Source organism: Taurulus bubalis, assembly GCF_910589615.1.
Source record: "Taurulus bubalis genome assembly, chromosome: 17".
NCBI lineage: Eukaryota > Metazoa > Chordata > Actinopteri > Perciformes > Cottidae > Taurulus > Taurulus bubalis.
In genome coordinates this window covers 5,138,605-5,281,775 of record NC_136605.1, presented here as the reverse complement: position 1 = coordinate 5,281,775, position 143,171 = coordinate 5,138,605, and the positions used below count along the sequence as shown (strand labels likewise).

The 143,171-nt window shown below is 43.8% G+C and overlaps 10 protein-coding genes across 14 annotated transcripts in view; 4 read left to right on the top strand and 6 right to left on the bottom strand.

Moving 5' to 3' along the window:
* Positions 1-7,715, bottom strand: part of LOC306749652 (choline transporter-like protein 2) — an 18,114-nt gene extending 10,399 nt beyond the window's left edge. The window contains exons 1-4 of one of the 2 annotated variants that reach the window (XM_079232966.1): positions 7,674-7,715; positions 795-843; positions 630-703; positions 444-528 (exon numbers count right to left, since the gene is read on the bottom strand). In XM_079232966.1, the coding sequence (XP_079089092.1) occupies positions 444-528; positions 630-703; positions 795-843; positions 7,674-7,701 (236 nt within the window). In that variant the 5' untranslated portion in view covers positions 7,702-7,715. Of the gene's footprint in view, positions 1-443; positions 529-629; positions 704-794; positions 844-2,451; positions 2,539-7,673 lie in introns of those variants that run through there. The other variant, XM_079232965.1, reaches the window with a different exon arrangement.
* A 2,056-nt stretch (positions 7,716-9,771) lies between these two features.
* LOC306749267 (glutaryl-CoA dehydrogenase, mitochondrial-like) lies at positions 9,772-15,501 on the top strand. The gene is made up of 12 exons (XM_079232533.1): positions 9,772-9,811; positions 10,566-10,681; positions 11,226-11,258; positions 11,389-11,529; positions 11,704-11,766; positions 12,051-12,221; positions 12,318-12,447; positions 13,566-13,782; positions 13,909-14,012; positions 14,141-14,266; positions 14,452-14,612; positions 14,703-15,501. The coding sequence occupies exons 2-12, from the start codon at positions 10,579-10,581 to the stop codon at positions 14,774-14,776; spliced, it is 1,323 nt and encodes a 440-aa protein (XP_079088659.1). The 5' UTR covers positions 9,772-9,811; positions 10,566-10,578; the 3' UTR covers positions 14,777-15,501.
* A 1,990-nt stretch (positions 15,502-17,491) lies between these two features.
* Positions 17,492-19,141, top strand: LOC306750124 (uncharacterized protein; the record flags this gene model as incomplete). The annotated part of the gene is made up of 2 exons (XM_079233519.1): positions 17,492-17,708; positions 18,516-19,141. 2 exons carry the CDS (start codon positions 17,492-17,494, stop codon positions 18,815-18,817), a joined length of 519 nt encoding a protein of 172 aa, XP_079089645.1. The 3' UTR covers positions 18,818-19,141.
* A 1,280-nt stretch (positions 19,142-20,421) lies between these two features.
* On the bottom strand, positions 20,422-28,088 carry farsa (phenylalanyl-tRNA synthetase subunit alpha; the record flags this gene model as incomplete). The annotated part of the gene is made up of 13 exons (XM_079233843.1): positions 20,422-20,834; positions 21,212-21,326; positions 22,002-22,079; positions 22,347-22,515; positions 23,245-23,344; positions 24,322-24,406; positions 24,486-24,601; positions 24,693-24,821; positions 25,768-25,860; positions 26,366-26,484; positions 26,593-26,691; positions 27,586-27,723; positions 27,942-28,088. The coding sequence occupies 13 exons, from the start codon at positions 28,086-28,088 to the stop codon at positions 20,729-20,731; spliced, it is 1,494 nt and encodes a 497-aa protein (XP_079089969.1). The 3' UTR covers positions 20,422-20,728.
* Positions 28,089-53,675: 25,587 nt separating this feature from the next.
* ilf3b (interleukin enhancer binding factor 3b) lies at positions 53,676-67,822 on the bottom strand. 3 transcript variants are annotated; one of them, XM_079233745.1, is made up of 18 exons: positions 67,789-67,822; positions 65,907-66,000; positions 64,989-65,212; positions 64,654-64,828; positions 63,220-63,367; positions 61,772-61,863; positions 60,632-60,727; positions 59,855-59,966; positions 59,639-59,736; positions 59,445-59,556; positions 59,224-59,337; positions 58,752-58,957; positions 58,473-58,649; positions 58,084-58,365; positions 57,330-57,465; positions 57,183-57,230; positions 55,300-55,716; positions 53,676-54,510 (listed from the first exon to the last, which is right to left on the bottom strand). In XM_079233745.1, exons 2-18 carry the CDS (start codon positions 65,907-65,909, stop codon positions 54,368-54,370), a joined length of 2,583 nt encoding a protein of 860 aa, XP_079089871.1. In that variant the 5' UTR covers positions 65,910-66,000; positions 67,789-67,822; the 3' UTR covers positions 53,676-54,367. The 3 variants fall into 3 exon arrangements, with proteins under 3 accessions (XP_079089871.1, XP_079089869.1, XP_079089870.1); XM_079233743.1 differs by lacking the exons at positions 61,772-61,863; positions 63,220-63,367; positions 64,654-64,828; ... (1 more) ...; positions 65,907-66,000; positions 67,789-67,822 and having other exon boundaries at positions 59,849-59,966; positions 60,632-60,951; XM_079233744.1 differs by lacking the exons at positions 61,772-61,863; positions 63,220-63,367; positions 64,654-64,828; ... (1 more) ...; positions 65,907-66,000; positions 67,789-67,822 and having other exon boundaries at positions 58,084-58,350; positions 59,849-59,966; positions 60,632-60,951.
* A 3,721-nt stretch (positions 67,823-71,543) lies between these two features.
* Positions 71,544-91,455, bottom strand: LOC306750366 (prostaglandin E2 receptor EP1 subtype-like). The gene is made up of 3 exons (XM_079233780.1): positions 91,332-91,455; positions 73,681-74,567; positions 71,544-72,559 (listed from the first exon to the last, which is right to left on the bottom strand). Coding segments are annotated over exons 1-3 (1,164 nt in total). The 5' UTR covers positions 91,333-91,455; the 3' UTR covers positions 71,544-72,283.
* An 18,492-nt stretch (positions 91,456-109,947) lies between these two features.
* Positions 109,948-126,719, bottom strand: wizb (WIZ zinc finger b; the record flags this gene model as incomplete). Its single annotated transcript, XM_079233518.1, has 16 exons — positions 126,598-126,719; positions 126,324-126,510; positions 126,061-126,136; positions 125,081-125,187; positions 123,409-124,998; positions 122,024-122,464; positions 120,758-121,162; positions 118,630-118,779; positions 117,743-118,276; positions 116,619-117,053; positions 115,768-116,271; positions 115,077-115,622; positions 114,529-114,740; positions 112,381-112,693; positions 110,913-111,069; positions 109,948-110,344 (listed from the first exon to the last, which is right to left on the bottom strand). The coding sequence occupies exons 1-16, from the start codon at positions 126,694-126,696 to the stop codon at positions 109,948-109,950; spliced, it is 6,153 nt and encodes a 2,050-aa protein (XP_079089644.1). The 5' UTR covers positions 126,697-126,719.
* A 2,291-nt stretch (positions 126,720-129,010) lies between these two features.
* pglyrp6 (peptidoglycan recognition protein 6) lies at positions 129,011-131,626 on the bottom strand (the record flags this gene model as incomplete). Its single annotated transcript, XM_079233031.1, has 5 exons — positions 129,011-129,056; positions 129,388-129,682; positions 129,765-129,975; positions 130,061-130,864; positions 131,560-131,626. 5 exons carry the CDS (start codon positions 131,624-131,626, stop codon positions 129,036-129,038), a joined length of 1,398 nt encoding a protein of 465 aa, XP_079089157.1. The 3' UTR covers positions 129,011-129,035.
* A 4,618-nt stretch (positions 131,627-136,244) lies between these two features.
* On the top strand, positions 136,245-139,043 carry trappc5 (trafficking protein particle complex subunit 5). Of its 2 annotated transcripts, none has more exons than XM_079232562.1 (3): positions 136,245-136,326; positions 136,930-137,232; positions 137,750-139,043. In XM_079232562.1, the coding sequence occupies exons 2-3, from the start codon at positions 136,963-136,965 to the stop codon at positions 138,044-138,046; spliced, it is 567 nt and encodes a 188-aa protein (XP_079088688.1). In that variant the 5' UTR covers positions 136,245-136,326; positions 136,930-136,962; the 3' UTR covers positions 138,047-139,043. The 2 variants fall into 2 exon arrangements, with proteins under 2 accessions (XP_079088688.1, XP_079088689.1); XM_079232563.1 differs by having other exon boundaries at positions 136,282-136,326; positions 136,960-137,232.
* Positions 139,044-140,310: 1,267 nt separating this feature from the next.
* LOC306750408 (mucolipin-1-like) overlaps positions 140,311-143,171 on the top strand; it is a gene marked incomplete at both ends in the record, with an annotated part of 6,528 nt that continues 3,667 nt past the window's right edge. The window contains 4 exons of the mRNA XM_079233824.1: positions 140,311-140,353; positions 142,082-142,305; positions 142,438-142,599; positions 142,831-142,987. Of these exons, the coding sequence (XP_079089950.1) occupies positions 140,311-140,353; positions 142,082-142,305; positions 142,438-142,599; positions 142,831-142,987 (586 nt within the window). The remainder of the gene's footprint in view (positions 140,354-142,081; positions 142,306-142,437; positions 142,600-142,830; positions 142,988-143,171) is intronic.

Here is a 143,171-nt window from a genome sequence, read left to right as displayed (position 1 = left end):
TGAATTATACTTATTCTCCAAAAAAAAGTTACGAGATTGATGGAGGAAGGACAACTGCAGATTGACTTGTTTGGATTTAAATTGTTAGGGTAATCTATGAATATTAAGACGTTTTAAACGTCTTTTAAACGTGGCGTTTAAAAAAAGAATAAGAAGAAAGAATACAGAGTTTGTGTCCTGTATTGAAAAACAAATATTCATCATTTTGGTGAGTTCCATTCTGAAAGGAGGATTGTAAAATAACATTTTTCGTATTTATTCATTTATATATCAACTAATTCGGATGTAAAGAGCATTTTCGACAATAATGTTTGTGCGGGTCATCTTCCATAAACGGTCGGTGAATAAAGCACGGTGGTTTTTACGGTTGACGGACATTCGCTGCACTGAAGCTCAAACCTTCCTGCCCATCAATTAGAATTATGACGTGGAAAGCAACTCACGCCAGCGGGGTGCCAGCCTGCCCGCAGAACTGGCCCCGGCTGTCCGTGGGATAGATCACCTTCCTGGGGTCGCCCTGGGTCCAGGCTGGAGCGCAGGAACAGAGAGCAAAGAGGTTACACACACACACAAAAAACAACCTCTATTTGCATTAGAAACATTTTAGATTGGGTTTTCTTTTTTCTTACCCAGTATTCCCACTGCGATATACGCCAGTATGGCAAGAACGAAGAGGATGCAGCACACGATGTCCGTGCAGCCCCTGCAAAGAGAGGACAGAGCAACGTGTGAGGGGGTCAGAGGAGAACAGAAACCTTTATTTTGGGACGACCAGAAGCCTCGTTCCCGCTCACCTGTTCTGGATCGGGCCGTTGAAGTTCGCGTCATACTTCCTCGGCTCGCCTGCACAGCAGGAAAAAGAAGCGCATGTATCACTCTCTGCTTTGTGACGACTGAAGGCGGGATCTCACAGAATGTGTTAAAAATAGAGATGCACCTTGCACTCAGGGCTTTAAAAGAAAAATAAGGGCAGTGGATCTAAGGTTAAGAAACCCCTCCTCCTCCTCCTCCTCCTCTTCCTCCCATTCTTCTGTCAGATGACTTTTCCCTCCAGGCCGACACGCCTGGCAACACAACAAATTCCTCCCTGGTGACTAAGCGAAGGCAAACCCAAGTGAAAGACGGCCACTAGAGGGGGACCAAATAATTTATCTTGCACACTTTCTGAAATGCAAAGCAACTTCATCCAATGAACAAAGCAAAGCACATGTATTGATAGACCCATGTGCATTCCTTCAAGTTCAAACATGGACGCAATGCACTTGACTATTATGTCATTCGTCGTGTCAACTGAGAACTGCTGCAGGAGCCTCGAGGGCAGTCTGCTGCAGGTTATGTGAGGGCAGCGTGTCAGGAGCGACTACGAACGCTGCAAATTCATCAAAGAGCGTTAGCTTCACTTAGCAGGTCAGCGCTCTCCAGGGGCCGAAATAAGAAATCAATGCGCCACATTAGTGATGGAGTGCAGACAGAAAATAATATATACATATATAAAAAAGGGGCAGGCCGCAACCACCGCTCCAACACAGAAAGATATTGGGTTCATAACCAGAGCAACTCAATATTTTAACTGCTTTAAACTCTCTCAAAGCACCAATGCCGAACCCAGCGGCGCCCCGTCTGCATGAAAATGTGGAACATCAGATCCAGACACCTTGAAGCCAACGCGTGGAGTACCATGTTCTCCGTGGCGTCTCTGCATATTAATTATGCATGTCGTCCGGGAGGATAATGCTGCATCAGGCGTTTACCAGGCGAGCGCTCAGAGGAGTCACAGCTTCCTGTTAAGAAACGCATGGGTGCTGCATTTCATGGTGCCGTGCCGCTGTCGTCACTCCCAGGTGCAGTTCAAACGTTTCCATATCGAATTGTAATACCCAAGCATCTTTTTTTTGTCGATTAATACGAGGTCATAGTGAGACTGGACAAGGCAAAGGTGAGCCTGGTTAACTTTGATGTGTAGCTGTAGAAACCAACCAGAGGCTTAAAGAATCATAGATTGGTGAGACGTTAAAGCCGACTCCCTGTAATGATTATATACACACACACACACACACACACACACAGAGTAATATTTGTGCAAAGAGAAAACAAACCACACTGATAAAAGAGCTTCCAGCTCGCTCTCTCTCCCACACACACACACCTACCTGTACAATCAGCACAGCTGCCAGCAAGAGCCACACACACACACACACACACACACACACACTCACTCACTCACTCACACACCCATTCCTTCCCCACAGTGTTGACATGCTGATATCGACTCTCTGCTTTCTCTCAACACAATTCAGAAACTTTTGTTTTAAATGCGTGAGCAGGGCAAGGGGCTAAAGATTAACCAATAATCCTCGGGTCAATTGACTTTGAGGATGAATACAGAATGAAAAAAACAAAGTGAAGAAGCTGAGAATTGATAGAAAACTAGAAGCAAAAAGAGCAGTTTACCGTTCTTTCCATAGAATTCTCCTTCCTCGGGCATGTTGAAGGTCCTCTCTGGGTTAAATGTACAGAGAGCCCTTTCACTTTGTCTGCTTCACGTCTTCCTCACGCTCTCCGCCGGTACGAATGAGGCAGAACGGGGGAGAAAACCCGGGTATTGTGGCGGTGGAAACCAGTCCAACCTGTCCCAGTGAATAGCTGTGAGCGCGCTCCTCTGACTTCCCCCTGTGTTTATCCTGAAACAACTGCCTCTTTCCAATCCGGGCCCCACCTGTGCATCTCCCTTTGTCTCCTCCCACTTCCAAAAGAAAGACGTTCTTGTCTTTCTGTCTGTCTTTCCACTTTTGTTTTCTGTTCCAAAAGACAACCAAACAGGCAAATGTGTTAATCCACAGGAAGAGAGAGAGAGAGAGAGAGAGAGTGAGAGAGAGAAAGAGAAAGAGAGAGAGAGAGCGCGAGAGAGTGAGAGAGAGAGGAGGCGTGGATGTGAATGTGGAGGTGGGGACTAAAGTCAAAGTACTTAGATGTTATCAGAAACATGTGTTTGGAGACAACAAGGAGAAACTCCGCCTGCACCGTTTCCCCTGTGGTGTTTTGTGTCGCTGCAGAGGAGGCGGCATTATTACGTTCAGGGTATTTAATGTATTTTATTGTTTTTTACAGATATATTAATAATAATAATAATAATAATAATAATAGGCAGGGAAAAAAATCCAATATTTTTTTATATTGAATAATTGCCATGTGGAGCAGGTGAAAGAGGATCAATTCAAATCTCTTTTGAATATCTCTCCTTAAAAAGTGGTTTCTCCCACATGGCAGTATTGTGGTTTCTCCCGTCTTGTGAGGACATGGCAGTGTTGCACTGGAGCCAAACGAGATAAAACAGCTGTTTTCATTTTTTCCTGCTTTCGTGCACTCCACACTTTGGATCCCCCTCTGTTCTCTGCAGCCAGAGGAAATCAGAACACAGAATGTGTTAGATTAATTCATAATTCTCACAAAGAGTCCACAGAGGGACTAAATGCCGCAACAGAGACTTTAACTTCATCTGGAATGACTGAAGGTTTCCATCCTCTGTTCTTGTTTCATGGCCAATGTTACTGTGCATGGGGATTCCCATCAGCCCTGGCTCCAATGTAGTTTCCATAACCCAAGAACATTTTTCCAACAAGAGAATCTGACACAGAGGCCGGTAGTTTCGGGGGAATTTGATTTCTTTGACGACGATAGCAGACACAACAACAGTCTTTTCTTCCTGCTGTCCGTTCACTGTTGCACTGTGTGGTAAGTGATGGTTTAACGGTTTAAAGTCAACCTGCAATTAATCCTGAACCTTTTGCTTGGACCGGCTGACAGCAGTGAGCGACGGATGGTGAAGTAAAACCAACGCTTCAGTTTTCTAATGAGGCTTAAATTAATTATTGGTCATCTTTTTTCCTTGGTGGCGGTGACCAATTGTTTTTATCTATTAAAAGCTCTCCAGGGGACCTAATCTAATTCCAATGAGCAACCAGACAAGCCTTGAGCATTTACTAAAACCATTAAAGAAAATGCAATTTGCTACATGAGTAAGAGCTTTGATTCAATTATGAAATGCCACACTGTTTCAAAAGGAGTCTTTTTTTAGGGATAAGCAATCTGTCTTCATATTGAGCTTTTGTTGGTTTGAGCACAGCATTCATGCATCTGGAGCGTTTTCACTGAAACAAAATCAAAAGTGAAACTGGAAAACCAAACATGTGTTTTCCTCCTCGGGTACAGAATTAGTTTTGTTCATTGTGTTGTGCGTCCTCAACGTTCAAGAGCTTCCCCGGGTTCATTTTGTTCTGACCTCTGACCTTCCTGAATCGACAAGAAATCCGAGAGGCCTTTCTTTTCTTTCACGAGAGACATTTTGACATGAGGGCCCCTTCCAATGAAGCGCCACCTCAGGCTGCTGGAGGAGGTTTGTGTGACCCGGGGAGCCGTGTTGTGGGGCGTCAGAGCTCCTGGTAGGGTCTCCCAAGGCAAAGTGGTCCCAGGGGAAGGGGCCAAACCAAGAGAGATTGACTGTCCCCTTTATGAATCGGACAGAAAAGAGTTGTAGTTGTAATCTGTAAATATCCCCGCTGCGGGATTAATAAAGGATTATTTTATTATCTTATTTCATCTTATCACCTTCGTTGGGAAAAGGGAAAGGAGGCTCTCTTCTTGAGCCAGACACTGACCGTTGTTTTATGAAGACAACGGTCCTCAAAACCCACCTCTTCCAACTCTAAAGCCGTGCACCTCTCCTCCACTCTGACCGCTTCTCCACTTTTCTTTTTTTGTTACCAAAAATGTTCTGTTTGTTTGTTTTGTCTTTACATTTTTGTTTTGTTCCGTTTGTCTCTGTCTCTTGTCCCCAATGTAAAGTGTCTTTGTGTACTTAGAGAACCGCTATAAAAGTTTGTATTATTATAATTAAGACGGCATATTGTCCACCGTGAGCTATACAGCTCATATAATATCTCGTACTGTTTTTACTTTTTAAAATCATCCCACCCGCTGCCGCTAAACGCTTAAACTTAGTTACATTTTTTAATCCACCGTCAGAGTAATATATGCTCGCTGAAAGTTGCATTTTATTGAAACAATATGAACAATACCTTTAACAGCAGACAGTGTGACTTGTCGAAGCAGGAGAAGCACAGGTGGAGCTTACAGCCTTAACGATGACTCCGTTAATGATGTTATCTGCTGCACCTGTGTTTGATCAGGTCAACGCGCTCCTAAGGGAGGTCACAAAGCGGCAAGAATGTGAAGCGTTTGGACCGGGCAGGGGCTTCTGCCAACCAACGCCTTGCCCGTGTTGTGCAACAGTACACGCATACTTTATTCCTCCTTTTGTCCGTGGCAACTAAAAGAAGCAGAAGTAATGGTCAAATAAATAGCGGAAGTAAGCAAGAAATTAATTAAATTCAGTTATTCAGTGCGATGCGATAGCCAGACAGCACATAGGCAGACTTTAATACCACCTCAAGGTTACATCTCCCACAGCCCGTTCATTACAGAGAGGGTGTGGAGTGTGTTAGAAACACACGCCCACACACACACACACACATCTTCAGTGCATACCCGCAGTAAAATGTTGCATCCTTTGGCACATCTGTCTGATTATATATTGGAGTCAAAGCAACAACAAAAAACAAGTCATGAAAGTTGGACACGCCCTCCAAACCGCTGTAATGTGTCCCCTCTGTTCCCGTTTCTACTGAACTCATAACGTAACCCCAATTTCTCTCACTCAGTCACAGCTGGCAGAAAGTGAAACCCAGATCCAGTTCAATACATTTAGGTTACATGAGCCTATTTGCTGACACAAGAGGCAAACAGGAAGCCACAGTTGAGATTCCTCAGACACGCATGATGGCCTGTTCCTGACTACAGAAGAAGACCCTTCAAGGGACATCATAGCTGCTGGAATTTACCCAAAAAATGCTTTCTTTCATGTAAACAAAGATAAATATGTCTCATCAATGAGGAGGGTCCAGCGAGATCAGCCAAGATCAACACAACAGAGCTACTGGTGGAAACTAACTAACGAGCGAGGACAGCTCACTGGGGTGGTCTCGCTTTGAAAATCCAAATGACTGCGTTTGTATCGCCTCCTCTCCACCAAACTCATGTGCCGCCCCCAGACTTTTAACAACCAGTCTCACAAGGCCCAGGACGGGGCCTTTTGTATTTCAGGCCCGAGTCCCATGATCCCGTTTGGGTATTTAGGGAATGATGAAGCGCGTTTAAGTGGAAGCGGGTCGGCTGCAATGACAGGCTGTTTGTTCGTAGAGAGGAGGAGCAGATTCAGCTCACGGGAACTGAAATTAAAAACGAATCGGGACTAAATCTGTACATGTAGCCCACGCGAGCTTCGACGAACCGCAAGGACATGAAAGAGAGACCAGAGAAGCTCAGCATCGGGTTTCACAAACCACTCTCCTAAATATGGCACATAATTACAAATCTGCAGCAGGGCACGGCTGCTAGGCTGCCTCCAATCCTGTCATTGAGGTTTCTGGTTTAATCTCGGCCTGAAAATTACTCCAGCATGTGGAGCTGGTGGATCCTGCAGAGAGCATCTGGAGGTTTAGATTATTGTCCTGGCATCCTTTTTTTAGCCGGTCGCCCCTCTACACCAATAAATATTAATGTGCGCTGCACTAAGGGGTTTTCTCCAGGCTGCTCTCTCAAGCTCGCACAGCCTGCAGCCGAGTCGCGAACCATCTTCTCCTTCAGGTCCAAATACGATCACGCTGGTTTCTCCTCCATCCTTGACAAACTCTTGAGTGTTCAAGTATGTGTTCTGCCTCCCAGGGAGGGGTTGGTAATGTGAGTCGGTTTGGCGGGCAGAGTGGAGAAGGGTGTGTGGGCAGAGAAGAAGAGGAGGGGGAAAAAACACTATGTTGAGGCCAGACGGCAGACTTCCACGATTGTTTTTGTTGATACTTTTTGGGGGTTATAACATCCTGCAAGAGCTAGAAACACATCGCTGCAGAACATGCACCAATTGCAAAATCTCTGTTTTCTGAAAATATTCAACTACAGAAAAATAGCAATGTAATTTACTCAAAACGTACGCTTTATGACCTTCCCTTGTAAGAAACACAGAGCTACATAGTACGCTGTGCAACAACAACTATGAGAGGTATTTGGGGTGAGCAGGCAAGCCAAACTAAAGGGAGACTGTTTTGAACACTGCAGACACACTTAAAACTAGATATTATGCAGTCTCGTGTGAAACTGAGCGTAATAAATCTGATATATGACGTCAACCACGCGTCTCTCACGCGCTCTATACATAGAGCCCCATACCAGTCTGAGGAATGTGGCAGCAACTGGCAGTTGTGCTGCCTGACAATGCACGAGGCACTCTGGAGCTCCAGCTCTCTGACTGTGTGGCCTAAATATTTGATTTTGAAAAACATGACGGGCACAAAAGGAAACCAAACAAGTGTATGAACGTGCTCTGTGTGGAGATAAGAAGTCACAGTTTTAAGTGACGTGCAAGTTCATATAAGTTTAAACGGGAAAAGCAGCCGCGGGTAACGATAGTCACCAGCTAACCTAACTAAAACAAAAAGCCCGTTATATTGTAAATACTTCAAGTATTTTAACAGGACGACAAATACAAGTGACAGTCGCTCGGCTTGTTTACAGTCGTGACTAAGTGGAGCAAAGCTGCCCGTGTCGGGACTTTAAATAATTACCATATTTCGGTTTCTCCTCCAGTTCCATGATAACGGGGTGCTTCTTCCGGGGCCAAAGGTGTTGTTGGTGTTGTTGTTGTTTTTGGGGTGGAGACTAACTACAGCATATTTCCAGTCTGAACGGTCTTGACACTTTGGACACTGGGAGAAAATACGCTCCAAAATCTTCCCAGCCCTGCTACCGTTTAGAGGGAGATTCCTCGGGAGCAGAGCTGCTGGCCAATGAAAACGCGGGATGCCGTGATTGGCGAGGGTCTCAGCCAATCGCTGAGCCGAGGCGGGAGTTTACGTTCCTGGGCTGGTTTAATTGCTCGTACCGTTAACTTAAACAGGCAGACCTGTCCAATGGGCTGCTATAACCATCTAACAAGCACCTCATTCAATTAAAATGTATATTTTATTAAAAACATATATGTATAACGAGTTATACATCACTTGTGCTTGTCAATCAGTACTCATTCACAGCGAAAATGTATCTACATCAGCCAAGAGTGCAGCCAAGAGTGCAGCAAATCATTTAGCGGAGCGAAACTTTTATTGGCCTGATGAAAATCAAGACAACATTAATTATATAAGCAATCTATTCATTCATTATTCAACTTACATGCCTAACTTGGCCTGGGATGACTCTGCACTCTGTGAGTCTGGGCAGCTGCTCGTCGGCTCCAGAGGAGGGAGAGAAAACCCCACAAATAGTGAAATTAGAAATACCACAAAGAAATACTACGTGACTAGTTAGAAAAAATGTTAATTTAGTAATAATACAGAGGTATTATGTGCAAAATGTTACATGCATTTTTTTTTATGCAAAATCATTAACTATGCAGAACAGACCCTTCAGAGGATTATATTGATATAATGCATGGGTTGTATTGCATTTGGGTGACATTAAAGGGGCAATCCACCAATATTTCACATCAAGTGCAGTTTACTCACAGAGAGTAGCCTTATATTAAAATTGCCAAAACAGTTGTAATGTCTTCTGTGGCTGCGGAGGGAGCTTTCCGCTGTCATCAGGTACTTGGTGACAACAGAATTGGGCTTGGAGACAACACATGTTTAAGCCGATGTCACAAACTGGGGTCGTGAAGTTTTAAAGACAAGTTTTAAAGACATTTACCAGGCCGTAAACGCAGCACTACAGGTTGCATCACTGGATGTGTGGAATCCAGTGTTTAGGTTGGACTCATATTTGAGACTAGTCAAGATATCTCAGGCTCTGCTGCTTTTACTTTAACAATAAAGCCCCAACTTTACTGAAGTGCAATACTAAGTCACTCAACTGCTGCATATTCCCTTGAATATGTAAACTCTGTTGTAGCTGGTGCAGATGGAGCTAATTTGAACAATGTAATGTATCATGCTGTATGAGCTGACCATACATTATTTTGTTTTTATTCTTTTCATCTGCAAATTAACTATTGCTGTCAAATGAATATGGTGGAGCAAAACATGTGTTTGTCAATGAAAGAAACAGAAAAATAAATTATGACGAAAAGGAATCTGAAGTTTATTTGTATTGAATGCTGCAATGCTGGTTGCATTGAACATTATTGGCTTCCTGCAACTTACAGACAACTTGTCCTTTAGTAGCTCTGTTAATGATAAGACGAAGCATGTGTCATGTGTCGTGTCATCCAGCAGAGAGGAGCACTGCTATGAGAACTGTGCTGCAGTCAGGACCGGAGGGAGGTCTGAACCTATTGGGAAATTGGCAGCAACTCTCACCTTCCTCGGCCATTTTTTTATTATTCTGGGAACTGAAACATGATTACAGCACAACCACACACTCCTCCTGCCAATGAGCCAATCACAGTCGCCATGCAGTTGTTGAAGTTTCCCCCTAAAGGGAAGCCAACTTTAACGATGATGATGCACGAGCACGTAGTTCATCCATAATGTTTATGTCACAGTCTTAATAGTTCATATGCAATACTGCTTTCACACAGATAACATGAATTTCCCATGTGAACGCAGAACACAAGTTGTTAATGGTTTATTCTCGCATGTTGACACGCCCACCTCGGCGTGCTTTACGTGATGACGTCAGCTGTGTTATGACGTTCAGTGAGTTCGCCATCAACCTCAGTGGCGAAACAGGGAAGCCAGAAAACGGGTTGTCGTCCCACTTAACGCAGGTAAGAGCTCCTTAAACAAGTGTCAGTGTTTCTTTTACTACTATTCTCAACGCCCAGAGCTCATTCAGCTCATTGTTACCGAGGTCACAGGGAATTACGTCGTTTACGTCCGAGTTACGAGCTAATTTAGCTATCGCGAGCTAGTGCTGTTAGCTCGTGGCTGCAATGACTTTACTGGACGCACAGGTTAACGTGTGTTGAGCTAAAATATAACTAAAGTCAACCCAACAGGAACGAAAGTCCTTCGTTCGTATCAATTTAATGTGTGTGTGTAAGAAGTGTGTGAGCAAAGCAGTCCGGCACTGCCTCAGAGTGACGACACCGATGTCATCTGAGGACATCAGCTATAAACTCTTGTAAGTCATTGCCATGACTTTCACTGGATGCTACTGTGTAGACCGTTTTAATAAGAATAAGAATACATTTATTTATACAGCACCTTTTTAAAAACAAAGCTTACAAAGTGCTCTACAGAGAAGCAAAGAATAAACATAACTTAAATACCAGTAAGGCAATGAATACAACAAAACCAAACAAATAACCAAAAAGATAAAATGGAGGAGAAAACAAACAAATAAATACAATTTACAAAGAAAACCAGGGGTACAAAAGAACTGCATAATGGATCGTAAAAGGACGACATCACTTAAAAGCAATTAGATAGAAATGGGTTTTAAGAAGTGATTTAAAAGAAGTTTTAGTTTTCAAGTTGTCAGTTCAATTAAATGTGGATTTTTTTTCTTTTCTTTTACAGACTCCCCTTCATCATGGCATTGAGAAGCGCTGCGTGTCGTCTCTTGGTGAACCCTCACAGATGTGCCGTCCTCTCCGCCTGCAGAGCCCAGGGGACCGCAGCGGCTACCCGGCAGGGTGAGTCAGCGCTGCGGTGCCACGTGGAGGCGCTTCAGTGTAATCGGCAGCCAATTACAGTACAGCCAATTACAGTACAGCCCAGTACAGTACAGTATAGTACATTGCGTGGCATGAGGCCACTGTCTAGACCGTAATGTGTGGGTTTCAAACGCTGAACAGCAATGTGGCTGCGGCTGATGTCTGTAAACATGAAGGGAAATTATTAACATGGTAGATTGATTGCTTTTGTAGATTTGTATTGTTTTTGTTGGGGACTTGAAATATCATTTGACACCCACAATTTGTTACCGTACGGTAGCAAATTCAAAGCTCCATTCAACACAGCGCAGTCTAATTTGAAAAAGAGTTAAAGAAGTGTCGTATAATCTTTTCAAACAGATTAAGAAAGTGTGACTAATTTCCCCGTAGACGGTAGTAAATGTGCACATAATTGCACAACATGGCTCTTGTAGTTTCCTTCACAATTTTTTTAATTTCAGGGGAAACCGTAGTGTATCGTTTCTTGCAGGATAATCATTTTTCTGGTTCCAATTCTCCACAGATGCCGAGAAAGTTGAGCCGAAGTCTAAAACGCGTAGGTGTCAACAACTCCTTGTTTTGGAAATTGTCGTCCCAAATCATGTTTTGAATTTGAGTCTTATATTTTATGTTTGTATCTGCGGTTGAAAGGTTTCTGAATTGTTCCTCTTCTAAATGTCTCACAGCGAAGGTCCAGTTCAACTGGCGCGACGGCCTGAACCTGGAGAGCCTTCTGACGGAAGAGGAGGTCATGATCAGAGACTCCATCCGGACCTACTGCCAAGAGAAGCTCATGCCTCGCATCGTTATGGCGAACAGAAATGAAGGTGCGTTTTTTTTCATTCAGCTTTAATGATCAGTTTAGGTGTCTGCCGAACAACACAGGTTCTCAATAAGATCGTGATGCGTTATGTAACGTGTGCGGCGATATTACCGCTTTGTCGACACACTTGAAGTCCAATATAACGTTGTGTGACAGCTGCTTGTGTCATTTTCTGCAGTGTTTCATAGAGAAATTGTGTCAGAGATGGGAGAGATGGGAGTCCTGGGCCCGACCATTAAAGGTGAGTCTGCGTTATTTGACAGGCTGTACTCACTGCATGCATATGTTACAGGCGATCCCAAAATACGGTGTATAACCTTAGTACTATATAAAAGTACAAAGTCTATTTGTACTTCTGTGACATTGGACTTGGGCCATGTGCACACTGGACCTGTGTGTTTTGATTGTTTATTTTATGATGAAAGGTCTTCAGCCCGTTAAACCAGACTTTATTTCCCAACGTTGATTCTTTAACTTGAATTTGATGCTTCACAAACGACTCCTCTTCCTGCATTCCACATGAAGGTTACGGCTGTGCCGGCACGAGCTACGTGGCCTACGGTTTGATCGCCAAAGAAGTGGAGAGCGTGGACAGCGGCTATCGCTCCGTCATGAGCGTGCAGTCGTCGCTCGTCATGCACCCCATTAACGCCTACGGCACAGAGGAGCAGAAACAGAAGTACCTCCCCAGGCTGGGTAAGAGGAGAAACACTGCAACCACAGATATGAATGCATTAGTGATTAAAAACCCAGTGATGAGCTCTTTGGTTTACTCCACTCGGTCTCTCCCAGCTCGCGGTGAGATTCTGGGTTGCTTTGGCTTGACGGAGCCAAACCACGGCAGCGACCCGAGCAGCATGGAAACCAGAGCCAAGTTCAATCCAACCAGTCGCACCTACTCTCTCACTGGCTCCAAGACCTGGTGAGTTTCAATGCAATCTAATTAAGTGGATAAGAAGAGATGTTCCTTGAGCGGCCTCCATATATTTGCATCTCATTGGAGGATGAACTCATTTAGAATTCAACGTCAAGACCTCAAGTCAGGATTTTGTGTAAAACCTTTCGCCATATTGTGTCATTGCAGGGTTTGGACTTTGCTGTTTTACTCGTGACATTAAGTAACACTAATATACACTATTATGTAAAACCAGCGTGATGCTTTACTCCTCCTGGTTTGTTTTCATGTTCCATCAAATCAGGCGATTCTTTCCACATCACGTTAGGAGCAGACACGCCTTGTTTCTGTTCAGCCTGGAGGATCATTCCACCGCAGCCCGAAAAACGGCTGCATCAAAAAAAATAGAGAAAACAGTGCGACGTGTCTGATGGGGAAGAGCTCATTTTAGCTTGTCGAACCGAGCACTAGCGCGTCTGTAATGACTTGACAAACGATGACATGGTTGCATTAAGTGTCTGAGGTTAATATCTGGTATATTCACACCTGAGTACTCTGAATGAATTCTCTCTAAACAGCATGGTGACCTTAGTTGTATGGGGTTTCTCTAAAATCTCTATGATAACGTGTTATGTTGTGGCACAGGGCTCTATGTGACATGAGCTGTCCACATGGTGGAGCTCTTCAGTTTTATTACTGAATGAAACTCAGAGATGGTGCCTTTTTTCTCTCTAGGGTTTACTAGGTTCACATTTGATAAATCAGCGGTTGTCATTTTTGTTTTGTTTTTATACATTTTACAACTTCATGCAAGTAAATAAGGTTATTATGCTGCGAGGCAAAATAAGAAGTATTACAGTGCAGCTGTATTTATTTATATGTATAGTATACTTTAAACAGTTAATGTATTGTTCAATTTGAAGAAAAGAATTTGCCTTGGCAATCAAAAAGGCTATCTTTAATGTTTTTGTTTTTTTAAGTATCAGTTCAGGCACCGTTTAGGCACCAGAACCACACCGGTATCGGAAAAAACCCAAACGATACCCATCCCTAGCTGTAGAGCATAGCTACAGGTCAGACCTGTGTGGTTTACTCTGTGTACCAGTGCGCCTCCCCAACGTTCCCCTTTTCCTCGGCACCCTCAGGATCACCAACTCCCCAGTGGCGGACATCGCCATCGTCTGGGCCAAATGCGACGACGGGAAGGTGCGCGGCTTCATCTTGGAGCGCGGCATGAAGGGCCTGACGACGCCGAAGATCGAGGGGAAGTTCTCCCTGAGAGCCTCGATGACCGGTATGATCGTCATGGACGAGGTGGAGGTCCCCGAGGAGAACCTGCTGCCCAACGTCTCCGGCCTCGCGGTGAGTGGAGCGAGACCTTCGTTTGTGGAACATCTAACCATCTAATCCAGGGTGCAGTGTGGCTCAGTGTTTCATAATTCAAACGACACACATGGCTCATCACACTCCTCCTCTTCCTGCTTCCAGGGTCCGTTCGGCTGCTTGAACAACGCTCGCTACGGTATCGCCTGGGGCGCTCTGGGCGCCGCCGAGTTCTGTTTCCATGCAGCTCGACAGTACACACTCGACAGGTCAGACGTCCCGGTTGTCTCTGTGATGTCATATGTTTTTTGGTCAGAATGATATTCTTTTAGTTCCCTTATGGATTGTTTCTTAATGAACATGTGGCTAACACGGCGCCTGCTGTCGTCTGCACCAGAATCCAGTTCGGCGTGCCGCTGGCAAGGAACCAGCTGATGCAGAAGAAAATGGCCGACATGCTAACCGAGATCACCATCGGCCTGCATGCCTGTCTGCAGCTGGGAAGACTAATCGATGCCAATAGGTAAAGACGTCGCTATCCTGAGGGAAGGGTATTAGATGTGACGGCGTATTGGCATTTGGTATTTTGTCGTAAAAGCACATTTTGACCAGATGATGGCGCTAGATGACGGGTTAAAGGGATCGCCAAAGTTCTTCTAACTCAAACCGCTCTGTAGTTGTTAAAATAGTTTGTTCTGCTCTCAACAGAGCGGCTCCAGACATGATCTCCATGCTGAAGAGGAACAGCTGCGGCAAAGCCCTCGACATCGCCAGGCAGGCCAGAGACATGCTGGGAGGAAACGGCATCTCCGACGAGTACCACATCATCCGCCACGTCATGAACCTGGAGTCTGTGAACACGTACGAAGGTGAGGAGGGAGAAGAGACACACACACACACACACACAATAATGTATTATTTAGTTATAGAGCAGATGATGTATCGGTCTCCTCCTCCAGGTACCCATGACATCCACGCCCTGATCCTGGGCCGAGCCATCACAGGACTGCAGTCCTTCACTGTGGGCAAATAGAGCCGACCTCTTCCCGCCCAAACAGGAAGCCGCTGGCAGAAATGTATTGAGTGCCACTCTGTATAGTGACGATGTTTGATTCCACTCTTAGAGAATATATATATATAATTAAGTGCTTTATTTTGAGAGAAAGAACAAGTCATTATTCACGTATGTCTGAACTTGCGGACTGTTGTGAAGTGTCATTCAGAAGTAGATTTATTTTTATTCAAAAAAGAAGGGCTATTTTTCTACTCCATCACCACACGATCTAAAGCAGAGGTTTCTTCTCTGCTTCCCCAAATCCCCGCGTTGTAAAGACAAATTAATTGTATGGATGGCGGTTCTGAATGAGGTCAAGTTATAGCTTTGCTGCTGGTTGACACTAATATTATAACAAGGAAAATTCATAAAGAGTTTCTATCGGTTTAGATCATTTGATCATTTTTGGGCCTCAAACTGTTCTTTAAATGAAACCTTTGAGAAGTTAATGTATTTGAGATAATGTGTTCATATTCGATTCCCTACATTTCCCAAACAACCGTCCTCGTCTGTTGATTCATTAAAATGTTTCCATTTTAAGTCGAATCTTTGGGCATATCTGATCATTTTGTCTTAAATAGTCTGAATTGGCATGTGTTCTCATAATTTTGACTTAAAGTGACAACCACTTTCTTGAAATGTCATAATTCTGTCTGGTGATTCCAACATAAAGTAATAACTGATCACGGATTGTCTGGACTTTACTTTAAGTTTCACTTGTTTTATTTAATATTGTGTGATTTGGTTGGGCCTCAAACTGTTTTTTTTTTGTTTTTTTTAATAAGAAACCATCTGGGAAGTTTGGAGTGGAACCGCTAACAACACAAAGACTTCTGAAGCCCAACTGGTTATAGTTCATTGTAATCATCATTGAGAAATGGAAGCTGTAAGTCCGCCTGCAGCAGATCTGAAGGAGCTCCAAGCTTTGGAGGCTCAGACTAGACTTTGTGAACTATACTGGCTTGGAGGGAGTGAATACTAATGCGAATGTGTATTGCATATTCTATATTTGTTAGAGCTTTACATCACTTTGTAGAGATTCGTTTTCACTTTAACATTTAAAAACTAAAACTCTAAATTGCCGATAAAACCTCTCTTGCACACTTACTGCAGTGGGCTAGAGGTTAAGCTGCTAGCGGCGGCCAATGGGCCTCAGGCTGCGTCGGACCATTATCTGGGATTTAGATGATTGTAATAAAACTGAATGACGTCGTGCCTAAAGGCCGCATTACGAGCTGATTCCTCTGAATTTAACTGGCTGACGAACTGTTTGGTCAGTGAATCCCGGGACATGCTGGGAAATGTTTGTCAAGGTAAAGCGCTGTCCAGTGGGGTGCCAGGCAGGGTCCCATGATGCATTTCTGCCAGTTTATCCCAGGAGCCGATCGCAATACTGCAACGAAAAACAATCCCTTTCGTCCCGAATATACCGCAGTTATTAAAGAGGCGTCTATAAAACTTTTGACAAGACCATCACTGCTCACCTGTAACTAATCCTGCTCTCATACAAATGTCACCCTTTAAAGTCTGTTTCTTTCATTATTTGCTTTAATTGATTCAATTGGCATTTATTGAATTCAATTTGACTTTTTTATTGTAATATATATTGCTATAGATATATACAAATTGTATCTGTATTGTACTCATTATTGCTATTAATTTATCACAAGCCAGGTCTGTCAGGGACTGTTGTATTTTGTTAAAGGAAATTGTTTTATTTGTTGTTTAAAAGTCAATGCATTTTGCAATAAAAAAAAATGTAGGCCTCAAGAATTCACACGTTTTTTGGGGTGAGAAACGTTTAATTTTTCGTTTGCAAGAAAACGCCACACAAAACAAGCTGTCCAGCTGCTGTTAATAATGTAACATGTAATGTAACATGCTGTAATGTAACATGTTGTATTGTAACATGTTGTAATGTAGCAGGTTGTAATGTAGCAGGTTGTAATGTAGCAGGTTGTAATGTAACATGTTGTAATGTAACATGTTGTATTGTAACATGTTGTAATGTAACATGTTGTAATGTAGCATGTTGTAATGTAGCATGTTGTAATGTAACATGTTGTATTGTAACATGTTGTATTGTAACATGTTGTATTGTAGCATGTTGTATTGTAACATGTTGTATTGTAGCATGTTGTATTGTAACATGTTGTATTGTAGCATGTTGTATTGTAACATGTTGTATTGTAGCATGTTGTAATGTAACATGTTGTATTGTAACATGTTGTATTGTAGCATGTTGTAATGTAACATGTTGTATTGTAACATGTTGTATTGTAGCATGTTGTAATGTAACATGTTGTATTGTAGCATGTTGTAATGTAACAGGTTGTAATGTAGCATGTTGTAATGTAACATGTTGTAATGTAGCATGTTGTAATGTAACAGGTTGTAAACAGTATAGTGTAGTGCTTGGGCCACTTCAAGGAAACTCCCTAAACAGCTTGGATCGGCACTAATAGCCTCTCCGTCGGAAAGAAAAGGGCTTGATTGGTTTTCCTACACGTGACCCCTGAGTCTGAGGACACGCGCGCAGAGTCGCAGCCGAAGAGTCGCCCAAGTGGGCGGAGCCAACAAGTTTATAACCAGTCTCGCTCGGACTCTCCCTCATGTGTGAGTCCACTTCTGAGTGAGAGCTAGAAGAGGAAACAGAACAGAGGTCTCACTGGTTGGAAGAATACGAGCCCAGCCATGAACAGCCACAATCTAACCGCCCTGACCTACTCCAAGTACGACTTCCGCCCGGCCACGGAGGAGCCCATGTACCGGCAGTACAGGCCGCCGATAAAGGACCTGATCCCGCTGCCCAAGGCCGTGGTGTACGTGCTCATGGCGGCCGCCGTGGTGGTGGGAGTCGCCTACGCCATCGTGGGTCACCTCATCAAGGACCTGGCCATCGACATCACAGGTAACGCTTTCTGGGCATTTAAAGTAAAATACATGTACAGCTCCTGTTCATTAACACCAGCAGTCACGTTCATTTGAGCTTAAACTGGATGTTATGTATCACTATTAATATATAGAAGTGGATATTATTACAATATCTTTTTTTTTCATGCAGTTGAACTGTGTGTGTTAGGTTGGTTTGGTCAAGTTTGCTAGTGTATGGACTCAATATGTTAATATATAAGTTGTTTTAATCAAATATATAATATATTGTTACATTTTCATATATATATATATATATATATATTTTTTTTTTGTTTGTTTTTCTTTTAATTATTTCAGACTCATGGGTCCATAGAGCAACACATACAAATACAACAATATATAAAATACCATACAATACGTGGACACAGTCATAATCTTTGCGGTTAAAAAGTCACTCGTGGTTAAAAACATACACATACTATATTATTATCCAATATTTCCAGAAACAAGAAGAATACCTTGTATCACTCTGTTGGCTCAGTTAAGACTTTTATGATTACATGTTACATGAGTCATTTAATCAACATTTACATTTGTATATACAATTCCTTAACACAGCATGGAAAGTGGGAACATTACGAGTCACAAACATATGACTTATAAAACAATTATCTGCATCAATTAGAGCGAACGTCCCTCCACAGTCTTCACATACTCCTGGAGGCTGCAGGTCAGATCAGGCCTTACTACTATTTTAAGGCCTGATCTTCAAAGTAAACAAGACTTCACGAGCCACTGACCTTATGCTCTTAATATTAATGCTATTAAATCTTTTCTAATTAAGAGTGTGTGCTGGGCCCGACCGGCGATGAAGAAAAGGACATGGCCAACAACGCGCAGGCCATGGCCTCCAGCCACCCGCCGCCGGTGCACCCGTTCGCCCACAACGCCTTCCACGTGTGGGACCAGGACGACGTGGTCATCACGCTGCCGCACGACGAGAGCCCCCAGCTCAGCCCCATGCTGATGGCCATCCCCTACATCCCCTCTTTCTTCCCGCACACGCACAGCCCGACGAGCCACAACTCGCTGGTCTTCAACAGCCCGGGGCCGGTCCGAGACCTCAGCATCTCCAGGGAGCTCTGACCGGGGACGAGGGCCGGGGGTCCGTGATCATGAACAGCCTGATGATGTGTGGGAGACCCCAGGGCCCATAAGACACACGCAGATATTATGTCAACGCGTAATAAGACATGGTTGTCCCCGGTCTCATGTTGACTTCCTTCTTACATTTGGACGCTTTCTCAGAATTACGCAACGGGACTTAACGAGATGCTTTCACACACCGCTGTGAGAAGGGGAGCCCAAGGACGAGCGGCATTACGGGAGACGGTCTCTGGACGTCATCTCTGCGTGGCTGAGCCTCAGTTAGATTGTGTTTAGGTCTTTTCTTATAAAGTGTGTCTTATTGACGGATCTGACTGGTGGTTTTTCTGTTACTCTTGTTATTGCTTCAAAAGTGTACCATATGCTCTGCTAAAAAAGAAGAAATATTCCCAGCAGATCAGACTGTGTGCTGGAGGTTTCTACAGCATCGTCTCCAGGCTGTAAACCGACCAATCAGCTGGCTGCGTCCCACGCGCTCAGAGTAAAATGTTTATTTCAAGACACCGAGGGATTAGCTTAAGAGGAAGACTTAACGGAGTTCCAGCAATTCAACATACGTACAAAACACGACTTAATCCTGCAGGTGTCACACGCACTCACAGGTACCTCCCTGTTGTGCTTTTATTTCAATTATAAACTTCCAATGTCAATTTTTAAAGCTCCAAATTGTCCTAAAACATATTTAAAAGGCAGAACTACAAAGTCCAAAACAATAGGATGGTCTACTTTTTACTAATTTATAAATATATTTGAGGAAAGAACAAAAGGTATACTCAGCGAGCAAATATTTTTGGGAGGTTTTGACTCTTTGCATCCGAAAAGAAGCTGCTCCATGTGGAGCTCACGTCATGTGGTCGGCTCCCGCAGTGAGAGCCTGAACTGTCTCTGAAAACCTCACGAGATGAACCGCATTCAGCAGGTGGTTATAAAATTAAGTTAGTACAGAGGACTACGCATCACATGGAGGTCAAATGCAGCTAAAATTAACTCTTTTCAACGGATTTCCATCCCAAGATGTGTTCCACGAAGCAGCTTTTACACGTTGGCACGGGGCCAGATATTGAAACTCAGGGAGACAAACATGACAGGACGTAAGGTTGTTAAAAGGTGTGAAGATCAACTGTAATCCCGCGTCCCTGGAATAACAAACATAGCCGCAGCTTCTTCCTCACGGACACGACACAGACCTGCGATGCAACTCGATTTAAGAAACGTCAGATAATCTGCATTTGTGAATTAGCACAAATCCTGACATTGAGTTAGAAATGAGCATCTGCAATCTGGGCGGTCTAGCGATAGAGGATTTAAAGGGTTTGCATTCTAAAAGATACTTCCTTCAGATTATATATTGTTTTTGCAGATACTTGTGTATCACATGTCTCAATAAATAATCAATTTTGAGGTTACAAACGTTCTTTCAGCTTCTGTCACGGAGCAGCGAGGTGAGACATTAATGTCACGTTAAAAACGTCTTAAAAGTCGGACAGAACCTCAGATCACACACACACACACACACACACACACACACACACACACACACACACACACACACACACACGCACACACACTTGTACTGGTGTGTTGAAAAAGCATTTTATTGAACCTCTTTTCCTGTACACATAGAAACTGGTGCACCGTAACGTAAAGGAGAAAAAACAAAAGCTGTTCTCGCACCGATACTTTCCAGTAATAAGTTCATAGGAAAGCTGCTCCTGTGTGATGAACGGCCTTTGGAAAAACAGCTTCCTGTGTGAAGAGTTGTTCAGGGGTAAAACAGACCCTCTTCCTGGTGCAGTCGCCTTTTCAGACCGACCGGTTTTAAAAATCAGTCCGGTCACGGCAACCAGGGCGAGGCGTGGAAACGGGTGGTCCGGCAGAGTTGGACGAACCTCAGGAATCCAGCCGACACACAGGGCTGTCGTAGACCATCTGCAGGTTCACCTTGTGTCCCACCAGCTCCCTGATGTTGTTGATGCCGTATTTAATCATGGTGGGCCTGCGGGTCAGAGGAGAGCATGTTGTGTGAAAACTCAGCGCTAACAGAGGCCAAAGAGTGTGTGTGCTACACACGGCCTTCACCGACGTACAGTTTGGATGAATAAATAGTGTATATTTGGAATCATTCCTGGAGCAGGACTAACCCCGTTCAGGGAATGAACCTAAATGTGTTAATGTGGGTCAGACAGAAGAGAGCACAGCCAGAGGACCGATGACTTTTGGAGCTGGACCTCACAGCTTTAATCCCTAAATGGAAAGAGATTAGCAACAAGGTATACATTGGCGCAGATGTGCACCGACCTGACCAAATAAAGCAGGTCAGAACGGCTGAGAAACTGGAACAATGTGTGTGCGAGTGTGTGTGTGTGTGTGTACCTCTCCAGAGAGAGCCCCCAGGCGATCACAGACACGTCCTCAGGAAGGCCCATAGGCAGCAGCATCTCCGGTCTGAAGACCCCGGAGTTCCCGAGCTCCACCCACTTCTTTAGTCCTGCATGAACGGGGACGGGTCGCACTCAAATTAATTATTGATTACAGCCACCAAAAACAGAACTGTCCTATAAAAAAAAGGTTTTCAGGCTTTTAACAGATAGAAAGGTTGTAATACTTTCATTGTATGTGTCCTTCCGTTTGTCTATTATGGTTGAAATCCATACAACACATTAATAGCAGTAGTGGCAGCTCCTGTGACCTTGTGATCTGCTAAGCTAGTTAGCATCAGCAGGGGTTTAGTTTGGGGGCTTTCCCTCACTGTAGTTATCTCCAAGCTCGCTTTCACTTGGGACGGTTGAACATGTAGTTATGGCCGTTTGCCTTTGTGGCGAAATGTTTCATTAAAAGCATTTTTACTGCCATTTCTAACATCCCCGTTTATCATCTTGAAAATGTAAAACAGGCATTTTAAAAGATATACGTTTGATGAATCACATCTTTGTTTTATGCACGCGTTATATACTTAACACAAGAACAAATAAATACATTTAGGTGGGGTTGCTCTCATTCTTTTCTCCCCAGAAACCGTTTATTTGTCAGGAATGTTTACACAAACGAGGATTTTTTTCTCGGCGGAAGGTGCATACATATTAAGATATTATATTAATTTGGCGACACGATTTGAGACTATTGTGCACCCAGAATAAAGAGTCTGGGACACGCTGCACTCTACCTTCATGGTAGCTGAACACCTCCATGCTGGGCTCTGTGTACGGGTTGTAGGCCGGCTTGAAGCGTAGTTTGGTGATGCCTAGAAAAGAAATGAAGGTTCATGTTAGTGTGGCGTGGAAACAATCAGCGTTTCATGCCTCCAGTAAAACAACGCAGCTCGCAGCAATACTAATTCGATTAGATTATAAAACTGTATCCATTCTCATTTGTCACCAAAAGTCATACAGACAACAGACAAAGTTCACAGCAGACAAGAAACTTGTTACAAAAGGAACAAACACCAGAAAATGCCGTCCTGAATCACTCACTGAATGAACTTCAGAGTAGAGGAGCGCATCCCCCTCACCTAGTTTGGTGAAGAACTCGTGCAGGATGCCCATGAGGTCCCCCAGCGTGAGCCCGTAGTCGGCCACCACGCCCTCGATCTGGTGGAACTCGGCCAGATGGGTGGCGTCCAGGGTCTCGTTCCTGAACACGCGGTCGATGGAGAAATACTTGACGGGGGTGAACTTCTCCTGGTGGAGAAGAGAAGAGCGTCACGAGTTGGGGAGAGACGCTGCTCTGTACCAGGTTCATACTCATTCTGACCAGTGGATTTCCATGACCAAACATTTAGTGAAATCTCGGTGTAACCATGAAAAAGTGAGTAAATGTAGTATTTAAACTAACAATGAGAATACAAAGCATACAGTAAACCTTAAATGACTCAAATGAATGAGACACTAGTTTGATTAAAAGAATAAACATTTATATTGATGATCTTTCTTTTAAAAGCATATTCATTATTTCAAACTCAGTGTAAATGAACGACATGAACACATGTTTTTTTTCCAAGGACTTTTCCAGGCCTGGAAATAAGCATTTTAAAATCCATGACTTTTCCAGGTTTTCCATGACCGTATGAACCCTGGCATATACTACATTGAAAAGGGGGATGAAACCTTCAAGGTTTGTTTATAGAGCAACGAAACGAAAATGATTACATGGAAATGAAAACAAAAAATATTCTTCTTTATTTTAATTTTTATAAATGGTGTTTGGAGGACGAGTTGGGGAGAGACGCTGCTCTGTAGCCCAGAGATACGTTTCCTTTGAATATCCTTTGGGCGACCAACCTTTTCTTCAGGACTTGGCTGAAGATTTCAATCCTATTAGCATCTATTTTGGGAACTTTCCAAGCCGTGTTTGTGAAGCGTTTGTTGTTTGCAAACAGCCCGGAGCATCTTTCCCGGCGTGCGACTCACCTGCTGCGCCAGTTTGTACAGCATGCGCGCGCTGACTGCCGTGGTGTGAGTGCGGAGGATGTTCTTCTGAGCCTCCTCTATCTTCCAGTCGTACTTGTACCTGAAAGACAGACGCGGATTAGAAAGCAGGCACAGGCCGGGTTAAAGGGAGAATCCGCAGCGTATTTGTCCGATCAGTGTCGACGGTAAATGTAGTCGACTGAGGACATAAAATCCTTTATGGTGTGCTGTGGGGACGCCCTGGTGTCAGAAGCCTGTGCGCAATGCATCATGGGACATGTAGGCACTACCGTAAGGGGCGCAACCGAGCATTAAAAACTCACCGTTCAGATTGTATCACTGTTTTGAGCCTCAAGTCGGATCAACACAGAGGAAAATGTTTGAACCAACTTCTAAATGTGTTAATTTACTTTGTTATATTCATCTTTAGTGGGTTTTTTTGATTTTTTTTAAACCATACAATTCAAAATGATGGATAAGGAAATAAAAGATTATATTTGTGTTGAAACATCTGTAGTTTTAAATGATGGATCAAAAGCTGCCAATGTTGGGAAATTAAACAACTCATAATTAGATCGCTGTTAAAATATGTCATTAAAACAACTGGATGTATTCAAGTTTCCCTCCAAAACCTTAATTTTACAGAATTATATGTGAACACATCATGCTAATATTACACTCATTTATTTTATGTTTACTGCATGGAGCATGAACGCATCATAACTTCCCCAGCTCTCCTGCTGATGTCAACAGAGACGTGTCGTTCACACTGGAACGTGGCCGTGGATCGATGAGCAGGAAGCCTCAACGCTGATCCTCTGACCGCACATCTCCCCGAGTATCGGCCGATAACGATCGACGGTAAAACCGCATTTCACACTTTGATGGTTAAACTGTGGAACCATCAACCACAGTCCATCACAGCGAGGAGGAGAACTCAGCTTCCTCACTCGATACACACTGAGGAATGTGTTAGACTACATTTACCATCAACGCTGACTGGACATCCACATGAAAAAGGTGGCGACTCTTCCCTTTTAAAATCATTTTTACTTCACTTGATGATTGTCGTCTCACCCTTGCGAGCCGTAGCCTCCCTCTGAGTGGACCTTCTTCACTCTCTCCAGGTAGTCCTGAGGGAACCCGTGTGCGAGCGCTGGGTCTGGAACAGAACATGTTTGGTGTAAATAATCAAAAGTGACTTGGGACGCAGCCGGAGAGATGAAAAGCGGACGCCTCACCGGACAGGAAGAAGGTGTCATGCTGGTCTCGGGCCGGGTGCTGCTGGGGCTGGAACAGGGAGTCGAAGTTCCAGAAGGAGCTCTCGATGAAGTTGTTGGTCGGCATCTCCGTGAAGCTACGGGAAGCAGGGAGTTTGTTTTGTTTTTGTTCGTATTTATCGTTTCGCGCGTGTTTTTGAAGTGTGATATTTGCAGCCGCTCGCTCACCCCATCTCCAGGAAGATCTGCCTGAACTGCGTTCGCACCTTCATCAGCGGGTGCATGTGGCCGCAGTCGGGGGCCACGCCCAGGGCCTCGAAGTTGTAGGGCTTGAACGCCTTGTCCTTCCAGCTGCCGCTGCAATACAACGCGAGCAAGACGAACGCTGTGAGGGGCGGAGTCTGGAAAAGCTGTTCCTCCTCACTTCTTCACTGTCGGTAGGTTTTATCGTTAATAAATACAATTTCTCCCAACTTGTTTGAGCTTTTTTTTTTATATCTATCTGCAGCTGAGAGCATCAGTCGGCACAGAGAAGTGAAAGCAGCGTCACGTTGAAATCTTTGTGCGTGGGAAGAAGGAACATCTGGATGCTGCTTTTAGCTAAATCCCCTCTATGATATGATTTCAACCTTTTAATTCCGCTCGCATATTAAACGTCTCATCCTCGGCATGAAAACAACACAACTGTATTATGAGCAGGTCGAATGTTTATTTATTCATACTTATTTCCTATTTCAACGCATCTTACAGACACGGTGAATATTTTAAGATTTCAGTTAAGTTTCACTCAACATGCATTGTGACATTTCTGGATGGCAATTTTTTCCATTTATTTAATTAAATTAAACTCAAAAGCAACTATAAGTTTGCATGACTATATAATGTTTAGAAGGGAGCCTTGTGGAACTGAATAACGGAGAACATTTAAGCTTTTAACACCGGAGGGGAAAACAATAATTGCTCTCCGTTGACTTTATAAATGTGAAGGAGACTCCCTGTCACTTTCTTCTCCTAGCAAACACAGAATAATGGCCGCCTGGTGGGACGCACTTACAACAGAATAAAGAGTTTTTTATAAGCTGCCAATGTTATGTCAATTCTTTGGGTCACGATCATTTTGTCCAGCCCTGCCTTTAGCACAAAGTCCATGTCTTTGGACTCGTCCCCTTTTTAAGGGCGGAGGATTTTCTGCGTCCTCGGTCCGAGTCCCTGCACATCCGTCACTGACAGACGGAGGAGGGCAGACGGGACGCATGTTCACGTTGTTTTGATATTTTGAAATTGAAAACTAAACAGTACTCACTTGGCAATCATCTCGGGAGTGAGCTCCGTCTCCTGCTTGGTGATGGTGGTGCTGAAGGAGCTGCCCTTCGTGATCCAGTACGACTTCACCGTCCTAAACGAAAAAAGAAAACGTGTTTTTTCGTCTTCTCAGTTTGCTTTTCTGAAGATAAAGCACCCTTGGTGTCAAGCCAGAGGATATTTCAGCAGCTTTTAAACAAACATCCAAAACGCAGTCACCCATGCACAGTCTACATTTTGGGTTCTTGACTTGCTGCTCTCCAGAAGTACAGAGGAGTCGTTCCAAATGTCTGATGTTTGAATCTGTTTGTTGCCAATAAATATTCAAACGGCAAGGTCATGTCTTCTTAAAAAACATAATTATGATGTAGTTTATCTGATAATTTATTTGCCTAAATGTTTTCTTGAACGAATGTATAGCTTGCCTATAAAAACTGTGAAAAATGCCCACATCACAGCCAAGATGCCGTCCTGTAGGACAGACATAATAGGATCTCAACCCAACGGCGACTTGTGGAGGGGTTGAACGGTGAGCCACCACAAACCTTCTACCGCCACCTACTGGTGGACAAAAGCATCACAACGATCTGGGGACTTACAGCTCAGAGAGCAGTTTTCTCTTCTTCAGCTCGTTCTTCTCTTTCTCTTCCAGCTGAGAGGAGTTCCCCTTTTGAACCAGAAGCAGCTTATCTCTGACCTGGTCCTCTATGTTCTCCACCTGAGAGAGGAGGGGTGTCGACACACACACACACACACTTTACTCAGCAGCCACGGCTCACAAAACGACCCGTCATAACGAAGAGTCGAAGATCAACTGGCCGCCTACCGTCCTGAAGATCCTCGGGCCGCCCTCGTGCGCCTTGTCCACTCGGATCCACTTGTTGGACATGGCCTTGCTGAAGCCGATCTTCCCGAAGGACAGTTTCTGTACGAAACAATGTCAGCGGAAATATCAAAACAGTCCACTCTGCGTTTATGGAAGAAGAGTGAATGGCTTTTGCCCTCATATTTCTTCAAATAGTTTATGTAAGAGAGCTTTTAATCACAGCCTAAGCTGACTCCCTCCTAAAGTTAAATGCAGGAAGAAATACACAAAGTAAACAGAACTTGAGACACAGAGAAAGATCGTCGTCTACAGTAAAGCTTCCTTTCATTCAGTGTCCCTCATCCGTCCGTTGCCATCTGGATGTAACTTACATGCACCAATAATATTCTCATACTGTAAAAAAAGAAAAGAAAGTACAAGCTTGTGACTAAGCATGGACTTTTAGACTGGTTTGCTCATCTTTGAAAATTCCATCACTAAAAAAAAAAAAAAAAAAAATGATGAGCTAAAAAGTCAAAATTATGAGATAATAAAGTGGAAATTATGAGGTATAAAGTTTTTGTGTGTGTGCGGAAACAGGCTTCCATAAATGTCCCCTTTCGGACCAAAAAATAATAATTCTGTTTTAATATATTTATATATCACAAATATATACATTTAAAAAAATCAGTTGTGGCCTTCTTCCGCCATTCAAATTCATTCAATAAAAAAAATACCAGAAAACTGTGGAAAATAATAATATACTGGAGGTGAAATCTTTAAATGTCCAAAGTCCCAAAATACTTAGTTTACTATGACAAACATTTTATAGCATTCCCCTCACATAACACTTAGATTCCTGCTTCCCACTGAGTGTACACCTGAAAAATAAACTGTCCACATGTGACTCTCTCTCTCTCACTCACACACACACACACACACACACACACACACACACACACACACACACACACACACACACACACACACTCACTCACTCACTCACTCACTCACCATGAGCTCGTTCTGCGCCAGACCCTCCGGCGGGATGGAGCCGAACACCCGAGCTTCGTGGCTGCCCTGCTCGGCTATCTCCGTGCCTTCCCCCGACAGCTCCCAGTGCTTCGAGGAGCGCAGCTCGGCCGATATCAACTGGCGGAGCGGGGAACAGACAAGTGTCGATATTATAACTGCCAACTGGATAAATTAATGGTGTTTTAATTCACTACATGTCACACAATGCTGAGCGCATTAAACCGGACAATTAAAGTCTCTTTAACTTCGACGTTATTGCGTCAGTCGCGCTAACTGCCTAATGTTGACGCCAACGGTTGGACTTCCGCCGCCGCTCCAGACCCGTAAAAACTCACGTCGCCGAGGGCCTGCAGGCTCTTCACGGCCCCGACGAGGACCTGGTGGTCCACCCCGAGGCTGCTGGCCGCCTCCAGGCTGTCCACGCCGTCGTCCGCCGTCTCAATCCGCCGTAGGAGCGTCTCCACCACACCGGTATCCGCCATGCTGGAGCCTTGCGAAGCCCTAAAGAGACCGTCACCGGATGTGACGTCACGTTACCCAAGGCCGAATGTATTAGAGTAACGAGACTTCAAAAAGGTGGGAATGGAGTACCGTAAAGACTGTAGTTCATTTGTTTTTCTGGTGCGCTTTTAGTAGTTTCTTTAATATGAATTGTATGCTATTATATAATTAAATAAGCGTCTCTAATGTTTTATATTTAAACTATATAACAATAGTTAATTCTTCAGAACTGCTTTTAATGTATGACTGTTCTATGTTCTTATATGTTCTATTATTTTATGTTTTATTGCATAGCTTTTAGGTTATTTTAAATGTGTAAAGTGACTGAGTATTATGAAAAGCGTTACATAAATTAAATGCATTATTAATTAATGAAATTTCACAGGTAATACCCTAAACAAAGCTCAGACACCACACTCGTTTGATTCATTTAATTTCTGAATATGAACCTTTTGAAAAGGAAGTCTTCCCTACTTTAACAGCGGCCCATCACAACTATATGGGGCCCCTAAAGTCTGTTTTAATAAAAACCTGTTCTCCGCCATTTCCGGTTGCCAGGTTGTGAAAACTCTAGCTGTTGAGCCCTGAATAGTCAAGTAATTCATACTTAATCTAGTCATTCATAATTCATTTCCAACTTGATATAAATAGATACTTTAAGTAAAAACTTTAAAGACCTCTGTTCAAAATAAAAATCATTTATTAACATAAACACTTTGTTATACATTAACAGGAACAAATCCAACCCAATGAAAAAGCTACATTGAGCAGAAATGTGAAATTAACATCAGAATGTAAGGGTTTTTTCCGGTAAACTCCAAAAAACATTAAAATAACTACATCACATTAGGTAAATTACAAAATGAGCCGAAAATACAAGCGATGCAGAAAAAGAACAAGCTATTTGGAGTAAATTGAATCATTACAAAAAAGAAATACAAGCTTTGGAGTTTTAAAAACTGCAAAGATTTTACTAGTTTTACAGGAGAAAAGAAAACGGCCTGCGCAACACAACTCTTGATAATAAAAAGGAATCCAAGTCAGAGACAGTGAGTAACTTGTGGAATTAGCTTTCCTTATTTAGTGATGAAGATGACTGGTAGCATAGATTAAAAAATAAAAATAACCTAAAAACACAAGACTAAGCACTGACCAGACCACTGAAACAGACCACTAAATTCAGCCGGAACCCATCTCCGCCCAAAAGTCCAGACAACTCCGTTTGTGCCCACATAGAAACTCAAAAGCAAAGAAGAAGCAAACACGGAAAAGGCAGAGAGCACAGGCAGTCGCTTTCTTTGGAGAAGGCTCTGAAGAAACCGCTGCGGAGTGCTTGGTGCCGATGATTCACAGGCGGAGCGGTTAGAGTTTATCTGTACTGGTAGTTCATGCTGCCGTCCTCCCGACCGTAGCCCACTGGGTTGTGGTACTGGTTGGTGCCAAAGCCCTGGTTGTTGTTGTTGACACCACCTGCTCCTTCTTGTGAGTTGTAATTGGACTGGTTGTTGAAACCTACAAAGAAAGTTTTTGGTAGTTAGTAAAACCATTTTCCAAAAGAATAGGCATAATAATAAGTTCTGGCTTGTAAAAGATGGAAAAACTGCAATGAATTATATGTTTGGCCACTTGTGGGCGGTGGAAACAGACGTTGAACACATGATATGTTGTGAACTTTTGTTCTGCTTTGAGGCACTGCTGGCCTTTCAATATCACTATTTAATAACTATTAACTACCTGAATTAATAATGAATTGCAGTAGTAAAACACGTTTATAAAGCACATGTGCATCATCTATAAGTCCTTAATAATTGGTTTTCAATATATATATTACTTCATTGGTTTGCAATATATATGACTTAATTTACAAATGGGGAATCCATCATTTATAAAGTATGAAAACCCAATCATGACACGCATAATAGTCAAGCTTATTAATCAAGAATGAAACATTTATAACTGTTTACGAATTGCATACTAATGAGTTAATAATAAGTGTTGGAACGATGCTTTATGAATAATGAATGAAGTGTTTACTCATGCTTTACTACTGCTAAATAGTGTGTAGTTATTATATGTATCTTTCCAATCCATATTCAAAAATATGTTAATATGTTTTTAATATCCTTAATTCTAAATTAATAAATTGTGCTGATGCTCCAAACTATACAAAAAGCATAGTTAAATTGACTATCATAGTGTGTTGAATTAATAGTTTAGTATTGAATGCTCGTGTTTATAATTCATATTATTTTTACATTATAGAACGCATTTTCCTACTGACAGTGAGCAATTGAAACTCCGTGACACGGCGGTTTGGGGATAGGATAGGTCCAATGGGGACCGCAAATGTCAATAAAAGGTGTGTTCATCCCTCACTTCTTTGAGTCAGTGCAGAAATATTATCATTGCACTGCTTAATTCGTGTGTCACGAAAACATCAGTGCTTCAAAAGAAAAAATATGTTAATATGTTTTTAATATCCTTAATTCTAAATACATTTTACAAAGTTGTGTTGATGCTCCAAACTACACAAAAAGCACAGTAAGTTGACCAACATAGTGTGCTGTATTAATAGTTTATTATTGAATGTTTGCGTTTATAATTCATATTATTTTTACATTTCATACTGCATGTTCCTACTGACAGTGAGCAATTGAAACTCCGTGACACGGCGGTTTGGGGATAGGATAGGTCCAATGGGGACCGCAAATGTCAGGAAAGGTGTGTTCATACTTCACTTCTTTGAGTCAGTGCAGAAATATTATCATTGCATTGCCTAATTCATGTGTCACGAAAACATCAGTGCTTCAAAAGAAAATGTATGTTAATATGTTTTTAATATCCTTAATTCTAAATTAAATGAGGGGAATCCATCATTTATAAAGTATGAAAACCCAATCATGACATGCATAATAGTCAAGCTTATCAATCAAGAATTAAACATTTATAACGGTTTACGAATTGCATACTAATGAGTTACTAATAAGTGTTGGAACGATGCTTTATGAATAATGAATTTAGTGTTTACTCATGCTTTACTACTGCTAAATAGTGTGTAGTTATTATATTTATCTTTCCAATCCATATTCAAAAATATGTTAATATGTTTTTAATATCCTTAATTCTAAATTAATAAATTGTGCTGATGCTACAAACTACACAAAAAGCATAGTAAGTTGACTATCGTAGTGTGCTGTATTAATAGTTTAGTATTGAATGCTCGCCCCGGGGTCTCCTACCCCGGGGCGAGTGAGTCTGACTTTATCACCATAACATAAAATAAAGTGGGGATGTCTGACCTCCCATTAGAGGTTTTCCAGGCACGTCCAACTGGTAGGAGACCCCGGGGAAGACCGAGGACACGCTGGAGGGATTATATCTCCCGGCTGGCCTTGGAACGCCTCGGGATCCCCCAGAATGAGCTGGAAAGTGTTGCGGGTGAGAGGGAAGCCTGGGTCGGCCTGCTGAACCTGCTGCCACCGCGACCCGACCCCGGATAAGCGGCTGATAATGGATGGATGGATGGATGAATGCTCGCATTTATAATTAATATTATTTTTACATTTCATAACGCATGTTCCTACTGACAGCTGAAACTCCGTGACCGCTTAAATGTGTGCTTACGTCACACAAAAAGTAAGACATTTGAATGAATCAAATTTGCATACACACAACAATTATGACAATTGTATGAAGTTGTAGTTATTACTACAAGTTATAGGTCATATAAGTAGTGAACATGACTACTTGAACTGGTATAGTTCCAAAGGCAGTTGAATAAATTCTGAATAGGCTAGCTTAGTACAGTTGTATTAAAACTGATTCAAAGTCGTAGCACTGTTCAAAGAAACAGAACACAATTACATACAGCAACAGATTATCAGGTTATCCTCAAATATTTGCACAAGCTGGCACTATGACTCCACTACCAGCTAACTTATAGCCATGGTCTGTGTTAATATCAGAACACCAGCTATCTTATAGCTATGGTCTGTGTTAACATCAGAAAACCAGCTAATTTACAGTCTTGGTTTGTATTAAACGTCAGAGGACTGGCTAACTTATAACTAATTATTAGTATTGCTTTGTTAGACTCCCACAAGCCTTCCGGTCACGTGGATGTGTTTGTTCGTGAAATCTGACTTTGTAAGGGGTACTTATCACGAGTTTAGTGAAACGTTATGGTCGCCGCAGCAAGTTCACGGAGTTCTTACACTTAACACATTACTTTAATTTACTTTTTTTAAGTTCATAAACGTTGTGGTTGTGGAGATAATTAAGTTTAAGTTTGATAAAAAGAGACTTTTTTTTTCGAAACAGGCTTAAAAGGTTAAGAATAAAACTGTTTTGAAAGGAAGTTCATTAAATTAAATGGGTTCAGTCATGGATTTTATGAAAACTTAATTGATAGCATAAAAGTCTGATTACATTAAAGTGTTCAAACTGTAATAATATCTCTGAAATATGAAGTTTATTGGATATACACACTTTGTCAGGAAACGGTCCCCACCGTGCAACGACACACATCGCAATACCCCCTATGACCACTAGGTCACACACAAAATAGTGAAAATCAACCCTGTGGGGACCTTTTTTTTTTTCACACACACACATACACACTCAAAGTTAGACAATCGTGCATTCAGTGTAGCTATGACTTAACAGTGTTGCCGATATGACACCGAAACGGCAGATTCTACATAAAACATAAAAACAGCAAAGACAGCTCATTCGTGTTTGGAAGTGACAGAATATTAAAAATGAAATAAAAACAAGTCACGTTAAGATTCCTTTCAGTATTCTCATCGAAGTAAACTATTTGGAGAAAGAGCGAGTGAGTGAGTGAGAGAGAGAGGACAGGCGGTTGCAGTCTTGACAATAATCCAAAAGGCAGTATGTTGTCCAGCTCCAACAGGCTTTCACTTAATCGTGATCCAAACAAATGGAAACAAATCCCCGTGGCCGGTCCGACACATGGAGGCAATCCACAATAAATCAGCTCTGGTTCTATATGTCCAGGCGGTTGGGTTCATCCTGTAGCGTGAACGGTGGTCGCGCAAGGGAAAGAGGAGGGTAGGGGGGAGAGTAGGAAAGGCAAGACCTCGCACCTAACTCGGTGGCACTCCGTCGGCTAATTATCCTAGTGATCCCGGAGGAAATAACAATCCTCATCCGATATTGGCATAACGCCTTCGGTCTTTTATCTCACCCCGTGCTAAAGCGTTAGGTTTTTGTGTTATTTTCAAATTAAGTTATAGGTTTTGTCGAGGGTGTTTTACAGCTTGCGATCTAGGTCCCCTGCGGTAGGCTGTAACTTCTCTCAACCCTTATCAAGCGAGTAAGTATATCGTCTATACCTTCTCTCTACCTATTTTGACACCATCTCATCATTATGACAAACACTGCAAAAGTCTTCACCCAAAGACACTTACCTTAAGTCTCTTTGGTAGATTCAGTCGTCACCTCTGTATCTCACGATGGATGGACAGGGAAAGAGGGTTTAAATTGTTTTAAAGAACCAGAACCTTTGGTTTGGTGTCAGTCCCTTACGAATGGTAAGGCCGAGTTTTTATTCAAAGTTTATCTTACATACAAAAAATTCAATTCAATTAAACAGTTTAAAAGTCACAAGTAACTAAGAGAAAGGGTTAAGTTTTTAGAGCTGGTGAATGAACACCTCTTCTCTCTTGTCTACTTCTGCACAGAATTGCCAGGCACCCCCCTCCTGATAGCAGAAGTTTCTTCCAGACTCTAAAGCTGGAGACCTGTCCCAACCCCTAAGGGCTGGGACAGGTCCAATCTGATTTTTCTCCTTTTCTAGTAAAGATGCATATTAAGATGCGTGCTGACGGGGAGACGGACATTTTATTTAAATATATTTTCCCTCTCTGTGATGACTGTAATTTAACCCTGTAAAGCCTAGCTCGTTAAATAATTATATATTCTAGTGCAGAGGTTCTCAAATGGGGGTACATGAAATTAAAATATATATTTAAAATTAGCATCCATTCAAAAATCCTCTAAAAAAAACAAATGAATTGAGTTAGTTGATCAAAAAAGTTCAACAGAATTGGATATTTTCCATATTAAATCAGACACTGTTGGCACAGCGCTCTTTTTTTCGACCAAAAATGCTTTGCACTGGTGACGGGGTACTTGGGGTACATCACAAGAAAAAGGTTGAGAACCACTGTCCTAGTGAACCATTTGACAAAAAAAAACCTCTTTGGTTGACTGATTTATTTATTTTTAGCATTTATGGCAATCTCTATACCTCACTTCTTTTTTTACTTTCAGAAACATGGATATTATGAAAAAAAATTTTTAATCAATATTACATTTATTGTGCGGTATATATACACACACTATATCTAATTACTAAAATAATAATAGACTTCATTATTGATATCACATCTATGTTTTTTTTTTTACCATTTTCTTTTTATTCAACAATAAGTACACCAATACAAATCATCAACAACATCGACAACCAGAATGAAAAACAAAAAATGAAAAACCTGCTTCATATCAAGTCTGTGTCAACTGCCGTAGAGTCCACTTTCTCCATTTACTGTCCATCCGTGATCCTGTCAGCCGTAGCCTGTGTGTCAGTCTTTCCATAATGTTTAATGAGGAAAAACTTGATGCAAACGTGGTGCGCTGCTCGGCGGCTGCACTGCGACCCAGTCAGCCGTGTATGCCTTAATGTTTCGTGTTTTGTTTCGTGTTTTGTCTCGGTTTAATTTTAATGTTCATGTCAAGTCCTTACATGCACGGGAATGTGTAGGATGAGAGCCTTGAAAACCGTTCTGCTTATCCTGCTGTGGACTATCAGCTCCCGTGGACGATGTGGGTCAGTTGAACCTCAGGCTCAACTCAACAGCAACACAAACAGCCGGCGTGAGGAAAATCGCCACGGTACGGACATACGCAAGGTACAGTCATGATTTCCGTGAGGCATCACTGTTTGTTTTCACGGAAAGCTGGTTAAAGCCATCAAAGCCAGACTCACTCTATGAAGTCCCTGGATTCACTCTGGTGCGAATGGACAGGGGAGGGGGGAGTGGCTACGGTGGTGTATGTGTGTACATCAATGATCTCTGGTGTCGTGCCTACTCAATAAAAACGAGGATATTTGACGATCCCAATGTAGAGATCCTGGGCATGACTCTAAGACCATTCTACTCGCCCCGCGAGTTTGGGTGCATCTTACTGTTTGCTGTTTATGTCCCCCCGAAAGGGCCGGGAAGAGCTGCACAGGCAGCTAGGACCATCGCTGACTGTGTACATGAACTGCAACTGCAGTACCCAGAAGCACCAGCAGTTGTCCTCAGAGATCTGAACCAGTGTTTTCTAGACAATGTGCTGCCGGGATTTGAACAATACGTCCAGGATACCACCAGAAAAAATAATATATTGGACAAGTGCTATATAAACATTAAAAATGCATATGTAGCCAGGGTTGGGCCACCTATATCGACCTCTGATCATAATATTGTGTGCATTACTCCAGTCTATAAATCAAAACTAAAAAGAGGAACGCCTGTGAAGAAAGTAGTGAGGACATGGACAAATGAAAGCAAGGAACAACTAAAAGCATGCCTTGACTTGACAGATTGGGACACTTTTAGTTACGGCTCGTTGGATGAAATTACCACAGTCACAAATGATAATATTAATTTTTGTGTAGAGCTTGTTGTTCCCACAAAGGAGATAAAAATCTATCCTAATAATAAATCCTATGTGACCAAAGATATACAAGAAATAATACATGAGAGGAAAACAGCCTTCATAAATAAAGACTTTGGAGCACTAAAATTGGCAGAGAAAAAGCTAAAAAACAGAATTAAACAAGCAAAATCGGCACATAGACAGCGTTTGGAAGACGCATTCAATTCTAATAATCACAAAAAGACATGGGACACAATGAAATCTATGACAGGAATGTCATCCCCATCCAAACCTATTTTGACAGAAAATGAAGGTGCCTTAAGCAATGACCTAAACACATTCTTTGCTAGATTTGAATCATTAGATAATTCCTCAAAGTGCACTGAGATACTTAAGGCTGTAATACCTGCCCCCTCAGACAGAATTACCATCACTGAAGAGGATGTGAGAAGGGTGTTTCGGTGTACCAATACAGGGAAAGCTAATGGGCCAGATGAGTGCAGTGCTTTCCTCCTCAAGAACTTTGCATCTGAGCTGGCTCCAGTGTGGCAACCTATATTCCAAACCTCTGTAGACACACACACACACAATCCCTCTGTCTTGGAAAACCTCCTACATAAAACCACTACCAAAAATCCGATGTCCAAAAGAGCATAAGGATTATAGACCCATAGCCCTCAGTTCAGTGATCATGAAATCACTTGAAATAATACTGCTACAATATCTTGTTAGTTTAACCAAAGAGAAACTTGACCCCTGTCAGTTTGCTTATAAAAAGGGCTGCGGTACAGAGGATGCGGTCGCCACACTGTTCCACCTGATTACAAAACATCTAGATCAGTCTAAGGACAACTATGCAAGGGTGTTGTTCTTGGACTTTTCTTCAGCCTTCAACACGATACAGTCTGATATATTGGTGTCAAAGATGGTCCAGTTAGAACTGAATCCATATTTGATTCACTGGTATGCATGTTTCTTAACCAACAGAGTACAGAGAGTAAAGGTGAACAGAACCCTTTCCTCAGCATTAACTACAAATGTTGGCGCTCCACAGGGTTGTGTAAGCTCAGCTGTACTCTTCACTCTTTATACTGACAGTTGTCGTACTGAAGAATGTCTGTCTGAGGGTAGGAGCAAAAGACCAGATCAGTACATTCTAAAGTACTCTGACGACACAGTTTTAATTTCTCTCTTAAATAGTTTCAGTGACCCTGGACTGCACCAGCAGAGAGTAAATAAGGTGGTTGAATGGAGTGATAACAACGCTCTCATCATAAACACAAAAAAGACAGAAGAGATTGTTTTTGGTACACCACTGGAGATATGCAAATCTCCTATTACTATTCATAGTGAACAGATCGATCAGGTATGTTCATACACATACCTAGGAGTAGCAATAGACCATCTTCTTTCATGGAAAGATCAGATCGAATCCGTGTGTAAGAAAACAAAGCAAAGAATCTATTTCCTTCGCCGTTTAAGATCTTTTGGTGCCAGTAGAAGGATTCTTCTTTTGTTTTTCACTTCTGTCATTATGAGTGTTCTTCAGTACTGCAGTACCACCTGGTATGGATGTCTGTCTGTAGCCCTAAAGTCACAAATGTTACAACAACTAAACATTTGTTCAAAGATTGTTGGACAACCACTTCAGGAGCTGTATGCTTCCACGTATGACAACAGCATGCTGAGGTTGGCAAAAAACATCACCTCAAACACTAATCATGTTTTGTATAGTGAATACAGGTTATTGCCCTCAGGAAGGAGATACGAGGTACCACTTTTCAAGAAGGTTAGACTAAAAAAGTCTTTTGTCCATCAATCGACTTTGATGCTAAACCGGAGATAGGCGGAGTGGTGGACAATGTGCTCTCGACTATCTGTACCCATGTATGTAAATTTGTTGTGTTTCAATGTGTCATGTCAATGTGTGTAATTCATGTTTTCTGTTTAAAAATGCAACGGCTGCTGGGTCGCAAGACAAATTTCAGCACCAGCTGACGAATAAAGTTCATATCATATCATATCATATTTATTTCCCCCACTGTGTCCACCCAATGGGTCTGAGTGGGTAGATCTTCCGTCCCCCATTTTCTTGTAATGGCCTTTTTACCTGCAACCATGAGTATCTTGAATAGATACAAGTCCCCATCATGTACCTCATTGTCTGTGTACATACACAGATACATCAGCTTATTGTTCATTTGGAATTCGTATCCCAGAATATCTTGTGTTATCCTATGGACCATTGCCCAAAACCCTATTATTTTGTGACAATTCCAGAATATATGTGCATGGTTGGCTTCAGATGACCCACAATTTCTCCAAGATGACTTTCTTGTTTCAGAATAATTATTTGATATTTTAGGTGTGATAAAGAACTGTATCAGATTTTTCCAGGAAAACTCTCTCCAAGCTCGCAAACAGGTTGTTGTTTTATGTTTTCCCACATCTTATCCCATTCATCTTCAGATATTTTCATGTCAAATTCTCTTTCCCATTTTTCTTTTATGTACCCTGTTGCGTTTTTGTCATCCATCAATGCCTTATATAATGTAGTTATAGTTCTAACCCGGTTCCCTTTATATGCATCAATCATTACTTGCACCACCTTGTTCACTTCTAGAGAGAGCTCCTGTTCAATCCGTTTCCCATAATAATCCCGTACCTGTAAATATTTGTAAAATTCCCGCCAATCCAGGTCATATTTTGTTTTCAAGTCTTGAAAACTCCTTATCCTCCCTTTTTCCACCAGTGTGCACCATGCCGTAATGCCCTTCTCCGCCCACCATCGATATTGGTCGATTATTTCCACATAATTCCCTATCTTTCCCCGGTTTAGGTATGACCGTTATTATTGCTTCTGTCCATGATGATGGTAATTTGCCTTTTTGTAATGTCCAATTAAACGATTTAACTAACAGCGGAGACAGTTCGTCTTTGAATGTTTTATACCATTCCGCCGGGTATCCATCACTCCCCGGAGATTTCCCATTTTTTAATCTGTTTATTGCCTCCACTACCTCCTCTATTGAAATATCCCTTGTTAGGGTATCATTCTGTGTCTGTTCTATCTTTGGTAGGTCTAGTGTGTTTAAAAAGGACTTAATCTCCTCTCTTTGTGCAGATTTTCGCTGTGTATATAACTCCTCATAATATCTCTGGAATATTCTTTCTATATCCTCCGGCTCTGTTATCAATTGATTCGTAAGAGGGTCTCTAATTTTATGGATTTGACTAGTCACGAGTTGCTTACAGGTCCGTCTCGCCAATAATTTAGTGGCTCTCGGGCCTATCTCATAATAATTTTGCTTACAGAACAGAATCTTCCGCTCCATCTCCTCTGTTAGATGTTTATCTATCTCTAGTTTTACAATCTGACTGGAGCCAGCAGAGTTTATTCTCACCATGGGTGCTCCTTTTTTCTTTTTAGCGACCTCGGCCATGGAGCCCTCTGGGAAGATGCCATAAGAACAGTGTCTAAAGTTCTGTTTTTAGGACTAGATTTTACAATCCCTGGTTGATTTGCACTCCTGAGATGTAAAGTGGGTTGACGCAGACATGCAAGGTGTTTCCGGGTAAGCGTCGTGGTACTGTCTGTGGGACAAAAGGGTTAAAGCCTCATTGGAGTCATCAGGTGGGCACCCTCCTTCCATCGTGTTTCGATGATAGGCCCACAACACCTCCAGAGGGCTCATCGGCTACACCTGGCATCCCAGATGTGCCCCCCTCTGCGCCACAGATGCTATTTTGGGGCCCAGGTGGCGTCTCTCCTCTTCACCCACAGCCACCAGCTTGCCCATTCAGCAGCGCTCGAGAGGGCTTTGATGGCTTGGCGTTGGGCTTGGCCTCGAATTCCCAAATCCTTAAGTAGCCTGGTAGTTGTTTTACCCACGAAGCCTCTGCAGCCGACTTCCACTGGGCAAACTTTGGCTTTCCAGCCACGTTGCTCAGCATCAGCTGCCAGCTCAGCATACTTAAGGCTCTTTCATTCGTAGGCCTCCTTTACAGCGTCCTCCCAGGGCACAGTCAGCTCCACGATGTACACCTTCTTGGTTGAGGAGGACCAGAGCACGAGGTCTGGTCTGAGGTTTGTAGTGGCGATCTGTGGTGGAAAGTAGAGCCTTGGACTCAGATCCACCACGAGCCTCCTAACTAAATACCCAACAATCAGGATTGTTTGAGTCTCACAGGTGAGCCAGTCCGGTTTACCTGTGTAATCAATAGGAGTCTCGCTACAGGGTTTCTTGGGCATCTTTGAAGGGAGGGGATCCATCCCAAGCACTTTGTGAAGCTGTCCGAAAGCCGACTTTCCCTTAGGGAAGCACTCGTCTCACTCACTTGTGCACTCGCTATGATGTCTTCTCTCTTTTCTTTGTATAGCCGACCTCTTTATTTATTCCCTTCTATATTATATTGGATTTATTTATTTAAATTATGATTTTTGAGGGTTTATCGTCGCCGAGTTGAGAGAGCTCAAAACTACGTGACTGCTCACTCCACCATCTTTTCGCCTTCTCATATCTATGTTTTATACTAAATACAATCATATCCTTTACTTTCCCCTACTGCATCATACCGTAACAACACAAGATCCCATTCAAATAATTTAAACTTTCCCCTGACTGACTGGAGCCAGCAGAGTTTATTCTCACCATGGGTGCTCCTTTTTTCTTTTTAGCGACCTCGGCCATGGAGCCCTCTGGGAAGAGCCTCTCCAGAGCAGCCAGGGCGTCGGCATTGGCGGCTCCTGTGGCAGCAGCGGGGGCTTCAATGGGTATTATTCAACTCCTCCACAGGGACCCTCTAGTTTTATCGTCTCGGCGGCCTTTAGTTCCACTCCTGTGGGCAGGCCCATGTCCTGGAGGACCTGCAATCATACACACCAACCGTAGTAAAAAAGAACTAATCTACTAAACTAAACTAAAATCTACTATGGGGAAAAACATTTTTTCTACCAAAAATGTTTTGCACTGGTGACGGGGTACTTGGGGTACATCACTAGAAAAAGATTGAGAACCACTGTCCTAGTGAACCCTTTGACAAAAAAAAACCTCTTTGGTTGACTGATTTATTTATTTTTAGCATTTATGGCAATCTTTATACCTCACTTCTTTTTTTACTTTCAGAAACATGGATATTATGAAAAAAAAAGTTTTAATTAATATTACATTTATTGTGTGGTATATATATACACACACACACACACACACACACACACACACACACACACACACACTATATCTAATTAATAAAATAATGATAGACTTCATTGGGGCCCCTAAAGTCTGTTTTAATAAAAACCTGTTCTCCGCCATTTCTGGTTGCCAGGTTGTGAAAACTCTAGCTGTTGAGCCCTGAATAGTCAAGTAATTCATACTTAATCTAGTCATTCATAATTCATTTCCAACTTGATAAAAATAGATACTTTAAGTAAAAACTTTAAAGACCTCTGTTCAAAATAAAAAACATTTATTAATACAAACACATTGTTATACATTAACAGGAACAAATCCAACCCAATGAAAAAGCTACATTGAGCAGAAATGTGAAATTAACATCAGAATGTAAGTGTATTTTCCGGTAAACTCCAAAAAACAATAAAATAACTACATCACAATAGGTAAATTACAAAATAAGCCGAAAATACGAGCGATGCAGAAAAAGAACAAGCTATTTGGAGTCTATTGAATCATTACAAAAAAAGAAATACAAGCTTTGTAGTTTTAAAAACTGCAAAGATTTTACTAGTTTTACAGGAGAAAAGAAAACGGCCTGCGCAACACAACTCTTGATAATAAAAAGGAAACCAAGTCAGAGACAGTGAGTAACTTGTGGAATTAGCTTTCCTTATTTAGTGATGAAGATGACTGGTAGCATAGATTAAAAAATAAAAATAACCTAAAAACACAAGAGTAAGCACTGACCAGACCACTGAAACAGACCACTAAATTCAGCCGAAACCCATCTCCCACTCTTAAAAAGTCCAGACAACTCCGTTTGTGCCCACATAGAAACTCAAAAGCAAAGAAGAAGCAAACACGGAAAAGGCAGAGAGCACAGGCAGTCGCTTTCTTTGGAGAAGGCTCTGAAGAAACCGCTGCGGAGTGCTTGGTGCCGATGATTCACAGGCGGAGCGGTTAGAGTTTATCTGTACTGGTAGTTCATGCTGCCGTCCTCCCGACCGTAGCCCACTGGGTTGTGGTACTGGTTGGTGCCAAAGCCCTGGTTGTTGTTGTTGACACCACCCGCTCCTTCTTGTGAGTTGTAATTGGACTGGTTGTTGAAACCTACAAAGAAAGTTTTTGGTAGTTAGTGAAACTATTTTCCAAAAGAATAGGCATAATAATAAGTTCTGGCTTGTAAAAGATGGAAAAACTGCAATGAATTATATGTTTGGCCACTTGTGGGGGGTGGAAACAGACGTTGAACACATGATATGTTGTGAACTTTTGTTCTGCTTTGAGGCACTGCTGGCCTTTCAATATCACTTATTAATGCGTTGTAAAGCATAGATAGTCCTCACTTTATATGAGGTCAGAGAACACATTTAATACTTAAATAACAACTATTAACTACCTGAATTAATAATGAATTGCAGTATTAAAACACGTTTATAAAGCACATGTGCATCATCTATAAGTCCTTAATAATTGGTTTTCAATATATATATTACTTCATTGGTTTGCAATATATATTACTTAATTTACAAATGGGGAATCCATCATTTATAAAGTATGAAAACCCAATCATGACACGCATAATAGTCAAGCTTATTAATCAAGAATGAAACATTTATAACTGTTTACGAATTGCATACTAATGAGTTAATAATAAGTGTTGGAACGATGCTTTATGAATAATGAATGAAGTGTTTACTCATGCTTTACTACTGCTAAATAGTGTGTAGTTATTATATTTATCTTTCCAATCCATATTCAAAAATATGTTAATATGTTTTTAATATCCTTTATTCTAAATTAATAAATTGTGCTGATGCTCCAAACTATACAAAAAGCATAGTTAAATTGACTATCATAGTGTGTTGAATTAATAGTTTATTATTGAATGCTCGTGTTTATAATTCATATTATTTTTACATTATAGAACGCATTTTCCTACTGACAGTGAGCAATTGAAACTCCGTGACACGGCGGTTTGGGGATAGGATAGGTCCAATGGGGACCGCAAATGTCAATAAAAGGTGTGTTCATCCCTCACTTCTTTGAGTCAGTGCAGAAATATTATCATTGCACTGCTTAATTCATGTGTCACGAAAACATCAGTGCTTCAAAATAAAAAATATGTTAATATGTTTTTAATATCCTTAATTCTAAATACATTTTCCAAAGTTGTGTTGATGCTCCAAACTACACAAAAAAGCACAGTAAGTTGACCAACATAGTGTGCTGTATTAATAGTTTAGTATTGAATGTTTGCGTTTATAATTCATATTATTTTTACATTTCATAATGCATGTTCCTACTGACAGTGAGCAATTGAAACTCCGTGACACGGCGGTTTGGGGATAGGATAGGTCCAATGGGGACCGCAAATGTCAGGAAAGGTGTGTTCATACTTCACTTCTTTGAGTCAGTGCAGAAATATTATCATTGCATTGCCTAATTCATGTGTTACGAAAACATCAGTGCTTCAAAAGAAAATGTATGTTAATATGTTTTTAATATCCTTGATTCTAAATTAAATGAGGGGAATCCATCATTTATAAAGTATGAAAACCCAATCATGGCATGCATAATAGTCAAGCTTATCAATCAAGAATTAAACATTTATAACGGTTTACGAATTGCATACTAATGAGTTAATAATAAGTGTTGGAACGATGCTTTATGAATAATGAATGAAGTGTTTACTCATGCTTTACTACTGCTAAATAGTGTGTAGTTATTATATTTATCTTTCCAATCCCTATTCAAAAATATGTTTTTAATATCCTTAATTCTAAATTAATAAATTGTGCTGATGCTACAAACTACACAAAAAGCATAGTAAGTTGACTATCGTAATGTGCTGTATTAATAGTTTAGTATTGAATGCTCGCATTTATAATTAATATTATTTTTACATTTCATAACGCATGTTCCTACTGACAGCAAAAAGCTGAAACTCCGTGACCGCTTAAATGTGTGCTTACGTCACACAAAAAGTAAGACATTTGAATGAATCAAATTTGCATACACACAACAATTATGACAATTGTATGAAGTTGTAGTTATTACTACAAGTTATAGGTCATATAAGTAGTGAACATGACTACTTGAACTGGTATAGTTCCAAAGGCAGTTGAATAAATTCTGAACAGGCTAGGTTAGTACAGCTGTATTAAAACTGATTCAAAGTCGTAGCACTGTTCAAAGAAACAGAACACAATTACATACAGCAACAGATTATCAGGTTATCCTCAAATATTTGCACAAGCTGGCACTATGACTCCACTACCAGCTAACTTATAGCCATGGTCTGTGTTAATATCAGAACACCAGCTATCATATAGCTATGGTCTGTGTTAATATCAGAACACCAGCTAACATATAGCCATGGTCTGCGTTAATATCAGAACACCAGCTATCTTATAGCCATGGTTTGTTTTAATATCAGAAAACCAGCTAACTTACAGTCTTGGTTTGTATTGAACGTGACTTTGAGATGGATTTTTGTTTAAATATCAGAACTGCGGCTAACAAGCCTGCTTTTACATGGCCTCAGTTTGTATGACTATCAAAACAGCTGCTGACTTATAGCCTTGGTTTGTATAAATATCAGAACAACAGCTAACTATATTCTCAGTTTGTATAAGTATCAGAACACTGGCTAACATACAGCTCTATAGTTTATATGATATCAGAACACCAGCTAATTTACAGCTATGGCCTGTGTTAATATCAGAATACCAGCTAACATATAGCTATGGTCTGTGTTGATATCAGAACACCAGCTAACTTATAGCCATGGTTTGTTTTAACATCAGAAAACCAGCTAATTTACAGTCTTGGTTTGTATTAAACGTCAGAGGACTGGCTAACTTATAACTAATTATTAGTATTGCTTTGTTAGACTCCCACAAGCCTTCCGGTCACGTGAATGTGTTTGTTAGTGAAATCTGACTTTGTAAGGGGTACTTATCATGAGTTTAGTGAAACGTTACGGTCGCCGCAGCAAGTTCACGGAGTTCTTACACTTAACACATTACTTTAATTTACAGTAACTTTTTTTAAGTTCATAAACGTTGTGGTTGTGGAGATAATTAAGTTTAAGTTTGATAAAAAGAGACTTTTTTTTCGAAACAGGCTTAAAAGGTTAAGAATAAAACTGTTTTGAAAGGAAGTTCATTGATTAAATGGGTTCAGTCATGGATTTTATGAAAACTTAATTGATAGCATAAAAGTCTGATTACATTAAAGTGTTCAAACTGTAATAATATCTCTGAAATATGAAGTTTATTGGATATACACACTTTGTCAGGAAACGGTCCCCACCGTGCAACGACACACATCGCAATACCCCCTATGACCACTAGGTCACACACAAAGTAGTGAAAATCAACCCCGTGGGGACCTTTTTTTTTTTCACACACACACACATACACACTCAAAGTTAGACAATCGTGCATTTAGTGTAGCTATGACTTAACAGTGTTGCCGATATGACACCGAAACGGCAGATTCTACATAAAACATAAAAACAGCAAAGACAGCTCATTCGTGTTTGGAAGTGACAGAATATTAAAAATGAAATAAAAACAAGTCACGTTAAGATTCCTTTCAGTATTCTCATCGAAGTAAACTATTTGGAGAAAGAGCGAGTGAGTGAGTGAGAGAGAGAGGACAGACGGTTGCAGTCTTGACAATAATCCAAAAGGTAGTATGTTGTCCAGCTCCAACAGGCTTTCACTTTCACTTTCAAAATTAAGTTATAGGTTTTGTCGAGGGTGTTTTACAGCTTGCGCTCTAGGTCCCCTGCGGTAGGCTATAACTTCTCTCAACCCTTATCAAGCGAGTAAGTATATCGTCTATACCTTCTCTCTACCTATTTTGACACCATCTCATCATTTTGACAAACACTGCAAAAGTCTTCACCCAAAGACACTTACCTTAAGTCTCTTTGGTAGATTCAGTCGTCACTTCTGTATCTCACGATGGATGGACAGGAAAAGAGGGTTTAAATTTTTTTAAAGAACCAGAACCTTTGGTTTGGTGTCAGTCCCTTACGAATGGTAAGGCCGAATTTTTATTCAAAGTTTATCTTACATACAAAAAATGTAATTCAATCAAACAGTTTAAAAGTCACAAGTAACTAAGAGAAAGGGTTAAGTTTTTAGAGCTGGTGAATGAACACCTCTTCTCTCTTGTCTACTTCTGCACAGAATTGCCAGGCACCCCCCTCCTGATAGCAGAAGTTTCTTCCAGACTCTAAAGCTGGAGACCTGTCCCAACCCCTAAGGGCTGGGACAGGTCCAATCTGATTTTTCTCCTTTTCTAGTAAAGATGCATATTAAGATGCGTGCTGACGGGGAGACGGACATTTTTATTTAAATATATTTTCCCTCTCTGTGATGACTGTAATTTAACCCTATAAAGCCTAGCTCGTTAAATAATTATATATTCTAGTGCAGAGGTTCTCAAATGGGGGTACATGAAATTAAAATATATATTTAAAATTAGCATCCATTCAAAAATCCTCTAAAAAAAACAAATGAAAAAAAAGTCTTATTTGATCAAAAAAGTTCAACAGAATTGGATATTTTCCATATTAAATCAGACACTGTTGGCACAGCGCTCTTTTTTTCTACCAAAAATGCTTTGCACTGGTGATGGGGTACGTGGGGTACATCACTAGAAAAAGGTTGAGAACCACTGTCCTAGTGAACCCTTTGACAAAAAAAAACCTCTTTGGTTGACTGATTTATTTATTTTTAGCATTTATGGCAATCTCTATACCTCACTTATTTTTTTACTTTCAGAAACATGGATATTATGAAAAAAAAGTTTTAATCAATATTACATTTATTGTGCGGTATATATACACACACTATATCTAATTAATAAAATAATAATAGACTTCATTGGGGCCCCTAAAGTCTGTTTTAATAAAAACCTGTTCTCCGCCATTTCCGCTCATTTTTTCTACCAAAAATGCTTTGCACTTGTGACTGGGTCTTAGGAGAAGGGGGAATGAAAGGGAACCTACAACGCCACCTGGGGACTTGCACCCCAAGAAATATCCGTTTAACAACCGTAAGAGTCAGTTTAGGATTCGCTAAGGACACAGATTCATTACCGATATTGGGCCGGAGACGTGTTTTATACAATTGTCCAAAAGTTTATTTCAGGAATTAAAATATATATTCTACCGTAAAAGCCACAACATGCAAAATCAAATCACAGCAAAACCCATGCAAAACCAGAACAGCAAAATAAACTTAACAAAACAGATAAAATGGATGAAGCAAAACAACTAAAGCCAAACAAAGACAGAGCAACACAAAACAAAGGCAAAACAAAACAGATGCACAACAAAACCCCAGCAGGAGAACCACGAGCCACCACAGGACCAAGCGTGAATGAGGCCATGCCAACAGGTGCCTTTATAGTGGCATTGATTGGGCTGGCTCCTCCCCAAATGCTGCGTTCACAAACCCTTCTCTGGGGAGTGTTCCCCACTACAATCTACCCCCTAATATTTTAATCGTCGTCCCGGCAATTGGGACCTACTGCCAGGGCTGTCTGTGGTAGGTGATGGGGGTTAGGATGCCTCCCGGCATTGGTGCGTGTGGTCCTTCTGGATGGCTCCACATTATCTGGAACAGCCTCGACGGCACCCGGTAGTCGATTTGTCTGGACATCGACTGGTGCAGCAGTCTGTCCAGGGACCAGCGCAAACCATTCACCATCTAACGACTCATCCATGGGAGGGGGGTTCAGTTTCTTGGGGAGGCACACTAGGACAGTAACCACACCAGCCAGTTTACTTTTGATGAGTGAACGGCGGACATGTTTTACCTTCTGAGGGTTGTTCATCGGGGCAATGGTGTACACCGACCCTCCAACTGCTGGGGCCTTCAGCACTTTGTAGTCCACCGAGCTCCATGTCTGCAATTTTATGACGGCCTCTGACGCCAACATCCCGGAGATAGACTAACTGACCTTCCTGCAGGGGAATGTCTCGCACACGTTGGTCATAGTGCTTCTTATGCTGAGCAGCTGCAGCCTCGAGGTGCATGGAAGCACCCTCAAAAGCATGTCGTAGCCGGGTTTGGTGTTCCACAATCCAGTCATGAGTGCTACCAGCTACAGGTTCCTGAACTCGGCCCAAAAGGAAATCGACAGGTAACTGCGGATCTTGCCCAAACATTAAGAAAAATGGAGACTCACTGGTGGACTGGTGTGCTGTGGTGTTGTAGGAGAAAGTCACTTGTGGTAGGTAGCACGACCAATCCCTCTTCTTGGTAACTGGCAGGGTGCGTAGAAGGTTATGTAGAGTGCGGTTGAACCGCTCACATTGGCCATTACCAGTTGGATAGTAGTGGTGTGGCTTTTCTCAATGCTGTACATACTGCAAAGCTGTTGGATGAGATGACTCTCAAAATTCCTGCCCTGGTCAGAGTGGATACGACTTGGCACACCAAACTTGCAGAACCACTCATTGACCAGCACCTTGGCCACTGTGGAGGCCCGTTGGTCGTGTGTTGGGACTGCCTGAGTGTACTTTGAAAATACATCATTCATGACCAGGACATTCCATCCCATTCTTCGACGGCTCCAGCATTGTAAAGTCAACAGCAAGGATTTGATTTGGGTGAAAAGCTAACAAATGGCCCATGTAGGCGCAGGCAGCCGGTTGAGTGTTTTTAGCTACCTGACAACGCTCACACTCCAGACACCATTGTTTAATGTCATGGTGCATTCCAGGCCAGTAGCACCGCTGATGGACCAAATCAGTTGTCCGTTCTCTGCCTTGATGTCCATGTTCATGATGTAGCTGATGCAAGACCTGACTCTTGAGCGACATGGGTAGTACCAGCTGGAGGACCTCTTCTCCCTTGGGGCGGCAGACTCTGCGATAAAGCACCCCATCTTTTTCCTCCATCCGGTCCCACTGTCTGACCAGCACAAGAGCTTCCTTGGAGGCCTGGCGTCGTTCAGCTGCATCAGGGCCCTTCCTTTTGATCCAAAACCCCAGGAATTCCTTGATGATTGGGTCTGCTTCCTGTAAAGCACATAGGTCAGAACGAGTGTGGCAGGGGAAAACTGAGATGGTGGCCTGTGTAGCCTGTGAAGTCTGATTAGTTCCAATAGCCCGCTGGAGCGATTCCGGAACTTGGATGCCAGAGGCCGCATAATCCAATGCACTGACTGGGTGCTGCCGGGAAAGAGCATCTGCATTCTGATTACATCGACCGGGCCTATACTTGATGGTGAAATCAAATGCAGCCAGTTGTGAAGCCCAACGCTGTTCCATGGCACCCAGCTTTGCTGTGGAGAGATGACTTAACGGATTATTGTCCGTATACACCACACATTTCTGTCCCAGGAGGTAATCTCTGAATTTTTCAGTCATGGCCCATTTGAGGGCCAAAAACTCCAATTTTAAAGAGCTGTAGTTGGTCATGTTACGCTCTGTAGGCTTAAGGCCACGGCTTGCATAAGCTATGGGTCGAACCTTACCATCCTGTTCTTGTGAGAGCACAGCACCTAGTCCACTGTTGCTGGCGTCAACCTCTAGGATGAACGGTAAAGTGAAGTTAGCATAGGTCAAGACTGGCGAAGCCATCAACCTACTTGTAAGGCCCTCAAAGCTTTGCTCACACTCATCCGTCCATGCAGCAGGTAGACTTTTTTTCGGATGACTTCCGTGATTTGGAGCCAGTCAGTTCAGCAACAAGGCGGTGCAGTGGGGCAGCAAGCTTGGCAAACCCTTCAACAAAACGTCGGTAGTAGCTTGCAAATCCTAAGAATGAACGCAACTCAGACCCATGGTTAGGTCGCTTCCACTTTGAGCCGCTTCAATCTTGCAAGGGTCTGTGGACACTCCATCCTTGGATATGATGTGACCCAAGTATCTCACCTCTGGTCTGAAGAAGGAGCACTTTTCCAACTTGGCTTTGAGGCCCTCCTGCTGCAGACGGCCCAGCACGGCTTCTAGACGCTCTACGTGCTGTGCTACAGTGGAAGCGAAAACAACAATATCATCCAAGTACAGCAACAACGACTGACAGTGCTGGTCTCCAAAGATCCTCTCCATTAATCTCTGGAAGGTGCTTGGGGCATTGCACAACCCAAATGGCATCCGGTTCCACTCAAACAGCCCAAAGGGAGTGCAGAATGCAGTCTTCATTTTGTCCTTTGTACTTGGTTGTACCCAGCGGCCAGGTCCAGAGTCGAGAACCAGCGGACCCCTGACAAGGTGTCAAGGGACTCTTCAATATGGGGCAATGGGAATGAGTCCTTGCGGGTCTTGCTGTTCAAGAGCCGATAGTACACGCACAGACGAAGGCTGCCATTCTTCTTCTTCACCAGCACAATGGGAGAGGCGAAAGGGCTACTACTTTCCCGGATAACATGTGCCTCAAGGAGCTGGTGAATGTGAGTCTTTGCTGCCTCATACTCTGACGGAGGAATGCGTCTATACCTTTGACGTACAGGTACCTCATTCACTACCGGAATTTCATGGGAAATGAGATTAGTACAACATATGTCTCCCTCATGGGCAGAAAAGACACCACTGTACTTGTGTAGTAAGGACCTGACCTGACATTGCTCCTGATCATTGAGTGCTGTTAGATCTGATGCCGCAATCTTTTCCTGCACTGAACTGGTTACAGTCTGGGAGGAAACTGTGGCTGATATCTCTCCCTCTTCAAGACCTGCGGGAAAACTCACCAGGTGAGCCTGACTCAAGGTACCCAAAACAGTGCGAGGGTAAATTACAACATCCTGGGTCCCTACATTTACAATGGGGATATAAACAGTACCTTGTATTACGCGGACTAGCGCTGGGGATGCTAGTAACCCTGAAGGTAAGCCATTGCTAAGGGGCTCAAACAAAGCATCATCTGCCAGGTGCTGTTGGGAGCATGTGGCTGCCACCAATTTCATGGCACCCCCTGGGACTCTGCAGACCCTACCTCCCTTCACTTTTACACGACCTGAGCGATCAGGAGGGACGTGAGCCTGGACTTGGTGACACTGCTGGAGAGCTTGCTGAATTGGGGTTGGAGCCTGCAACACAGAGGGTAAGTTAAAGAGTGCAGGGCCAAGCTGTACAAACAACTCCCAGTAACACTCCTTGAGAATGTTCATTCCTAGTACACCCGGAACCGCCGGCATACTGTGTGGGGGATCCCTGACCACCAACACTCCCTGCTTTGCAATAACTTTATCACAAAGCTGTACATCCAACTCAAAGTAGCCTACATAGGGTATTGCTAGCCCATTAGCAGCACTTAACCTCAACCAGCTGCAAGAATGACATTTTTCTGTGCCCCAGGGTACAAAATGCTGTACAAAGAAACTCTCCATTATGGTAGAGACCATTGACCCCGTGTCAACGAGACATGGAACCCAAAACCCACCCATTAACACGGTAATGTTTGGGCAAGCTGACACCAAATTTTGAGGATCTACTGCGGACTCTAAGCCGGGTGAACCCCCATCTGAACTTTGGCTCACTGGTTCAGAGGGTGAAAGTTTCCCTGGTTTTGAGGGCAGGGCCTATCAATAGAATTGGTGTGAACTGCTAGAGAGGTCGGCTGGGGCAAGGCAGCAATGTATTCTCCTTTACACTCTCTAGCAAAGTGACCAGGCTGTTGGCACCTCCTACATATGACAGTGTTCATGCGAGGCTTCAACTGAGTTCTAGGGGCATTGCTAAGGGCTGCAAGACTTCTGGTAAGCTGACTCAACTGCTCTTGCTGATTCTTTAGGATTTCCTTTAGTTCACCTAGCTCAGACCCAACAGAGGAGTTACCCGCCTTGCCATAACCAGGATGGCCTCCCTGAGCAGAGTGCTGAAAACCAAATGCTGCAGGGACAGAGTTACTTCTACTCCTCCCACCCCCTGACATCCCTTCATGTTCCCACCTAATGGCCTCACTCCGGACCTCTATCAAGGTGGTCGTGGGGTGGCTCCGGACAAACTGCTTGAGTTCTCTGCGTAGGTAACAATCAGACACATGTTCAACAAATTGGTCTCTGAGTAACACATCTTTGTTCAGTGACCCAGGTGGGGCTCTTTTGACAACCTTATCTATTAGATACATGAGAGCATGAGACAACTCTTGTAGAGTTTCCCCCTCTTGTTGTTTTCTGGAAAAGAACTCTTCCTGCAAAGACACATATGACCTATTACACCCATACAATTCCTGCAGTATAGCCAGAACCTGGTCAGGATCTTCCCTTCAATCCCGAGACCTGTATTTAACCTCTTCCCTTGCCTCCCCCTCTAAATGATCATAAATGAAAAGTGCTTTTTCAGCTGATGACAGATGACGAGCACGTATACAAGCCTGTCCTACCCCGGAACGTGGGGCACTTCCTGTCTCTAGGAAGATATATCAGTCTCTCGGTTACTGGAGCATTGACCGAAGGGCGCCCAGGGGTGGTAGGACTTGATGTGGCGCTAGTCCCAGGTTGGTTGACGTCCCGCTTCTGACGCATCAATCGATTCTCAGCTTGCAGCTGGGCGATCAAGTCTTTTAGCTGGGAGAGTTCCTCCTCCATGAGGGAACCGTGCAGAGGAGAAGAGTAGTACTGGCTTGTCTTTCGGGATCCGACCAGGCCCTGCTGCTGTTTTGCTCACACACCTCGTACAAATTGAATAAACCAACTGGAATACGTAAAATAAAATAAAACTACACGTCTCCGCCTTCACAGTATCCTGCCGACAACGCCAGAATGTGACGGGGTCTTAGGAGAAGGGGGAATGGAAGGGAACCTACAACGCCACTTGGGGACTTGCACCCCAAGAAATATCCGTTTAACAACCCTAAGAGTCAGTTTAGGATTCGCTAAGGACACAGATTCATTACCGATATTGGGCCGGAGACGTGTTTTATACAATTGTCCAAAAGTTTATTTCAGGAATTAAAATATATATTCTACCGTAAAAGCCACAACATGCAAAATCAAATCACAGCAAAACCAGAACAGCAAAATAAACTTAACAAAACAGATGAAATGGAGGAAGCAAAACAAACTAAAGCAAAATAGATAAAATGGATGAAGCAAAACAACTAAAGCCAAACAAAGACAGAGCAACACAAAACAAAGGCAAAACAAAACAGATGCACAACAAAACCCCAGCAGGAGAACCACGAGCCACCACAGGACCAAGCGTGAATGAGGCCATGCCAACAGGTGCCTTTTTAGTGGCATTGATTGGGCTGGCTCCTCCCCAAAGGCTGCGTTCACAAACCCTTCTCTGGGGAGTGTTCCCCACTACACACTGGTGATGGGGTACTTGGGGTACATCACTAGAAAAAGATTGAGAACCACTGTCCTAGTGAACCCTTTGACAAAAAAAACTCTTTGGTTGACTGATTTATTTATTTTTAGCATTTATGGCAATCTCTATACCTCACTTCTTTTTTTACTTTCAGAAACATGGATATTATGAAAAAAATGTTTTAATCAATATTACATTTAATGTGCGGTATATATACACACTATATCTAATTAATAAAATAATAATAGACTTCATTGGGGCCCCTGAAGTCTGTTTGAATAAAAACCTGTTCCCCGCCATTTCCGGTTGCCAGGTTGTGAAAACTCTAGCTGTTGAGCCCTGAATAGTCAAGTAATTCATACTTAATCTAGTAATTCATAATTCATTTCCAACTTGATATAAATAGATACTTTATGTAAAAACTTTAAAGACCTCTGTTCAAAATAAAAATCATTTATTAATACAAACACTTTGTTATACATTAACAGGAACAAATCCAACCCAATGAAAAAGTTACATTGAGCAGAAATGTGAAATTAACATCAGAATGTAAGTGTATTTTCCGGTAAACTCCAAAAAACATTAAAATAACTACGTCACATTAGGTAAATTACAAAATGAGCCGAAAATACAAGCGATGCAGAAAAAGAACAAGCTATTTGGAGTCTATTGAATCATTACAAAAAAAGAAATACAAGCTTTGTAGTTTTAAAAACTGCAAAGATTTTACTAGTTTTACAGGAGAAAAGAAAACGGCCTGCGCAACACAACTCTTGATAATAAAAAGGAAACCAAGTCAGAGACAGTGAGTAACTTGTGGAATTAGCTTTCCTTATTTAGTGATGAAGATGACTGGTAGCATAGATTAAAAAATAAAAATAACCTAAAAACACAAGACTAAGCACTGACCAGACCACTGAAACAGACCACTAAATTCAGCCGAAACCCATCTCCCACTCTTAAAAAGTCCAGACAACTCCGTTTGTGCCCACATAGAAACTCAAAAGCAAAGAAGAAGCAAACACGGAAAAGGCAGAGAGCACAGGCAGTCGCTTTCTTTGGAGAAGGCTCTGAAGAAACTGCTGCGGAGTGCTTGGTGCCGATGATTCACAGGCGGAGCGGTTAGAGTTTATCTGTACTGGTAGTTCATGCTGCCGTCCTCCCGACCGTAGCCCACTGGGTTGTGGTACTGGTTGGTGCCAAAGCCCTGGTTGTTGTTGTTGCCACCGCCCGCTCCTTCTTGTGAGTTGTAATTGGACAGGTTGTTGAAACCTACAAAGAAAGTTTTTGGTAGTTAGTGAAACCATTTTCCAAAAGAATAGGCATAATAATAAGTTCTGGCTTGTAAAAGATGGAAAAAATGCAATGAATTATATGTTTGGCCACTTGTGGGCGGTGGAAACAGACGTTGAACACATGATATGTTGTGACAACAAAAGAAGTGAAGACGGAATAATTCAGTATGTAGAAGCTATAGCGAGAGAAATGTCGTAACAAATAAGTATAACTTAACGTAAAAGGGATCTTGTTAAACAAGAATATCTTCGCCATTACAAGAAATCAAGGGCATTTGTTATAATAAAAAAAAAAAAAAAAAAGTCTCATCTTTCAGCATTGAATGAACGCCTTTCATTTTAAAACAGAGGTTTTTATATAACAAACCAGCTTGTCCTTTTCAACGAGAAATATTCCTTGTTTTAATTCTCTGGGGACTGAGGTCATTTTCTCGATTTTACATAATTTCTTTCAATTCAGTGCATTTTATATATTCTTAAATTCCCCTTTTAAAAAAGGCACTTGCATACCCATGTGTTACATCAAACATTGCAGAGCAATCTCAGCTCTCTATATATAACGAGGCACCATTGTCCTACGGCACAAGGGTGAATATTTAAAAAACGTAAACATAGTAAAACGCGGATCTGCGCCGCGAGTCCCGGAAGTGTTAACGAGATATGGATTCCCTCGTGACCAAAAAACTAATGAAAGCAGACTGTCCCGGTGGCAGCAACACGCAGCTGAAAAGACGTCACATCTAAATAATAATGACCCTTCACTCACCGTCATAACTGTAGTCCTGGCTGCCTCCGGCCCCGCCCGTCACCTGGCTCGGGTAGGCAGTGCTGTACGAGTATCCGCCCGTCGCCCCCTGGTTCTGGTTGAAAGTCTTCTTCCCGTAGCCCTGGCCATACTGGTTGTAGGCGCCCTGCCCTGGGGGGATGCTGGACTGGTACCCGCCTACGGCCCCACTGTTGGCCCCTGGGGGACCCGTGAAGGGCGCCTTCCCTCCCTTGTTCATAGGGGGTTTCTTTTTGGTGTTCTTGGCGGCAGGCATGGCGCTGTAGGCGCCATCGTTCTGGTAGTAGGAGCCGTAGGAGCCCTGAGCCGGACCCGGCGCCGGGCTGGCTGGGGGCGGGCCGCCGGCCGGGCTGTTCGACGCCCCGGCTCCTCCGTTTGTGCCACCGTTGTTGTAGTAATCTGGGAGGCAACAGCACAGATCTTTAAAATGGGCACGACTTGGGTGCACTTTAAAAAAGATACTGCTTGCATACATACACTCAACATGGACTCTGGAATTAATTCAGACCCTGGAGTAACAGTAATGAATGGTGACGCAACATTTATTTAAAAAAACAAACAATTAAAAACATAAAAGCAAGAAGTCTTTCCTTCCCAAACATTCAGATTCTAAAATTCAGCAAGTCTGTGTGTGCAAACTTTGTGGCAACAGCCTCAGTTCATCAATAACGCCGTTACAGGTGGGATACTGCGACCACACACACACACAAAGTTAGACAATCGTGCATTCAGTGTAGCTATGACTTAACAGTGTTGCCGATATGACACCGAAACGGCAGATTCTACATAAAACATAAAAACAGCAAAGACAGCTCATTCGTGTTTGGAAGTGACAGAATATTAAAAATTAAATAAAAACAAGTCACGTTAAGATTCCTTTCAGTATTCTCATCGAAGTAAACTATTTGGAGAAAGAGCGAGTGAGTGAGTGAGAGAGAGAGGACAGGCGGTTGCAGTCTTGACAATAATCCAAAAGGCAGTATGTTGTCCAGCTCCAACAGGCTTTCACTTAATCGTGATCCAAACAAATGGAAACAAATCCCCGTGGCCGGTCCGACACATGGAGGCAATCCACAATAAATCAGCTCTGGTTCTATATGTCCAGGCGGTCGGGTTCATCCACAGCGGTGACTTTAGTCTACATGCAGTGCATCGTCTCCCGAGGTGTCGGGACGTGACAAGTGGAGAGGCAAGACAGGAAGGGAGGGGGGTTCACTTTATTTCCAGGGTTGCGGACTTGACGGTGAAGAGAGTTCTTTGTTTTTTGTTATCCTTTCTACAGGACCGTGTTTTGATTTTTATAAGACTGGGGAAGATCTATGTCGCAAACTCGTGGTAGCCATAGCAGTCTGAGACAAAGTCACCTAAAGAGTGAGACAGGGCAGAGAAGGGAAAAAAAAAATATATCAAAATTAGATTTGTTTATTTTGATTTATTTATTTTTTTCTGCCATAAAATAGGCAGGCTTGTGAATCATTTGGTCAGATTGCGTTTAAACTGAGGTGTTTATTTTTTTTAATCTTTTTAGATTTCTCTGCTCCTGTCACGCTCAGGTAGGTCAGTCCTCAGAACAGCCAGAGGGAGGAAAAGGGGTTTCATGGGGGGGAAAGTGAGGGCTTGTCAAAAAACAGATACAATCCTGTGGCTTAAAGCAGAGAAATGTAAAATCATTGAACTGGGAACGTCCCAACATGGTTTATCATCATGTGGTCTTGTTTGCACTGGAGTGGAACCGTCTTCTCGAATAGAAGACGCCGCCGCCCCCAAACCCCAGGACACAACATCCAGTTCTTACATGAAAGCTTAACAACGAGCAAACATCCAGTCAAACCAGGATTATCAGAACGGGTGAAATGAATACTCACTGTATCCGGAGACGGTATTGTTCCCGTAGCCGTACGTTCCGAAGCCACCTGGCCGGATGAAACTCAGTTTAATATGCCGATGTGAAACCCCGTCAATCATAATAATAACGTCTTTCCATGTTTCACTAGAACACGGTGTGTTTTTACCTCCTTGGCTGTAGCCTCCTCCGTTATTGAAGCCCCTGCTGCCCCTTCCTCGTCCTCGTCCTCGTCCTCCTCGGCCCCTGGGCGAAGCAGCTTCTCCGGCCACGGGAAGTCCCATCACGTTGAAGCCTGACGCGTGCTGACGGGGAGACGGACATTTTATTTAAATATATATTTCCCTCTCTGTGATGACTGTAATTTAACCCTGTAAAGCCTAGTTTGTTAAATAATTATATATTCTAGTGCAGAGGTTCTCAAATGGGGGTACATGAAATTAAAATATATATTTAAAATGAGCATACATTCAAAAATCCTCTAAAAAAAACAAATGAAAAAAAAGTCTTAGTTGATCAAAAAAGTTCAACAGAATTGGATATTTTCCATATTAAATCAGACACTGTTGGCACAGCGCTCTTTTTTTCTACCAAAAATGTTTTGCACTGGTGAGACGGGGTACTTGGGGTACATCGCTAGAAAAAGATTGAGAACCACTGTCCTAGTGAACCCTTTGACAAAAAAAAAAAAACCTCTTTGGTTGACTGATTTATTTATTTTTAGCATTTATGGCAATCTCTATACCTCACTTATTTTTTTACTTTCAGAAACATGGATATTATGAAAAAAAAGTTTTAATCAATATTACATTTATTGTGCGGTATATATACACACACTGCATCATACCGTAACAACACGAGATCCCATTCAAATAATTTAAACTTTCCCCTGACTGACTGGAGCCAGCAGAGTTTATTCTCACCATGGGTGCTCCTTTTTTCTTTTTAGCGACCTCGGCCATGGAGCCCTCTGGGAAGAGCCTCTCCAGAGCAGCCAGGGCGGCGTAGGCCTTGGCCACCTTCTTGTTGGACCCCGTCCCCTGAAACTTCTGGCCGTCGATCTCCACCTCCATGACGAAGCGCTTGTCGTGGCTGCCGCCGGTCTCGGAGATGAGCTCGTACTTCAGGCCGCGGCGCTTCTCGTTGAGCTCCATCACGGGGTTCTTGCCGTGCTTCGTCAGGATCGGTCCCTGTTGGCGTGAGTTCTGACAGTTACAGACACATTGGTCAGTCAAAAACATAAAACGGTGCAGCCCAAAATTCCCCTCACACGATCGTCACTCGCCGACACACGGCGGAGGAGCTTTTGTACCTCTGCGGCGTCCGCGGCGTCGGCATTGGCGGCTCCTGTGGCGGCAGCGGGGGCTTCAATGGGTATTATGACGGGCTTCAACTCCTCCACAGGGACCACCACCACCGGCTCCTCTAGTTTTATCGTCTCGGCGGCCTTTAGTTCCACTCCTGTGGGCAGGCCCATGTCCTGGAGGACCTGCAATCATACACACCGACCGTAGTAAAAAAAACTAATCTACTAAACTAAAATCTGCTGTAGGGGAAAAACTGACAAATGCTGGTGTTTTTTGGCGCTCACCTTAACAGCTACGTGCAGCTTGGCAGTGCGTTTGGACGGACCAGAAGCCTCAAAGGTCTTGCCGTCCACCTCTACGGACATAGTGAAGACCGGGACGTGAATGGGGCCGGTCTGAGAGATCAGCTTGTACTGGAGACCCGGCTTCAGCTGATTGAGCCTCATCAGCGCGTTCATCGCCTGGGGAGGCTCGGCCTTCTCCTCTGGAGCTGGTCCATTACAAACAGTAAGACACTTGATTACATTTTTTATATTCATCATTTTAACTATTCGTTCTAAGTGGTGACGTTTTCAAATTGGTCGTTATGTCTAAAAGCAAAAGGTATTTAATTGACAACGATGAATCCATTCTCAACCTTCTGTTGCTTCACGAACTGATTGACAGACTAATTCAATAACCAACCAGGACGATACAAGGTTCATTCTGACGTAGGGATGACTGCTTTCAGGGGGTTTCAACAAATAAAGAACTTACATTTCTTCTGCAGCTTTTTCTTCTTCTTATTTGGACTCTTGTCATCAATTCCCTCCTCTTCCTCGATGGGCCTTTTCATTGGTGGGGCGTACGCCGTGCTGGGTGGGATTTGCACTGCGCCGCACACAAAATAATGACATAAGAACATGCAAAGTGTCTAAAAACTAAACACCCAACAATCAGGATTGTTTGAGTCTCACAGGTGAGCCAGTCCGGTTTACCTGTGTAATCAATAGGAGTCTCGCTACGGGGTTTCTTGGGCATCTTTGAAGGGAGGGGATCCATCCCAAGCACTTTGTGAAGCTGTCCGAAAGCCGACAGCCTTAAGGCGTGCTGAAGACACGAGAGACTCACGTCAGTTACGCGTTCACTAAAATGGAATAAATATGCACAGGGAAGCACTCGTCTCACTCACTTGTGCGCTCGCTGTGATGTCTTCTCTCTGCTGGTGGTCCAGGTGGCCGATGGCGTCTGTGGCCTCCTTCTCGCACGGATCAGAGATTCCGGCACCATCTATGTATTACGAGAGGACACGACATGGGGGAACAATTAGAACTAGGGGGGAAAAAATACAAATAAAATGTGCAAATAAAACTCAAATGTAATTGAAAGATACTTCACGTACATATACCTGCCATTAGGATGCCTGAAGCCAGACACTCTAAAACTCTCCGCAGGGCTTCCCCTGCCCCCATGGGCCGGTTCCCGGTGCCGATGGCTTTCTCACAGATCAGCTCCAGCGGCTGCAGAGCGAGGGGAGAGAGAGGCTTGACGTTTGAGGGTGCTATTTTTACGCTCGGCCACTAACAGAGATTTTAGGTCACTGCGTTAGACGGGATCTCAGCAGTTTAACAACCGGGATGTGGCGCCATCAAAAGAAAAATCATAACCATCTGATAAATATACAGGCTTCATACACATTTTGACCAACATTTTGTGAAATCTCGGTGTAAACATAAATAAGTGAGTAAATGTAGTATTTAAACTAACAATGAGAATACAGAGCATACAGTAAACCTTAAATGACACAAATGAATGAGACAATAGTTTGATTAAAAGAATAAACATTTATATAGATGCCTGTATATATTTTGAGCGTCTTTCTTTTACAAGCATATTCATTATTTCAAACTCAGTGTAAATGAACATAACACATTTACATGACTTTTGGGAATTTATTTTTTTCTAGGGCCTGGAAATAACCATTTTGAAATTCCATGACTTTTCCAGGTTTTCCATGACCGCAAGAACCCTGAATATAAAAATAAGCGCTTCAAGGTTTTGGGCAGCCACGTCAGTGTTGAGGAAGCTTCCTCCTGCATAGCTGTAGGTTCCCAGAAGCCTCATTCTCCTGCGCTTCATAAAGGCGTTGCTGTATCGCGGCTGCAGAGAGGAGGCGCTCACTCACCCAGCCACGGAGTGGGGCCCACGTGGGGACGCGGGCGCAGAGGTCCCGTAGGATCCGGATGACGATGACGCAGGAGCGCAGCCCGTTGGCTCGGGCCTGAGGACACAAGCAGGGAGGGGCACGGGGAGGACAGGCGGCCTTAGTCGACGAGGACAACCGCATGAGGCACAAAGCAACACAAATGCCAAAATAAATTAAAGTAAAATGTGTATTAAAAAGGAAGCCACACAGACTACAACAGATTAGCTTTGTCATTATGGAAATATTGCATGACAGAATAAGGTTTGGAGACCCTAAATATGATCGGTCGACAGCGGACGTGATCGTGTCAGACGGAACATGCTCATACATCAAGTTCAGGAAGGAAAGTGTGAATCAAGCCAACTCAAACTTAATGCCAGCTTTAATGTGCGACAAAGAAATCTACTTGTGTGCCGTCATTTAAAGAAGGCGGTGGTGAAGTCAGTGGTAGCTAAAAAAAAAAAAAAAAAAAAAAAACCTCAAGGTGCAATATTCCCGTTGATTTTGTGGCACACAGTGAAAAGCCGGAGAGCAGGAAGTGTCGAGAACACAACCTCTACAGAAGCTGCAGAGATGGAGAGCTGATTGTTACGGAGTGAAAGACAAGAGATGACGCGCCACAGAGCTAGAATGAGTCATCACCACGGCTCACTACAAAAACAAATTATATATTTTTCCTCTTCAAAACTACAGTATGGGGCCACGAGCAGCTTGTAGAAATGTGAAAACAACGACAACTCACTGACATTAAAGAAATATTGCACCTGAATACAGGGTGTATTAGTCCCAGATTATTGTTGTTGTTGATTGAGTAAAGCAGCTACAGAAGTCAGGGACTAAAAAGCAGCATTGAACTTCTTTAAAGAAAAAAGAAAAGAGGCACTGCAATAGAACCTGTTAAGTTAGCAAAGCAACGCTACAACAGTGTAATGACAAAGGTTTCCTTAGAAACACACATCCAGATCGTCAAGTATTACGACAGGAAGTACACTTCAAAAGAGTAAATAAGAAAGAAAAAGAAAAAAAACACATGGAACGCCCAAATCAAAAGAACAAATAGCATAAAACCAAACTCAACACTACTTCTGTTTTAGAGACAAATAAAGACAAGATCCAAACCTGGAACCACTTAGCGTGGCGGAGAGACGCCAAGGCAGTTAGGCATTTCTGCCTGTCCAGAACATCCGGGGGATCGTTGACTGAAAGCGATTCTATTGGCAGGTGGAATAAGAAGACAAGGTACAGTTTGACCAAGGGGAGTTCTGTCAGCCGGCCAGGGGGAACACAGGCAGCCTTCCCAGACCAGGCAGGAAGGGGGAAGGGGAGGGGGACCCCTCCGCTGCAGATCCACTAAGTACTCAACCTCCCACTTGATATCGCTTTGTACGGCCCGGCACAATGATTGGACTGAAAAACCCACCAGAACGACAAGAGTTTTGAAGTGGGTCGTAATCCGACTTGGCAAAAATTGACTGAAAGCATCCCTATCGTAAACAAAATGTGCGTTTCTTAAGGGCTAATTGCTCGTATCAAATGGGAGGTTGTTTCTCCGTGGTTGCTTCAGTTCTGCTCTTCCTTTTCTGCCGTTACCGGGAGGCAGAGCCCCTCCCCTTCGCCCCTACACTGGGTGCGCTGCACTTTGCCCCTTCCGAGACAGAGAGCGGCCAGTTGGTCAAAGGTCCAGCGTCCCTAAAAATTGACAAACTAGAAGGCTTGACAGAGAGAATCAGAATTGGAACCACAGGCAGAAGTTATCAGATGCACAAAAAGTGGGGTATAAAAACAAGTCCACACTGCAGCAAAACTGATGGCTTGAGAAAAAAAAAAAAAAAAGGAGACCCAAACTGGGCATCACTATTCGCACAGGGCTACAGATATGGTTGAGGTTCAACACCTGCAAAAACAACGTTGTCTTTAAATTGCATAGCCACAATCAGGCTCAGTGATGATATATTTCTTTAATTATGCCGTAGTCTGTGACTTTCTCACAACTTGGGGCCGAACCCCTTGCATTTTTGAGCGTGCAGAATCCAAGTGTCACTCGTCGTTATCTGTAACCCTGAGCATTCCCTGCTAATGAACTTCAGACAGTCAACAGCCCGCTGTTGGGCCGAACGACCACTTGTTTTGCTACTCATTTTTGCTGCAATGCGAACCGTTCACCATCAATGATAAAAACACATGCAAACAAAGTGGTCTCTCTTTTTGGTTAAATTCTCAGTAAGCCTTCATTTTGTTGGTGACCTTGATCGTTAAAGGTAGTAGGGAAGAGAAAGCCACGTCTTCAGAAGTCAGTAAACTACCTGCCCTATACTGTATATTGGGCCATCAAAAATGTACAATTACATCACATGGAACTACGAGAGAGAGAGAAAGAGAGAGAGAGACTAGAGAGCTATAAACATAGCACAGTTTCATTACGTGGCGCTGCATTCTTGTCCCCCAGCTCCATTGAAGGCCCAATAAACAATATCTATCTATCCTGGCTGGCGGCCGGCCGGGCCTCCCTGCTCTGAGGAGGCGGCGGCACTGAAGAAGCACTGGGGCCCTTGGGGGCCGGCGCTTACCTTCGGGCGTGGCCTTCTCAGCCTCCTCGCGGACCAGTGGGGACGTCAGGTGAATGGTGAGGCTGAGGGGCGGCTCCTTGGTGTTCTTGATGACGATACTGGCCTCGTGGACATGCTGGGTCACCACGTACTTGTCTTCTGTGATCGACTGAGACAGGAAAGCGTTTAGGACATGACAAAGGCAGCCGATTATTATTACAGGGTTCACATACACATTTTGAACAATGGATTTCCATGACTTTTAATCAAATTTCCATGACCAAACATTTTGTGAAATCTGGGTGTAAACATGAAAAAGTGAGAAAATGTAGTATTTAAACTAACAATGAGAATACAAAGCATCCAGTAAACCTTAAATGACAAATGAATGAGACAATAGTTTGATTAAAAGAATAAACATTTATATAGATGCCTGTATTATGCCTGCTTATTTTTTGAGCGCCTTTCTTTTAAAAGAATATTAATTATTTCAAACTCAGCGTAAATGAACGTCATGAACACATGAATATAACACATTTATATGACTTTGGGATTTTATTTTTCCTCAACCTCGACTTTTCCAGGCTTGGAAATAACCATTTTAAAATTCCATGACTTTTCCAAGTTTTCCATGACCGTAAGAACAGTGTTATTATTTTTGGTACCAAATACATTCATATTTGGTCCAACTAGGTCTGGTATAGTTCTCTGGTTTAGCCAAGATGTCTCACGTCTACGAGGATGAACCCCTGACAGCAATTTGGATCGGAACGTTTCAAAATGAGAGCCAGTCAGATCAATTGGAAGACTGATAATCCAATCAGAGACTTTTAGTACTGAGTATCTGTTTACTATATATGAAGACTGATGAGCAACTAGAAATATAGCTTTATAGAGACCATTACATAGTTTGTCCACCAGAAGGCAGTGACACGGTTATTTTGTTTAACTGCAAGTCTCACTTGTGTCATAATTCTTCAATAACCAACTATACGGGATCCTTTAAACTTATGTTGTGTTATCTAAAAATACAGTCTTGTAAACAAAACAAAAACTAATATCTGTAACGACCTCACAAACATAGCATCGGTTAGACTGATACAAAATGTTATCACATTATTCAATACACTCTGTAACATGGCATGCACAATCACGTGACGTCACACATAGTTCACTGATAAAAAGCACTATTTACATGTCTGGAGATGATAAAAAGGACGATTCCTTTTTAGATGCTCTAGAAACAGGTGTTCACTTAAGTAAATATTTTGCTTTGGGAATATCTCTGGGTTGCACTTGTTGTCTTTTTGATTCTTCGCAGTTACTTATGTTTGAGTAACGAAGCGCACAACGTAAAACTCCTCTGTTAGTGTTTGGAGCTTGCGCGCCGTCTGCGAAGGCCATCGCTACGGCGCCAAGAGCCGGTTATAAACAAAGCTTCAGCCGAGCTCTCACCTTGAGCTGCGCCAATAGGTTTTCAGACACTCTCTTCAGCAGATTGATGCTGGGCTTTTCCTTACAGAGGAGCACCAGCTCCAGGTCCAGGTCCCCCTTCAGCAGCAGGCCCTTGGCCACCAGGCCCACCCTCATTACGCCACGCAGAGAGCGGGTTGCCTGGTCTCTGTGCTCACTACCACACAAAAAACACACAGCAAACACATGGAAGACGCACATGACAGACAAGAAAAAGAGCGCAGTGGTCAGAGAAGAGGAATTGAAACACGTCCTACTAACCGACTCATTTTCCTACCAGCTGAACATGAGGAACGGCAGCCCTGACATCTCCTCACCTTTCCTTATCGGCGTCTGCGCTATCGGAGTCAGACTTCGGGGGTACCTTCTCCTGCTTATCCAGCCAGTCGGAGACGGCCTTGAGGGCCCGCTCCGAGTGGGACACCATGTTTTGTACGCTCTCCAGCTCCTCCTGAGTTGGGTAGATGACAGAGTGTTTGGCCATGACGTGGCGGTCATCGTTCATGAAGACGCGCATGGAGCGGTGGCGCATTGGAGGGGGCTGGGGGGGGCGAGAAGAAACAAGATCAATATTAAGAAAGAAGACAAGACCAGAGAGATTCGTGCCGAGTCCGGGTTAGCAAAAACTAATTTATTGCAGATACAAACAAAACAGACTGTGCTTTGAGGATTAAAAAACAGATCAGTATTTACATACAACAGAAGACCTGCATCAAGGAAGCAGGATTACTGAGCCAACTGGACAGAAAAGAAACAGATCAACTTCAGTCCATGTTGCAGTTTTGAAAATGTTCCAGGTTTTAATCAGAACAGTTACTCAACTAGCTTAATTAAATCCTGCTTTATGAGACAGGCTTACGGCCGACCAGCAAAATGCCAGTTCTCGGTCAGTCTCTTGTCTTTGATTAATTAAAAGACAAAAAACAGAGCAACATGGTCTCATGCCTCGGCCAAGCTTCTAACACCAGTGATTACACAAACACCGTGTACACATAGGCAGCCAAAGCCAATTTAGAGGGGAGTGGTGATGTGGAAGCTCGAGCATGTGTTCCTAAAGCCCCAGGCAGACGGGAGAGAGATGAGGCGCTGGCAGCAGCCCTGTGACTTAAATTAGAGGCGCCGCATTCATTTGTTTCGTTACCAGTGATATCCCACATTGAGGAGTGTGACTGCTGCCAGCCGACTGTCAGGCATAAAAACACATCATACAGAGATGCTAAAAATGAAGTCATTACCATTGTTGATGGAGAGACCGTGGCGACTCCCTTATCCAGTGAACCAGTGTTGAAAAAGGTTTTCTCGGCAGCAGATGACAATGTTGCAGTCCGTCTGCACAGGGGGGAGGAACAGACACACGTTTTAAAATAACTTGGAGGGTAAATCTGCAGCCAACTAAAAACTAATATAGATCCACAAGGGACGAATTAAATATTTGATTTTAAAGACATGTCTGTATCTGAGGTTAGAACCAATCAGAATCAGTGACATACAGTTGGTAATAGCTGGAACAACAGAGGAGGATTGTTGACCCAGCAACGCATGCCTCAGGGATTAAAAATGCAACCAGACTTTCCCCAGGCAGAAAAGCTGAAACTTGTAAAGAATCTGATTTATAAAAACACACCTGCCTCTTCACGCAAGCAAAGTGTTAGCGCGTAATATTTTTGGATGCCTGGTGTAGCCTCCGCAAGAATTTAGTTCGACAACTTCTCTCGTTCTCTCAATTTATTTTCCTTCATCACAAGCAAAGGAACAAGCGCTGCAGTCGCGATAGCAGGGAGTCGTCCAAAAACACTCGGAAGTTCGGCTCTTTAATACACGGTTTTCCGTCATGAACATCTAACATTTAATTGGCTCCAACTTGTCCGAGAGGAGGGGAATCGTGTCCTCGTCTTTTCTCACAAGGCTGCAACGTACAACGACCAATCTGCTTCCCTGATGTCAATATACTGACATCATGTGAGTGTTGTAGTGCAAAGCGTGGAACCTTGAGGAACGTTTCTCACAGACAGTATTTGTTAAACTGACCTTGCACAACCTCCACATAACTCATAGACATAAGAATAATGAAATGAAGAATATAACAATTTATATTATCAAAAGGCATTGGACACCTTTCATATTTCTAGCAGGCAAATGTGTGATCTGATAATGTTATAGCATATTGCTAGACCTAGTAAAACAGACACGTGAGGGCCGTGCTACTCGATGTGATTGATCTATGGGTAGAGGTCAAACCAAGTTATACACGGATGACTAGCTGCTCATCTGTGGCGCCTCATCTGTGGTGATTGTTGCTGCTACTGTGCAGCAGCAACACGACGTGATGCGGGTGAACCAGTGGGGTAAAGTTAACAGGCATGACCTCATCCAGTCATCGTGACACGCCCACACGTCCCGATGTTAAGATAATGCTTTTGCAGCGTTACACGAGTGATTTACGTTAGTTCCCCGTTGCGGTAAAGCAATAACGAGGATAAACATTGTGTTGTTGTTTTGGTCAACAAGTAGCGGCCGCGTGGCGACAGGACCAACACGCCCCTGGCACACCTGTTAAACCGACACACTTATTTATTATTTTTATGTCCCAGCTGCAACAGTGCGTTGTGAAGAAGAAGTAGCCCGGCAGTTATGGGTCCCAGACCCCGCATCTCCATCAGGGGAATTTAAAAACAGACGCCATTTTAATTCAGTGCAGAGCTTTGACTGGCCGCGGCAGCTAGCTAGCTAGCTAGCGCACAAAAAGAAAACGGATCACCCGTCGTTTACAGCCGAGCCGCAGCACACGCAGACATCACGTTGCCGTCACGTTGGTCAACAAAGTGACCACAGAGAAGTGCAACGAATTATGTCTCGGATACCGGACTGTCATATCAGACAGCAAAATGGTCGAGGAGATGAGACGAGACCCCGTTTTAACGCTCAGACCCAGCTCGCACTTAGCAGGTTAGCTTAGCCGAACAAAGCCCAACGGACACACTTCTGACGCACTTATGAAATAAACGCCTCTCATAAACCGCTCACAGAGTTCGTCAGCTCTCTTGGCGTCCATCGACCCCCACACAACTAACCCCGTTCATGTAAAGGGATGAATGTATGTATTTGTTTCTTGCTCACCGTGGTGTCGTTGCTGCTAATGGACGGCTGCTGCACGCTCGCTCCCGGTCTCGGCCAGGAGTGTGCACGGAAACGCCCACGATGTGAAAAGCGATGATGCTCATTGGACAGAGATTACTGGTGACTGCAACTGTAGCCAATCGGAACAAGGGAGGCACAGAGCCGGGGGCGTGGCTAGAAATGATGGATTTAATTAAATTGCCTCCATGCAACAGCTGGCTCATTCATTCAAAGATCATATTGTTGAGCAAAGTTTTCACATTTTCGTATTCTTCTCCAATATCTTGGATTCTGGGTTGGAGGTTGTAACTGTGGTCCATCTTGGCTGATTATTCGGCTTTTAGTGTTCCATATTCGGCCCTTTATATTCGTAAAATGTAATTTATACATTTGAATATTCCTATAATGTACGCAGTAAATATATATGGGATCTATAATTTTGTCAGATATGAATATTTGGGCAGTTAAGTGATAATATGGAGTCATGGCATGACAAAGTAGATTATATATATATATATATATATATATATATATATATATATATATATATATATATATATTATGTTACCCACTGTCTATTTAATACACTTTTATTATATATTATACTATCATATATACATTATATGTATATATATATATATATATTATAATTTTTCTGTGTATATTATGGTCATTATTACAGCTTTCTATCTAGTATAATAAATAATACATAATCCAATGCTTCTTTAATATTCACTGGTAGAGGAATCAATTAGATCAACAATTGGTTCCTGATGATTGTTGTGATAATAGAACTATGTGGTTGAATAGTTTAAATTGCTGTGATCATTGCTTGTTTCCACCTCACTGACATGTTGTAAGCAATTTTCCCTCTCTGTGATGACTGTAAGTTAACCCTGTAAAGCTTAGCTCGTTAAATAATTCTATATTTTATTGAACCTTTTGACAAAAAAAAAACCTCCGGGCAATTTTGGTCTATTTTGAGTTTTAATCATATTTAAGACAACTGATTTCAGCATTTATGACAATCTTTATACCTCACATTTGTTTTACCTTCAGAAACTAAATGTATGAATTTTTCAAAGGATTTAATATTATCAACATAAAAAAAATGTTTTACATGTATTGTGCAGTATATCTAACATATATACACAGATGCATATTGGAAATAATAATTGACTATTTTTATTGATCGATATCAGCGTGGCTGCCGCTGGTCTCAGAGTTGAGCTCGTATTCAGGCCGCTGCGCTTCTCATTCAGCTTCCTCACAGGGTTCTGTCCGTGCTTTGTCAGGATTGGTCCTCACCTTGAGCTTCCTGGGAGAGCACTGCCCCTGTGCCCACCTTTGAAGCATCCGTTTAAACCAGGGGTGTGACAATATAAATCGTTATATTCTGCAGATATTCTTCATTTCATTATTCTTATGTCTATGACAGTTCAGGTTGTGCGAGGTCAGTTTAACAAATATTGTCTGTGAGAAACGTCCGGTGATCTGTTCCTCAAGGTTCCTCGCTTTGCACCACAACACGTTATCAGTATATTGACATTAGGGAAGCAGACTGGTCGATGCACGTTCCAGCCTTGTGGGAAAAGACGAGGACACGATTCTCAATAGAAATGTTAGATGTTCATGACGGGAAACCGTGTATTAAAGAGCCGAGCTTCCGGCTGTTCTGGGTGTTTTTTGGACGACTCCCTGCTATCGCGATTGCAGCGCTTGTTACTTTGTTTGTGATCAAGTTCTTCCGGAGGCTACACCAGGCATCCAATAATTATTACGCACTAACAGGTGTCAAACATACGGCCCAAAGATGGAGTGCTGAAGGCCCTCGTTTCCACCAGTGGCACCTCCCAAAATCCCTTTGTCAGGTCCAGGGTGCTGATAAAACGGGCTTCCCCCAGGAATGAATGCTTTCAGTAGATTTCAACAAATATGGCAGAAAGAGCATTTACATTTCTTCAGCAGTTTTTTCTCCTTCTTATCTGGACTCTTAACATCAATTCGCACACAAAATAATGCCACAAAATAATGCTTTAAGAACATGCACGGTACCTGGCCTAAAGACTAAATAACCAACAATCAGGATTGTTTGAATCTCACAGGTGAACCAGCTCGGTTTACCAGTGTAATCAATAGTGTCCGTGTTACAGGCTGTTATATTAGGCAGGGCGTATAGTGATTTGTTTATCTCCCTAAAGCAGTTCCTGTCCAGCTGAAGACAGAACCCAGCCTTGACTCCTCACACATCAAGGCAGTGCTTTTATGGCAGCTATGCACTGTTTCCTCTCCAGGCTGGCCTTCTGTCTGTTCTTTTCCCAGTGTCATTCTTTTTGTTTGTGTGGACAGGAAAGTGGTTTAGGTGGGCCATCCAGTGGCAGAAGTCTCCGAAACTATACTAATACTATTATTATTAAACCCCAACAAGGGACAAATGGCATATTTGATCTGTATCTGAGGCTTATAACACTGAAACGGGTGAAACACTTCACACTCAAGTCAGGACAACCCGGTCGTACTTGTGTTGGTAATGTCATTTCCAAATAGGTTCGCGCGACCTGTGGAGTTCCACAAAGGTCAATACGTGGTCCCCTTTTAATCAGTCTGTATGTTTCTATTAAGTCATCTTTTTTTCAGAACAACATACTATTAGCGTTTCTGTAAAATTTGTCGAATATAATAATTTTCCGTTATATGAGTTTGAACACACTAAAGTATAAGGTTTGTATTTCCGCCTGAACATTTTTTTGTAAATAGATGCCTGTAGATGACTATAAATGGGACTTATGGACTGGAAAACACAATGGGACCATAGCCTGAAGCCTTTTCTAGTCTAAGTAAGAAGCAGATAACAACATCACAGAAAATTGCCAATTTTATGCAGATGACACTGAAATATAGTTTTCTCTTTTGCATGATATTATCGCTGTATTTACTCTTAATCATATACTGTTAAATTCATAATTATATGTTTTGTTTATTAATCATATATACTGTTTTTAAAGGCCTGTGACATTTGATTGAACTTTCCTCGTTAACTTAATATGAGAACTCTCACACACACACACACACACACACACATATACACACACACACATACACACACACATACACTCTGCAAACTACTTGGTAGAGTCAGATGACCGGTTGCATCTCTATGCCCCGGGGCGGATGAACATACACATCCTTGTTGTCTTATGACCATGGCGATGTGAGCAAATCCATGGATAGTCGGATGGAGGTTCACGATAAGAGCAGACGTCAGGAGGTCGTCTGTTGATTGTTATAATAATGTATTTAAGAGGTAACTCTCCGAGTGTTCGGAGAGCAGTCTAGGATACGCTATTTGTCCATCATGTTGTAATCTGACTCTGCTCCTTCTTTGCAAAGAATAAACGCTCTGATTGAATGATTTTACAAACCGGTGTCGAGAAAGATTTTTCAAACATAATAATATTGATGGGGGAGGGTCATATTCCTGATGGTCTTTGGCATTGTGCACATAGTTCTACATTAGATTATTGTGCTTTAGAGGTGTTGTTGTTACCTTAAGACAGAGCCTCCGTTTCCAGTCTTTGTGCTAAGCTAACAGGCCTCCAACGAGACTAAACATGAGAGTGCCTTGCCTTCATACTTAGTCAGAATAAGTTAAATCCAAGAAACATTACTTCAAAACTATGGCGTCAGTCATAAACAAGAATAAGATGAAACATTAACAGATCATTTATTATCCAATCCTACATTCCCTTTTGTTCACAATATCACATTCAATTAGCTTTTTCGCAGCTTCACTTCAGCCCCGAGAGACTCGGGGAACATACTGCAGACACATTTACAAACACACAAAAACAGACGCTTGTTCACACTCATGTCACAGCACAACATTGTGTTCTTCACATCATGAAGCTGAGGTAACAGCACAGCCCTTCTTTTGGTTTTTCGGCTCTCTCATGTGAGCATTTATTATACAAGTCATTGACTTTTACATTGCGTCGGAGAACAAAGCGAACGGAACCTTTGAGTTGAGATGTTTGCTTTAAGACTGTAGATACATACAGTCTTCACTTCAGCAAAAAACAAAATAAACGTTCACACATTGTTCTCCAACCTACGAAATCTTTTTGGTTTACGTCTCTCGTCGAGGACAGGCCGCCGTGCAAGCATCTGCTGTGTGTGGGCCGTGCTCCCTTGTGAAAAACACAGTTCATATTTGCAGCGTAACACTGGTTCATGCTGTACATAAAACAACACGCGAGCTGGTCAGTGATATTTCAAAACTGGAACAATAATCACTTTGGTTCCCAACACATTTACTTCATTGACCTAAACCAGGGCCAGCCGAGCGAGACCTTTTCTTAGGAACCTTTCAACACTGAATATGGATCCAGATGATGGACCGCTGGACTCAGTGGCGATCCCGCTGACGAGAGACAGAGCAAAAAAAGGGACAGATGACCCGCCCTCTCCCTCCGTATATATTTATATATATGTGCATTCAAATCTTACTGACACTGTTTTTTTTTTCTGAGTTCTGGAAGGAGCTGACCTCCCAGCGGACGGAGCGGAACGTGCTCCCCTTGAAACTGGCTCGTCTTTTGGAGATGCGGTAGAGTTTCCGGAGGACGGCGCGCCGCAGCAGGATGTAGACCCACGGGTCCAGGATCTGGTTGCAGGTCGCCATCCTGACGCCCATCACCATCAGATCCCTATAAACACTGACATTACCCAGGAGGCCGCTGTAGGACTTTGTGGCTGACATCAGTCCAAAGACCTAAAAAGAAAGATTTGAAACAATTATAGGCTCATCTATTAAACTTGTACGATCTTAAATCTAAACACAATAATAGCCACTGTTTAGCCCCTTAAGCCTCACTCATCATTCATTGCAGTCTCATACAGTGCAGCCTCACATTGCTCAAACCCACAGAATATTAACTCAAATTTGATGGGGATCAGAAAGTTTCCAAAAGTGCCCAAATATATCAGTCTGAAACTTGTATAAAATGAAACAAAAGATATGTAGAATATTTACATTTGATCAAAGCCATAACATTTGAATTTGTAAACGTCATAAAGCTCAAAATAAAAGAGTAGCAACAAAAAGATACAGGGTGGAATACCACGACTTTTCTGACCTTAAAGGTACAATGGAGCAATTGAAAAAGGGTATATGTTAAGGGGATTAAAAATATTGTTTGGCAGAATTTACGAAAAATGCATTTCATAGGTAGCTTTTCTTTGCTAGGGGGCTGAATTATTGCTTTCACCACACAATTATCCCCAGAGGGGAAATTGTATTTATTCAGTGATCAAATGTTCGTTCACACTGAATGAGTTGTGTTTATTTTGATGTGCATCAATAGTCTTTTGGGGAAGAAAAAAACTGACCTATGAGGTAAATTAAGTGAATTTATAAAGTGCTTAAAGCATGCAGAGCACTTTACTACACAAGTTAGCATTCATGCTCACCTGCACACTCGCACCAATTTGACATGTTGACTGCAGGGGCCAAGGATTGAACCGCTGATTAGTGGACAACCGCTCTTTCTCCTAATGCGTGTTATGATTGTGCCTAATATTTTTGGTACAAGTATACGATCCAATGTGGCCTTAAACTGCAATGCCCCTCCTCCAGAACGGCCACTGAACGAACTCTTCTCAGTGTGAAAGGTGTCATGGACAGAAATCTGTCGGTGCTCATTATTGTGAATTGAACTCAACTTTCAGATAGACTGCATTTAAAAAAACCAAAACAAGCAGCGGTGCTACTCTGTTGAACTTATTGTGGAATTCAAAACTTCCTGTTTCCTGCTGCTCTGAATAGTTTGTCTGTGATGCAAGGCGGTGAACCGACCCGTTCCGTGTCAGCTAAATGTTTCCCCCGACACTCACCAGCAGAGGGCTCCAGCAGATGCAGGAGGTGACCATGATGCCAACCAGCTGGACCACCATCTCAGTGTCCTGGGAGCCGGTTGAGCGCCGGCTGGAGCACGATCTTTTCTTGAGCCGGGCTCTCACCAGCGTGATCCCACTGATGGTGTTGCACACGAAGGCCGAGGCCAGGGAGGTCAGCGCCAGTCCAGAGAAGAGCGTCACGAAGGCCAGGTCCGTCGCTTGGGTGTCCTCCATCACCCTGATGAAGCACCACGTCCCCGGGAACTGGTAAGTGTAATTGCCCATCCCGAAGAAGGGCAGGAGGGCCACGCACACAGCCAGCAGCCAGATCAGGGCCAGCGCCATCTTTGTCCGCGCCGTGGTCACCAGACGAGCGTGCAGCAGAGGCTTGGCGACGCCCAGGCAGCGCTCGGCCGCCATGGCGCAGCCCAGGAAGAGCGAGCATAGGCCGAAGAACACCATGCAACCTCCCAGGAACAGACAAGACACGTCCGGGTTGTTGTTGCCCCCTTGAAAGATGGAGACGGGGCCCGCCGAGTATCTCCTCAGCACGAGAGCCCCGAGGATGACGTGTCCCGCCAGATCTGTCGCCACCAGGGAGCTAGCGAAGAGCAGGAACGTGGCCTTCGAGCGCCGGCGGTAGCGGTTGTACGCCTTGGCGAGAATGATGAGGGCCACCACGTTGAACAGGATGCCCAGAGTCATGGTGAGGCCGGCGGACGTGGGGGTGCTCTGCGGGTGGGTGGCATTGCGCAGCTCCTGCATCACGGGTGTGTGGTTGGAGCGGGGGAGGTGGGCGCTACCGCCGGAGGAGTTGTGGTGCTGCATGGCCAGCATCACTGCCGGGCTCCGGGCCTGATGTGGTTCCTCTGGCTGAGATGACACTGGAAACAAAAACCAGACAGGGTTACGGTTCTCCGTTCCATGTCCCCCCTTTTCCACCCAAATCACTTTTTATACGGCCTTCAAAAGCTCCTCACGGCAAAGTGGCCCAACTTTCAATCCCCACAAATGAGTTCTCATTGCACTCTTGAGGTCTTGGGGCAACGAGCCTACATCTTCTCTTGATACGACGCGTCGCTCTCAACGTCTGAGCAAGTTCTGACAGATGTTGTTGACGCTGAAAGCTCCTGCACACATTCCTCTGAAAGTGTCGTAGCCGTGCAGCAGCAGAGGCCAACATACATGCACATTTATTTACACACGTATTGCTCAGTATATATTAAATGCAGCTTTCAAAGTGATTATGTACATGGTTCTGTGTTTCATTCTGCCTTTTTCTTTGCGTGTATATATTTATTACGATATTTTGCATTTACCTAAATATGATTTTTATTGCACTTATCATTTTGCCTTTTTCTTTGTGTGCATACTATATATATGACTATATTTTTTATTTATTTTCTAAATATGATTTCTATTGCTTTGTATTCTTTGTTAGTTAGAACCTCTATGTTTATGATGCTTAAATGTTATTATCTGTGCCTTCCTATACAAAACCTATTATATATTATACCTATAAAAGCTATTAATATGTTATAAACATGATAAAAACGTAATAATTTACAAAACATAACAGAATGATGATATTAGATGATAATACACGCGCAATGCCAAACATATACCTCTGTAGCCCCATAGAGTTTAAAAGAGCATTCCCCATCAAACAAACCCATTTTTGTAATAATATGAGGGTGTTTTATTCATTTTTTTCGTTAAATGTTTGTAAAATTTAAGTTTCTTCAAATAGTTTCAGCAAATTCTAACAGAATAAAACACACTGAACTTCGACCGACATCGTGCATGCAGACCACCTGACCTTAGATATTTAACCCACCTTTGAAATAACAAATCCAAGAAGAAGGTGATCAGCGTCCCTCTCATCTGGACAGTTACTCATAACTGCAGCAAATAAGAAAAAAAATAATCCAGGTTGTGTTCTGGTATAGTTCCAAAGTAAGAGGACTTCTTCTTCTTCTTCTTCACCGTTTCCCCATTCGTAGACTATGTGGACATTCCTGTGAGAACACGCAGCCTCTCTGTCACATTGCACAAGCCCGTCCTCTGACAGTCCAACTGCGGCTGGCTGCTTTTATACTGAGCAGCTGCACCGCGCTCACGCGGCCCCTGGAGGTCTCAGTTTGTCAAAACCCAGTTGGATCCTGCCGGCAGAGGCTCCCTGGAGCGGACACAATTGATGCTCCGCTATATGTCTAATATCTAAAACCCATGCTGACTCACCCATCACTCCACCTCACCTCACAATCATGAAGGCAGGAGCTTAAATAAGTCCGTAACAACAACAACCTGGAGAACTAAAACCTGCCCCCGGCTGGGAAAGAAAACTCCTTTCAAGTATCACTTTTATAAGCAGTGATGTAGTTTTTTCGCCTGAAATAAGCATGACTTCATATCACAAAACCTAAATGAGTAATAGTCTCATTGATGCCAGATTAGACTCTTCAAAGTAAAAGCCGGCTGTGTAATGCACAAGTTGAACCGTGCATTATGCTTTTCCTGCTCGAGATATTTGCCCCCTTGTTGGTCAGTTGTAGAAATGAAAACTCTGCATTAATGCAAACCAGCTGCCCCGACAAACACCGCTGTCTGAAGCTGTGGCAGCAGGTGGTTTCCCAGAAGACCCTGGCCTGCTGCAGGGGACACAAGGATTTAAAGGAACAGTTCACCCCAAAATGAAAAATCCATATTTGGCGTATTACCTGTCGTACTATTTATCGCTCTGGATTGTTTTGGCGTGGGTTGCCTAGTTCGGGAGATATCTGCCTTCTCTCTGTCTGGATAGTGGGGCTCTGTGGCGCTCAAACCGCACAGTTGAAAAACTCAAAAGCAATGTCTCTGATTCCAGAAATCACGACCTGGTTACTGGAGATGACCCACAGGCCTCGCTGAGAGCAGTTTCATGTAGGAACTGTTGTAGGAGGCGCGCGTCTACTCATGGACCTTCACGGCGCAAGGTGTGCAGTAACGTTAGCTAGCTCGTGGTGCTAGGCGAGCTAACCGTATCGAGTATGGAGTCAGGCTTCAGGTTGATGAGCTCGACGGGTAGTTTGGTAGAAATAAAATAGCTCCTTTATGAAACTGTTCTCAATGAGATCTGTTGACTATCTTGAGTAACATTTGTGATTTCTGGAAAGACACATTGCTGTTGAGTTTTTCAAACGCTTTTCTTTTTAGCACTTTGAGCACCACCAAACCGAGTGCCAAGTCCGATTATATAGGAGCGATGGCAGGCATCTGTAGGAACGATATCTCAAAAACTAGGCAACTCACACCATAACCATATGGACCAATACATAGCACTACAGGTAACAGACTAAACATGCACATTTGATTTGGGGGTGAACTGTCCCTTTAATGCGAGCAAAAATTCCAGTGTGATTTTGTGATAAGCTCGCAGAACGGATGTAGACGGTCCAGTGTCAAATCATGAAAGATAATCCGGAGCTTCTCAGGTTTCCATCATCACCAGCCGGGTGTATCTTTGCACTGGTCTGAAATTCCTCCTCCAGAGAGAGAGAGAGGTCTTCTTGCTTCACGGCCGCCTCAGTAAGTCAAAACAGCCGACGTGCTGACATACACAACACAAAAAAACAATGTCCTCTTTGCGCTGATGCAAGGACCGGAACACATGTGCACGTATAAATGGCACATGTCAGTACATTTCAAAAGATGGTTGTTTTAAAAACGCGCTTCAAAAACTCACACCTGAGTCTGGAATGTTTGCTTGTACATGTTAGAATGGGAACGCAGGTATGAACAAGGTCAGAGAGCATGCTGTTGGAGACAGGTGCAGCTGCAGCAGTTATGACCGGGGGGTTTGGGGTTAATGCGCTCATGTCCGTCTACGAAATCTGGCTGAGGTTAGTGCCCGAGATGGCTAAATGGAAGGGCTCACCGGGGAGGGGTCGGCCCGTCGGGGTTAGGAGACAGGAAGCAAGTCTGCTCCGAAAAAGAGCCAAACAAAAGAGGGGAGCCATTTATTATTAACCACAGCAAGAGCAAAAATGTTCTTTCTTTGTCTGCAACAACAGATGTGCTCATGTGTACATTTGTTTCCTCTTAACTCACTGCATTAACTGCAAAAAAACAACTAGTACTAACAAGGTTAGATGTAAAAACACGGCTCACAATATTTAGGCAGTGTGAATCAAAGAAAAAGGTTTTTAGTAAAGAGTTTCATAAACTTGTTCTCACTTTTTAATTCATGAACTTTTCCCTACTTTCGGTGCCATTAAGACGTAATCACGTAAAGACGATCACAGCGTGGCAGAGGAAGAAATGTCCTCTTGGGTTGTTGGGTCTTTGCTGTTGTATCCTAGCTCCACATGGATGCTATTTGCTTGTGCAGCCATGTTAATTGCAAGTTTTTATTTGCGCCAAAGGGACATAAAACTGGAAAACCACTCGGCAAAAGCAGCTGTAAATAAGTCTTTACGAGGGGTTTCGAGTTGTACACTGCGCCGGACCACAACATGCATTAACTCAAAAGTGGCTCGAACTTTTCTGACAATCCCTCACCGGCCTGCCAGAGAGGATTCGGACACAAGGATGACCATCCATTTTTTTTGGACTGGGAACACTTCACTGCTGTGCTGAGTGGCTCTGGCCTGAGCCCAGTAAAAACACCTGGTGTGACTGAAACACAAGAAAACTCTTTTTTTTCTGAGGGCCATCATCGTGTTTGCTAAATTCCCACTTTTGACCGCGGCATCCCGTCTATAAGTCTCTTTTTGTGACACCTTCCTCGGCACCAGCCTCAAATAATCCACAGTAGCGGAAGAACGCGGCAGCCCGGGCGGACACGACTGGCTGCAGTTTGTTTGTCGCACCATTCTCTGCACTTTTTACAACACAACCACAAAAAAAACTCCAGGATTTATTTGTTGAAAACCTCATAATTACCATGCTTGTTGTCCAGACATTTTTGTATAATTATGCATGTCATGCTCGTTGGTTTTTATATACGTTGAATTGTTCTCTGTCTCAGTGAAAGTGCATTTTGTTAAAGTAGGTGCTGGTCTTGATAATGAGGTGAGATTAGCTCTTGTTGCAAGGTTTCTGGCATTTCGTCTTGAATTATCTATCTTTATGGGCCCAGATGGATGACGTTTTCAAGATGTGGATACATATATATGCAAAGCGGGGATTGACCCATAAAGTGTTGTAGTCATATAGTAGTACCCCCCTCGACTGACCACATGCAGTGAAAGCATGTCTGTTCGTCCTTCCCAGCTCTGTGGTTGTGGGGTCTTGGGGAGCGAAGCTATGGAGTCCTGTGTTTCTAAGAAACATCTCTAAGCAAATAAAAGTCTGCAAAGCACTGTGTGTGGCCAGACAGTTTGTATTTTGCCCTTTTTTGGTAAACCAACAGTGGATAGATCTATCAGTGATCGGTAGATCACTAAAATAAACATATACCTCCGCTTGACTCAATAGTTTTGTGGCTAGTAGCCTATTTGTTTGGTTTGTTTATTTGTTTTTTGGTCAAACTATCAAATGAATCTGCTTTAAGGTGACTAAAACAAAATATTAAGAATATTCCCCCCTGACTTAGACCCTCCCAACAATATTAATGAATTGGTACAACTTGTTTCATTGTGCTGTCATGTGGTTGGTGTGTCGGTAGCGGCATGGGGCTAGCTAGCAGGAGCTCCGCGTTAGCCGGTTAGCTTAGAGAGTCAACAATGGAGCGCAGATTTCCACGCTGGTACTTTACTCGACAGTCCAATGCCAGGTCTCCACGGCACTACGTTCACTAAGATCGGTGTTGCGTCACATTTAAAAAAAGTTTGGTGTGTTGCATTGCAGTGAAGCCACAACTCTGGCTGCAACGGTGGACCTCAAGTTAAACCTAATGTCTTTGAAACAATAATCATAATGGCCACTATTAATTCTAGAGTTGCTCCAAAGGATCTTAAACTCCTGCTGATTCCATTGCAACGCATTCCTGCACGTGCAAAAACTACATACACAAAGAAATAAAACAGCAGCAAAAGTAGGTCGTCCAGGCGGCTGCAGGCTCAAGAGATGTCCTGCTCAGGCACCCGGGAGTGGATTTAAACACATGGGATATTCTTGACGCCCTCAACAACTGACCAGGAAACCGCAGCTTCCTTGCTACTGTTTGTTCCAGGAGCATGGGAACTAGTATACATATATTTATATATACATGCACGGTCAGCAGCTGGTGGTGGATTAACTCTTGTAGGTGTGAAATAGTTGTGTGAAAATGACAATTCAGCCTTTTTTGTGCATCACCATCATCCAATTTCGTACATTAATTTCTGTTCAATCAGTGATTGGTCTAAAAGCGCCGCCATTATTTTAGTGAGGCTTGAACATAGACATGTTTTATTTGATTTTATTCTCAGTGGAAGATGCAAAAGGTCCTCAGCTGACCTCTCCTCAGGGTGACACACATCATCCTTGTCAGAGTCCTCGCAGGATTGAACCTCCTCTATTCGTCATTACGCTGTGACGCACTTACTATGCTATGTACATGTTGGCAATGTTGGTCATTTCCGCTGCTTGAATGAACGCGATGATAGCGGCCGCTTCCTTGACTCACGAAGTGTGAAAAAGCCGCGGCGCAGGAGCAGAGGCCGCTTATCATTCAGGGACTGCATACATCAAACAAAAACTTCATTACTGAATATGAATGTGGAAAAAGGCTCTATCCAGGGTGTGCGAGAGACTTCATCACTCTGAAAGAGAAAAGTCACCACTGCGAATGCAAGACTCTGTTTAATGCATGTTTAATTTCAGCCTGGGCCGTCTGCGGTCATGGCAGTGAGAGGCAAGTTTGCTTTAGGGAGGCTGGTGATTGCGTAATGGTTAGCCTGTAGGTTATGGACATCAACAAGGAAATGAATGTCCTGCTCTGACACACAAAGTTCAACTACCGAGAGCCAGTCAGCGCCCTGGAAATATTTCCTTAATTAAGTGGATTTTTTCAAATCGAAGTGGTTTTATTATTATTACACGCTATTACAAAGTTTCAAAATGCAAGCGCGCTGGTGGTCGGGGAGTCCTTGTTCATCAGTGGTTTCAACCCTTAACAGTCCATTGTTCCTGAGGGAAACACTGGGATTTCTCACAGCTAGTTTTCCCATTCTTAAAACACTCTGACATGTGGTGAGTCTGAGCTATTTTAAACATCACTGCTGGTCTCCGCTCCAGGTAGTTACATTAATCGTGTTCTTACTTGTCCTCGCCCTTAACTGCCTTCACATTGCACTGAATGGTTCTAAAATAAATTGCCTTCCCAATAGCTTTACATATTGTGTCATGCTATGCAAAAAGGTGGAAACAAACAACAGGCAATATAAAGTATATTAGCTTCAGATCCTCTGGTTTTGCTGACATTTCAATCACGCTTAACATCGTAGCTGAAAAAGGACCTTTTGGAAATCATGGGAAGACTTTCACTCAAGTGTGAAGTCCAAATTGTCCGTCCTGTGCAATAACATTTTTTTTTTGTGGTTTCTTTACTCTCTGCTCTCACTTTTTCCAGAGTCGAGTCAATTGCCGGACTCATGGTGTGCAGAGCCCCAACGCTTGTCAACACGAGTCAAACATAATGGCAGAGCAAAGACTGCTGAGAGCTGCTGAGGACACGCAGAGGGAACATTTAGTCACCATGTCTTTTTGGATCATTATGTAAGACCTCATCATCTCCTGTGGAACCTGTCCATGGAGCTCATCTATGAAGATGAAATAATCTGACAGTTGTGTCCATTCATTGCCTTTACAATGACATCATCGTCATGAGACAATTTATTTTGCATTAGCCCAAACTTGAACTTTGTGACACACAATTTATTAGTCACTTAGTTGTCAGAAAACAAACTCATATATTCATATTCACAGCACATGTATTACCCGGTTCTTGTTTGTTTATCCAATGTCATCTCACAGAAATACGTGACCACAACCTCAGCGCAATAGCTGACACGTCAAATGTAGAAATGATGCGTTGGCACTACGTACACAACTTAATGTTTAGGCAACAAAACCACTTCGTTAATTTGAGTAAAAACATCAGGATTGGGCTTCAAGTAACTCGGTAAACATAGATTTAGACAACAGAACTTAGTTAGCTTTGGGAGAATCATCTCAAACATAATAATTCAACAATGTCGGGGGAAAAATGAATTCTATGCATTCGGTGTGATGTATTTTCCAGATGTGCAACTGAATGCCCGTGTGTTCTAAACCTCCATTGATTACATTATCTCACACAAGTCTTACCATGACTTTTCATGTCTACACCAGAGAGGGACGAAGTGTGTTATTTAGCAGAGGTTTAGGAGCAGAGGTCATGTTGACCTCTGCTCCTGTTGAGCTACACCTTGACCCTTCTCTTTCCCTCATCTCTACCCCTGCCTGTTTGCACAGATGGACACAGCACCGGGAGCAGGGGAGTGATTCTGAGAGTATATTAAAGCTTCAGCTTTCTGTTGAACTTTGTCAGAACTTCCATCTTCTCACTGGAGGAGGGAGAACATCATGAACCATTCAGCTGAACGTGCCATGACTCCTGTTTGTTCTATGGCTCATGTGTGATTGACTTGCAACCTCGTTATATAATTTTTTATATCTTATCTCGTAATAAATTGTTCAAAGACTAACTTGCTCAGGGTACTGTTGATTGTCAACAGCCTTGAACAGTCCCGTGTTCGTTCTCATGGCTGAAAGTGTTTTTTGACCCATCCAGCTCCCCTACCACCACCGATAGTAATCTTTCTCTGTTTATACTATGCCAGTTGACTGTTGCATAGTCACATGAATGCATTTCATTGGAGTGTAACACAGAAATCCCACATCATTTTGACACATAGAGGCAGAGCCCATTTAAGTCCCTCCGACATAGCAGGGAAAGCAATTCATGGCTCTCCATTGACTTTGTATTGCACCAACAACAAATTTCCTCAAAGCTGCTGCATGAAGGATGCACTACCAACCGGTTAAGGAGCCCACAAGTTGTAATAAAATGCAGCACCGAAATTCTTAGCATTTGACAAAAGTGAAGCATAGGAAGAATGAGGAATCCTGACTCTCTGTAGCCTACGTTACGTTTGCAGCACTCAATCTGCCCAAACCATAGACTGTGTATACGAAGTGGACGAAGTCATCAAGACGTCGCCCGTTGGTTTATGGACGGCTTTTATGAAGCCTTGAGTTTGGCGATTTCGCTGTCGTCATCTTAAGACTGTTGCTATGTTTGTTTTTATTTGGACCTGTCAATCAGAACCAGAACCGTTTATTGCCATCTATGTTTTCACATACAAGGAATTTGTCCAGACGGGAGGTGCATCACATTTAACAATAACGATAAACATTTAACGATAGACAAAGTGCAATAATGGAAGGAATATTTACAATTAAATCTAGTAGTAGAATATACAATTAAAATAAAGTGCACAGAAAACAGGTGACAGTACTTATAAGGTGAAATATAAGTGTAGTGTGAAGGTGACAAGTGTAAAGTAAAGTGACAAGTGTATTGTATATGAGGTATGGAGGGATGTGACCGGAAAATTAGGAAATTGTCTGGGGGTGACGGGGTCAGTCAGTGGGGGACCCGGGCTCTGTTGAAAAATAAAAATAAGCCCGTCCTAAACCTACTTTATGGTCTATTTGACTCTAAATGACCATAATTTAATAAATGAACATCATGCTGTATTGAAGAAGACTTGCAACTAGAGATTGAGACATAAACTCATGTTTACAATGTTTACTGAGGGAATAAATCAAGAGATAATTTTCTCACTGACTTCTATACAACCAGAGGAGTCGCCCCCTGATGGACAGTAGAGAGAATGCAAGTTTTAAGACACTTCTGCATCGGCTTCACCCGGCAGAACCGTAGGTTGCCGCCTTGTCGAAACGTCAGTTTTAGGTGAACTGTATTTCTGTAAGTATGACACTTGTGTTATAGTGGGAGGTGGACACATCAAGTGTCTTAGCTAGCTATAGTTTCTTGCTCACAAATTGCTAACAATTATCAACAGCACCCCTGGAAGATGTCGGGTACTGAAACGTTTTTAGCTAGCTGCAGGTTTGCATGTCAGTGTTTTCAGAGTACGGCGCTTTGTCTCACTCCAAATTGTAAATTAAATGAGAAATGCATGAGGCTGAATCAGAAAAGCAAAGTTGGCAAAGTTGTGTTGCTGTAAAATTATATAACAGCGTGAGCCGCGGTTCTGCGCACATCTTACAAACCGGTGCAGTTGTAGAAATTGCACACAGAGCTGACTGTGCCAACATGTTAGAGCAGTGAGCTAAAGGTCCTTTGTTGGCATCCGGCCTTGACATCAATCTGGCCTTTCATAGTCGATGGAAACACAGTACAGTAAACACGCTGGGGCTCAGAGGCACAGCTCGGTAAATGGTGGAGTTTTTCGCACAGAGCTGCAGTGCTTGTCCTGCTATCAACTCTTACTTACTTTTGGCTAAACATTGGATGCCAAATGAGAACAAGCTTCCTCTTTGCCCCATATCATTACACTTAATGGGCTACAATTTTACGATAACACCTGCTTACTGCATTTTAATCATAAACTGTTTGAGCTTGTACGGTATGAATCATACCCTTGACCAGTGTGCCCTCTAAGCTGTGAGCGTGCACGGCCGCGCAGGCCAGTCGAAGTGGCCGCGCAATAGATTTTTCAGAGCGCGCTCATTTTTCAGACCGCACAAACAATTTTTTTTCAGGGGTTAAAAATATTTTTTGCGCCAGTGTTTCTGAGATAGGAGTGAGCCATCTTAGAATAATACGATCTTTGATGTGACGTGTCGAGTCTTCTTGGCCAATCAGCGTCCCGTTTCTCGTCATGCGCTCTCTGTACCTCTGCTAGCGCTCTGCCTCCGTTAGCACCCCCCACCCCGCTGTCCTCCTCCGGGCGCCAGGAGTGAAGCTCGCCCAGAGCGCCACATGAGCTCGGGCCGGCGCTGTTGAGGCTCCTCTTGGCGGGCCCTGCTCCAGCAGATATAGGCTACCATGGCGAAAAGAAAGGCAGAGCAGGCGCCCCAGAAAAAGGTCTGCCTAACGTTCAAACATGAGTGTCTAGATTAAATAGTCCAAACTGACACAGGTAGGATGAAACTTTCAGACATATTTAAATATGAAGAATATGAAGTTATTAAATTGTTTATATAGGCTACCTTTAGGAAAAATGACACCATGTCAATTTAATAGGCCTATAATTATTGTTAAGCACTGCATTAGCATTTCTCTTTCAATGCAGTTCCACTTAAGTGTAAAACACCTTTGATACTTTTATTTTTTATATATATCATTATCAGTCATAACCAGTGAACCAGTCATAACCTCCCCTTATTGAAGTTCAACAAAGATCCTTTAAGTTCAACTAAACTGACTGGTAAAACACCATCATTAAAATGTTCCCAAAGTCCAGCCATTACAAAGGATATTGAATAAATATCAACCTTGTATACATATTGATGCATTTGCTGTCATCTCTTTGAATCCCCTATGGCTAACGCAGGCTTGTGGTCATTTTCGGCAGGTCGCGTGGTTGCGAATTGCTCACAGTGCTGAAATGTGCGCTCAAAAAAAAAAAATTAGAGTGAACATTGCCCTTGATTCACAAGAAGATGCATTGTATGTCTTCTGCCTCAGATCATCAAACACTACTATTTCTGTCAGATCATTCATGCACATTTACACGCCACAAATCACACAAACTCAACAATGCTGCCAACGGGTTTCCAAACGTAATTGCGTTCTGCATTTTTGAAAAACGTTCCTGCCGTGCCTCCGAGGTCGTCTTTGCTTTCTATTTTGTTTGGTTTCCAAGTTGATTTTCATACCACAAGTGTTGCCTGGAAGTCAGGGGGGAACACGATCAACCATGTGATTCGTAGGAAGCAGGAAAAGCAAGCCTCTTGGCCTGCGTTGCGCTATATATCAAGCTAATGAAGTCAATTCTCTGTAATTATCTAGTTTACAGTTGGTCCATAAATTCCATATTATCAGCCCGTGTGTTTTATTCTACCTGGAAAATACACACCCCCGAGGCAGCAAAGAGCCGCAGTACTTTTACTTTACACAGCTATTGCGTGGGTTTGTTGGTGTCTTCATTGTGAACCATTTACAGGATTCGCCCTGAGGGACTCTTTACATCCTAATTTCCCCACCGCAGGAGCACAGGAACTCAGACGCCACACCTTTTTGCTTTTAATTCCTGTCAGTCCTGCAAACGCAGTGCATGCTTCTGTAGAAACACACTCACCAAGAACACGCAGAGACTGCATGTCTAACCTGTCAAACAGAGAGAACCTGTAGTTCATCGTTGAATCCTTTGTAACATTACTCATAACGATACTCATCATGAAATAGCATGTCACTAGGTTAGTGAATCCATCATAGTATTGACTGTAAAAGTATGACACATATATTATCTCATAATTATGACTAATGTCAACCTAAAAAAATCTAACAAATTCTAATTATTGGAATTATTTGGAATTATTATGCATGTACCACATCATTTTTTGCTTAAATGTCAAAGGCTTGACATCATTATTCACAATTACGACATCAAAGTCAGAAGTCTGACTTCATTTCGTATCCGATCTAAATATAGAACATTTTAAATGATCTCACAATCTTTATATCCCATTATTTAAACTATTTATCCTCCATCATACATAGAGAGCGACACTCACGCTCACGGCCAATTTTAGAGTCACCAATTGACCTGAGCTCTTTGGACTGTGGGAGGAAGCCAAGCTGCCACATGGTGAACGTGCAAACTCCACACAGAAGGAACGCCCAAGAGCAGGGATCGAACCCGGGCCCTCTTGCTGTGAGCTGACAGTACTAGCAACTAGCCCTAGCAAACTTGATATAGCATAGTTTATTTAGAATTATCTCACAATTATGATTAACAAAGTAAAAACGTTTGACTGACTATTTCAGAATTCAGAATGTATTATTTACTTTTTTTCTAACTTTTGATCATTTCTCTCTTCCTTGCTTAAATGTATCTTTGGCATAGCTATTAGCATTCTGAGCCACGCTCACACGACTTCCCAAAAATGTTTGTGTGGCAGCATGACATGCTCATGGCCAAAACCTAATTTAAACGTCAGAGTGCGACTTGAACTGGCTGTTTGGTCCACAGAGACGTGTCCAAACCTCTCATAAAGGCCTCATTCACAAAGTGCCAGCCAGAGAGTAACGCTGCTGCCTAAGGCCTCCAAGATTGAGACCAGATGCTCCGAGTCTTCCCCTGCAGCTCATCAGCGCAGCACAGCTTCCTATCTCTTCCATCACTTCCTGACGACCCGGTTTAAAATGTGCATTTCACCTTTCTTGAGAATTGAGATTAAACTGAACCAGACACTGCAAGGGAACGGCTGGAACAAAATGCTAATACTGGTGCCTGGAAGAGTTTCTCCACTGGTTGCTTTGCTTATTGGAACACAAATTTGCTCAGAAAAAATGCTCCTTTGCTACTCCTGTCTTTCCGTTCTGTGTGAACGTGTTTTACAATCACAGGCAGATTTACCACTCAAGATCTTTTAGTTGTAGGTCCTTGATTTCAGATGGATGGAGATAAAAGTAGCTCATCGTCTCAATTTTTTATTTGCTCGGTTGAGCTAGCTAGCGAGGTAGCTATGAGTTGGCTGAAAATACAAGAGACAACCTCTGATGCTGAGAAATGAAATCAACGTGGACCCCCACTAACTGACTGAAGTCAACTGACTTGCACATCTTTTCTTCTCTTATTAAAATATACTTCTCTTGTTAAAATACACTTGCCACTTTTATTTTAAAATGTACACTTGTTTTAACAAAATATGTTTGTTATTTATACCATATTTATCTACTATTTCACTATGTTTATTGTTTTTATATTAGTATTGTTTTATTCTATGTCTATGTTTATTGTTATGCACCTTTCACCAAGGCAAATTCCTCCTATGTTTAACGTACCTGGCAAATTTTGATTCTGATTCTGAAGTGGCAAAAGCTGCAGTTCCTCAAATGGCCACTCGAGGCTGTCTCCAAAAGGGAATCCATCCCCATGAGCAATATAAAACATGGACTTAGTCTCTGTTACTTCACCCATGGGTTTCTAAAGAGCTAAAATAAAAGGGTATTCGTTGGGTGAATTACGAAGGCCAGTTTGTGTGAGAACTCAAATGAGAAATAGCTGCAGTCCCCTCAGACGTGAGGTCATTGTTTGTCCATAACAGTCCTGAAACAATAACACTATTGAAAGATACTATCTGTCATTGGTTCTTTCACTTTCCTTGAAAACTCAAACTGTTTTGATTTGTGATCACTCGCATTCCTGTAGCATTCGTCCAATCACTTGTTGCAATTTCCTCTTGGCCTCCAAAGATAATGGGCCTTCATCAAGGGAGGGTCTCTTTTATTTGAGCTCTGTGGTCCACACGACAATTTCAGACACTTCCCCCGGATGTCCTCCTAGCATAGTTTTATTTACAGAAGGCTAAACCTTCTTATATTCCCTAACAACAGGAGCATAACGACAGACAGGACAAGATCTGCTGTCGAGCAGCCGTAAGAGTAGCCTAGAGCAAAAAACCTCACTGACTGAGTGCTTGTTGTTCCAGTTTAGTATCCTTATGCAGACAAGGTTGTCAGTAGCTGCAGGGACTCTTTTTGTCACTCATGATGTTTTACGTTTTTTAACCTTTGGGGCGCAAATGTGAATGACAAAGCAGAGCCACATTGTACTGTGTGGGAGGGTGAAAACAAAGCAAATGATTGTGATCCGTTTGTTGGCAAATAGGATGATTTGCATTCCATCCACTGATAAGAATGTTCATTTTGGCTTAGTTTCAGGTTTGCAATTTAGTCCTGGAAGATTCTGCTGCATCTGCAACTCACATACATGTCCTTTAAAACTGGTGCCTTTGGCTTATAAGCACAGTGTTCATAGTGTGCATCAGACAGTGTATGCCTCACAAAAGGACATTTTTGAGCTGGAATCAGCCCAATGCTGTGTTAACATTAAAAGCGACAAAAGCAACCAACCGGCCAAACTTGGCCGGCAACGCTGTCACCGAGTTGCCATATAAGTCTTGCCCAAACGCTCGTTGACGTAGCTAAGCCGTTAAATAGCACTGGGAACTGGCTCTCTGCATTTTTATTTGATGAAACTGAACAGGGTGAAACAAAGACATATGATTGGTTGACGCTTCAATGCATCATGGGAGCGCTGAAAAACGTTGAGACCAGCTCAACTTTGATTTGTTAGGTGCCAGTTTGTTCACCATCTTAGTTTAGCCTGTAGCATAGCAACATTAGCTCAGTGGCAATTAACACAAAGTCTAACTGAGGATGATGGGAGTAAAACTTTCGACCTGATGATGGTGCTGGATGCGTCTGAGCGGAGTGTGAATACCTCCAATGGCTGTTGAGACAAAAAATGTCAACCTGATGGTGGCATACAGGGATCACCAAATCATAAGGATACATCCTCTGGGGACCACGAAAGCACGAATTTCCTGGCAATCCACACAATAGTATGGATGTTAGATATTTAAATTTGGACCAAAGGGATGGAGGGACCGAACAACATGTCATCTGACCATGAAAGCACACAATTCCAGGGAAATCCATCTAATAGTATGGATATAGATATTTCCGTTTAGACCAAACCGCCGCTAGCGAGGCTAAAAACATGATATCCCTGTAAAATCAAATTTGTATGCACCAGTGACTCTTTTGACACGATCAGATGTTGGTGAAATGGCTTCCATGGTAAAAACATGTCAAGCAATTTTGGAATCACCTGACAGCCAACTGGCAAATAGGCAATCGGGGTGAGAATGAGCTCATTTCCCCAATGCTTTTCGATGGTTACTGATTCAACACATCATGACACACCAGAGAAAGTTGCCATTATGATCAGTTAATGATCAAGCAAATGGTTTTCAGACGTGATCGCTGCGATATCGCTATCCCAGAGATCGGGAAGAGAGTCGCGTATGAGAAAACAGCTTTTCAGGTAAGGTAGTGCTTTCCAAAACAATGGGCCCTTGTCTAGAAACCAGACAGAGAAAAGTCTGCAAGACTGTAACTTGGAGGGAAAATAACACAATTAAACAAACCACTAAATCGCAGTCCTTCTGGAAGCATTAAACATGACTTGACTTGAAAAAGCCTTGGGGGGGGGCTCTATCAAGGTTTTCACACAGTGGAATATAAACAAAGTCAAATGCTGGGCTTTTTCCTGCAGTATTAAGCCCGACCAGGAGCCTGAAATATGGACTTGTTTTGCATTCACTCGTACCAGTCCGTGTTTTTATAGCCGGGCGTCAGGATTTTAAAGAGAGGGAGAGTCTCGCTGCTCTGGTTGCTTCCAGATCCTCTAATAGCGGAGCAATGTGTTTCACTTACAGTCATGACAAAAAGAAACGATGAAAAGCCAATGCTCCCCCATATGGGCTTTGTCAACTCTTTCTGTACAGACATGAGAAACAGACAAAAGTCCTAAAATTGTGGTACATCTGAGCATGTGTGCTGCACATTAAGAATGTGGTATAACGTCATTGCATGAAGCTGCAAGGGAAGCAGGCAATGGGCAATTTATAATCGTCATTATGTGAGGACAGCCACTTCAGATACAAGTAGTGTCCAGATGGTCCCTGCATTGTCAGCTCACTCCATTTCCTTTTTTGCAGCACAATAAGATTTAAGCGGGAGCCCCCGCTCACAGGTGAATCGAGGTAAACAAATAAGGTGCTGAGTTGTTACTCAGCACCTTATTTGTGTGGCTGTTATGAGAGATATGCCCCACGGCCTCAAGCCAAGCATCACGACGAGGTTAGACGAGTGTCAAGAGAGAGTATTTTTGAGGGGGGGGTTTAAATAAATAATAATAAAACAATGGTGACTCACGCTCTACAGCAGTGTAAGGAATTGGTTATGTGGATACAGTATTTAGCTGCAAAACGTTAGCATGTCCAGCTAACTAGCGTAAATTGAGTGTTTCGATAAAAATATTAACTTTTAAAAAGGCTCTTTGACAACTAGAACATACACTGTGTGGTATTTCCCCTCTGTGTACCGGAATGCTACCAGAGTTTAAGCTAGCTAACGTTAGCAGCTGTGTCCTGTTCACACCAGTCGATGATAAATACTTGAGAGAGTCTGAGGTGCATTTTACAAATAATGTACAGACAATGTTAAAATGTCTGCTGTTTGAAAGAAATTGCCTCTGGGCCCGATATATAATAAACAGCACTATCCATGATGACCAAGAACATAAAGTTATCTGGGCCGCATAATAATCAAAGACTACTAACTAACAGGCTTTTCTGCGGCAGTCACTGGCTAAATATCACATTTCTCCATCTTGATCCCAAACTCAGATAGCATTTCGAAGAAGGAAAAGGTAGAATAAATAAAGCATAGACATGATTTAGTTGTTGATGCAACGGAGCACAGTGTGCGGTGCAGAGAAACACATGATGTGTGGGACACACCAAAGTCTATGGAATATGATGAGTGAAGCCCAAACATGACTGGTTGTACAGATCGCACGCTTCAGTGTTTATTACAGAGGACTGACTTCACTCTTCCATTATAATCGTTTCCCTCTCGCTCTCTTGACACTTACTGTGTGACTGTGTGAGTCCTGCTGGATTTTTCCTTTTGTGGTCAGGCTTCAGACATCATGTTAATCCACACAGCTGTGGAGCCTCACTGAAGAAAGCCTCCTCTGCCCTGCACCACATTAAAACTGTCATGAGGTGAAGGACAAAGGGCTGTACATCTAAAGAAACCAAACTCCTGTGGTCTGGAGGAATGAGGAAACAACCTGATCACTGGAGCTCGGCATCCCATATTTCCTGTTCATAAAAAAAAAAAAAAAAGTGTCATGTCATCACACTGTAATAGTTTGGGTGAGATCTGAAACAGGAATGACAGGATAATGACAAGTAATTAGGGGCCTCAAACCATCCGTATCTTGATCTGCAAACTGAGCATTTCAACTTTTTTCAGCCAAATGACCCCTGACCTTCTCTCTGCACCAAGTATTTCAAAAACAGAACAAACACCATGCGCCATGGGTGCAACATTTGGAGGGGGACATTTAACAATGTGTAGTTGGTATAGTGCAGCTAACAAAAGCCACATATGGTTGAAGCAACTTGGCAAACTTAGGCGTGCCAACTTGATTGCACATAATAAGTCGACGTCGTCACCCATTTTGTTTTTTTTGACTGCCGTTTTAAAGCATTTTGGTCGTCAACATCTTTGGCAAGCAAAAGTGACACAAGAGGGTGGAGCTGAATACAACCAAATCTATCTCCAAACCTATAAGGTTACAATTGTCGGACTTGTAGGTTGCCGTCTGCTTGGCAGAGTAGAGTAGAGTTGTAGAGTAATTAGGTTGCTCCAATGGGGAATTATGAATGCAAGGTGTGCCAACTTTTGTACATAGTGGAACATGTTAAAATGGAAAAAAATTCAGGGTAGTTTTAGTGTGGAGTTTTAATTTGCATGACTTGCTGAAGCACAATATATGTGTACCTCGTATTGAGAGTGCATGGAGGAATTGAATCTCACCTACAATAAAAATCACTTTCTTACAAAAAAAACAATTAAAAAAACACCTGCCACCTGTTATCACAAATGAAAAGAAGTAAAACGATCCTGGGAAAACCTTTTTCTCCCCTTCCTGTTTCACAGACGAAGACTTGGAACTGGAGTTTAGAAAGATTATCTTGATCCCCAGACTTTCTTATCCCCCTTTCCACTCAGGGCTTCCGTACACATTACAATGGTGTTGATCCTAAAGGTTTGATGAGCCACTTGATTGCGCATTGAGCAACTTCCCTCAACGTTAAACAAAATAGTTTTGAAGAACAGAGAACCGGTGTGTTAGAAGTATGTGTCATTTTACATCCACAAAAAAATATAAACAAGTCCAAAATATACTCTCATTTGTTCAACGCCACTGCTGGTGTTATTTTTACTCTTTCCCCCCATCTATGTTTAAAATTGAGCAGTCCTGTTCAAAGTCACAGCTATGGCATCCGCTACGTCTCTCATTGCAACATGGAGAGCATCCATTACTGAGCCATTAGTTTACATAATTTGTTATTCCCAGCATCGCTCACAATCTTGCCTCTGTTCAGCCCTTCCGCTCTGAGAGGAGAGACCGCAGGTCAAGCAAGGATAGCAGGCTGAAAATATTGAGTAGAAACGCCCTAAATTTCACTAGTGATTCAAATTAAACTCTTGTTGAAGGAAGTACTGTTTTTTTTGTAATCCCCTCCAGTCAGAGGTGTTTTCTCCCTAACTGCTCACCGGTCCTTGGCAGGAAGGAGGGAGTCGAGAAAACCAGAGAGCGTGACTCACATCTCTCACTGACAAAAAACACACAAACATCTGGAAGCTGGAATCACATATAAATAAAGTTTGATCAAACAAAGTTAAATCAGAAGATGTCGACGACGAGAGATGGTGTGGAATTTGGCTTTGAGAGAACCCCCCCCCCCCCTACCCCCTACCCCCAAACTCGAATGAGGCCGGAGCGATGAGTAAACAGTGCAGAATTACTCACACCAACTCTTTAATTTGATCAGGGACATGCGAGTCAAAGGGCGAACAACATGTTGTGTTGCTCCAACACATTTGCTGTCGGTTTGCGATCGCGGAATAAAGGACTTAACCACTTTGGGGATTACAGCATTACATAACACAACACCAGGAACTTCAGACAAAAGCAGAAAAGCAATGTCAAGCGATACAGCCAGTGTGTTTCTGTTGGAACCGGGAAGCTGGTACGCATTTCCAACACTTTCAATTGGCACACAAACATCTCAGTAATTGCCCCCATGCAGCACATGTTTGGCCCCTTTTCAAACAAACACCTTTCCCTCTTACTGGAAACAAAACTGAGTAAAAAAAAAGAAGAAGAAAAGGTTTATGTGTGAAAATTAATGAGGCCTGTGAGTGAGAAGAGACAAGAGGTGGGAATTCATTGGAATCATGTTTCTTTCCCGTTTGTGCGCTAAGTGTGGTTTCCTTCTAACAGAGGATGACAAACACCAATGAGATGACACTACTAGACGCTGTTTATGCTGAACATCACGATTCAAGATGTTTTTACTGTCATATGCACAGATAACAGACAGTTATTTTATACAATGAAAAGCTTATTTTGCTGGGCCCTCCTAACACACAGAATAATAAATAAAAATAAGGCACAAAATATAAAAGATATAACAGTATTGCGCAAAAATATGATAATAGTATTGCTCAGTGTTTAAAGTGTGAAAGAACTTCACTTTGAAGTAACATAGTATCAATTTAGGGCAGAATATGCACTTGTATTTGTGTAAAAATGAACTTATTAACTCCGTTGCTGGTAAAAATGTATTTATAGCGGGAGTGGATTTTAGAGTCACTGATAAAATACTACAAATAATATCACAATTAAGTGTGAAAGACACGGACTGACTCCAGATAAACAGGAAATCAGCAGTGGAGGACCCACAACTGGGAAAGCAATCAAACTAAGTCCATCTCAGGCTTTCGCAGAAGGAGAAGCCGGCGAGGCAGTGTGTTGTTCTTCACAGGGTTTGATCGGCCCGTGTTTGGGGTCTGGGACATAATCAGTGTGCAGTATCTCCCCAGCCGCTACTCATACAAAGCAACGAAGCATTTGTGCCGGTCTACGAGTGGAGCTGGATCTAATCAGAGGGCTTGGTGGGGGAAGGCCAGGCAGAGCTGATTAGGGAAGTGGGAACAGGTGGCTGGATGGGTGTGCAGTCAGGTGATGGGAAGAAGAGGCACAGTCTGAGGGTATCCGATGGACGGATGGAAAATGGTTGGTGTGTTTATGGAGAGACAAATAAAGTGTGACACCTCACCTCCACAGGGCATTTTTCTCTCCATTGTTTAAGAATATTAATACTATACATAATATTAGTTCTAAAAATAACCAGTGTGTTCAGCGAATGTGACACTACCCTGGCTGGCGGCCTCAATGATATTTAACAGAGCAGGACGCGAGCGTAATCTGTGTCCCCAGAGTCCTTATGTTCCCCAGCTCACTATCCACTTAATATGACACATAAAGGAGACCTTTCAATGGGTCATGTGTTCAGTGTGTGTTTTCCTTGAATCAACATATAGAAATAACCCACCAACTAATAGCCTATTGATGTTATACACTTTAAAACCTACGCCCTCAAAGTTGAGGATAGACAGTTTCCTTGAGTTTCGACATTCAAATCTCAACAGTGGTTGAGTGGACTTTTAAAACCGTTCAAGCTGCATTTGAAACGTGCAACTCCCTTCGTTCTTTTTGCGATTTGACCAGCAAATATTAGCAATGTCTTACGATAGAGTGCTGCAAGAATGAGTTGGAAAACCTGGAAGTGAGTCGGCATTTTTGCGCTACAAAAATACGTCAGACAGAGCGGCTAACGTTAGCTTGCACACCGATACGGTCACCAAACAACAACAAATACAACACAGTGAATGTGCAAGTTGTGTACGTGTTTTTTATTTTTTATTTTACATTACCTGTAACATCCAAAAATAATGTGGTATATAATGCCGCTGCATTTGGTTAAGTTGCTAGTAGCGTCAAGCTAGTTAGCCAGACATGCTAACAGTTGCGGTTTACGTTAGTGCAGACAAACACAACGATTCTGAAATTTTCTTGATGAAAGCTTGACTTAGCAAACTTGTTGTAAGGAAGATCAGTAGTTGTCTGTTAGTCGTCTAATGTCTAACCATTTATATATTAATAATGCATTTGTCTAATTAGAGGCCCAAAGTAACAGGAAAATTCAAACCACAACATTCATAATTGAACCAAAAAGGAGTGTTTGAGCAGAGAGCAGATTTATATAATTATGTTCATCAGAAATTGATGAGCTAATCATCTTGTTTCTGTGTTGCCTGGCACATAATTAACATTTCACTATTTGCAGTGTGCACCCCCCCAGCTACTCCTTTTCATGCATCCCCAGAGTTCAGCGAGCATCAGCACAAATCAATATCGTCTGGCGGAGCTGAAAGCTTGTTAGATACAGGTCTGTAAATATCACGGAAATGGCTTTCATCCCACTCCTTCCACCCACAAGGTTCAGACTCCGGTTTGCCAGAATGAAGCGCGCTTGAGTGATTTCTTGTGAAGTGATTTTTTTTTGCAGAAAATAACGGCTGGTGTCCAACAGACTTCGAGTGAGGTCTGAAGAATAACAGACGATGATGTGTAGGATTCTTTCTCTATTTTTAGGAGACGAGGATAGAACCCATCCCACTGACACTGCTGTGGTGCATCACAGTATCTCTTTTTATGGACATTGTCAAGTAATTGTAATCATTGAGAACAGATGAGAAGTGTGTGTGTGTGTGTGTGTGTGTGTGTGTTTCTAAATAACAGAGGCTTGTCAGTAATAACACTCATGTTACATCATTATTAAGCCAGTGCTAATATTGTATAATTCCTATCCGGATTGTGTGAAATATTGGATTTTATTTTCAAATTCTGTCCTATTATTGTCATATACATTCTATTAATGTGTTGATCAAATGTAACGACAACGCAAGCACAAGTGAAAACCAGCTGGGCAGTAGAGGACTTGATGACAGAAAATTTCCAGCCCTGAATCCAGAAAGTTGTGCTTGAAATAGAGCACATTAATGGGACATTAATGGGACATATCCAGATGGCAATCCATGGGAGCAAGGGCCACATGGTGACTCAAGAGTTACGCGAAACCCTTGGTGCTCTCTGTGGCGTGAGTGACATTAACGGAGCCATTAAAAAGCAGTAGATGAGATGCTAATGCATTTCTTTGTCGTCCAGCTCCAGTGATCACAGACGTTTGGATCTTTACAGGCTGCGGTCGATCAGCGTTCACCTTTCCAGATGGTGGTTACTACCGCAGCAACCTGGCAGAGATCCATTGAGCTTAACGAAAAAGGGGATCGTCATTTCTCCCTGTGCCGGCTCGAGCCGAAGTGGCTGCCCGCGCAAGATGTGACGATGCTGCACTGATGCTTCCCTGCAGGAGAGCTGCATGTTCCCACCAGCACTGCCTGTTGCCTGTACGTTCTTTTCAAGAATGTGTTACAAGTGCAACAAAGCACACTCCTGACCCGATGTGAAACAGACATGAAACTTTCAGCCTCGTCTGTTCAAAGGCAATTTAAATCTAGTGTGGGACTGAGGACTGTCGCTAACAATGGAAACGACTGTAAAGAAAGGCACAGAGAGTAAATGCCTTAAAACCAATTCAAAACTGTAAACTGTATTTCATAGCTTATTTTATGAAAATAAGCCCCAAACTGCTGTATTTGGATGTATTGAACACCAAAAATAATATATAAGTGAAATATATGGTTTGGTATATGAAAAAATTAAAATGTCACAGATGTGCGCAAATGTGCCCCAATGCAAATTTTGGAGTCCTCTCCTGAATGTTCACTGTACTAAACCCTCTAAAACTTTGTTCTGCTTCACTTTATCAAAGTCAACCTTTGCAGAGAGAATGTTCACATATTGAGCTATGATGTGGGTTAGAGTTGGACCTTACAGCTGCATCATTTCAAAGAAATTATCATCCTGAAAGTGATTTTTCTATAGGCGGACCTGAAACCTTTTCATTTTTTCTGTGTGTCATCTTCATTTACTCTTAACCAGTAACATATAGACTGATATTTACACATCTGAACAACATCTCACATGTGTAGCCTTTTATTATAACACCAAAATTATTCAAAAAGCCCTAGTGGTTGCAGAGATACACTCTTTTTAGTTTGGGTATGCAATTTTTCGAGCAGAGGTCTAAAAATATAAAACGATTATTTAGAATTTACTTCATGTCTGATTTTTACACGTCAGTCCATTTCCTTTCAGCTAAACGCTAAATGCTCTGTCCATTCCCATAAACTAAATTCATCGGAAGTTCACCGTCAAATGTTAAGACAATTTCTCAAATACGTACAATTCTCTTCTACCAAAGAAATTAATTTCCGCAAACACATCTCCGGGACTCGGCCCCCCGACTGCAGAACGGATTGTACCGCCCCGCTCTGTTTACATGAGAACGTGGACCGAGCGAGGAAGCTGTGTGCATCAATGTGCTGCTGTTTTCTCGGTCAAGTCTGTTTAAGACTCCAAAATACCCACTATAAACATATCGACTCCCGAGGGACGTCAAAGACAAACACTTGGTTTCTCTGGGAGCGAAAGTGGTGTTTTCAGCAGCAGTTACAGATGCAGCATGGTGACTGCATAAACAACGTCAAACACGGACAGATAAGAGGGATGTGTGTGATATGAATCTGTAGATTAAAATCAGCAGCTCACAGCCTGGTTTCCACTGAAGTATTTTCTCTTTGTGTTTTGTGTACATATAAAACAGGAGTATTGCTGATCTAAACAGGGGGCCGCGAATGTGGGAGCAAGTGACAAAAAGCGAGGTTTCTTTTCGCCTCAGGTTGGACAGACAGAGGTAGGTTGCATCTTGATGGGAGCTGGCCGGCCCCCTCACACAACCCGCGATGATGGACGACATCCTGGAGGCGTCGTGAGGAGGAACGGTGCCAGACTGCTGAGTCTCGCCTGCTCAGCGTCTCCGAGTGCGTTCTTCTTAAAAGATGACAGATCGGGTCATGGCGTGGGGCTGAACGGACTGAAAATAGCTATCTCTTCCCGCATCATAGTTCAACTGAAATAGCTTCACTCGACGTGACGGCAGGCTGCAGCTGCACTTTTTTGAGTTTTGTTTGACTGGACTAGTCAAACACAAAGTGAACTTAAAACTTTATTTGAATCGTTACATATATGAAAAAGATATGGTCTCTGCATTTGAACCAAAGTATTGGACAAGGTTAAAATAACCCCAATGTTCCTTGGGGTCATCCTTGAAGGACGATATCGGAACACAGACGATGTCTGAAAACCAAATATCATTGCTGTGGAGACCTATGCCAATCGGATGGTGACGCCAGAAGAAAAGTCAATGGGAAAACACACAGAATAAAGTTCATCGGGCTTCATCCGCTGAAGGAACATGAATGTCTGCACAGAAAGTTCATGGCAATCCCATCAAATAGTTTTAGATCTATTTAAATCTGGACCAAGCATGTCATTTATTTGTCTGATTGATTAGGTGAAAATGAATTTGTTTTTTACAGTCTAAGTCACAAATATAGGATATAGACTGTAATCTGACCTCAGATTCAACCTGAATATCACATTCCACTTCCCCACACACCCACACAGTAACCTGCTGGGCTTCAAGGCATTCAAATGGGGGTGGACTTCCTTTGAACTATGTTCCAAAGCAGCACGCAGAGAGACAGAATAACTGGAAAATTATTAACTGGAAATATCTTAATTTTCCTCAATCGAGCCCACAACATATTCCATGTCCGCTTAAGTGCCAAACTGCGCAAATGTTGGGACGTTAGTAGAACACATTTTCCTGGCACACAGTTGTAGCAGACACACAACTCAAGCACTGTCTTACATGAGGATTGAATAAATCCAGAAAGCTCCTTCATCATCCCCTCATCCATACTGAGTTAATTTACCACCGTGCAGTACAAATATGTTCTGTGTGAAGAAGTTAACCGTAACATGGATCTGTTTGGAACCTATTCATCTGCGGTTTGAGGCTGACTTATCATGGGAGAAATCCTACTGGAGGTAATGACCACATGAGAATGAAATGGGAGGCACAATTAAAATGTTCACGTTCTCCACAATGAAAATGTTAATAAAATAAAAAACAACTGTACTTTAACAAGACTTTGTCTGTGTCCAAAAGCATTCACTCCTCACTACAGGATACACATTATTTACTATATATATATATATATATATATATATATATATATATATATATATATATATATATATATATATATATATATATATATATATATAATAAACTCCATAATGAGCATTTTTGATTTTGCTGTGTGATTTTGAGGTGTTTGTTTAACTGTACTTTTCACATCTATAAAATGTTCGTACTCTTTTTGTTTCATCGTGGGCTTTTTTCGGCACATTATAGACATATATTTGGATACTCAAATAGAATGGTGGATAGGACATGTAGCGTATTTTAAAGCAAACAGAGTCGTCACGCTCTGTGAGGATGTGATTACATGCTAACAATGCTAATGTGCATGTTTATATACACTTTAATATACACTTTTAACATACACTTTCAAATGTAATAACATACTTGTTTTCACTTACTCATAATATCTAAGTTTGTTTATCATACTTTATTGAAAATGTTCATATTTTCTATTTCTAAATGATGTATTTTACTATTGCACTGTTTATTGTCACGGATGAATCACCAAACCAAATTCCTTGTAGCTAGCAAACATACTTGGCAGTAAACCTTTTTTTTTAATGATGTTTTCGCAGGTTTAATTTTCACCATTTTAGTTAAGCGTGCTAGCATGCTAACATTTGCTAAACATGAAGTACAGCTAAGGCTATTGGAAATGTCATCAGTTTTGCAGGTATTTGGTCATAAATGGGACGTGAAGGGATCACCAAGGTTCTTACAATACTTCTTTTACATTACATTACATTAAGCTGACGCTTTTATCCAAAGCAACTTACATGTTTGCTCTATACACCGCAGACACAGCAACAGGGAGCAATTAGGGGTTGAGTGTCTTGCTCAAGGACACAGGACTGCCGGGGCGCGAATCACCAGGCCTCTGATTGAAAGACAGGCGTACTAATCACTTAGCCACAGTCACCCCCACTACTTCTTGAGAGGGAAATGAATGTTTGTACCGGAATGTTGACCCAAAGCATCCAGCCGTTGTTGAGATATTTCTCTCTGGACTAAAGAGGATGACTGACAGAAAAACATTGTCAGCCCGAGCACAAAAAAACCTAATCAGTCAAACACTTGACTCGGAGTCGTAAATCAAGTCAATGGTGGGTTTTGCAGGCCAAACCTTGAACGTCCATGCCCGACTCCAGAGTGAGTGCTAACATGTTGTGAGCTCAGAGGAGTCGCCGGGTGGTCTGAACAGCGCACAGACAGCACTGTTCCTCCACCATCATCCATCACTTTCATCTGTCAACAAGCCCCTCTTAAATGTGTGGATGAGGCTCCAACTGATGTGTCGGGCTGATGGATTTCCAACAACTGAGGCGCATCTTGTTAAACAAGTGCAGATTTGTGTTATTTGTATTTTTGCAAAAGAGGAGGACACTGCTCAGAGCGTACAGAGGAAGTCAATATAGAGGCCATTTTCACAGTATCCATTTTGGCATGTCACTGCAGGGTAAACACAGGTGTAATTAATAACACTAATTGTGGTCCTGTTCCATTTAGGTGGGCCGGGGCGCTGGGCATGCTGGATCACTGGAATGACTGTGATACACTACGTAGAACAGGACTAATAATTAATTAATGAATCAGTTACACTTGTGTTTACCCAGCTGTCAAAATGGCTGCTGTGTGAAGGACCTATTTTATTAGCAATTGTCTGACCACTACAGTATTGTTATGCTTTTTTTAGTCGGTTTAGTCTGTAGCTGTTTGCTAAACTGCCCAGAATAGTGTTGTTTGCGTAATTCTGCGTGCGTTCTCGGATATGTTGGGTTATTCGTATGTGACTTTGCAGGCTAACAATAGGTCCAGTTGGGACATGTATGTGGCACCTCAGGGGTCCGGGTCAGATCTTTCCCTGTTTCCCAGTGTTCCCCTCTGAATTAGCATCTCAAGATTCAAAACAAATGTCAACGAGAAAATTTGGTATGAAGATGGAGGAGGCCCAAAGGGGCCAGAGTTCCTGATACAGATTAACTTATTAAAATATTTGGATCCATCAGTCCAGACGCTTAATCCCCTCGATGTGGCTCACTGGATGCGTGCGGACAGAAAATAGTTTAAAGGTGGGTCACTCTCGCACCAAAAATGGATGTGAAAGGTTCATGAAGGTTGATCGACCTATAAAGGACTTGCAAATACTTTTTTTTCTCAGCATCCGACATCTGATGCAGCTTCATAGCTTTACATCCAGTTTGACCTGGAGAAATATTCTGCACCCGATCAAAACACTGTATGTTTCTTCATTATTGGAATCATTACAGTGATTCAAAGACTTATCAAATTAAAATAACGAACAGGAATGTGGTTGAAATATGATTATAGTCAGGATAATTCAATTCCTGCCCACTGCTATTAGACTTTTGAATAAATCCCCTCTGGCCAGATCCTCCGTCAATCGATTCAACATCAACATCAATAGCCCTTGCACCGCTTTTGCTGTTTGTTAGTCACTGTACATACTTATATACACACTATATACACTTCATATGCACTGCACATACTTTGCATTTTCTTGATTGTTTAATTTCCTAAATTAATATGGGCAGCCAATTGGTTGTATATATTGAGTTTTGTTGTATATTGAGTATTTTCATTCCGATATTTGTTCTATGTAACCTTGCTTACTACTGTAACAAAGACATTTCCCCATGGGGATGAATAAAGTATCTGTCTGTCTATCTATCTATCTATCTATCTAGTTAGATAGATAGATAGATAGATAGATAGATAGATAGATAGATAGATAGATAGATAGATAGAGCTAGCTAGCTCATAATGAAAACTTCCTGTACATGTTTGGCTAAGTAGTAGGCTGATATCATTAGGCTCACTTTATCAATTACTTTCTTTCTAGCTGAAAGGTGGGTAGGGGTTACCAGAGACCCAGATGTGTTACGTGCTGCTAGCTAGACCAACCACAAACAACAAAACCCGAAGACTTTATAGGACGGACATCGTTTGGGCTGGCTGCTATTAAGGCTGCTGCTTAAGCTAGCTAGCCGCTGATGCCCCAAACAAACAACCCACTGCTAGCCTTCAAGTTCTCTCCTCAGTCAAATTACTTTTTTATTTCACGAGCATAGCCTAGACACTAATAAAGAGCCAACGCCCAGTCAGTCTCGTTTTCGGTAACATTATGGGGACTTGGCCCCAAGTTGCTAATTTTGGTCAACAGCTCCCGCTTTGTGTTGGTTTAGCTGATTAGCTTGTGACACACAGAGCGACGGGGGTAATTGGAGCTGTATTGAGCTCGACTAAAGAATCTCATGCTGTGAGGCTAAATGCTGTAATTTCCCTGATTGTGTTTACAGGGGCAAAATACTGTATACTGTATATTAACATTGGCATGCTAGTGACCAGCTTCCCAACACCTCGACACACAACATACACTGCTTTTTTCCAAGCACGGTTGATACTTGTCTCCAGCTGGGCTTTAGCGCAACCAATGTACTTTTTAAAGGTCTCTTTGTTGGCGACAGGTGGGCATCGCATTGGCTTGATAGGAGGTTAAACATTGTGTTTTGATTTGGTTTGGATTTTGCCATTGCCTATGGAGTATTGTTGTTTACGAGTATATATGCTAGCTTGGTTAGATGTGTTGACTACAGTGTTTTGTTTTGCCAGTAAGGATGGCCTTTTGGGGGGGCCTTTGTTTCATCTAGAAATTAGTCTGCATTTTTGCACATCTGATTCCCTCCAAATCCCAGGTAGCTGAAGGATATCAGGACATGGGTAGAATGCAGTTTAGTCAGGTGTCAGTGCGTTGTGTCATCAATCTTTGTACAAGCATATTAAACAACGGATGAGAGCGCTGAGAAGGATCAATTCAAATCCCCTGCAGGGATTGAAGGCAGTAGTGTCTGCACTGCAGGTAAGCAACGGGGGTGGGTCGGGGACCAAAGGGAAACCACCTGGTGACAGCAACATGTGGTGAAGAAGAAAGAGGGGATGACACCTGCCACTTCCTGTTTGGAAGAAGCAGGAAAGATATTCCCTGTGACTTTGCTTCATCTTTAGCCGTGTACAGGCCAGAACGCGATGAAAGACTGAGCACTTTGAGGGAAACAGCCAGAATTATTCTGTCCCACATTGATGAACATCGTGATAATCAGGAAGCTGCACTCCATCAAAAGACCACATGTTTGGTTGTGCCGTCAGAACATCTTCTGATAAGACTTCAAGCATCGTTTTCTTTCTGCGTTTGAACATTTCCTGCTTTCATCTAAATTTCGTGTCCAGAATCTTCTTTTATTCGAAAAAAAGAAAAAAAGAAAGAGCTGCAGTCGTAAACCGGTGACCACGCAGTCACCAAATTGCTCAGGGATTGAGTTGTTTATGCATCATGTTTCTGCTATTTATAAATGTTTACAGCATATGTCAGATGTCAACAGATTAATGTTTCGCTAAAATGGGTCTTTTCACATTCCATTTTTTTGACACATTACACGATAGCACATAATACTTTCTCCTCCCATTGGAATCCAAGGGAGTTATTTATTTACAGAACAGATTAACTCTTCTGTAATCGATGTCATCTGCGTCCCACTGCTAAAGATCAGAGTTATTGTCGATTTGATTTAACTTTCTTTCATCGCGGCCTTGTTTCTCGTCTGGATTCAGAGCCTTAATGTTTGCGTATTGGCAGGTAGTCCGGGTGCGACAGCTGCAAGCTTTCTCCCTTCTTTCACTTGTTATCTATACCTAGTGGGGATTGCTCTGCACAATTGAATTAATTACGCTTTTATTTTGTTAGAAGCTATACAATAGAGGTACTTTGTGTGCAGATGTTGCAGCGTGATGAGGACCACCCGGCTGCATTAGTGCAGGTCTTGAACTCCGTTCTTGTGGAGCCTCTTCGCTCTTCCTCACACTGTTGTCTCAGTCAGTTTCCCATCACTTAATGAACTGAATGGGAACGCGATCCACACAGATGTTTTCAGACAGGGTCGTCCTCATGGATGAGTGTGGGAGCTGCGTGTCCAAGTAAAACAAAGAGCACTTTAGGCCCCAGCATCTACACAAGCTGTGTGTGTTTTGACAGAAAATATAGGCCTCTTTATCGTCGCACTATATTGTTTGTCCACTGAAATCAATCAATAAGGACTTAAAGTTAGGCCTTGGAATGTACTGCTAATGCACGGCGTCTTCAAACATACAACGCTGTGCAGCCGATTCAGCAGAACTTATCCACTTCATCATTGATCGGAAATATCGCTTTTGCTTTAGGACTGTCATAAAACATGAAGCAAAGCCATTCAAGTCTTTCTGTCATGCAGGTTCATTCGTCTCATTTGTTAAAAAGGAGTCTGCCGTTCCCATCAGCTCCACAGCGCTTTTTAGCATTCAAGTTCATTTGTTGTGGTTTTCCCATCCCGCAGCTTTACTGTTAAGAGACAGACAAAATTAGCAGCTAGTCGTGCGGAGCCTTTAGCAGCTAAAGAGCCAGATATTTTATTGTTCAGCCCAGATCAAAAGAGTGAACGCTGCACTTGCATGGCTGCTCTGCACGAGACGCTGAAAAGGGCTGCCAAACAGTAATGGTGTGTCCAAAGTCACGCCAATCTGTGAGAGGAGATGAAGAACAGAAGATGGAATAAAGTTACGATCAAGTCATCGGCGAAGACCACACACACCGGGATCCTGATTCAGCTTAATCTATTCATCCAGATACGTCCACCAGACCTTTCTGTAGTTGTTGGTTCTAGTGGGGCTTTTATTTCCAAATGAAAAGGTTTTCATTCAAGCGCCTTGGTGCTCTCACAATGTGGATCAGAGATTTCCTGTCTGACAGACTACACAAGGTTGTAATTTGCCAAATTGGGTCACGACCTCCCGTCGACTCTCCTTTTAGCTCGGTTTTGGTCTCCACCAAGGACTCCTTAACTGTTAAATGCTCCTCTGCGTTCACCAGTTCGCCGCTAACTGTGTCCGCCTGCCGCTTGGTGGTGGACACAGTTTACAGTGTTTATCGGAGCATTTCAGCCAAAATGCTAAGAAGACACAAACAAGCTGAGGGGAACTGAAGAGTCGGGAGATAATTCTTTGTAGATTCGCAACTTTAAGTGATCTTCACCTTACACACAGTCAACTAATCTAGTGTTACATTTCATTGCAGATTTAAATAATCTGTCATGTGGAATGCTGACTGGTAGGAATACAGAAAAAAATAAAATTGAATAATAGATAAATATATATATTAATATATATATAAGCATACCATGGTTGCAACTACAGTGCGTTCGAAAAAGTATACACCCCCTTTGTGTTTTTCTTCTATTATGTTGCACTACAACCTGGAATGTACATGGATTTTTGTTTGACAAAAATGCAGCTGCACGTTCTCCTTCATTTTTAAGTCCAAACTAAACCTCTAATTACAGTGTGACTGACCACTTTTAAAAAAAATATTTGGATGTTTTGTAATGCTCTACACAAAATAGTGTAGTCAAATAAAAAAAAATATCTCAAAACATAAAGAACTAAAAGGCAAAGCCCAGCTCTGGAGTGTTTCTTTTCTGCCTCTATGATTAAGGCCCTCCTCGCCTGGTCTGGGAGTTTTGGTGGGCGGCTCTCTCTCTTAGCCGGTTTTTCGAGGTGACATGCATCCAGTAAGAATGGATTTAGTGGCGCTCCGTGTGATGTTCAAAGTTTCGGATATGTTTTTTTATCACCCAATCCTGTTTTTGAAGAGCTCTTTTGGTCTTCATGGTGCCACTTGCTTTGAGGTGTTGCAGACACAGAGTTGATGTGACACTTAGATTGCACACATGTGGACTTCATTTAACACATTATGGGACTGTAATGCAATGAAATAGGAAAACAAACATTTCACATGGCACTGCAAGTGAGAAATATAAATAAATGCTTTCATACTGTAAATGATTCTTCGTTATCAGTTATCAAAAATGTGTCCAACAAATAAAATGTGCTTTCAGCTCCTCTATGTAATCTATGAATAGTTTCTTCTAACTACCTCACGATGTCCAGTTAGCAGCGTTTCTGCAGCTTTCAGTCATTTCACAATGTTCATCAGCAAATACACGTTTAGTTGGTTTAAATGTGTTTGTTTCTGAGCACTTTAAGGACTTCTGTTTTCAGGGCTGGAGTGAAGCTGTAAACTCAGAATCAAAGCCTTTTAAAGTCATTGTTGTACATGACTTTACTCTATTAACTGTATTGTTTTTATATGCATACCATGTTGTTAAGCCAAAGATAATTTCCATATTGTGGTCAATTAAATTCCTAACTAACTTCTGTTTTTCCCCATCCATCGAAGGGTGTATTCAAGCTTAGAATCAAACATGTAACCAACTTAAAGCCGATACTGTACCGCCCCCTAGTGGCCAAAAAGCATTAGAACTGAAGAGTTTGCACAACAGAAATCGAGTAATCGGACCAGCGTGCACAGATGTGCTCTCATGTTACAAACGAAGGCCACAATTCAGTGTCTGAAATTGAAATCACATTTATTGTTTGTTCTTGGGAGTTGATTCACTTAAAACCCTTGTGTGTACAGTACGTTTCTTTCCTCAACTGCATCTTTTTCTTCTTAAAATCGCCTACGTCGTCCGTCTCGTTACACACTCGTACACGCAGACACACAAACACACACACACACAGAACAGCCGGTTACACCAGCTGAGTCTTGATGTCAGGTAATCTTAAAAAGGGAACTCCAATGCACCAGACTTGGGACCTGCAGGAGGCCTCGGCACCCGCTGCCAGCTGTGAAGGCAGAGGAGGGTCGAGTCCCTCCGCGCATCGTGGTCCCCTTTAAAAAAGGCCCTGCTGCGTATTAGAGTCCCGCCGTAGCAGGACGTCCAGCCGCTCGCCGGCTCCCGGACCCGCGACGCTCTTCGCCAGCACCAAAAAGTTTCAGCTCGGAGAGACTAAAAATAAAAAATACTCTAAAGATTCACCTTGCAGGACTGCAAATACAGAAATGTACAGAGCAATAAAAAATACAGAGCATCAAAAGGTTGAAATCAAATCACGATAGAGGAATTAAGATCACTTACTTTTTTCTTTTTTTTTTAAAACTACCTCGCTAATAGAACTGCTGATGGCTCTACTAGCGTCAACAGTTTCTTAAGTACATGTAGTTATATAGTATGTATCTATACTCCATAAAAGGGTTTAGGGGGATGTCGTTTGGACCGCCAGCCTCCATGGACCCCTCTACGGTATCGCTTCAGTTCTGGATCGAGATCAACGCACTCTGAAGCAATGTTTGAAGGAAGCGGACCTCAGAGGTCAGAGGGGTTTCTGTGTTTGGACTGGGGCGCTTCTCAAGAGCCCGGTTTGGTTTTGCGTTCATGTTTACTCGTAGTAATCGAAAACCCCGCCGAGCGGCCCGAGTCGTCTGTTCTCTGGCGGATGCGTTTCCCCGCCGGTTGGTTCAGTCCGTCGTTCGGCGTGGAGGAACTCGGGGGGAACTCGATGGCTGTGCAGAGTTTCCTCCACCACCAGGTCCAATGTAAACAGCTTTTACAGAGGCAAGACACGGAAGTAAACAGACTCTTTGGCACATCCCAACACACGATGACGGATGCAGTTCAAGTCCTGATTAGACCACGAACAGACAGGCTCCCACGTGTAGTCCACTTTGAGCGAAGGAGAGGGGGCTTTGCTATCGGCGGGTTTACTTCCGTCTCTCTTGTTAGACCGGGAGACAAATGCACATCTGCAATGCATGTACACAATCATACAAACTAACACACACACACATACACACACACACACACACATTGTGTGCACTAGTGTAAAAGTGCACCGCTGACCTATTTTCAAACATTCCAAAATTCTACTTTAGCTTTAAAATGACCTAGCTTACCACATTCAGATGCATAATAATAAATAAATTACTTGGGTGAAATGAAGAGAGAGAAGAAAGGCAGGAAGAAAATGGCAACACTTTCAATGGAAAGAAAAAAAGTGTAACCTTGGCCTTGCATCTAAAAAAAGAAAGAAAAAAGAAAGCTACCATCTGCAGAAGGCAGACCTTGGAGTAGTAACATCATGAAATGGTGCATAACGTGGGGCGTATGTTTGATTGTGTATGAAGGTGTGCATATAAGGTTTTAATAGGTGCTTTAAGCTACATTCAAGCAAAATGTATATTTGGGGAAAATAATTACATTGTAAAGTCTACAAGGGGGAGTTTCCCCTTTTGGGTGTGCTTCCACTTCTTGCTCCTTTAACCAATTGGAATTAGTCTTTTAGTCAAATCCCGCCATTTTAAAAATAACGGGTGTTTCAGTAAGTGCCGAGTGACAATGTCACCGTTGAAAGTGCCTGTTTTAACACTTAGTGTTACCACATGTTTGAAGTCTCGACCAGAAGAGACTGCCGTGATTATACAATGCGTTTAATCTCAGTCGGGACCTTTAGATGACTGATGGGAGTCTCACCGTCTTAGTAGCGCACTGGTCATGAAAGGAAAGGGAACTGTAGCGGACAGGAGGACTGAAGCTTGATAAAGGGCTACATTAACCCCTAAATCACCAGGTGACTGGGAGGAGAGAGGTACAGCAAAAGTCTGCGTCAACACCCGGACATTCAATAGAAACAAGGCAATCACAAAACACCAGTTCGTCTCTCCTCACGATACTTGCCACGATAAGCCAGGAGAGCTTCGTTCCCCTGGTAACGGGACTTAGTAACAGTCCAGAAAGCTGCTTCTAAAAAGGTGCTTGGGGCTCCGAGGGCTCTTTGGAGGGAAAACGATCCTCTCTCGAAAAAACACTTTGTGAAGGCCGAAAGGAACAGCCGATGGACGAAGAGAAGCAAAACGAGGGGTTAAATGACGTTGAGCTTATGCTGCGTTCACACCAAACACCGAGTTGCGAATATTTGAGTCAGTTTACTCGCTCGACAATAACGCTGCGTTCACACCAAACGCGTAGCGAATGTTACTCGCGCCTGAAAGGGGGCGTGGCTTATCTCCGTAAAAACAGTTAACGTTTCCGCCATCCACCATGGAAATAACCACTAGTTCTACTTTATACTTCTTGTGTAAACTCCACATACGTCGGAACATCAAACTCCATGGCGTCTGGGTTCATAATACTATCCGTTGTCCCACAACAGCGTCTGAATGTCGGTCGCTACCAGCGCTACTTCAGACGGACCAGCAGCAGTTTGATTCAGCAACGGCAGAACGGAGCTTCTCAACGCTGATTGGCTGACGCAACTCTGTGTCACGGTAATTTTTTGCCAGAGTTTGAAAATTTCAATTTGCACAAATTTGCGCAGCGTCAAACATTTCATTCACGCAGCCCGGTGGAAAATTTGCTTTTTCACAACCTATCGCGTCTGTGCATTGACTTTGCGTGTAATCTACTCGCGCGTCAAATTCGCAACGCGTTTGGTGTGAACGCAGCATTACACTGTCTGGGTGGGGAGGGGGATAGACGCTGGGGAAAGGGGGCGCTGCTCCTCCGAGACCGGTACGATCTCTGTGGCGGTGACCGGCGGGGCGCACTCGGCCACCGGGGGCGTGGCGGAGCGGTCGTCGCGGGGCGGGGTGGAGGCGTGTGCAGGCGTGGTGGAGGAGGTGCTGGAGGTAGAGGTGGAGGCCGGGGCGGAGGCCTGGACCGGGGTCTGGACCGGGGCCGCGTCGTCAACCGGGGCAGAGGCCTGGACCGGGGCCGGGGCTTCAGCGGGGCCCGCTTTGGGCTCGGCGGCCTTGTTGTAGTTCATCTTGAGGATGTGCTGCTGGAGGTGTCGGATCCAGTCCTCCTGCACCGACAGCGGGCCGTGAAACTCCACCTCGCAGAATCTGACACAAGGAGAACAAAATGTATAAAAAACACATATTGCGAATATGCAAATTTACATGTAAAAGATAATAAAGAGGTGTCGGGGTGATTGTATTTTTTTGTTTTTGTTGTTTGTCTGCTGTTATTTTATTTTTTTACTGTACTTTATTTTATTATTATTGCATGATAAACCTAATTTTTGTGAGAAAAAAAATGGAATTATGATAAATAAATCATCTGCATATTCTGTGGCTGCAACAACGTGTTTTTTTTCACACAAAGAAATGAAATACAATCTGACGGTATTAAAACTCGGCGCCTCCCTCGGGAGCAGCCGTTTCTGTTGAAACTTTTGTCATATCAGAACTTAAGCGCTCATTGGTGTTGCTTGAAAATCCCAAATGATTCAGGATTCTCAATATAGAGCATTAGCGGCTAAAAGTAGAGCGCTGCTCAGCGGGGGATGGGGTCGGGGATTGCTTCCTGGGGATTACTGGACTATTTAAAATGTAGCCTGGCAGTTCTATTAATGCTGCCGTCTCTAAAATGTCTAATGTTAAAAAGAGGCCCCGAACGGGTGTCACTCACCGGCACTTCAGGGTGTAGAACTTGCCCACCAGTTTGACCAGTGGGTAGGAGGGCGGTTTGGGCACCAGGGCGGGGACGGTGCCTGTGCGGGGCGGTTTAGGAGGGCTCTCCGTTCCGTCCGGGAACGACGGGTGCTTCAAGGGCCGCCGCTCATAACCTGAGCAAGAGGAGGAGGATGGGGAAAGATCAGGGTCGGTGTAAAGTGCAGGTTGAGTCACAATGCTTGGATGTCAGTGTTACACCTTTAGGGTTGGTACAGTCATTTAGTTGAGTGTTCTCTCTAAACCCAGCTGACTTAAAAACCGCAAGACTCTCTTTTCTCATTTAATTTTATACTTGCGAGGTACATTTTTTTAACAATCATTCTTCAAAACATCACTATGTTTCAAAGAAATAAAATAAATAAATAATGCAAGCCGATTCAATGTGAAAAAAAAAGAAAAGATAAAAGGCGACTGACTGCCTCGCTGAAAACAAAAAGGCAAGCGCAGTACTGTGTCTCTCTCCAAACATTCCATTTATTTCCCCTGATGAAAACCTCATTTTCTGTGTTTTTCTTTTCACTGAACAGACTTTTTTTGTAATTTTTGATCTGCCTTACATCTCATGTGTCCCACATTTAAGCTTAATATTGTTAAAAATAAAATAGTTGACAGCCATGCTAGCTGCGCTGTGAGGCTGTACAGCGGTGTGTCGAGCTAAATGCTGTTGCTAACATATGCGCAGGGAAAATGCTAACACTGATATTTAGCGACCCAAATGCCTGTAAAACTACCGACATTCCCCTAAGCCTCAGCTTTGCTACAATGTTTACCATGTTATTTTAGTGTGTTAGCATGCTAACGTTTGCTAATTAGCACTAAACATAAATAACGCTGAGATTTCGTCTGGACCAAAGTGGTGGACCGAACCATTGACAAACGCTAAAACGCTAAAGCTAAAAACAGCCAACCAACGTCAAACGACTTCTTTTTTTATCTGCCTTACATCTCATGTGTCCCACATTTAACCCTCATATTCTAAAAAATTAAAAATAATGTAGTTGACAGCCATGCTAGCTGCTCTGTACTTCTGTGCTTCGTCGAGCTAAATGCTATTGCTAACATACACGTGGGGAAAATGCTAACACTTTAGCGGTATATTTAGCAGACCAAATGTCTGTTAAACTACTGACAAGCTTTAGCTTTGCTACAATGTTTATCATGTTATTTAAGTGTGTTAGCATGCTAACATTTGCCAATTAACACTAAACACAAGTAACCCTGAGACAAGTAACAACTGACAAACTCTAAAGCGCGGCTAAAAACAGTCGACCAACGTCAGACGATTTCAGTGGGCTCATTGTTCAAATGTTTTTCTCAGAGGCGTACCAAGCCCAGCACGACCTAGAAACGTACATAAGTGGGTAAATGACACACGGCGGCGTATGTACCCGACAACAAAACCATATGCTGTGTCCGCGACGTACCTCTGGGCAGGCGGACGTTAAGCTCACTGCGCGCCACCTGTGCTTGGAGCGGGAGGCCGCCGGCGAGCCGCGAGGGGCTGGGACTGCTGCGGCCCGGCCTGAACGGAGCCGGTAGGTTGAGACCGGCTTCGCGCTCGGCGGTTCTGGAAGAGCCCTGGCCGACCTCGCGGCTCAGCGGCCGCACCAGGCTTACGGCCAAAGACGACGACCACTGGGAGGAGGACGAGGAGGAGGAGGAAGAGGAGGCCTTCTGTGATGAGATGGGGAGGATATGATCAGAATCCGTCGGCGCAGTGAGAGGTGAGCTGCTCTTCTGGAAGAGGGACAGAGATGAGTTTTCTAATCAACATTGTGTCAAAACAAGGGACACTTGTGCTACCATGATGCTAAATTAAACCTCACCAGCTGTACTCATCAGGTCATTATGAGGCCAAATAATGCGTAATAGCAATACACTGTTATTTATATAACATTGACAGCATTTATTATCCTCATCTTAAAAGGAGTAGCTGATTGATACCCCTCTCCAAATGATTAAAAAAAATGAAGCAACTGCCGACAACTAGTTAGCTTAGCTTAGCTTAGCATAAAGACTCCCACATACACGTTTCTTTCTTCCTTGTTTGATTACTACCAACACGAAACCGCAAATGTTGTGGTGTTACAGGGGATTCTGTGCCGCAGGGGCTAACATGCTAAGCTAACATGCTAAGCTTAGCTGACCGGCTGCAGCTTCCCTTTGTACCGTACAGACAGCGACATGATGGAAATAAATGTCAAAATATTCCTTTGCTATAGAAAGGATTTTGACTGACAATATATACATACACATATATTTGAGTAGTGGTGCATTTCTTAATGCTATTTTATTATCTACATTTTGCACACATTTTAGATCAAGTGGTGCATTTGAAAGCTCCACGGCGGCAGTGTATTAGTATCCATGAAAAGGCATCTCATTGTTATTCAGGCGACAGAGAGATTAAAGCCCCTCCGCACACAGCCGTCCACCCACACAGGTGTTTTCACTCCTTTCCTGATTAGACCTGATTGACGTGCCTTTCGCTTTCCTGTCAATTCTGTTCAACCTTCTTATTGTTTTTTGAAAGAGTTTTTGCGACATCACACAAGTCAGAGCAGAGCTCCACCTATCTTCCTCCCTTTGGCCCAGAGGTCTAATCAGCTGCAATTAAAAGCATCTCGATTAATCTTTTGCTCCATAAAATGTCAGTAAATGCCCATTACAAATTCCCTGCAGCCCAATATGACGTCATAACATTATTATTATCCTGCCGATTCATTAATTACCAAAGTAGTTGCCGATTAATTTTCTGTTGATTGGCTCAATCGATTAATGGTCTATGTTGTAGGTCCGTTTTAAATCATGCATCGAATGAGAAGCAGAGAACAACGCATGATAGCGTCGGCTGGTTCATTTCTCCCTTTACAGTAATGATTACAAGGGCATTTAAAAGGTGATCCATTCTGTATGTGTGTCACATCACAGCTCGGGGAAAAAAGGTGCGACAGTGACGCAAATGCACCAGAAAACTAATTCAGGAGGGAAAGAAAGAAAAGGGAGAAAAAAAGAGAAGAAGAACCCCCCCTCCCGTACGTTTTCTCCTATCAACAGCATGCCATAATTTATCTGAGGATGAAACATAAGCTGCCAGGCACCCTGGTTACTATGGCAACTATCAAGTCAATAGCTGAGTCGTTCTGGCATCCGTCCCCACAGTGATTTTTTTGCCGGGTGTAAAAAGACACAGGGTCTACAGTAAGGCTCAAAGCTGTTAGACAACACGTCTCTGAAGCTTTCCAAGACACAAAATGTCTGTCGCGCCACCAGCTGAGGCGGCGTTAGATCTCCGAGCGAGACGCCTATTCAAAGACCCCGGGAGGAAAGAGAGAGTGTCAGAGAAGTAACACAGTAGGTTGTGATCTTGTGTTGCATCGCCGCCTCTGAGCTTTGTGGGAGGCACAAGTTCTTCTACTGATATTTTATATCTTTTCTCTGACAAAAAAAATCCACTCGCGACAAAACACTTTGCTGAAGAGAAAAGTCAAAACGGCGCAGTTAAAAAAACAACACGTGCGTTGACCCGAGTCGTCGCGCTCTAATGAATCACCAGCAGCGCCTCGCCTCACCTTCTTGAGCGTGGAGCGGTTGCCCTGCATGTAGCTGCGATGCATTTCCAGCACTTTTTGCGGCCGGCTGCGCATCCAGGCGCTGAGCGTCTCGATGGGCGAGCCGTTCACGCACCACTCCGTCACGCCGAACTGCCTCAGGTGCGCCCGCGCGTGGCTGGCCAGGGCCTTGCGGTTCTCGAAGAAGAAGCCGCACAGCTCGCAACTGGGATCTAAAAATGGACGGAAAAGGGGATGAGCGATCGTCTTTTAAAGCAGGTTTTTTTTTTCAACCTTTTTGAGCCGCAGCACACCAACAATCAAAAAAGTTACAAGATGTCACATTGTAGCATAATACAGCATATATGGTAGGTACATTATGTTGCTACCTACGGGCATGGAAGAGTATGTCATTACTAGGCCAGCCACTATGTGGCAGGCCTCGAAGCTCAACAATTAAGTGAATTTGGACATTTTCCCACAGCACACCTGACTATCTCTCACGGCACACTGGTTGAAAATCACTGTTTTAAAGAATACAATCAGTAGGGAGACACACACTAACTCACCCTGGTGCCCGTGCTTGTCTGGGGAGGGTTTTCTTTTGTAGGAGAAATCATGTGGCAGCGGTGAGAAAGCCTTGAGCTGATGTGGCGGCGAGTTGGCGGTCTCCACTGGCTGGGCCTCTTCAGACGGAGGCCTTTTCCCCAGCGGGGAGAGCCTGAAGAGCTTCCCCGCGGGCGGGGTGGCGGACGTGGACCCCAGGCCCTGCTTGAGGAGCCGGGACCCCGACTGCAGCAAGCTGAGCGGAGACTTGCGGAACTTGGAGAACTGGTATCCCGAAGCACCCAGTCCCTCGGCGTTCTCCCACAGGGGACTGCTGGCCCCCGGGCTCGACTCCCTCTTCACTCCCTGGTGAGCGGAGGGGCCCACCCCTCTCTTGTGCATGACCTCCCTCAGGGTGTCGATGGGCGAGCCGTTGACGGTCCACTCGGTGATGCCCATCTGGCGCAGGTGGGAGCGGGCGTGGCTGGAGAGGCCTTTGCGGTTCTCGAAGTACTCCCCGCAGAACTCGCAGCGGATATCTCTCGTGGGCTCCACCTCATGGGCCATGGCTACGGAGAGACCAGAGGGGGAGGGTCAAGGAAACGGTAAAGTCAGTAGAGTAAGAGAGCACTAAACATTACTGTTAAATAAGTTTTCCCATCTCCTTAAAATGTGCTCCATAAACTCTGGAGGAAAACATAGGATCCAAGTTACCTAAGTTGAGGGGGAACACACTGTCAGAGCTGCTCCAGCTGCAGTTGAGAGCGTCACCGGAGAGGCTGGCAGGTCTCCCCGTGGCTCCCGGCGCGGTGACCTCCAGCTGCACCGGCTCCGGCTTCAGCTTGAGGATCAGCCCGCTAGCGGACGCCGGTGGAGCCGAGCTCGATTTGGACGCCGCGGACTGGGAGGGGCGGGCGAAGGCGAAGGGTAGGCGGCTGAGGAGGGTGGCGGAGGGAGAGGAGGAGGAGGAGGAGGAGGTCGGCAGAGGCGAACGAGGGGATACCGGAGAGGACGGGGTTTTGAGAGGTTTCAGAGGAAGAGCGCAAGGCAGGCCCCGCCTTGTGATGATCTCCCTCAGGGTGTCGATGGGCGAGCCGTTGACGGTCCACTCGGTGATGCCCATCTGCCGCAGGTGGGAGCGGGCGTGGCTGGAGAGGCCTTTGCGGTTCTCGAAGTACTCCCCGCAGAACTCGCAGCCTATTTCCTTTGGCGGTTCACCTAGAAGTTTAAAGAAGTGAACCAAAATGTGTTAAAACGGAAGCCTTATGCTGCGTTCACACAGTTTACTCGCTCGACAATAATGCTGCGTTCACACCTAGGGAACGTGGCTTATCTCCGTAAAAACAGTTACCGTTTCCTTCATCCACCATGGAAATAACCACTAGTTCTGCTTTATACTTGTTGTGTAAATTCCACATACGTCATACGTTCATAATATTATCCGTAGTCCCGCAACAGCGTCTGAATGGCGGTCGCTACCAGCGCTACTTCAGGCGTTATTCGCGTCTGTGCATTGACTTTGCATGCAATCTAGCATTACAACCTCATCAATCAACAACACTCACTGTGTGGAAGGGCCATGAGCTCGCCACTGCTCAGGCGGAAGACCCTCATGGAGGAGGATTTATGACGCTTGGCGGGTGGGCCGAGCAGACGCGGGGCGGAGGAAGAGGTAGCTTTGGGCGCGGACCCGCCTCCGGCTGCGGTCACCTTGCAGAGGAGGGACGAAGAGGAAGAGAGGCTGAGCATGGAGCGCTTCGGGGCGGCGAGGCCCCGCGGCGCCGCGTGGCCGTCGAGCTGCAACGCGCCGACCTTGTGCTTGAAGGCGTCCGTGTCGATGAGCTGGTTCAGCAGGTCGATGGGAGAGCCCTTGGATTCGGAGTACTCCACCCCAAAGTGCCGCAAGTGGGCCCGCGCGTGGCTGGATAAACCTTTCCGAGTCTCGAACCAGGCGCCGCACAGCTGACAGACGATGTCCTTGTTGGGGTCCACCTCCAGCGCTGCACGCCAGGAAGAAACAACCAAACTTAACCCTAGAGCACTAACACTAAAACTAGTCACACTATCGCTAACGTCGGGTATAATGTACCTGATCAAATATACTTCTCATCAAAATATATTAAAATACAACAATACGAGGCAAGTTGAAGTACTCTTCTTTTATTTTACCTATAGAACTTATCATAAAATCAAAAACAGGTATCATGGGGGGACCCTAAAAAAAGGCTAAAAATCAGGTGAAAAATTAGGGAATCATCAATAAAACATGATTAAAAATATAAATAATGGAGCTATGAACTTGTTCTTTGGTCCACATGTTCCTGGGACATGTGAGTCTTGTCCTGTGAAGGAAAAGTCTCCCTTCAATGGTAAAACCCATCCAAAAATGTTTCACCCTCTATCACTAACGTCGGGTGAAAATCACCCGAACACGTACGGGATCGGAGCAGAGTGACACGCCCACCTTCACTAAGACACGCCCATCTTCAATAAGACACGCCCATCTTCACTAAGACACGCCCACCTTCACTAACGTCTGTGAGCAGCATGAAGCTACACAAAGACCCAGGCACAACTCAGACAAAAGCAACACAAAGAAAATAACAAAACCACAATCACCCGACGTTAGTGTTCTCGGGTTAAGACAACTTGAACTTGAACTTTCAACGGCGCTACGAGAGACACTTACTGAGGTTGAGAGGAGCGTCATTCTCCTGCGGCGCCCAGATGGGTTTCGTCGTGACGGTGGAAGAGAAGCTCGAGGTCAAGCTTTTCATTCCCCCGGCCTTGTGCTCCAGGGAGCGCAAGGGGGAAGACACGGGCAGCAGGGAGGAAATGGGGGCTTTCCTCACGACTGAGGACGGGGAGCCGGAGTGAGGCGGAGCAGGATAGGCACCGGGGGACGGCGACGGCGTGGAGGAGGAAGAGGGCGGTACCGCTTTGGCCAGGATGGAGAGGGGGATGGCTTTCTCGTCTAAGTCCATGTCTCCTAGCTCCTCATCCTTCTGAGGGACGGAGGAGTTCTTGGCGGGAAGGGGCTCCGGAAGAAATACGTGGCCGCCCGCGTGGCGCTCCTTGGCGAGTCGGTAGAGGAGGTCGATCGGCGCCCCGCTGCTCTCCGAGACGCCGACGCCCAGCTGGCGCAGGTGAGAGCGGGCGTGGCTGGAGAGCCCGCGCCGGGTCTCGAACTGGGCTCCGCACACCGCGCACTTCAAGTCGTGGACTGCGAACGAGGCAAGAACAGCTGGTCAGAGCGATTCATAAAAAAGACAGAAAGTTCACAAAGGAACAACGGGAGGCTCGGCTTCTTTCAGAGGCCGCGGAGATCCCAGAGGACGCTTCACCTCGCTTACTCTTCCTGTCTGCAGGAACACGAGCCAGTGAGCCTAATGAGAGCTGCTCTCATTAGCTCCTGACATACATTCGTCTACCTCTGAAGATCCCACATGGGGACAACCCTCTCTGACGCTGACCTAGGGTCAGTTTTACAATCTCCCCGCTGATGAAGCTCTGCTCTAGCAGCTCCCCGTCAACACTCCGGGGTCAGCGTTCACGTTTTCTTCTCCTCCCTCTCACCCTTGGAGTCTGCATCCTCCCCGGGAGAGTCCGAGTCCACGCTGCACAGCTCGGCTTTCCGTGTCGAGCTCAGACCATCCAGTGCTGGACGCTGATGCTCCTCCTCGTCCTCATCATCATCATCATCCTCAGCTGCTTCCTCATCCTCACCTAAAAACATGACAGACAATAATAATCATAATAATATAGTACCGTTGTAAGTACAGGGCTCGAGAGAAGAAGCGCCATGTTAATTAGGCCCCTTGTTAAGTGACTGGGAGAATAACTGTTCAAATAAAAAAAACATCTCGCAATTAATTTCTATGCTCCTAAAATAAGTCAGCCTTTGAAAGCATATTAATACATTTAAAAGACGCAGGCTGAGAGCAGGGAAACACTGCCTGTCATTTATCAGCTCTTGCAATAACGTCAACTGTGAGGAAAAATAAATCAAGAAATGAATAACTGTCAAAAATAAATAATTGCACTACTGTATGAAACATACATGGCAGTCTTTCTCTTTGGTTCCAGGAAATGTCTGACTGCAGGGGAAAGCCCTGCAGTCAGACATTTCCTGGGACCAAAGAAAAAGTGCCATTTTATGCGACAAAATCGCGTAAATCAGAGAGGAGACGCGCAGACAGACAATGCTTTTTTGTCTGGTGGGCGGCTCTGCGCGTGTCAGTTCATCTCCTGACTGTAAAAAAGAGCGATGTGACACCTCGGAGCGCAGCGTTATAACACCGGCTATTATCACGGAGGCACAATGACACACACACAGATCCGGGTGCAGCTTTAATTAAAGAAAACCTCCGGATCAAAGTAGCAAAACCCGCTAACTTGACTTTGTGTCCATTCAAGGCGGAGTGATACTTCCAAAAAGGGAGAGGAAAAAAAAAAAAGAGGAAAAAAAAAAAGGAAAAGAAAAAAAAGTGATACTTCGATTATACTTCGCTGATCCGGATAAGTTGGAATAGCGGCTACAAAGTTACCTGCGCGATCTCTCGCTCTCAGTTAGTTGATTACAAAAAAACATGCACAAATGCGTGCACTTGAAAGCACAGCGTGTCCTCTATCAAAAAAAAAATCAAAGCAAAGTAAAATGGCGAGGATTGGGCAACTGTAGGTAATTTTTACAGATCCTGCAGCATTGGAAACACTGGACGTCATTCCAGACGTGCACAATACAAATGGAGAGACACACACAAAAAACACACGGACGTTAAAGGAAACACAAACTGATCGCCCCGTTAATCATCACTATTTGATCCGCGCGTGCAGAAACGGGGAAACAATAACAATGACCCGCTTTGTGAGCTGCTGCTTTTTTTTTTTGACACGCGTGTCCACGGGCGATACGACATTGGTTTGCTTGTGCATAAGTCTCGCATGATGATGATGATGATGAGGAGTTATTTTTTTGCCTTGTAAATGGCTGAATGTCTGGCTGCGATGTGACAGAGGATGCGGCGCGAGACGCGCGGCGCCGGGATGCGATCCAGAAAAAAAAAAGGGTGCACGCGGGTGCTCGGGAATTCCAGCGCGCGGTACTCACCGGTCCGCAACCGCAGTGCATCGGACTCCCCGGCAGCCGAAGCCAGACAGCTTCTTTTTTTTTTTTTTTTTTTGCCGCTATTGTTTGGGTCTACGGGGAGGTGGAAGCAGCCATTTTGCCCCCATATGCACCGCTAAGCTAAGGCGTGACCAATCGAGTGGAGGCGGAGGTTGGGATGAAATGCACCGAGTGCCACATCAACCACGGGGTATCAGTGACTCTTTCTCACTCTCCCTTTCACACACACGCGCGCGCGCGCACACTCCCTCCCTCCCTCTCTCTCTCTCTCTTTCTCTCTCCGTTAAGGCTGGTTTTCTCCACAGCCACCATCCTATTCCAACACTTTCCACACTGCACAGCGGTGTCACCCGGGGTCAAGGAGTTTTTGTTTTATTCAGTGGTAAAAAGCAAAACAGGCAGATGCACTTAAAACAACAGCATCTTCTCCGACGTTTTATGAATCTGTAACGGCCTTCTTGAACCCTCCATTACTGAGGCGACATACCCCGTGTTTAAAGTTCAAAGTTCAAACACGTCACCATCCAACGGGATAAGTTCAGTGCTTTTAATGAAGGATCGATAATGAGAGCTTACCTTCGCTCTCTTCAACCCCTTCCTCCTCCTTCGAGGGTGGAGGAGATGCTGAAGGCGGCGCATCCAAGGCGGCCGCGCTCGGCGTCCTCTCGCCCGTGTCTCCCTCCAGCTTTACCTCAACGATTCCTTCCCCTTGGTTCTCCTCTTCCTCTTCCTCTTCATCCTCCTCCTCCTCCTCAGAGTAGCCGGTGCTCCGCGGTGGAGCCGTGGGGATGGTGAGGTCGGGCCTGCTGGAGAACAGCTCCCTCAGGATGTGGATCGGCGAGATGGTGACGTCCCAGTTGGTGATGCCGAAGTCGCGGAGGTGGGCCCTGGCGTGGCTGGACAGGCCGGCCCGGGTGTCGAAGCCGGCGCTGCAGAACTCGCAGTGCATCACGCTGAATGTGTCCGGGTCGAAGTTGGCAACTGTGGGGAGGGAGAAGGGGGGGCAACACGTTTAGACATGCAAATAGTAAATGGGCCGGTACTTGTATAGCGCTTTAACACTACATGACATCATTCACACACTGATGGGAGGAGCTACCATGCAAGGTGCCACCTGTCCATCAGGAGTAACTAACATTCACACACCTTAGGCACAGTAATTTTGGTGGAGCAATTTTGGGGTTAAGTGTCCTAGCGGAGCCGGGGATCGAACCGCCGATCCTCTGATTGAAGGACGACCCTGCTCAGCACTGAGCCACAGTTGTGACAGAACGTACAGCTGTAGGCTGGCTGCTCCAGATTTAATTAACTGTTGGATGAAGTGCCATCTTGTACAGACAGTCACGGTCCCCTGAGGATGAACCCTCCACCAGGTTACAATTTGTCATTTTGAGTGAAATGTCCTGACAAATATCGGATGGTTCGCCATTCAATTTGGGGCCCATTCGTGTTCCCCACAGGATGTGTCTTTTCACTTTGATGACCACTTAACCCTTCACATAGATGACTTTAGTCACCTGCAAAACTAAAGACATTCTCATCGTCTTCAGCTGTACCTTTTGTTTAGTGCTAGTTAGCTAATTTTAGCATGCTAAGCTAATAGGAAGCTCCCAGCAGGTAACCAGACGTTTGATTTATAGAGAGAGGAAGTCCACAAAGCAGACGATCTAACTTCACACTTGGACTACGGCTGAAACGGGCCTTCAAGAGAACGATGGCAAAGCTAGCGTACCGCGCGGCTCACGTCAGGGTCGGTGTGTGAAGAGCATATTAAAAACAAAGTGCGTCTGGGCTTCAGACTCTCCACACAGCCGAGAGAGCAACACGCAGCAAGCCGCTGACCTTTTTTCTTCTTCTTCTGATAGGAGAACTTCCTCTCGATGGCATTGACTTCCTCGGGGGAAATGAAGTGACGCACGTTGTAGCTGACGCCCACTCGGTTCAGGTGGCCCCTCACGTGGTTGGCGAGCCCGATGCCGTTATGGAATCGATCGGGGCAGTAGGGGCACTTCCTCTCCACGCACTTGAGCGCCTCGGAGTCCTCGTCGATCTCGTCCGGGTCTTCGTCCGAGAAGCCCTCCGACAGGAGACGCCGCACTCGCTCCTCGTCGATGTCCTCGTCGACATCGTCGTCGCTGTCGGTTTCTGCCGGAGCAGCGGGAACCCGGTTGCTCCTCCTCGGAAGCAGAACCTTTCCGTCTTTCTCCTCCTCCAGCTCGTCTTCGTCGTTCACACTCTTCTCAGGGGGGAGCGATGATGTGGCGCTCTGCTGTGCTGAGCAGTCTATCGAGACAAGAAATGATTATGATAATAATAATAATAATAAAGTCAATTCTGAATTAACTGAACAATCCTATTCAAATTGAAACAGAATGCTTACCTTAAATATGACATGTGTGTCTTAGGTTTTGGCTCTGGCTTAAGTCACTATGTCAAATCGTTTACATGCAGTCTAGTAATCCGATTATTGCACAGTTTTTGCATGCATCTGATTACTCTTTCGGGTAAAGGGATTACAAACAACTGTGCTAACACAGCTAGATTTCTGCTCCAGAAATATGAAAATGCATACAAACCCTTAAACAGCTTTCTTACACAAAAAAAAAAAAGCTCCTTGTTGGTGTAACAAACATCCAGCAGTCACAGAGCAACATTAGCATTAATTTGTAGTCGTGTTCAGTCCACCTCACAAAGTCCAATATTCACTCTTAGCTCCGTTTTTGGTCACCACCAACTCCTGAGGGAAATATCTGGCTTTTTTTAGCCGCTAAATGCTCCACTATGTTAATCAAGCTAGTCGCTAACTGTTTACTGTCAGCTGTTTGTCGTTGGGCAGGGGCAGTACAGTCAGTTTTCAAAGCTTTTTCGCTGAAAACAGACGCCTGCTGCGGCCTGGAAATGACACTGAGTGGTTAGAGTGAAATTAAATAGAAAAACCGTGAGCCGTAAAGTGAACACGATTAGCTTAAAGATGCTAAAACGCTCCGCAGAGCTAAGGGGAAGTGCAGAGTAAATTGATTATTCTCTTTGTCACTGTACACCGTGGTCATTTGATCCATTGTTTATGATAATAAATAATATTTACAAGTGCAGCTTTAATGTTTTCTGTGTGATCAGGTTCTCAGCACAGTTCCCAAAACAAAGCCACGAGGGAGCAGAAATCAGACGGTTGTCTTATCCCATGTGAGCATGTACATAATAATGTAGCATTAGTGTTCGAGTCTCACCTGTGCTGGATCGTGCTCTGGTGTGGGGTTTCACTCCAACAGGTGAGTTGGCGTCTCGTTGGGAACGCTCGGTGTCGAGCTCTGTGCTCGGCTCTTCGTCCTGCTCTTCTTCTTCTTCTTCAGTCCCTGTCAGCTTGTCATCCTCCAGAAACCGGGCCAGATCAGTCCAAGTCTTCCCTCTTCTGCTAAATCTCCTCTTCCCAACGCACTTGAAGACTGCAGCTGCAGCGCCGTCTGGCGTCACGCCGCCCTCAGAGGCAGCGGCTCCTCGCTGGCTCTCGTCTCGGGTTGTTGCGTCGCGAGAGGACCCAGACCCAGCGAGACGATCAGAATCGAGGGCGGGCTTTGTGATTCGAGCGCCCACATCGGACCTCGAACGCCGGCCAGCCTCATCCGGCAGCGCCGCACTGATGGAGACCTGCGCCGGGTGAACTAGTTTCTGGTGTTCCCTCATTACAGTTTGACTGGAGGTCAAGAAGGCACAATGACCACAGGCCAGGGGAAACAATGGCGGCCCAGAGGGCGGGGGCTCCGCCTGGCCGGCGGGTTTCTTTCTGTTGTGGGTCTTGGTGTGATTGCCCAGCGCTTGGGACGTTCTTGTGCTGAAGTTACACTTTGTGCAGAGGAAGCGGCGGCGGCAGGCGGAAACACCTCGGGCCGGAGCCGGGCTTCGAACTGAATTCGGAAGAGCGGCGTCCGAGTCGAGAGCTGCTGTTGAAACCGGGGAAAGTGGCGGGGAAGTCACCGTTTCTGGTTCCGACGTTTTGCCCGCATCTCGCGTAACAGCGCCGTCCGAGCCGGTGTGCTTCTGAACCTCTCTCGCCTTCCCGTTTTCGTTCAGTTTCTCAATCTCCTCCAAGATCTTGAGACGGGACTCCTGGTGCCTCTCGTGGTGGTCGGCCAGCGCGAGCCGATTGGGAAGGTTCCATCCGCACTCAACGCACCGGAATCGGCCGCTCTTCCCCGAACGCCTGCCGCCCGCTGCGCCGCTCTGACAGTGCTCAACGATATGCTCCTGCAGGTGGACCTGCTTCTTGAAGTAAATGCTACATTCCACGCAGGTGAAGATTTCTTCACCCAGCTCGTCTTCTTCTTCTTCTTCATCCCCTTTCCCTCCTCTCTCTCCAAACTTCATCGGCTCCTCCACTGCTGCCTCTCCGAAGCCGGCCTCCTCAAAATCGAACGCCCCTGCGCCTCGATCCGGCTGCGCCGACTCAGCGGTTTGGGGTTTTTGAGGACTCGCCCTCGCCCGCTGGCCGGTCTCAGGCGATGTGCGCTTCAAGGTGCCGAGTCCGGAGAAGGGCCTGAGCAGCACCCTCTTCTTCCGGCACCGCTGAATGAATGTGCAATGAGCCCAGGGGCCGGGAGGGGGGCTGTCGGGGTCCGAGTCTCCAGGGAAGGTGTACACGTCCCTCTCAAGCTCCTCAGTTTCTTTTCCCCTGGGCCTCTTCTCTCCCTCACTATGGCCCACCTCCCCCTCATCCTCCCCCTCCTCCTCCTCCTCCTCTTCCTCCATCATTTGGCAACCGTCCTTTGGTTTTCCTTTGGACTGAAACAGCTCGGATACATTCCGAGCGTCGCTGTCCGCCACTGCGAAGAGAAGACGGAGGAGTTATGATCGGAGGCTCTCGAGTATGCAGGCGGATCTGGGTTTCGTCCTCATGCTACTCACAGTCTGTTGGGCCGAGCGGAGACGTATTTGGCTCGTCTGTCTTTGTGCTCTCCACGGCAGCAGGCCGGTCCGTGTCGCCAGGTTCTTGGCCGTCTTCACGATCAAGACTGGGCCGCGTCGGCGAGGGGGAAAGAGTTACATGACACTTCTGACAAGAAATTGTGATACAGCTGCAAAAACTAATCGATTAGTTGTTGACTGTTAAGTTAATCGATAACTATTTTGATAAACGATCAATCGGTTTGAGTAAGAATTCTCTAATTCCAGCTTATTAAATGTAATTACTTCCTGGTTTCTTTACTCGGCGGCAGTAAACTGAATATCTTTGAGTTGTGGACAAAACAAAGGCTTTCGAGGACGTCATTTTGGGCTTAGGGAAAGTTTTTTTGGGAAAATCAATCAAATAAAAACAAATTGACAGATTAATCGACAATGAAAATGATACATAATCACTTTGTCTAAATTGATAACGAGCGTATAATAACTAAAATGAGCAGAAAATCTGATCATTTTGCACTAAAGTTCTTAATTAACTGAAAAAAGAATCGGTTCTTTTCATCTGTCAATTATTTTAGTCACAGAAGAGCATACAAAACCATGTGGTTATTTCATAACTCTACTTATTTATGAGCCCGATATTGAGACAGCATTTAGACCCTCAAGTTGGGAATTTAAACAGAGATATATTTTATGGGCCTGAATACAAAAATACATGGGAGGTTTCACGGGGGAGAAAAGCAGCTATACAACTTTACTTTAGCATCACTAAAGCTTTAGTTGGTCTTCACTTCCTTGCAGAGAGTTGACCGTTAAAGCCAGTTAGATTAGCTTAGCTTAGCACGAAGACTGGAGACGAAAGGCACTACGACTCAAATGCCTTTTGTGATCTCTCTTCGGATGTTTTCCCTGACATGGTTGCCCCCCCTCCTCCTCCTCCTCCTCTTCCTCTTCCTCCTCCTCCTACTCCTCCTCCTCCTCACCTGAGTCCAGAAGAAGGGGATCCTGGGCTGTGAGCAGCCAGACCGTGAGGGTTAGAAAAGTGCTGTAGCTCCTCCTCTGACACACACAACAGCACACAAAACACACAATCACAGCAGTCCACAGATATCAGAGACACAGTGCGGCAGACTTGCACACCGAATCAACATTGAGAACAATAAGGATAACAATGATAGGAACAGCGATGGCACCATGTATTCAGCTGCTAGACGACTGTCCCGGTAGGTATTAACTCATGCGTTACCATCTAGTGCTTCTCTCTCAGAGTCAGAGTCCCAGCTCAGGGAGGAAGGAAAGGCTGAGGACCTGAATCTCCTCTGTGCGCTCCTCCCCGGGTCTGCGCCGGGCCGAGCGCCCTCACCGCCGGCCCGCACCGCCCTGGAGCGCCTGGCCGACATCGGGCCGTCCCTCACATTGGTAGAACGTGAGGACTAGAAGGGGATGATAAAAGTATAATTATAGATATATACGTATAGAGTCAGATGGCAGGAACGGCACGCGGTGAATGATGGCCGTACCTGTAAGGTGCATTTGAGGGAGGCGGGGTTTTGTGCTGAGGTGGAGGGTGCGGGCCCACAGCTGGTCCCTGGGGTTAGGGGTCGCTCCTCCGGCTCCATGCTCCCACACCCCTCCCCCCAGAGAGCAGGATGGAGTCCCACTGGTGACCAGCCGGCCTACATGGTGCAGCCTCCTCTTCTTCTGGAACACACACACACACACACACACACACACACACACACACACACACACACACTGAGAACACTTGTTTTCATGACTGTTATCTGTTTGTCTGAGCATTTTATTTTGTACTTAATTTAACATCTATTGCACTGTTGTTGTTGTTGATTGTCTCGTCTAATGTCTAATGTTATGCGGCATGAAAAAATCCTTGTTTATGTAAACATACCTGGCGAATAAATAGTTCTGATTCTGACACACACACGCACACATGCACACAATAAAAGTTTCTCACCACTCATCCTTTCTACTCACAGATCCCAGATTGTGAGGGAAGAATCAGAAAGCACCTGTATGGTGTAAGTGTCAAAATCTGCAGAATCTGTCCTCAGTAATTTATTTATTTATTTATTAATGTTGTTGCCAGCTGCAGGTTTTTGGACTGTCTGGCCTATTTGCACAAGATGCCTGCTCTTACAGAATGAAACAGGGCTCCCAGCTGGTTACATGCATAAGTAGCCCATTTCCCCCTTCTTTAAAAAAGAAAAAAAGCAGGAAAATGCCCGGGCACATCCCGGGTGTCCCGCCGAGGCTGCTGGCCTCTGCTGCTCCAGAGGACGTGGCTGGTATCGATCCGGTCGTTGTCAGGTTGTCAGGTGACTGGAACAACACCGCATCCGCGCACTATGCCGTTTTTAAAAAGCACCAAAACGCCCAGCAGCTTGCAGGGGCTGGGTTTCTTCTCTTCCTCCAGTGTGTGTGCAACATACTCACTGAATTCCGGCCTGGGCTGCGGGTCGCAGTGGAAAAAGGCTGGTGCGTTCAAGCACCGCTCGTCATAGTTCCCGAGGACGGCGCTGAGGCTTTCGCCGCCCGGAGACGATGCTCGCCCGGCGGCTGGCTTTCCACTGCTCCTCCCGCAGGGGACCGGACCGCGTCCCTCCTGTGCAGCCGCTCAGGTCTTCGCATGGATCCCTCCTCGAAGATGCCAGACGCAGGACTCCATGTTATTTGGCTCGCGGGCACGCTGCGTACGTAAGTAACGTCGACGGGGAGGGCGACGGGGAAAAGAGTTTTTTTTTTCTTCCCCCGAGTCGCAAACGAACAGGGTCAAGTTGAGTAAGTTCAACTTTTCTTTCTTTTTTTTTCTTTTTTCTTCTTCCCTTTTTTTCTTCTCGGTTTGTGTTCTCGTTGCGACGCCGGCGCGTGCGAAAAGGTTTTTGGGTTATTACGCGTTTTGGGGTCGCGACGACACTTCGGTCTGCGAGATAACACGAGACTACACACGGGGTCCGCAGGCCGCGCGGGGACGTTTCACGGAGCCGGGCATCGCCTTCTGGAGACAGGTGACGTTTTAATTGTCATTTTGGTGGCAATTTAGTGTCAGTTAGTAGCAGCGTTGCACCACTTTGTGGAACAACAGTTTATAAAACACCTCACAGGTGTGTCCCTCGCGTTGAGGCGAGGACAGCTGCACCAGTTTGTCTTTAGTTATTGTAATATACAATATTATAAATGTTGTAAATCAAAAACACGCCTCACTGCTGGTTATTGTGATTATAGTGGTCTGGCGCCCTCTGCTGGCCCGAGGTGGAACTGTGTTGTGTACCGTCAAGGACACTTTCCATCAAGTACTGATAGTGAAGTATTTATACCACAGAGGAGACAATACTTGTCACAAGTAAATGTACAGCATTGCACATGTTTTACTTAAGTAAAAATACGAAAATATTAGCGTCCAAATATACTTTTAAGCAGGCCACTAAATGTAAAAGTACTAATTCTCCATGTACTGTTATACAAAATTAGATTTTAATCATTGGTGCATTAATGTGTAAACATTACTAATGCGTCTGGATATACTGCTGGGTAGCTTGTGAATGTAATATCTTTACATATAATATATGTATTACATAATAATAACTTTGTTGATTACCTTTTGTTTTAATAACATGAAGCCGGAAAGTAACGAGCAAATTATCAAATAAATGTAGTGGAGTAAAAAGTACAATATTTACGACTGAATTGTAGCAGAGTTTAGGTATAAAGTAGAATATAATCGTAATAAGTCAAATATAAATACCTCGGGACAGGATGAGTAAATGTACTTAGTTACTTTCCTGACTGCGTTTCACAGGAACATTCACACCAGATGTAATGCAGCACACGTCATAGTGTTGAAAAGGAAGCGGCAACAATGAGGACATAAGAAAAAACATATTTATTTGGTTTGAGTTTTTGGTTCCCTCGAGGCTCTCTCTCTCTCTGGCCAAGCAGATCATTTTCCTTTCTTCACCTCCTAAATGGAAGGAAATAGGGAATGAAATCAGTGAAACCGGTATGCAGTGTATTCAGAACGTGTATGAATGTAAAAGTAACAACACATTATTACATTATTAGTACAGTATTATCAGAATTCACTGAAGGTATCAAACGTACCTATTCTGCAGTGAAATGGCCTCTTTTTTTATTCTCATATTATAGAATTAGACCTCTTTGAGCTTTAAATAGTAATTAAGATTACTATTAGATTAGGATTAGGAGACATAGCTAGGGGACACGCCCTGATGGAAAAAAGGCTGCAGACTCTTCCTTCAGGGCAATTATATTAGAATATTCAAGCTTGTTACCCCGAAGTGTTCCCAGCCTCTGATCTCATCGTAGAAAGCGTCTCCGGGACAGGAAGTGTTCACCACCTGTCTGTGGCCCTGCAGGACGAAGTCGGCGACCAGTCTCCCGCCGCCGACGGCGCAGGATGCCAGCTGATCCCTCACCAGCCCCATGGCATGCTGGGAAGGCAGCGCCGCGGCGTAGTCGCCGATGAAGGAAACCCCGTAGCCCACGGAGTTGTGTCCCAGGGTGTGGGCCCCGCGCTGGAGCCAGCCTCGGCCCTCGTAGATGTACCCGTCGGAGCCCGCGACGAAGCTTTTGAGGGACCACAGGGGGGCAAAGTTAGATATATGTGAGTCGCGGTGCTGGATTTCCCTCTCGTGACACGAGGCTGTACCTGTATCCGATGTCGTCCCAGCCTCTGTCGTCCTGGTGGAAGCGCTGCATGGAGCGCATGTCGGCGGCGCACTGCTGGAAGGTCAGGCAGGGCTGGCCCGGCGAGTGGGTGTGGTGGATGTACATGAAGGAGAGCGGGAGGGTCAGGTTGGTGGGCGTTCCTCTGTACGGCTCTGCGCCCCACATGCAGCGAGGGATGATGGGCGGGCAATCTGAAACGGGATCGGGGACGTGTGAGCGAGCGCAGGATAATAATCACTTTGAGAGACCGTTTGATTTGAGAATCCTTTCACTCACCGACGTACTGATGGACGAACTCTTTCATTCCCTCCTTCACCAACGCCGCCAGCTGCTTCTTCTCCTTCGGCGCCATCTTCTCGCGGCCCGTCAGTCTTCGCCGCAGCTCCGCCGCCTTCACCACCTGTCTGGCCAGCTCCGGAGGGGCGGCCAGCCCCCTGAAGTTCTCCCTGCGGCGCCGGCTGACGAGGCGCGGGGCGCCGTCCAGTCCTTCGCCGCGCAGCGGGCGGCCGTAGTACTCCGTCAGCAGGCCGCTGAGCGAGAGGGGGCGCCGGCCTTTGTCGGAGACGTCCATCCCGAGAACCACGCCGTCCATGCCTCCGTTGACCCTAGCGGCGGTGAGCGCGGAGGGGCTGCCGAGGAGGGTGAAGACTTGAGGGGAGGCGACGCTGTCCCAGCAGCCGTCGGGTCCCAGGAGAGGAGCGCTGTCCAGCTCTTTGGCCAGCGTGAGCTGCAACAGGCCCCGCACGCGGCCCGGCGTCCTGGCGAGGAAACCGGCCTCGATTCCTAAGAGGAGGGGCGCGAGGGCGACGGTGGTGCCGTCGGGCGTCAGGACGACGCCTTCCTCTTTGCCGTCCTCGGTGACCCTGTGATGCACAGCCGCGCTGAGGTAACCCGAGAGGCTCGCGTCTAATTCGGGACCGCCGGAGTCGGCGTTGCCGAGGAAATGCCGGACGAACGCGTCGTTGAGGCCGGCGGCGCCGCGCAGCCTCCTCAGCGCGGCCAGCGGGCCGGACCCGGGGTCGCCGGCCTCCAGCCGCCTCACCGCCGCGATGAAGTCATCCATGTGGCGGGAAGACGTAGCTGGGGACAAGGACAGGAAACACTCGGATGACACGACCTCCATGACGCATGACATGCAGATTTTTGTGTCTGAATCTATTATTCAGACATATTATAAAAATGTTTTATCAATTCATGACGTTTAATTCTATAAAACCTAATCAGTTTAAATATATTTTCAGTTCATTCAGATAATATATATTGTTTTATGTTTTTGGCACTGTAGATACTCCAAGGGATAATTTACCCAAATTTCAGTTTGGATTTTTCTTTTAGAAATTTTTATTTTTTTTTACAAATATGTGGTTGCGTCACTCGACCATTTTTAGCCTGTAAAGTTAAAAAATACTGTTAAAAACTATTTAAAACACTATGAAAAGTTAGGTAACAAATGAGTTAAAGCACAATGTTTCAGACATAAAAAAATATACATTACATACATTTTGGAAAAACATTTTTATAGAATTTTTTTTTTAGAATCCTTATTCGTCATGAACCCTCTACATGGACGACTTGAGCTTCAGGCCCGACAGAATCAAAACGAGTCAGAGGAAAAGTTTCCAAGTGGCGCACAATTGTAAAGAATCTCAGCTGAAGAATTTTCAAACGAAACGGGGAACAAAAAAAATCATAAATGCACTGGAGTCAGTCCAGCTTCTGTCCTGCCACATTACAAATGCATCTCACTGAACAGGTGATAAAGCAAACGGCATTACCTTCCGCATACGTGCTCAGCAACACCACAACAAGGGCCAGGGCGGGCCTCCAGCAGCCTTTATCCATCCTGAGGTGTGAGCGGCTCTGAATGTCCGCTCCGCTCGCCGCCTCCTGATATTTATACAAGTTCCCCCGTGCATAATGAGCGGGCGGTTATGCAACTGTTGACTTACTGTAGTTCAGCCCTTCGGCGTGGCCCGCTGAGCAGTGTGGGAATCTGACACCTGCAGTGCGAGTCTGAGTCTTTTTTTTTTTTTTGTCCTTTCCGCTCAAGGTCTTTCCACGCACACCGGCGGGCGCGGGCTCTTTTGAGAAACTCCCAAGTTCCGCATTAAATCTCAGTGTCCTCGTTAATGCGGCCGCAGCTTGTGAAAGGAGAAAAAAAAACCTTCTGGGAATAAAAAGCAGCAGCAGCCGGCGGCGGCGGCGAGCTCCTCTCTGCAGTACAAATCACCGGCAGTCCTCTCTGAGGCAATAAGCGTGTTCCGGTTCATGTTCTGAGGAACACGGAGCCAGGCTGCAAAACTGGGGAAGTCCCACAACCACGAATCACGTTTGTCTGACGGGCAGCAGTGACACAAACAAAAAAAGTATCCGCACGCTGATTTTATTCATCGTTGATTGTTTTTTTTTTAAAGGTTTTGTCTTGAAAATGCAGCAATGAAAGGCGCACAACAAGGGTTGGGACCAAAAGACTCAGGGACTCAGAGTTTAGGCTGCAGCTGGCACGTGAGGACAAGAAGAGGAAGTAGTCGTAGTCCAAGGCTGGACTGGGAAATCCATTGCAGAAGGTCGGGGATGCCAATAACAAAGGTCAAAGATATCAATGTGTAATTAGTAATTACGGTAATCTGTCATAGTAAAGACCTTTTAGAGGCAGGAACAAGAACGATAAGGTGGCTCCACAAGCATGACACTAATAACTGTTTGCTGGAATAGTCACCATACCTGCTGTGATAATGGTCCGTGAATGAGATTCTTTTGGAAACGAGCGAACGCATCTTGTGACGCATCCAACATGTAGGAGATGTAAATATATTTGAGACACGTTTTGGGACTTTTGTATGGGACAACTCCAACAGTTGTGTTACTCTTTTTTTTTGTTTTGTTTCCCCAACATTGCTCAGCTTCATAAAAATACAATCGGTTTACACGATGACCTCGCATGACCTTTATTCACCTAGAGGAAACATTAAGTAGAAAGTTTGGCAATATTAAGTTGTTTATATTGATTATATAAGACATGCCAGTAAGTTCTATTTTCAGGTGACCTTGATATTTTGCCAGGAACAAGAGATAAAAGTGACAGAGTTATATATTCCTTTTATTCCAGACTCATAGGTCCATATAGCAAAAGGTCCATATAGAAAAAATACAATACAATACGAGGACACGGGTATAATCACAATCAGTCAAAAAGTCACTTGTGGTTAAAAACATAGAGACACTTGTTCCAATGTTTCCGGAAACAGGAAGAATACCTTGTATCACTCTGTGTTGGCTCAGTTAAGGCTCTTATGATTACATAAAAGTTTATGATTACATAAAAGTTAGCCCATGTTTCTCTGCTGATCAATGGACACCCATTAACTGAGTTGAAGCGTCTCTAACGAGCAGCTTGAGGACAAGAAAACATGCAATTCACTTCAAAATGACATTAAAAGAGACGTCAAATACAATCTAATAAAAGTATCTGGAAAAATGTATATTCAAGACTATTAACCCTCCTGTTACCTTTGGGGACAATTTGATCCCATTCAATGTTTAATGTCTCTAAATAAATGATTGACATCTTTTTTTTGGCTTAATATTTCATGACTTTTCCTAATTTAATGGGGACAACTGGGTGAACATAAAATGAACATGATATGTTTTCAATGTCCTGTACACATCTCGTACGCATCAGTGTTCTTTGGGTCAATTTGACCCCAGGCTGCTTTTCACTGTGCAAAACATATAAGAAATATTAACATTTTACACACATGAGTTTTGGATGATATTGAGGTCACTATAACATGCAGTTTTATAATCTTAAAAAAGCTTTAGGGCCCAAACCTTACATAACCCTGAAGAACATAAATCAGAAAACATTTTCAATGACCTCACACTGTACATCTTCCTACACATTTATATTACACACAGGACGACCCGGGGCTAATGAGAGGAAATTGGAAATTGTGTGTGTGTGTGTGTGTGTGTGGCACACATACTGTTTGTAATAATGATTATGATTTAAAGAAATATTGGACATTGCACATGCGTGTCTATGCAGGAAGTTCACATGAAGCAGTGACACACCAACTTGTGTGAAATATGAAGAGATTTGGTCAACAGTCAACTGATGAATCAGAAAGAGCCGACGACCCCGTGACCAACAGCCGGCGCGTAGCGGCACCCGCGTTGACTCCCAGCAGCATATTCGGCATCGAAGTGATCGAAGATCGCTCTTTGTTGTCGGGGGCTTCGACCTCCGCTTGGCTTCCCTGGTTTATGATACATGTTTGCAGTGATACTGTTTGTCAGCTGCAAAATGCTGTTTACAAAATGTTAGTCCAGGTTTTACAATGAGATATAAGTAAGACTGACTGACAATAACACATTGTTGCGTTGTCTAGTTCAGTGATCATGGAGAGACCTTTCCCCTGTGTGGACCTCTTGACATACCTGGATAACAACAACGGTCCGTTGAGGGAAGACCAGGCCAAGGTACTGAAGCCGGGTGGAGCCTGCTTCTGTGTCGGTGTTTGGTGCTTCAAGCTGGGCCTGGTGTGGATTATGATGTCTGCCTTTACGTCTGTCTGTCTGTCTGTCTGTCTGTCTTTAAGTCTGTCTGTCTGTCTGTCTCTCTGTCTTTACGTCTGTCTGTCTGTCTGTATACGATATAACACTTTTTCTCTGTGACTGTGATGCAGTTTTATTACAATGTTCTTGTTACTGTTTTAATTAAATGTTAAAATGTTAATGCTGTTTTAATTAAATGTTAAAATGTTAATGCTATTTGAATTCTATCTTACTGCTATTTTAATTCTGTTTCAATGTTAATGCTATTTGAATTCTGTTTCAATGTTAATGCTATTTTAATTCTGTGTTTAAAAAAATGCAACAAATGTATTGAATGTGTATTATTGTCTATCTTTTATTTGTGGGGACTTAAATGGGAAAGTAGCAGGTTAGATTACCCTTTGTAAATAAACGTTTTTTATTGATTAATTGTTTTGTTTATTCATCTGCAATAGAAACTGAAATGGTTGAGGAGGTGAATGTGTGTTTATAGTGAGTAAAGCTCATGGGTCCTTTGGGTCGGACGCGAGGGCCTGCAGCATGCGTTGTGCTGATGTGCATGTGTTTCTGTGGGTAAAGGTGGTGAAAAATACTGTATAAATGTAGCGACACAGATTTATCATAACTTTAAGAGTAACAGACTATCAGTAATGCAAATACACATACATATATTGGAAATACACATACATACTGTATATCGGAGTTTTGAGTTTTAAATCCTTTAATAAAATAGAAATTGAAAACGAATGGATGAAAACACACACTGAAGATTTGGACAATAATAAAAAAAAACACTTGAAGGACCAAGCTCACTCTCAAGGGCTATGCCACATTGAATAGAAATAAAAATTTGATATTGCAACACATTACATTAAATTACATTTCATTTAGCTGACTCGAGATTTAGGGGACACCGACCTGAGGTATGTTTTGCGTATACTTTTAATGATTGCCAGGAAAATTATAACTGTGAACTGGAAAGATGCAAAACCACCAACCATAACTCAGTGGAGACAGAGCCTAAAACAGGTTCATACAATGGAACAAATGACTGCAAATGTATAAATGACAATAGATACCTTTACAAGAAGATGGACTTGTGTTACATTATACCTCCATACTTGAACAACTGAGAGGAGTTGTGGTAACAAAGCTGAGCTGTATTATGAGGAATACCATTGCTAAGCCAACTTGTAAATCCTGCTTTGATATGAATGTCAACCTTCTACTTTCAATTTCTTTTCATTTCGGTATCTTTTATTTTAACTTAGTTATTTATTTCATTTTATATATTTACTGCATATATACTTGATGTAAGGTTTGGGCCCTAAAGCTTTCTTAAGATTATAAAATTGCATTTTATAGTGACCTCAATATCATCCAAAACAAAAATGTAAAATGTTAATATTTCTTATATGTTTTGCACAGTGAAAAGCAGCCTGGGGTCAAATTGACCCCAAAGAACACTGTTGCGTACGAGATGTGTACAGGACATTGAAAACATATCATCATGTTCATTTTATGTTCACCCAGTTGTCCCCATTAAATTAGGAAACATCATGAAATATTAAGCAAAAAAAATGATTTCAATCATTTATTTAGAGACTTTAAACATTGAATGGTGTTAAATTGACCCCAAAGGTAACAGGAGGGTTAGAATGGAGGCCTATGAGAGTAGGTCATGACAAGACACGGATGGCGTTGTAAATAGTTAGAAGAAAATTGCACATGAGACAATATATATATATAAACTTCGAAAAACTACAGTTTTCTTTAACTGTTTTACATACACTGTAGCCTAAACAAGCACTGTGTATATGTCCACTACAGGTAACTGCAGTCTTTGTTGATGCGGTGACGCTCCGGTCCGCTAGGAGGCGCCGCGCAATGTAAACCTGGTTCAAGTCGAGACGATTGAGAAAGTAGCCGAAGAAGAAGAAGAAGACGGAAGATCCTGTTCAGTCGCTCGTCTATTCCTCAGCACGGTATGTTTATCCTTCAAGAAATACGTCCTATGTGTAACTACGTGCTCTCCTCTGTGTTTGTGTTGTTTCTTTTAAACGTGCACGTGACCCACAGCTGGAAGGGCTCGCGTGCAGTTAGTTTGTTTCAACAGGAAAGTACCCGCTAGCATGTTTGGCTCGGGTAGCTAACGGCTAACGTCATCGGCGATCAGCTGTCTGCTGGTTCTGAAGGCTCTTAGAGGCTCAGTGAGCACCGCGGGAGGTCATGTAAATAATGTGTATCTTATATCTTATCTCTTATTCTACTGAACCGATGACACGCCATCGTGGAGAATGTGACGTGTGATCAATATAAAGTCATTGATGGTAAATTAGTGAGTTCATTTAATTGGTTGATCAACAGAACATTAGCTGTGATAAGTCATTTGAATATTTCACACAGCAATGGGCCCAAAAATCTCCTTTTTAAATGTAAAGAGTTGCTAGAGATCATGTTTTAATCCATAAAATTAATAGAAAACCTCTAAACTCATTTAAAAATACAGTACATGTGTATCCAGTGCTTCCCTGTAGCATAACTACACTAACTAGTTATGAATGGGCTGCCTCTGTGTGTGTCTGTAGATACTAACCTGTGCCGTGGACCACCGACAGAAAATGGACACGCGGTTCACCCGAGGCAAGTCCAACATCTTGGAGCGACCCCTGACCCGGCCCAAGACCGAGGTCAGCGTGAGCGCGTTCGCCCTCCTGTTCTCGGAGATGGTCCAGTACTGCCAGAGCCGCGTGTACTCGGTGTCGGAGCTGCAGACGCGCCTGGCGGACATGGGCCAGAGCGTCGGAGCCAGCCTGCTGGACGTGCTGGTGCTGAGGGAGAAGAACGGCAAGAGGGAGACCAAAGTGCTGAACATGCTGCTCTTCATCAAGGTGAGCAAACGGAAAACACCCGCCGATGGTTTCTTCTTCTTCTTCTGTGTTTTTTAATGGCAGCTTGCATCCTTTCTGTTGCATTACTGCCATCTTCCGGTTCCCAACTCCTACACTTTCCCCATCAGTCCTGTTGCTCGCAAAAACTTGGCCAAGCACCTTCTTCCCAGCTTACCACTCTATTATATTCCTTAGCTCTCTTCCTTTCATCCCGTCCTTCCATTTCTCCCAGCATGGCCCTCCTTTCTGAGCTGTATCTAGTACAGGTGGTGATGACATGTTGTACACTTCCTGGTGCCTGGCAGTGTTCACAGAGACCACTGAAATAAGCCCCGCCCCCTTTCCGCAGCGAATGGTTACGAAAAAGTGAATTAACCACATAAAGTCAAGCGAGTAAACAAAAACATTTGCAACTCTTTTGGTGCGAACAAGGCATTAGTCTTGCCACTGACACTTCCGCCGATGTTTTTTTTAGTTAAGTAACGTTTAAACTAACTGTGTGGTTGTTTTGTTTTAGGTCAATGTTTGGAAGTCTTTGTTCGGGAAGGAAGCCGACAAGCTGGAGCAGGCCAACGACGACGACAAGACTTACTACATCATCGAAAAGGAGCCGCTCATCAACGCGTACATCTCTGTTCCCAAGGAGAACAGCAGCCTGAACTGCGCCGCCTTCACGGCGGGCGTCGTGGAGGCCATCCTCACGCACAGCGGCTTCCCCGCCAAGGTCACCGCCCACTGGCACAAGGGCACCACGCTGATGATCAAGTTTAACGAGTCGGTCATAGCCAGGGACAAGGCTCTGGACGGCAGATGAGGAAGACCGGAGATCCACCCAGTAAGACGTGAAGTCATCCGGGTCCAGGTGTTTGTCCCTGACTGAACTTCTTGTGGTGACTGAGACAGGATGGACTTTATGGACGGACGACTGCCCCAAGCTGAGCCACGGCTAGAGCGGGAAACATGCAGCTCGTTGGTTCAATCCTTTTTGTTTGTTTGTGGATCATCTCACTCCTGTCGTACCTCATGAAGTGACGCAAAATAGTTTACTCAAGGTCACTTTTTATTTGTAGTTTCACGTCACATTGTCACATCACTGATGATTCGGGGGCAAATGGAGATATTGGGTAATACTGTGACCACATGGTAAAATAACTTAAATTAAATAATGTCCCCTTGGGCTCTGGGAAATTGTGACGGCCCTTATTTACACTTTTTTTTTTTTTTTACAGACAATGAATCGAAGAAACGCACAAACAGATTATTTGATGATGAAAGTGATTGTAATGTGCAGCCGTTGCCTCATAGGATGAAAGTGAACCAACTAAATGGAGGCCAAATAATTAGAGCGTTCCTGGTTCATAGAATGATAATAAAAGATAGTGTCACAACACCGCTTTAAAGGCTACAACATATTGTAGTTAACAGACAGAGGTCCAGGTTTTTCTTCTTCTTCTATTCTTCATTCCAGTGTAACTTCAGCTGCGTGTTTCATCTCTGAAATAGATTTATAGTCAGGGCCGTAGCTGCCATTGACGACACAGAGGTCTCATCGTCACCGTTTTTATTTGAATATATTGTTATTTTATTTAGCGTGTGACTTTGGTGTTATTACTAACGTAACAAAACGTACACATGGAGTTTTATGAGCTGGCTACAATATCTTTCGACTCTGCATTTTGGCAAATTTAAATACTTTCAGGCCGACAAAATATAAAAAGTGAATAAAGGCTTCAGCATTCCTCCTTTCCTCCACCCAGAATGTTATTCCTGGTAGCGTGACGGAGGCGTTGAACGCAATCAATAAAATGTGAAAAATCCAAATAATGAAATAACTTTTTGGTTGCTGTGGTTTCATGTTGAAATCGGGGCGTCCTGTTGACCAAGTGGCTAAAAGCATTACCAGGTAACCAGGCCCGTAGAGATTACCCCCGCATCCCCCGCACCGCGGGGGGGCCTCGCAGGGACAGGAGGCCTCGCGCGGCAATATATATATATTTTTTTTTTCAAACTTTCCGCGACGCAAGTAACGTTTCACAAAATCGCTCGTAACTATCCTTTAAAACAACGGATTTCAATAATAAACACATCTCCGTGACCGTGCGGGCATGTAGGATTCGAACGGCGCCATCTAGATCCTTACCAGCCACCTATAAGTAACTTTAAATTCCGTCAACCGTTGGAGATTTTTTTATTTTACATTTCTGGGTCCAGCATTTCCCCTGTCAAATGGACGATCTTTGATCCACCACAGACGGCACATGCGCAGTCTACTGAAGAGAATGCACCCGGGCTGGCTTCTGGGAAATGTAATTTTCTTATAGAACTTTGACGTTTTTCATTTTTGAACCGATTTACACAGTTTTTCCCCTGAAAAGCCTTCAAATTAAATTTTTGGTGAGAGAAGATCTGCATGCCAAAACAGTGCCTGGACTACGGGAATAAATGATTGGCAAGGACTGTCTAGAAAAATAAAAGAGCACAAACAGACTCGCTCACATACCTGTTCGTTTATCTTTGGATAATGACCGCCGGACAATACATTATCCCTTACATATGGGGGTGGGGGGGGCTCTCAGGGTTATTCTGCAGGGGGGCCTCATGTGTTTCTGTTACGGCACTGCAGGTAACCCAATGTGTGACCTCAGTTTACCTCCAAGCCTCGCTGCTCATAATGCTTCCTGCTTATTCCTGATGGCACCATGGATTTGCCTGTTAACCGTGAATAAAGCTGTAATAACAGTCTGTATTCATGACTGCATAAATATATAACGTATATATAAAAATGTTGACGTGGTATCTGCCTGCAGACTTTGACAGAGTTGAAGGAGGAGAGAGAGCACGTCATGTTTTCCCCACTGAGACGCCAGGTTGTTGTGGGCGCAGACGACAGTCACGTGATGGAGTCACGTGGTTAGCAGGAAGCCGCTGCGGTCTGTTTACATTGCGTCTCATCCAAACGCTGCGGCGGGCGAGCATCCTTTTGATGCGCCATGACCTCCGACACGCTTAAGTTTGATATGAATTCGTGTCGATGATGAAGTCCTCCTCCATCTTGCCCGCGTGACCGTCCAGCCCAGCATGGCGTCGCCTAGTTACCCCTGCATCCACGACGCAGCCACAGGTTAGTCTGGACGCCTCTGGACGTCGCTTACGCCGAGATGCGACGGACATGTTCCGTGTAGAGTAGAGTCTCCGGCTGCGTCCCGGTGTACCGAGCAGCTCCCGGTAAAAGCAGCCGTCCTCAAGGTCGTGCCGCTCACGCGACGACGGCTTTTACGCACGCGAGTTCACGCGCTCCTTTGTCGCGAGGATCAGACCTCGTCGGCCCGTTAAGACATGTGAGACAAGATAAGAAAATATATAAACAACCCCGGATGATGTCATCATCTTGAATCCTAAAATGGCATGCTGGAGACCCGAATATTTGCTCGATTAATCGTTTTTAGTCGATCAAACACCAGCGCCAAAGGTGAGGTCATCAAACGTTCCAAAACCACAAGCTATTCAAGGTACTAAAATGTAAGATTGCAAAAAATGCAGCAAATGTTGCTTGAAAATTTGCATTATTGATTATCAAAATAGTTGCAGATTGATTTTCTGCTGATCAGCAAATGTGATTTATTCAAATAACTTTCATTACAGGAACTATTTGTTTCTTTTTAGCTCAAACCAGGGATCAAAAGTCACGATGTGTTTGTGTTTTATTCAGTCAATCATTACAATACAGTAAGTAAAGCCACAATCTAATATACAAAAACAGAAAGACTGAAAAGGTATAGGTAGAAGCATAATGCTTATATATTCCTATCTTAAATTATTATATATATGTTGGCAGGCGTGCACAGATAGACCCCTATGGTGCTCAAGCACCTGCCCTTTTGCCCTGGATGAGAAAAGTGCCCCTTCTGCTGGAGCCAAATGTTTTCTTCATTAATCAGTATTTAAGAATAAAAATGACTCTCTCTGTCATCAATTCCCTCCAAATGTGTTTTGATATCTGACGGGGCATTTATTTGAGTTCTTGTGAGAATTTCGCCCCAACATGCTCTGCGGCGCTCACGAGCCCCCGCGCCCCCCCGAAGGGAATAATGCAGCAGAGTGCCGTTTATTCAATTCCTGTCATATTCATGTAATGTGCTGTAACTCTGTTACGTTGTTCATTCTGGTCACATGACATCTATTGCTTCTGTCCATCCGGGGAGAGGGATCCTCCTCTGTTGCTCTCCTGAAGGGTTCTTCCTGTTTTCCCTGTGAAAGGGTTTTTACTATCTTTATTTGGGGAGTTGTTCCTGATGTGAGGTCCTATGACAGGGATGTGGGCAGGTAAAAAATCCACGGCCCGCCACTGTACGGTTACAACCGGCCCTTTGAGGGCGACCATGATGCTGATGTGGCCCGGGGTGAAAATGAGTTTGACACCCCTGCTTTAATTTATTTATTATTATCATTTTTTGATTGCATTTGGTTATACAATATGGCTTTGTTTTGTCTGTTTTTGCCTGTTATTCATTTATTTATTCAATTTGAGTTAGTTTGTTAACAAAAATAAATATATAATTTGAAAATATCCTACTGTTTTTTTTATGTATTTATTTATTATTATAATTTTTAATTTCATAAATAATTTTGGCGACGGGTTCCCTTTTTTTTGGTTTGAGCACCTGCCCCCCGAAATATCTGTGCACGTGCCTGTGTGTTGGCCTCTTCTGCTTCAATCTTGTCTCTTGTGACACACACACACACACTTTATGAAAGTCAGACCCCAGATCACATGAGTGCCCCTATATATGAGACGATTGTCTGAATGAATATATAATAGTCGACGCCGATCATGATCTGTGTTCCCCAGAGAAGGACAGGCTCCTCTCCTCCGTGGCTAGCTATGGGAGCCCTCGTCCCACGTCTCTGGTGGGCTCCGAGACCCCTCATCAGAAGCAGGAGGAGGAGGAGGAGGCCCTGAGGAGGAAGCTCAAGTACTTCTTCATGAGCCCTTGCGACAAGTATCACGCCAAAGGAAGAAAGCCCTTCAAGCTCGGCCTGCAGCTGCTCAAGATCCTCATCGTGACTCTGCAGGTGGGTAGATCTTTGTGCTGTGGTTTTGATGACATCAGAACATTATTGGTTTAATTATGTTCATTTCAGTCACAACTGCACATTTCTTTGTTGAAGCCCGTTTGTTTGCTTCCTGCCTCCCTGCGTCTCTAGTTGGTGCTGTTCGGGCTGAGCAACCAGATGGTGGTGACGTTCAAAGAGGAGAACACGGCTGCGTTCAAGCACCTTTTCCTGAAGGGTTATCAGGACGGAGCCCCGCAGGCCGTCCACACGCAGCAGCAGCTGTACAGCCGCATCCACTTCGCCGTAGAGCAGGTTATTCATGCCGCCTTTCAGGCCTCCGTAAGACCACGCTTGTTGAGGGAGGGGTATTCCGTCGGTTGCAATCGGAAACCTCACCACTAGAGGCCGCTAAATCCCACACGTTGCTCCTTTTTAAATTGAATTTGGCAACTCTTAAGGCAGGATATCAAATCAAAAGGAAGAAACATTTGTATTTGTATTTGGGTGAACTAATGAAGGCTCTGCTTCTCTTCCCCCCTTCAGTACATGGCTCTACCTCAGATCTCTCTGGGCCGGTATGCGTACGTGTTTGGCGTCGGCGTGAACGGGAGCGCGCTCTCCCTGTGCCAGCGCTACTACAGGAGGGGCACCATCAACCCCGTCAACGACACCTTCGACATCGATCCCCGTGTCGACACCGGTAGGTGACGGCCTCCATCTTTCGAGATTTTCTCTCGGCTCGTTGAGTTTGTCTCTGGGTATTCAATGTAAAAAAAAAAACAGCAGCCTCGGTATTAACTCTGTTTGCAGGATTTTCTTTGGCCCTCAAGGGAAGGACTGTCAGTGAGTCATTGTGCTGCTGCTCCACATGTCAAGAGGTTGCC

What these genes read in the sequence shown, in the direction of transcription:
- LOC306750366 (XM_079233780.1), bottom strand. An exon ending in TCTGCTGGAGCCCTCTGCTG is followed by an intron (nt 72,560 to 73,680) that starts GTGAGTGTCGGG and finishes CTTTCTTTTTAG; the next exon opens with GTCTTTGGACTGATGTCAGC.
- LOC306749267 (XM_079232533.1), top strand. Translation starts at nt 10,579, where the DNA reads ATGGCATTGAGAAGCGCTGCGTGTCGTCTCTTGGTGAACCCTCACAGA. An exon ending in GAAGTACCTCCCCAGGCTGG is followed by an intron (nt 12,222 to 12,317) that starts GTAAGAGGAGAA and finishes GGTCTCTCCCAG; the next exon opens with CTCGCGGTGAGATTCTGGGT. An exon ending in GTCTGTGAACACGTACGAAG is followed by an intron (nt 14,613 to 14,702) that starts GTGAGGAGGGAG and finishes CTCCTCCTCCAG; the next exon opens with GTACCCATGACATCCACGCC.
- trappc5 (XM_079232562.1), top strand. Translation starts at nt 136,963, where the DNA reads ATGGACACGCGGTTCACCCGAGGCAAGTCCAACATCTTGGAGCGACCC. An exon ending in ACATGCTGCTCTTCATCAAG is followed by an intron (nt 137,233 to 137,749) that starts GTGAGCAAACGG and finishes GTTTTGTTTTAG; the next exon opens with GTCAATGTTTGGAAGTCTTT.
- ilf3b (XM_079233745.1), bottom strand. An exon ending in GGGCCCCACTCCGTGGCTGG is followed by an intron (nt 59,967 to 60,631) that starts GTGAGTGAGCGC and finishes CTCGCTCTGCAG; the next exon opens with CCGCTGGAGCTGATCTGTGA. An exon ending in GACTCCTATTGATTACACAG is followed by an intron (nt 59,338 to 59,444) that starts GTAAACCGGACT and finishes TGTGCGGCGCAG; the next exon opens with TGCAAATCCCACCCAGCACG.